At 42.8% G+C, this 143,133-nt stretch overlaps 4 protein-coding genes and 1 long non-coding RNA gene across 20 annotated transcripts in view; 2 read left to right on the top strand and 3 right to left on the bottom strand.

The window, feature by feature from the left end:
- The window catches only part of CCDC90B (coiled-coil domain containing 90B), a 13,145-nt gene extending 3,147 nt beyond the window's left edge, over window positions 1–9,998 (top strand). For both annotated transcript variants that reach the window (XM_068930577.1, XM_068930578.1), the window contains exons 3-9: window positions 2,888–2,991; window positions 5,298–5,399; window positions 5,987–6,028; window positions 6,108–6,179; window positions 6,262–6,315; window positions 7,092–7,206; window positions 8,618–9,998. In XM_068930577.1, the coding sequence (XP_068786678.1) occupies window positions 2,888–2,991; window positions 5,298–5,399; window positions 5,987–6,028; window positions 6,108–6,179; window positions 6,262–6,315; window positions 7,092–7,206; window positions 8,618–8,673 (545 nt within the window). In that variant the 3' untranslated portion in view covers window positions 8,674–9,998. The remainder of the gene's footprint in view (window positions 1–2,887; window positions 2,992–5,297; window positions 5,400–5,986; window positions 6,029–6,107; window positions 6,180–6,261; window positions 6,316–7,091; window positions 7,207–8,617) is intronic.
- Window positions 9,999–10,567: 569 nt separating this feature from the next.
- ANKRD42 (ankyrin repeat domain 42) lies at window positions 10,568–32,701 on the bottom strand. 9 transcript variants are annotated; one of them, XM_068930568.1, is made up of 12 exons: window positions 32,572–32,701; window positions 29,439–29,602; window positions 27,798–27,905; window positions 27,352–27,471; window positions 26,604–26,739; window positions 22,864–23,064; window positions 21,713–21,838; window positions 20,062–20,167; window positions 19,180–19,355; window positions 18,641–18,767; window positions 14,792–14,936; window positions 10,568–11,399 (listed from the first exon to the last, which is right to left on the bottom strand). In XM_068930568.1, exons 1-12 carry the CDS (start codon window positions 32,618–32,620, stop codon window positions 11,304–11,306), a joined length of 1,554 nt encoding a protein of 517 aa, XP_068786669.1. In that variant the 5' UTR covers window positions 32,621–32,701; the 3' UTR covers window positions 10,568–11,303. The 9 variants fall into 9 exon arrangements, with proteins under 9 accessions (XP_068786669.1, XP_068786670.1, XP_068786673.1 ...); XM_068930569.1 differs by having other exon boundaries at window positions 32,581–32,692; XM_068930572.1 differs by lacking the exon at window positions 14,792–14,936 and having other exon boundaries at window positions 32,572–32,698.
- A 2,458-nt stretch (window positions 32,702–35,159) lies between these two features.
- Window positions 35,160–56,273, bottom strand: PCF11 (PCF11 cleavage and polyadenylation factor subunit). The gene is made up of 16 exons (XM_068930567.1): window positions 55,788–56,273; window positions 50,775–50,900; window positions 48,265–48,453; window positions 47,657–47,848; window positions 45,647–46,755; window positions 45,187–45,376; window positions 44,455–45,097; window positions 42,904–44,366; window positions 41,534–41,621; window positions 40,713–40,832; window positions 40,020–40,134; window positions 39,247–39,430; window positions 38,626–38,781; window positions 37,450–37,542; window positions 36,902–36,937; window positions 35,160–36,291 (listed from the first exon to the last, which is right to left on the bottom strand). Exons 1-16 carry the CDS (start codon window positions 55,974–55,976, stop codon window positions 36,076–36,078), a joined length of 5,109 nt encoding a protein of 1,702 aa, XP_068786668.1. The 5' UTR covers window positions 55,977–56,273; the 3' UTR covers window positions 35,160–36,075.
- A 14,579-nt stretch (window positions 56,274–70,852) lies between these two features.
- LOC104147836 (uncharacterized) lies at window positions 70,853–85,384 on the bottom strand. Of its 2 annotated transcripts, XR_011138760.1 has the most exons (3): window positions 82,832–85,365; window positions 81,774–81,861; window positions 70,853–81,576 (listed from the first exon to the last, which is right to left on the bottom strand). It is a non-coding gene; the product is annotated as an uncharacterized lncRNA (long non-coding RNA). The 2 variants fall into 2 exon arrangements; XR_694968.2 differs by having other exon boundaries at window positions 81,774–85,384.
- Window positions 85,385–86,192: 808 nt separating this feature from the next.
- RAB30 (RAB30, member RAS oncogene family) lies at window positions 86,193–136,714 on the top strand. 6 transcript variants are annotated; one of them, XM_068930563.1, is made up of 6 exons: window positions 86,208–86,330; window positions 107,905–108,058; window positions 119,096–119,196; window positions 121,147–121,230; window positions 125,784–125,967; window positions 128,170–136,714. In XM_068930563.1, the coding sequence occupies exons 3-6, from the start codon at window positions 119,104–119,106 to the stop codon at window positions 128,418–128,420; spliced, it is 612 nt and encodes a 203-aa protein (XP_068786664.1). In that variant the 5' UTR covers window positions 86,208–86,330; window positions 107,905–108,058; window positions 119,096–119,103; the 3' UTR covers window positions 128,421–136,714. The 6 variants fall into 6 exon arrangements, with proteins under 6 accessions (XP_068786663.1, XP_068786664.1, XP_068786665.1 ...); XM_068930564.1 differs by lacking the exon at window positions 86,208–86,330 and adding an exon at window positions 107,314–107,356; XM_068930562.1 differs by lacking the exon at window positions 107,905–108,058 and having other exon boundaries at window positions 86,193–86,330.
- Window positions 136,715–143,133: the final 6,419 nt, after the last annotated feature.

Below are 143,133 nucleotides of genomic sequence, written 5' to 3'. Positions count from 1 at the left end.
GACACCCGCCCTTCAGATACTTGTAGGCATTGATGAGATCCCCTCGCAGTCTTTTCCAGGCTCAACAGGCCCAGCTCTCTCAGCCTTTCTTCAGAGGAGAGATGCTCCAGTCCCCTCATCATCTTGATAGCCCTCCGCTGGACTCTCTCCAGGAGTGCCATGTCTCTCTTGTACTGGGGAGCCCAGAATTGGACCCAGGACTCCAGATGTGGCCTCACCGGGGCTGAGTAGAGGAGGAAGAGGATCACCTCCCTCCACCTGCTGGCAACACTCTGCCTCATGCACCCCAGGATCCCATTGGCCTTCTTGGCCACAAGGGCACATTGCTGGCTCATGCTTAACTGGTTGTCCACCAAGTGGACACCTTGTCCACCAGGTCCTTCTCGGCAGAGCTACTTTCCAGCAGGTCAACCCCCAGCCTGTACTGCATGGGATTATTCCTGCCTACGTGCAGGACCCTGCACTTGCCTTTGTGGAACTTCAGGAGGTTCCTCTCTGCCCAGCTCTCCAGCCTCTCCAGGTCCCTCTGAACGGCAGCCCAGCCCTCTGGTGTGTCAGCCATTCCCCCCAGTTTAATATCATCAGCAAACTTGCAGAGGGTGCACTCTGTGCCTTCCTCCAGGTCATTGATGAATATGTTGAACAAGACTGGACCCAGGACTGACCCCTGGGGGACACCACTAGCTACAGGCCTCCAACTAGACTCTGCGCCACTGACCACAACCCTCGGAGCTCGGCCATCCAGCCAGTTCTCAAGCCACCTCACTGTCCACTCATCCAACCCACGCTTCCTGAGCTTATCTATGAGGATCCGATGGGAGACAGTGTCAAAAGCCTTGCTGAAGTCCAGGTTGCACCCAGAATATCCTTTGGCATGGACTTCCAGGAGTCTACTCCTTATGGGGAAAAATACTTCCATATGTTAATACAGAACCTGACTTCCACTAGGTTGATTTGATGTCCTTTCAGTTCTTTAGTGGGAAGAGGAAACGAACATTTCATGTATCTCATAGTCTCTTATTCCTCCCTCGTTCTTTTCCTGACAGAAGAGTCCTACCCTGTTGAAATTTCCCATTCACAGCTGCGTTTTCATGCTTTTGATTGTTCTTGTTGCCTTGGTGTGAATCTTTTCCAGTTCTATTGCATCCTTTTTGAACAGGGAGGGAACAGAATTGCCAGCACTCTTTGACAACTGAACGTCCCATAGATTTGAGCAGTGGCATAATGTTGTATCTATTTTTGTTCTTTACTCCTTTTGTTAATAATTCTGGAAGTTTGGTTTGCTTTGTTGATCTCTGCTAAGCATTGAAATGATCTCATCATCAAATTATCAGTTATCTGTTATAATCCCAAGTTCTTTCTCCTAAGTAACAATTGGAACTTCATAGTCTAAGATTAGGGGTATTTTTCCGTTAGTAGAGTCTACGAATAATATGTATTAGTACTTAGAGTACTGAGAGTTTACTACTGGTGCTTATTATTATTTCTACTGATTTTTTTTTAATGCGTATGTGAGACTTATCAGCCTGTGGTTCCCTACATCTCCTCTGGAACTGTCTTTAAAAACCAGCATTGCGTTTGCTATTTTCCAGTCCTCAGATAACGAAGGTAGTTTAACTGAGACATCCCCACTACAAATTCAGCTCCTATTTCTTCTCTGAGTTCCTTTAGAACTCATGGGGTGAATACTGTCCAGTGTTGGTGAGTTGTTATTAGTTAGTTTGTTAATTTGTTCCATAATGTCTACGAATACTTCAATATTACAAGGACAAGGCTCTAAAAGTAAAACCTGCAGATATTACAGAAGTGAAAGATGCATTTAGTTTTAGTCAAACTTTAGTTTTCAGGTTCCAATCTCTTACTGTTGTATATGTTAATTTTTCCACATTTTCCAAACTCCCATGCAGCAAAGACTGCTACTGCTGTATAGAAGAATAAAATTATGAATTGGCAAAAACCTACGTTAAATAACTCTCTAGATTCAGAACAATGCTATTACACCTCTTAGTGGAAGGAAGTTGTCATAAAGCATACATAGCTTTTTCAGTAATGTAAACTGATGGTGCAGCTTGACAGTTCCAGTACTTTAGAAGGGAACAGTAGCGTATTTCTCTAAATAATTTGCCTTGAAAGTATTTTTCAGCAAAAAGCTAATTGATCGCATTTTATAAAGAGGAGTAATTGGAATATGACACATCAGTTAGATAGCTGGAAATAAATCCTTAGGACTAAAGCCCTCAGTGCTAAACCAAAGTTGGCTAATCTCTGACAGCTGGTTCTTTTACTATTTACCACTCATCATCTTTAAGCACTTCAAAATTGCACGAAGCTATAGACAAAGTGTAAACTTTGTCATCGGAAAGCTGAAATCGCATAGTCTGAGTTCATTCCACAAGCACTAGATGGAGCAGTTTTAAAATCAGGAGTTTTGCATGTGTCCATATCTGTGCAGAACATTTTTAATATATGTGGTCTTAACTTTTAATTTTATTATTCTATAGGATGCATACTTTATAGGAAAAGTAAGTTCTATTAAAAATCAAGCTTACCAAAAGTTTATAATAAAGTGAAATTTTGCTGGAGTATTTTTATAAGGCATGAGCAGTAAAACATTTTATAGTTTTGTCCTCCTGTCAGCCATATTATAGACTACTTCAGTTTACTAAAAATTAATAATCAATGCTCTTCAGATTTTGCAGCATTAAGTCTAGACTTTTCTAGTTAAAAGTCACGGTGACTGACTCTTTATTGTCAGTTTTCAGAACTTGTGTGTTGCTGTAGTTAGGTAAAGCAATTGCAAGACCCAGTTTATTATGTAGCTCTTGCTCTTCTCTTCATCTGATTTTCTGGTATTATCTCAACTTGTCATCTTTCAATTGTCTTTCAGGCTTTGGGAAAGAACAGGCAGAGACCATTGTATCAGCACTAATAACTCTGTCAAATGTCAGCCTAGACACAGTCTACAAGGATATGGTGACCCAAGCTCAGCAGGTGAAAAGTCATACATAGCTATATAAATATAATGATGCATATTTGCGTATTTAAAAGACAGTCGAGCAACTTGCCGTAGTATACGCTTTCCTGAGATAGATTTTTCCTCAGTTTCTAACTGCTATTAAACTATAAAAGGATCACAATGTCTTACATGTAACAGCTTTCTTCTCACAGGAACCTAAAGTGCTTTCTCAATGCAGCTGCAGTGTATAAGTCTAGTGCAGAGATTGCTTCATTTGCTACTGAAAAACTCTGAGGTGAAACAAAAATTTTAAGTGCTTCACAACAGCTGAGGGTAGAAAAGAAGTTTGAAAGCATTCCTGAGAGTTAACAAAACTACATAAAATAGCAGAAAGTTGTCTGATTTTTTTTTTTTATTGAACGATAGTAAAAATGCCAGCTTTGTTCATACAAACGCTGTATTTCTTGTGCTTCGTTATTTTCTGGTTCATAAACCAAAAACTGCTTTCATGATTTCAGTTCTGCATTTTCGTCTCTAAAGCTTTATCTACTCTAGAAGCTAAACACGGCCACGGCATGGGCTCAAGCATCACCACACGGTAGTCGACTGTTAAACTGTTAGTGCAGCACTGGCCTGATTTTGCCCTGGGCCAGCTGTCAGTTTCCCTGACTGGGGCACAATTTATGGGAAGGCATAGGGCCAGAAACTCTCCAAGACGGGATGGGCAGAGCCACAGTGTTTTAGGAGCATGAGATTTTAGCCATCTGGGCATGAGCTGTGGCATGCCACTTGCCCTCAGGAACAGCCAGGGGGCCCTGACTTATTTGTTTATATAAACCTAGCTATTGGCACTGGTTGGTTCAACACCTTCGTCTGCATGCAAGCCAAGTACCGAGCTGTCGTCTTTGCTTAGGCGTTCAGGTGAAGGTTTGTGAACGTATCTGGTGGCAGTGAATTGGTGAATACGATTCACCGTGAATATGATTTTTTTTCTGCTGCTAACACAGGCAGTGACAAACTTCATCTTAACAAATTGCCAAAATAAAGCTCTGATGCACAGTATTGGCTTTAATTATTAGTCAGGAAGGCTCTACAAATTGAAATTACATCCCATTCTTCTACAGTAAGTTAACGCAATTAAACGTTGGTTGCTGCTCTATTTAAACTGCTGAGCCTTGATTACAGCAGAATTTTTTCTCACTGACGTTTATTCTTGGTAGAATTTATCTAACTTTTTAAAAATATATCTCAAAGAGAAGAGGCCAAAAACCTATGTGTTTCTATTGTTTGGGTTTTTTTTTAAGTCAAAATGGAAACGTTTCTTTTGGGGGATCCTGTTGCACTTCAAGTCAGTATCCCAAATGTAATTTGCATGGAATTTTGTTACATGGAAACACTGCTTCGTGTAATGTAGTCAGTGCTGAAGCTGAATACTGTAAGATGGGATGAGAAAATCGGCTCCTAAATGTAAATGCAGCTGAAGTTCTACCAGGAATTGTTAAAAGCTGCAACTTCATTGTGTGCAAAGAAGTCAAGTCAGACTTCAGGGGAAGTTGGGTCAGGACATTTTTTAGGTATTTAGTTCAACATAGGATCTGAGAAATACTGTCTCTGAGTGAGAGCTCTTCATTTTGCTGGCGTTCAGCTTTAAAGGCAGAATCCCACAAATCCATCTGTCATAATTCATGCTAAATGGTAGGGTAACTTCCTTATACTAGACATAGGAATATTACTTTCAAGATTCTAAAATACAACGTTTCCTCCTTTATTTTCTCTGTAGTTTATAAATAACAGCTGGATTTTGAACTTCCTAGTCCAAACATCAGAAAGACTTTCCAATTCCTGCGTTTTTTTACTAGCATGCATCACACCTTAGAGCTGAGAGAAGAGTATGATATTTATATCATTAGGTTCTTGGCCTGTGATGACTCTTTGGACAAGAAATGCAAGTGCTTATTTAGGAACTGGATTGAGACTAACAGTTCATGTTTTGTAGTGTACTAAACATTCGTTGAAAGGAGAAGAAAATGAAGGACTAACCTGAAGTTTTTAGTCTGTTTCACTTGCAGCTGCTTGGAATAGATGCCTCTGGCTTTTTTGCTTAAAATTGGAATTAGTTAATGAGAACAGCAAAAATCACAAAAAAACAAAACCTCTTGAATCTTTCATACAAATTCCCACTATAAATTTCTGTAATTTGGCCACTCTCCTGTTGGCTTTTTCCCCATTCTATGCTTTGTTGTAATTTATTTCATAATCTTAGACCTGAAAATCTTTGTTTTCCTTGACTTTTCCAGAAAGTGTGGAACTTAATCATTTTGACGTGTTTATTGTTTCCAAGGAAATAACTTTACAGCAGATAATGGCACATTTGGACTCCATTCGAAAAGATATGGTCATCCTGGAGAAAAGTGAATTTGCAAACTTGAGGGCAGAGAATGAGGTACACAAAAGTATTTTAAATTAAGCAGTTAAATTGTAATACATGTCTGGTTATACCTGTTGAGAATTTTTTGTGGAACAAAATATGTAGGTATGGATGCTTCTATCGGAATTGAAAAGTTTGTGGATGACAACTTTTGTGATCATACAAAAATACATTTCAGTTGATAAGATTTGCTCAGCTCTTCTGCAAAGAAAAAAATGTTGGCATCTTTATTTTTGTTTGAGGGTGGTTCTAGTAGAGTCTTATCTTTAGTCGTACAGTGCAGGCAGAGTAGTCAGCCCTCTTTATGCAACAATTTAAACAAGTGATTTAGACGTATTTTGATTTGCTTGACAGCATTTCAGTATTTGTTTTTCTGCTATCCTGAGTCTCAGTATAACAAGTTAATCGTTGTATATCGTTAAAAAATAATATCTTACTTTTGAGCAAAATTTCCAGTAGGTTACATCTGGCCGTATAGACTGAACACACTAATTAGTTTTTTTAATCAAGAGCAAATTGCTCCATTAGGAGAAAAATCTTGTCACAACACTTAATTTTCTGAATTTGTGTAATACTTTTTTTTTTTCCTCAATTACACCTAGAAAATGAAAATTGAATTAGATCAAGTTAAACAGCAGCTAATGGTAAGTAAATAGCAAGTATTTATACATTCAGATTAAGGGAAGTAAACAGTTATTTTCATAATCATTATTTGTTTTAAAGAATGAAACGGGTAAAATCCGAGCTGACAACAAGCTAGATATAAACCTGGAAAGAAGCAGAGTGACAGATATGGTAAGCTGAGCTTTGAAGATATCCTTATCAGTTTTGTTTCTTGTTTTTCCTTACTACAATTGTACAATTGTTTTATTCGCAGTTTACAGATCAAGAGAAGAAACTCATGGAAGCAACTACAGAGTTTCATAAGAAAGTAAGTATTGAACAGAGCCCACTTTATAATATGGAACTATTTTCTTCTTATATGTCATGTAAACTCAAAACTCCCATGAAAGTTAATAGGATTTTTATGTGTCAGAACAAAGTGTGGAACATTCCTCATGTTATGTGTTCATTGTCTAGGTCTGTGGGATTTGTGCTAAACATAACTTGGGTGGAAGGGGTCATGCAAGGTGTCTCTCTCACTTTGAGTGTTTTAATGTGTAGGCTCTTTTACGTGAGGTGTGTGCTATCACCCTGCCCTTCCCCATATTAAAGGCTAAGCTGATCAGCTGTACCAAAGAGGTAGTTTAGCTTCCCACAGCCAAGGAACAGTTTTGGGGCTGGAAATCCTTGGACTAGCATGCAGGAAGTGAAGTCCAAGAGGCTGTGGTGGACAGCCTCATCCCTTTTCTGAATATGGCTTGTGAATGAGTAAATCAACATTTCACAGAAATTTAGGCATCTATCTGTACATTGTAGAATGCTGCCTTTAGGTTGATCAGGTATTGCCACATCAGAGAAAAATCTGTATTTGAATTTTCTTCTTTTCTCTCTCCCTCTTTAATACCCTACTTGGATTATATCGTGTTGCCCAATGTCTTCTAAGGTCACTTAGCAGCTACATATTTTACTTCACTAACAGACTGGACGTTTGGTTTCAAGTGTTTTTCTTTCTCGTTTCTGATAACACGGCATTTCTGTTCCCTTTTGCAAAACTGAAAAGGCTGGAGATCACAGTCAAATATATGTTATCTTCTAATATTTTAGGATTCAAGTACCAACAGTGTTATCTCAGAAATCAGCAATAAAATTGACACTGAAATAGCTTCCTTAAAAACACTTATGGAATCGAATAAACTGGATACAATACGTTATTTGGCAGGTACGTGATAGGCAAGAAAGCAAGTATTCATATGTGTTTTGGAACTATAAAATTTTATTCAAATATATTTTTAAAGACCAGAGAGACAACTCTAGGAAATCTTTCTTTTGTAAACTAGTTGTGTTCTTTTGTGTCTCTTTGCATTTTCACGTGTTGCAAACAGAATGATTATGTCTCTGTAGTATATAAGCAGTGCTGTCAGTTGCTGTTCCGAGGAACTGAAGCTGCCTGTAGCATGGAAACAAATGGCTGATGCAGAACAAATCCAAGAAGTCAGCTGTGTAGCAGCAAATAACTGGGGTTGGGGGGAGGTACCCCCTTGAAAACAAAAGTGGCATAAAACATGGAAGTGGTGGGAACATGAGAGCACTGCAGCTGAATTAGGATTGTGCCCAGAACTGGGATCACAAGGAACATGAACTTGGGGTGAGGGGGAGCTAAATAGCCTGTCTACTCTGCCAGCACCTCTCTTTGCTGCAGGGCAGCCATTGTTCCAGAAGCTCTCCTGAGGTCGTCCTTTAAGTTATCCTGAAAGCTTGCTGACAATCAGAACTAGCCTGAGAGTGAAGCAGTATATTTGCATATTCTTATGTTTAGGTGTAAGCTATATTGTGGGCTGGTCTGTTCTCAGATCCTAAAAGTCCTTGTGAATTCTGTTGAATGGAGTATAGAAACAGAGGAACCTCTTGCTTTGAAATCACTATATTTTCCTGCTGCAACCAGTTCTGCCTCCCACTCAGCTTTTGGAAGAAACACATTTTCAGTGTGATAGTATTTATCCTTTTCCCTGCCAAGTAGAACAAATTTAAGTCTGATTTGAGATTGACTTCTCAATATATATGTAACTAGAGAAATTTATATTGCATTAGAGCTGAATTAAAAAAAATAACACATAACGTTTGGAAGTGAGAACAAGTCCAAAGACAAACCCGGTTAGTTTTATTCTAACATTAACGGAAACAGCAGCTTAACAGTTCTGTAAGACAACAGATCAGGCCTCAGAGGCACTGCTTAGAAATCCTAATGTTATATCAGGTGTGTATATTGTTAGTTTGTTTTGTTAATTTTAATTATGTCTAATGAAAGACCTGTCTTAACCATCTCTCTTATAATACAATTTCTGATAAATGGGAACCTTACTAAAAATTTTGGTAGCCTATTGTGCTCTGTATATCCAGCATAGTTCCACAGACATGTTCCTGAAAACAAAATTCCTCAGACTGCTTAATTTGACCTGTCATCTCACAGTTTGGCCAGTACTTCTGTATAGGTTGTTAAATATAAAACAAACATAAAACAGGACACTGCCATTTAAATTTCTTCTGCCCCATCTGTATGCAATTAGTCTTCTGCATGTAGAAGGTGATGAAATGTAGCATTGAGTTAATTATTACCTCTTTTCTTTTAACAGCTTCAGTATTCACTTGCCTAGCAATAGCACTGGGATTTTATAGGTTCTGGAAATAGATGGAATACATAAATGGAATGACTACATCGAATATAGATGGAGAAAAGGTCACCATGGCACATCTGCTAGGCCATCATGTTTGAGCTGTAGATAATCTTGGTACCCTTTTGTTTCGATATTCCTATTGTGCACTAAAAATGTTTTCTTAATAGGTAACACTAAAGATCAAAATAAATGGGGAGGGAAAAGTAGGCAAATACATAGTAATAATTCTGTGTCTCTTATGCAATAATTTATTTATTTCAAGAGACTTTCTACATTAAATCAGAAAGTGTTCCCTAATACATTTCGGAATTAATTTTGTTCTGTCTTTCAGAACATTCTCTATGCTCTCAGCTCCCCTCAAAATGGAAATACTAAACATCTGATACGCCCTTGAAAATATAGGAATATTAATGCTGGATTCCAGCAGACCTACTCTGATCCAAGCAGAGCATTCTAATCTTAAATATAGGAGCTGGATGTTTCTTCAGTTTGTTACTCTCTTTTCTGAGGGGTTAAAGCATGGCTCCTTGGCAATATATATATAAACACACACTCCCAGGCTTTTCCTAAAGAATCCTCTTTTTCTTGAAAAGTGATTTACCTAGATTCAAAATTTCATTTAAAACTAAGATGTCTCCGTACACTTTTTTTTTTAATACCTTTCACCCATACTCCCAAAGGCCAACAGCATATGGGGAATTTCTCCATCTTTCTCTCTTTCCAAGGGGAGACGTTCTCACTGTATGGCGCCTTGGGCAGATAAATGTTCCTAACTCCTTCCTTCAAGTAACACAGAGTATTTCCAGTAAACCCTGGTGTATTTTCTGAGTATAGGATGTGACTTCTACTGTGACTATACTCAGCATCTCAAATAAAGTTGCTAGTGTGGTGGTGGTTCTCCTCTTCCCAGTCTCTGCCCTTCTCTGGAGCGTTTTGTAATCCCAGGGAAATAAATGGGCCGCACTGACTTCTAAACTAAACTGTGATGGTCATTGCTCTACCTTCTGCAAGTACTTCATGACTTCGATTGCTGAGATGGAACATAATGGGTGGATAGCTTCCAAAACTGAAGCAGTCACATTTTGCTGAGTACAAATGCCTATGCTCAGTTTGAGTCTTTTATTTAAAAGACAAATTCTTCCTGGTTTAAACTTTAAGTAAGAATAGGCCCTTAATGGGCTACAGAGCATAAAATTTTGGATAGTGGCAATTTTTTCTTCTGTTGCGGTTTTATTCTCTTTACAGTTGAATTTGCTGGTACCCTGCAAATTCTGATATTTGTGCATGAAATTATGTATTTGAACATTTTCATTTAAGAAAATAAAATGAATTTGTTACATTTGCTGTATGAGAGACTTCATTGAATTCAGATTACCAGCTTGTAAAAATGAGATTTTTGTAATAGGCACAGCACTACTCTACTGAGGGTGGAGGCTGCTCTTTACAGAGTCTGTGTATTAGTCAAATAGGTATGGGGGTGCTACCAGCAAAGACTTCAGGCTCATGTCTGTTGTAACCGTCACGTATACAAATTCGTCTTGTAGTAAACTCCACCCATTCTGGAAGTTCTCAAAAAGATTCCAGTTGATCGTTTGCACTGTTACTGCATGAGTGAGAATTTAGTACTAGCAGTGATGCAGGAAATCTACTGCAGCTCTTCCCCTTCCCTCCATTTCCCACACACACAGCCTGAAGTGGGTGCTAAAGACTGGATTTTTCCTTTTCAGCTCTTCTTTTTCCTTTAGGTACCTGAGGAGAGGACAGATCAGGATTCAAGCATTATCAAGTTAACTTTTATTAAGTTCTTGTATTATTGAGCTGACTTTTATTATTGAAATCAGAATTGTCACAGTATTATGCATGATGAAGGATCCAATAGGAAAAAGGAATTTCACAATAGCATACAGATGGGAGAAAAATATTTATTATATGTAAAATCATGAAAAGTTTTTTGGGCATGGAGGTCAGGCTTGCCACTTTTAACTGTAATGTGCCCCATAACCTAGTGAAATCTTCACCCCTGAGTTAGACTCGGAGGCCCAGCAGTACGGTTCATGTGGTATGTTGTGAAGGAGTACCTGCAATCTGTATCTGATTTACTTTAGGAAGTAAGGTGCTGTTTTTTAAAACAGTAATACAGAATAGCCTAGCAGATGGGGATACTTTTTTCCAGGCCCAGTAGGGCCTATGACATCTCTGCAGTTAGGTCTTAAAATGCTGTTTATAATTTGCAAAGCAGTTGCTAAACAGCTACTGGGATAGGAAGAGAAGTCTTACAGTTTAAAAAAAAAAAAGCTGCTTCTGTGATTTAAAAGTATTTTCTAGCCCGGAGAACTAGGAAAATAGTTCACTGAAATTCGAAGATATGAAAACCACAACTCATCTGCAGAACTGGAGCTATCCAGACAGTTTGCACCATCTTGAATAGTGCTGCTCTGCTTTCTAGCAGTTACATAACAGCTTTTCTGCCTCTAGTGACTTATGTTCAGAAAGGCTTGAGAGATGATTAGAAGATGAACCTGGTCCAGCTGTTGTGGAGTAAGACAAGACATACAGCCTGGCTCGGCTGTTTTGGACAGACAGTTGCATTCCTACATCAACATCTTTCTCTAAGCCTGCCTGCCCTTCTTACAAGGTTCATTCATCAGCATCGTTTCACAAACACCCCTCCAGGGCTGCAGGATGGCTTCTTCTTTATTTTCTTTTTCTCTTTGCAAGAATCAGATGTTGCCTCAACTTCCTGAAACAAAGAACACCACGATTAAACTACAATTATTTAAACACGCTACCTAATAAGATAGGATTTTGAACAACTTTTGAATAACCAGAGAGTATTATGTTCAAAACAAATGCACTAACAGCCCAGACCGTGTTTTATGTTAACAAAATCAGTTACTGAGCCTGCGGTTTGTCAAACAGGACAGTCAAAGGCATGTTCTTGACATGCTCTTTTTCCCCGTGTTGGTAATCTCCTTGCCTGTGACTGAACCCAGCCTGAGCCAAGAGCCTAATGACTTTCTGAGCTATTTCTATACCTATGTTCAATTTCCTGCCCCTGCTGTTTATAGGGGACGTTAAGAGTGCAGTGAAAGGAACTTGTATTTCTTGTGAACTTTCACACTGCGTGGGGCATCTGGCATGAAGCGCTAACACAAACACTTTTTTTCCTCCCAAGAAAGTAGTTAGTAGTGGTTGGACTAATATTCAGAGTGGTAAGGGTGTTTGTTTGATAAAAATCAAAGCCAGAAATAGATGAAGTGTTCAGCTTGATGGTACACTCAGGCTTAGTGCTGTTGCACTGGCCCTGCTCTACTAGAGTTTGTCTCAGCTGTTGTATACTAGAATAATATTGGAGCCAGACTGACGCTGAGAGCAGAGTTTGGTCCCCTCTACACAGCATGACAGTCACAGTAGGGTAAAATTTTGGAGACCCCTTGTTTGCAGCAGTTATTCAAAGCAGAAGTTTTTGAAAACAAATTTGCCTCAGCAGAAGTTCTCTCCAATCTCAGTTACTGCTAGCAAACTAAGTAATTACAAACACTGTTCTACCCTGGAAATGGGGTGCTATATGTCAAAGTGGTCTCAGATGGCCAGGTAAGTAGAACGGGTAATGTTTCAAGGTGGGCTGTGGACACAGAAAGTGGCTTTTCTTCTGAAGAGGGAGGCACCTGGCCAGCTGGAGGGTCTCCTCAGTGAAGAAAAGTTCAGTGGGAAGCAAACAGCTGTAGAGCACTACAGTGTTGGGGGCGGAGGGTGACAATCCTGCAAGGGAAGGCAGGAAGAGGAGGAAGAAAGTGAGGAAGGGGATGAAGGGAGATGGAACGAGCTGTGCAACATTATGCTACAGCACATGGCGTTCCTGCCTAGAGATAGGTATAAGAAAAAAGTGCAGTAATGCCATGGTTGCTCTGTGGCTCAGCCCCCCCCCCCCCCCCCCCGGCCCCCAAAGCCAAAGGCAGCATCTTTAAAAAAAAAAAACAAAAAACTCCTTGATAATGTGTCTTATGAATGTCTCAGGATCTTTTAAATCCATTTGAACCTTAGCAGATGATAAGTAGGACATGGTGGAAAAATGCTATCTGCAAAAGTACCATTCATCCCCAGCTGAGGGACCTGGTACAGCCAAGAGGCCCCACAGACCATGTGTAACAACTCAAGTGAAGAGAAAGGCAAAAGTGCAAACTAGGGATGTTGGAGCTGCTGCTGGAAAGAGCTAGGGGGCACGGACAAAGACTTTGGTTGCTGCTATGAATCCAGCACCCTGCACTACGGTGTGATGGAGGGACCGTGCAGGCCTTGCTGCTTTAAGTTGCAGCTATTGAATGGCGTCTAGGTGCGGTGCACATGCAGCCATGTCATGTTACCCTGTGACCAGAAGATGGCAGCAGAAGGACTAAAATGCTTGTGACAGAAATTCCTTTTTTCCAAGGACCTGCAGCACAACACAGTCCACAGCACAGCTCCTGCTCCCAGCTGCCTAGCGGTGGGATCACCTCTGCTCTCAAGGGGCCTGAAATGCCCTGGCCATTTCAATAGCCAAATCCATGTGTAGCTTAAGCGGCAACAAAATAGGGTTTTTTAAATGCTCACTTCCCACTCCGAACATCCACCAAGCATTCTTCCCCATCACGCTTGGAAAACAGAAGGGACCATTATCTAGTGGGGAAGCTCTCCAAGCGCTTGAACCTCATCCCAACCTGGCTGAAGAAGGTGGTAATGTTACTCCTTTTATCCAGCAACCCTATTTCTGCTCCAAGGAATACACAATTGTTTCATGTGAAGCTCAGGCCAGATTTCCACCTTCCTGCATGACTTCCCTTTTAATAAGCCTATAAAGTTGTTTTCTCTCATTCTCTACCTCTGGCCCAATGAATAATTAATTATAGCAATCACAGCGCATGGCTGAGAGTCATGAATGAACATGGCTTTGTCTCAGGAAAGCTGGCATCATGCTGGTTACGACATCCCTGGGATGTGGCTTCTGGGCCCTTCTAGGCAAAGGAAGAATTTAAATCCAAGTCTCCCACACTGTCAGTGGCTAGTGTCCTCACCTGACTTTTATATCAGTTAAAACAGGGCCCTACAAACAGTTCTATCAATCAGCACAATGGTGAGGGCAGTTAAGTGAAGCTCTAAGAGCAGCAATGAACAGCCTATCTTAGGCTGAGCCTAAGACAGGGCCATGAGTCTTTTACACTGGCTGTATCTTTGAAAGAAACAGCAGTGTAACTAACTGCACACCAACTCCCACCAGCCACGGGACGAGGAACTTAGGTGCCTCACTCAAGGCTGTGGATTGACTGGATGGCAGAGCTGAAAAATGAGGTGTTGACTGTCACATCATTTTGTGGAAGTTATGTGGCAGGGCATGATCTGAAGGCAGGCCTCCTATCCTCAAAGGCAGCATGTGAACTTTTAAATTATCATCACTTTTGGTATTAAAAATAAAAAAAGTTGTAATTTTTCTGTCTTCTCCTGCTAAGCCAATGTATAGTTTAGAGCTGCATCTTGTTTGCCATCACTGGGCTTGATAATTAAGACAACAGCAGATGGCATCCAAAATCAGTCCACTGAAATCAGCCACTACACACAGCAATATAGTACTATATTACAGTGCTCCACCAATTCACTTCATTCTGGTGTGAAAAGGAAGAAAATAAACCAATGTTGAAGGAGAGTTCTGAAGCAAAGGAAATACTCTGCAACACTGCTGCAAATGCTACAGACCATGCCAGTCTGGGGGACGAGGGGTTGACATTTTTCCTGAAGCACCCAGTACAGCGGGACTCAGGTACCAGCCAAGGGGAACAGCTAGTCACTGCAGATGCAGCACGGTACTCAGCACTCAGTCCACTCCCTTTTGTTAATACAAACATAAATAAGATGGACACATTTCTGTCAGGAAACAGAGAGAAAGTGATATCCTTTCATAGCAGAGGCACTGTCAGGATGCAACGAAGGCTGCTCCTCGCTTCCCAAGCTGTCCCAGGCTAAAGGCTGCTAACACATCTACTCCAATTATACCTCCTAGCACCGTGCCCAGCAATCTCAGTGTGGCCAAAACGCACAAGCAATGGCAGCTAGGCTCTGTCCCATGCACTAGCTAGCAAGCCAACTTTTTGTAGCACTCACCGGCGGGACAGCAGCGGGCATGTGAGTTTTCTCCAGGCTCTTTCTGAGGTGGCCTATCTCAGCACGGTAGTCATCCAGCTGGCTCTCCAGCTTCTCCCGCCTGACTCGCTCATATTCTAGCTGGGCCTCAAGCTCCTTCACAGCCCTGCCAAAAGCAAAGCAGACAAGCAAAGCCTCATGAAGCGCACCCAACCCTGTCCTGGCTACTCCATGCAATTCTGTGCCTCTGCTAAGGAACAGATCAGTCACAGCAGAAAACAGTGCAGTACTCGCATCAAATGCCAGCACACAGGTGGGGAGGAAAGGCCTCTTCCCACCTCCACTGCCTATCTTCCTTTTTTATTCAGGCTGACTTTTTAACAGGCCTCTGTGAGAAGACCACAGGAGAGAAATGGTCTCTCCATCACTAAGTGCAAAATGACAACAGAAATTCAAGGGAGCACTGAACCCTCTATCAAAGCATCCCAGGGATGACAGCATGGGAATCCTGTTCAGTCCTTCAACTGGATGGAGGTGCTCCTTGCTTCGCTCCAAGCCAAATGTATGTGTACAGTGACCTTTATTCAGCTACAGTGTGCTCCTGGCCAAATACCCTTTGTAAGAGCCTCAGCATCAGCTGTTTTTTCCTTCTTAGCTGTGAGCAGTACTCAGCACATTGAACCACGAGATGGAGACATCTTCCCACACACTGAGCGAGCTACTGGAGTCTTCAGTAGTCTGTGACCCAGGTTCTACCCCAGCTGCAGAAGAGGGAGAAGTGCCTAAGAAGCCAAAAGCTTAGCATGAAACAGAGAAATATCATAAAACTGGGATTCTGGAGGAGCCAGGGGCAGCTTTTTCACTTAAGATTGGTTTGTCTACATCCTTCCTAAATCCTGAAGTGATGGGCTTAACCACAGAGGAGGAATGCTCAAATGATAGCTTGCATAACATTTTCTGCATGGAAGCTGCAGCACTGTCTGACATATGGTTGCACAGGTTATCATCAGTCACACTCACAGTGACTACTAAATGAACTGAGATTCCTGGAACTAATCGGCAGAGACATAATTCAGATATATTCTTATTACAGTAAACAAATGACCTCAGAAACTGAGTCATCTGGAGTTGAGCTGGCTCTCCTCTGTACCAAGATGAATTAGCATGGCTACAAATTTGGGAGCCTGGTAAAAGGAAAACAGAGATGTCTGTCCTACGGATTCAAACAGCTTAGCAGAAAAGCTAGAGGGTGCCTCAGCCAGAGGTACCACATTTCCTGGACTGAATATGCCTGACTCTCACAGCCCAAAGCTACCAGGTTGCATCAGCCTTACTGACATTGTGAGAATGGACTGTGCTTATGCAGGGAAATCAGTGCTTGGGGGCATGCTGACTCACGCACATTTGAGATTAATAAGACACATCTCCAAACTTACGTGGCACGCATAAGGTGGGCATTTTTCCCTGCAAGACAGCCTGGTCAAAGCACTGGGCAACGGTTCCCACCAGGTCTCTTGCAGCCAGAAAACCTGCACTAAAGCAGAAATCTTCAAAAGCTGCTAACGTTCCTAAGCGACAACTCCTGCTTTGCATCTAGTAAGAGCTATTGTCATTAAGTATCTATTAATAATGAAGGTTTTCTGGCATATGATAAAAATATATTAGGGTTTATCCACAGGTGTCTGTAGGTACCCTGAAAAGCAGTATTCCAGTTTCAAAATGCCAGTGTGGAACTAGGGATGCTTTTTGGCATGGGTAGATGAGACAGAACCTTCAGAAACCCTCACTATTGTACTTTCTGGTTTAGTCCCACATGCCACAGGAAACAAAATCACTTTAAGAGCCTCAGCAGCGTTTCCTAAGAGGCATGTCTAACTTTTGAGTAGCTGCTATATCCAGAATGACCTCTGATTTCTGCCATTAGACAGCAGTGACTTTTCCATCACTGCAAACAGGTCACTCTCAACTTCCAACATAGCCATCACCATCTGAGCTGGTTGCCCTACTCCCTTACAAAGAGAAGAGACGCTGCTAGAAATGATTAATCTCATCCTAAAGTATATTTCTGATTACATTCTGAAAGTGCCTACATTTCTCTGAGGACTCTAAAAAGGAACTTGGGGTGACTAACTCAGATGCAGGTTTCCACACTGCCAACATCTAAAGGTAAGGAAGATGGGCCTCTAGCCTAGGCTGGAGTCGAAGCATGCTCTGGAGCCAAAATAAATCCTGACCTCAATGCCTTAGCTCATATAATGTTATAAAACAAACTATCTGTTCAGTCTTGTGACTCCTATAACCTGCTCCAGACCTACACAGATTCCTAACTCTGCTGTCTTCCTTACAGCACACAAGCCTTTGTAATGCACAGTCTCCATGCATGTCCAAATAACGGCATTGGTTTGGGGATGCCCAAATGCAAAATGGATATAATTATCTATAGAGACTGGCAGTGTGTAGCCAAATCTTTAAGAAGTAGCGGTGGAGAAAGAATCATCCAAAAGACAGCCCTATATCATTTAAGTATCCGACAGGAGGGCATTTCTCTGAAACTTAGATAGCCTGCCCATCTGGTCACCTGACCCATCTAACAGAATCCTTTCATTTAACAGAGGTCCTGAGAATTAGACAGATATTATGAAAAGTGCTCCACATACAAGGGCAGGTTTGCTGAGGTTTTTTTTTTTTTTTGTAGTATGGATATGCTCTAATACATTCTTGAGCACAGAAATACATTGCCCTTGACACAGAAATGTGGTAGGTCATTGAATAATTTCCCCTTTATGCGCACTGCCATCCAAGTCTTGCTAAGACTAAGGCTTTTTTTTTCAGATTTCGTACTGTGCGTGCATGTATTCTGCATTCACAATGCAATGAAAGTAGCCAGGATGTATCAAATCTACTGCACATATGCAGTAGGAAAACCTGAAGGTAGAGCAGATAATCCTACATAAGCACAAAAAGTGTGGACCCATCAAGCATAGTGCACAGAATCACACAGAATGGCCAAGGTCAGAAGGGACCTCTGGAGATCATCTAGTCCAACTCCCCTGCTGAAGCAGGGTCACCTAGAGCACATTGCCCAGGATTGTGTCCAGAATATCTCCAGCAAAGGAGACTCCACAACCTCTCTGGGCAACCTGGTCCAGTGCTCTGTCACCCTCACAGGAAAGAAGTCTTTCCTCATGTTCAGACAGAACTTTCTGTGGTTCAGTTTGTGCCCGTTGCCTCTCGTCCTGTCGCTGGGTGCCACTGAGAAGAGTTTGACCCCATCCTCCTGACACCCGCCCTTCAGATACTTGTAGGCATTGATGAGATCCCCTCGCAGTCTTCTCCAGGCTCAACAGGCCCAGCTCTCTCAGCCTTTCTTCAGAGGAGAGATGCTCCAGTCCCCTCATCAACCTGGTAGCCCTCTGCTGGACTCTCTCCAGGAGCGCTATGTCTCTCTTGTACTGGGGAGCCCAGAATTGGACACAGGACTCCAGATGTGGCCTCACCGGGGCTGAGTAGAGGAGGAAGAGGATCACCTCCCTCGACCTGCTGGCAACACTCTGCCTCACGCACCCCAGGAGACCATTGGCCTTCTTGGCCACAAGGGCACACTGCTGGCTCATGTTTAACTTGTTGTCCACCAGCTGGGCTGCTGGAATGGCAGCCCAGCCCTCTGGGCTATCAGCCACTCCTGTGTTATGGGGCTGATCCTGGTAGTGGAAGTCTAGAAATGGCCAGACAAATGGCTGAAGTCCTTTTCTTTTTGGCCTGACTAAAGTTGCTAAGTGAAAAAGAGGGAATGACCAAAGCAGTCTGAGCATAAGTTAGCCTTGGTTAAGCATTACAGAATTAAATATTACCAGGACAAGTTAACCTTACTTCTCAATTTTCCTTTCTTCTTTTTTCATCTTCCTTTCCTCCTCAGTTATTCCTCCCAGGTGTCTGTAGTTGCTGTAGGCAATTTCTAGAAGTTGCCGAAGTTCCTGAATCTTGTGATAGGCCCTTACTGCAAGACAGAGTTCTCCAGGTAGGTAACGTGCCACAGAGTGAAGACATCCATGCTGGAATCTAATAGTCTGGAAAACAGCCTCACAAACAGACAATAGCAATCACACTGCTCAGCAGATACAGAGCTACACCTGACACCCACGCAGCAGACAGCTCTCAAACACAAAACATGCAATCTAATGGGGCTCCATCAATGCAGATTAGAAGTTTAACAATTATGTTCTGATCATCCTATGCTATGCTTTCTAATTTTCCACAACATGTTTGAATGCTCTGTGGTACAGAGATCCTGTCAACTAACTTGTCTTATGACAAAGTCGTCTACAGCAGTTGGCAGAAACTGCAACTAGGAATGTAATATCTTGAGACTACCTTTTTCCAAATAAAGGGTGATGAAAGACAATGCTTACTGCGTGCATTCCTTTTCTCTGCTTTATCCAGGGTTAAATCTTCCTTGCTATCTGTACTCCCTTCCACACCATGCCTTTCAAAAAACTTCATGTTGCTTGCATCTAGCTCTTCGTCATCAGAGTTACTGTCTCCACTTCTTTGTGTCAGAAGTTCCACAGCTGCCAGCTGGGCAAATCTGCACAGAGAACAGTTAATCTACACTGAAATATTCCTGTCACATGGAAAAATGTATCCAAGCTCCATAATGGGATAGAAAGTCTCTGAAACACTTCATGTTCCCATTTATCTCAACCAGATGGGGTTTCAGGATTAAAGGAAGCACTGGTGCACAAACTAGGAGCAGCTAAACTGCTTTTTGTAGTATTTTGATCGTGATTTCAGCCTCAGCAAAATCTTAGGACAATGACTTCCACAACAAAGATATTTTTTCCTTTACAGGGATTTTTAATTGAATCTCATGAGCAATTGCATTATTTTTATTAATAAATAGGAAAAACAGAAGGCCTTATCCAGTTCTCACTTACTTTGTATATGTACTTTATATACAAATACTATGTACATATACTATGTATATTTGTACTTTACATATGAATGGAGCATATTGGCTCCTAATTTTCCTTTTCCAAAACAATTCATTTTCATCTTTTACGTCTGACCTTACTCAAAAAAGTTAAAATTAAATTAAGTTAAAATTAAAACCTTTTACAGCTACAGTACAGCTTTGTTTATCATAATTCCATTCAGAGCTGGAATTTACAGGCCTAATCCGTTCTTGCTCCATCAATGAAAATCAAGAGTAATTTCAACAAAGCTGACCTAATGATATTGATATATAACTAGTAAGCAAATAAATGATATAGTTACAGGATAGGCACTGCTACCTCTTGGCTACATCTTTTGGAGTCTCTCCAGCTTCATTCGTAATGTCACAGTCAGCTCCCATCTCAATCAACCACTGTAAGCAATGGATATGCCCTTGTCCAGCGGCTGACGGAAAAAAATGTGCACACAAGTCAGATGTATATGGTTGATGTGTTTCTAACCCAAGACGTCCCTGTCTTGGCATGGTTTGACATCCCAGCGTTTGGGTTCACTAACACCCTAAGGGGGAGATACTACTTCAAGAGGAGCCCAATGATCAAGTCATACAGGCACATGCGGCGTTGAAGATCATGCAATGTAGCTTTGTGCCTCCTTGTAGCTCCAGAAATTTATCAGCAACTCTTCCCAGGCACAAGTCAAACTAAACTTGCCCAGGCTAGTGCACTGAGTGTGAGACACACAAATAACTGCTGCCTCACAATCTCTTGCAATAAGGCCTGTGTGTCGTATATTTGCAGCACAGCACCGTCACCTGCTCCCAGCTCTGGGCTCCCACACACCAGACAGCTGATTGATTGTCAGATCTGTGACATGGATTGCTGCCTCATGGAGCAGAAGAAAAGCCAGAGCTTTGTGCCGGTACATTGTTTCTTGGGCCACACACTCGAGGTAAGACTGATCAGCTACAGCCTAACACAACAGCTTTCCCTGATCATACGATCTGGCATGGCTACTCCCTCTACAACATGGTCCCAGGAATTATGTTTCACATACGGGAGGATGGTACTTGGCATGCTGGCTGATACCTGCAAGCCTTTTTTCTCAAGGAAGAATAAATTTGTCTCTGACAGCATCCCCTTTGGATGTGTGTCATATCTGCTTTCTTACTGAGACAAGGAAGTACAACAATAATGGATTACAATATTTCCCCATAACATTATATTGTATGTAAAGATTGGGGATGAAACAATTATAGGGTAAGAACACCTAAGAAAAGAAGGTGAGAAAGAATGCAGGAAACACTTTTAAAATCCCTACCTAGCAATTCTTGTAATGAGAACTTTAATTATGTTTTGAAAAATTCTACTATTTATACCTAGTCAAAAAGAGGTGTGGGGAGGCTGGAGAGAAACTGTGTTAAAGACATATTACAAGAATATCTCCCTCTTTCTTTCATCTTCCATTTCTTCTTTCAGACATTACAAAAGAAACTCAAAACACAGGAGGATCATTTTTTTCTAATGCTAGCACTTCACTGCAAATCAATGTGTTAGATACCAGGTGCTTACCTTCCTCCACAGCATACTATCAAATGATTTTGCTGTGGTTTTTAGAACACATCTCCATAGTACCAAGACATTCAGTACATAAAGGCCTAGGCCTCAATACACACCATCATACCTAGACAGTCAATGTTTCTACAAGTCACATCTCATCTGATAAAAAAAAAAAAAATTTAGTTTTCAGTTTAGATATTATTTTCTTTTTAATATAAACTTTTCTTCCTTGACTTCAACTCATTTAGTTTGTTTTTAAAGTAAATGACACCTACGCACACATGCATCACAAAGTATGTGTTGCCCTTTGAAGCCCTCAGGAAATGAGATGCTGCTTTTCATGAAATGTATCTGATAAGCAGCCACTCGAAAAGTAAGCAAACAAGTCAGCAACAAACAGTAACGAGCTGAAACACAGATCGTAATTACTGACCTTTGTGCATGAGAGTGGATCCTGTATCATCCCGCTCATTCATATTGATTATTCCACTTTTCACTAATCTTCTAAGTGTTATTAGGTCCCCTCTGAAAGCAGCACCATGGGCTGGGAAAGCTAAACCTAAAAATGAAATGTACATGTTTCCAAGCAGATGCCCACAATTCCAATAAGCATGCTCATATTTGTCTTTCACATCTTGCCTCTCTCAGTATATATTAACTTACGCACAGAAATTTCAGAGCTGTAGTTAGCAAGGCTAACGCATCCTTCATCAGTTAAAATGCAGCCGCATAAGTAGCACTGTTCTTCAGTCTTGACTAAACATGTCTTGGTTATGGCTACAGGCATCTTACACAGTTAAGAGATTAATTTCATAAATCTGGAATAACAAATACGCCTTTGTTTTTAAGGTTGCTTGTTCTACTATTGCTGGTAACTGGAGTCATCCGCCTGTTTGGAATTCTATAGTCTTACCAAATATATAAACCACTTTGCTCCTTGTTTAAAACACTAGCCACATAGACAAATTGATTTTTCTAATTATTTTCAGAGAGAGAGGGGGCACTGACATATATATGCATAGATATAATGATAAAAGAATAACAGATAAGAAAAGTAAGTGCCTGAAAAAAGTCAAGAGGTGAAAGGGGCAATTCTCATACCTTGCTCTGTTGAATGTTCTCCTTACAAACCTTGCCACCCTTGACTCTTTCAGCTGTTCTGACTGCAATAGCATTACTGCTTAGCAAGTAATTCTAATTGCAGTGGGGTGTTTCTAGAGTAAGTTGCTACTCAACGCAAGCAAAGGATTCTGAGCAGGCAACTCCGAGCACTCGTGAAAATATTACAGAGTTTTGCAGGATCCCTAGTGTAGTCTAAGAAGAACATAGATTAACTTGGCATTCATAGTGTAAAATAGAGTGACAAGTTTTATTTTGGCTAGGAGTAAATCTAACACATTTTTATAAAATCACACTGGGTCATCCCAGTCTAGCTATCACTAAGTGTGATAAGTATTGAAAGCGACAGCTGTTGCTTACATTGCTTATGTAAAGGTTATATTTCTGTTCATACAAGTTTCCAGAATCCAAATAGTTTTGCAGCATTACACTGCCTATTTTTAAAGTATCTTAATCCATACTCACCTTCCTGGGTCTCTGGATGCTTCTCCTGTTTTTCCACATCATCAATATATTGCAGAACATTGTCTTTATAGAACCGTTCAGCTAAGTCCCTTGGAGTCTCTCCATGGTCATTCCTGGCTTTCAGTGCGTACCTGACATTGGTCATTTTACTGACCAAGAACTTAAAGCAATGCAGGTGTCCTTCCATTGCTGCCAGATGAGCTATAGCATGAGGTAAAACACACTACGTTAGAATAGAGCACCGCTGACCACCAGGAAAGCACTGCTGTCACTACTGATCAGATCTAGCTCCTCTGTCAGTGCTTGACACATTCAGCATTTCACAAGAAGTAGGAATAGCCTCAGTTGGATAAGGGATGCTCAGGACAGATCCAGAAAAGAGTTTGGCTCTTGGGAAGGAGACAAAAGAAAACCTCCTCCTTGGTAAAGAAGGTAAAAGAAAATTGCCAAGGAGAGGGTCTCTAAAGAAGATTCGCTGGCAGAGCTGATGCAGGAGACAGTATGACACAGCCAAGAGGCCTTTGACCACTAGCTAGCAGAGTGCACTGCTGGAGTCTCATCTTTTCAATGAACACAAATCTGACTCCTCAGCAGCTGTGTTCTTCTGACTTCCCTGTCCTAAGTCGAGTCTCACTGTAGAGAAAGCAGCAAGGGGTCTACTTGATAAGGAGTTAGGGGGGTTCTGCTTTATTCCCACCTCGATCGTGCCACCACAAACAAGTTGAATCACACCTCTGCAGCTCAGATACCCCTCCTATAAAATTAGGACAATGGCATTCACTTTGTTGAGCAAAGTATTTGGAGGTAACTCCCATGACAGAGGCTATACACAGTACATCTATCACATTTATCTCCCAAATTGTTGTAGACAGTTGCTACGCGCAGGAGCTGCTCTGCCTCACTACCGAAGTGACTGCTTCCCTGTAGAGGTCAAGTGTTTTCTCCCCTGTGTTTTAGGCTAAACTGAGGTTTAGTTATTTAATACCAGTAAAGTGCTGGGCCTATAACAAAGTAAGAGGTACAAAACACTTACTCGTCATTTTGTAATGCGTAGTATTCTCTAGTCCCATTAAGGGGAAGAAGTTGCCAAAACTGCTTATTAATTATGTAATGTCACTCTATGAAAATGCTCTGTGTAATTTGGCTGATGTACTACAGGCAAAAGGATTGCTTTGTCTCCAGTTAAGAATCTCATTGTCATTATAGTAGCTAAACAATGCCCCCAGAGAAGCAGCGCTAAGAAATGACACCTAAGTTAAATTTTGGCACATACAAGCTCTCTGTTGCAAACCAGCCACAGCTCCCCACACTGTGATTGCTCTTAAAGGCTACAGATACTGGTTTTATGGCAAGATAAAAATATTTAGGTAGAGATAATCGCTAACACGTAAAGCAGCAAAATGTGAGCTTTGTTGAAATTGGGGTAGCTTTTCCTATTGCTTTTAATTTTACTCAGTGAGTTACAGTTACTCCAAGAAAACTGAAAAGAAGTGGTATCTTCTTAAAGCTAAATGTCGATTACTACAGTCAGCTGGTGCAAAACTGACTCAGTCTTAGAAATCTATTTTCAGATATCCAAAAATCTCAACAACAGCATTTAACCTTCTGGGATTAAACTTTTTAACTAGCTGTCTGTGCAGAACAGCAGTCAGAAAAGCTCAAAATTTTCTGTATAGATGGCAAGAGGAAAATAAATTAAAGAGTTGTATGCAGTCCATGTCTTTTAGCAGAGTTTCAACAGGATGCTGTGGAAGCCACATAAAGGAACTTCATATAGCTGCTTTTTAATCTGTGTGTCTCTTAGTAGCTAGTGTCCAACATGTAACTGTGCCATATGATCAACAGGCATGCTGAGCATTTGCAGCTGAGCCAAAAGTGAAAGGGTACTGCAATGTGAACATAAAAGATGCTGCTCAGTGCTAAGAACTTTGAAAAACTTTGTCTTAGTGTTTTAGGCATCACAAAATTGGCAGTGAGTAGTTGGTATCCCAAGCTTTCTGTGTTTCACCTCATCATTTATAAAATCAGGCTAAAACTATTTGTTCTTCTCAATAGTGAGTAAAAAATAGTGTTTGTGAAAAATTCAGGTGTTGCATCACGATCAATTTAGTATTGTCTTTAGAATAGGCTTAATTAGTGATCAGCAAACGATGCACGGATAGGAACAAAAACTAAACATAGAGAGAAAACAAAAGACTGCGAGGGTGAAAAATGTAGAGAACATAGAGAGCAAACCAAATGTTGAATAGCTCATTAATGAGCACAGCCCGTTCTCAGCCTGCATGAGTCACAGTTCTTTGAAAAAATTAGCATGCTAGAGGTAATTAAAGTGTCTACCACAATACACAAATGGAAAAGGTCCAGTCAGTCTTAAGTCTTACTTTTTTTTAGTTTTAGGTGCACGGCACTGCAATCTCAGCAAGTTTCTTTTAGTACACTCTCAGGTAAAATTATGGCACTTGCCAACTAATCTTGAAGTTCAGTTATGTAGAGATGATATAATTCTACTTCGCTGTTTTAGAAACTGTGGAAAATAGTTTGATCTATATAGCACATCACTTATATTAATCTTTCATTAGCAGTATTCCAAAGCAGTTTCTTTCCTTTGGATGATAATACGGTCAAATGAAAATGAACAAAGGCTGGAGCTTCAGCTTCTGCAGACGTCAAAAAAATAACAAAAACAATTTCCTACGGACCAGGGTATACAGAGCATTGAACTGGAACTGTGTTGTATTCCCCATCTCTCCATAAAAAAGTCTGATAGAGACTTTTCCCTGACCCCAATAGGGAAGTGTTCCCAAATGCAAATAGAGCTATCTTCTTCACTGTCATGAGAGTACCTAACATCATAATCCTTTACTGCTTGAGCTAATATACCAGATGTCCTACTGGGAGATGTAAGAGACTCACATTCTTTGACGAAAAACAGGTTTGCAAAACAGGGCATAGGTATCAATTTACTAGACAAGTGGTGTTTAACAAAGGGTGGAAGACTTTAGGTGGCACGGTATAAGCAACAGCATTCAACTTAAAGAGGATTGTGAGGCAATGGCAGGGGTAGACAGAGAAACAGTGGCAAAACTATAAAGAGCAAGGAATAAATCCTGCCCATTTTTTGCACTAGATAAAGTGATTGAGCACATGATTATAAAAAGAATACAGATCACAGATAATACGGAAACGTCAATATTTCAGAAATCAAGATGAGATCACAGGTAAATGAGAAGAAGGGTTTTCCCAAATCAGTTAAACAGTTGGATACAAAAACCTGCCCAAGAACAAGCCAGAATTTGATCACACTTGCCTATCCATTAAACCCTGGCAGAAATTTAAAAAGGAGCATATAGCAGCTGAAACTGCTTCCTGCCCTGCCTACCCTTCTCCTCCCATGACCTCCACTGGCACGTGCACTCTGTCACACGAATGGGAGAGGCTGCCCACCTACACAGCGCTCTCAACCAGACTGAGCCTGCTCCGATGTGAGTTATTCTAGTACCCATGAGCTCTGGTCCTTGCTAGTAGCAGCAAGAGGTGAACAGGGCAGCCTGCTCCAACAGATAAGTACTTTGGATTTTTTAAATACACCCATCATTATAAAAATGAAATAACTACGCTGATTGTATGGAATCGACTAGTAAATGCTGCCGGTATGCATTACTTATCATTTGCTAAAATTATCACATAACACAACAATTATAATCCAAAGGCTAAAAAACATGTGATTTATCCTGATGTACCTGGAAGATTTCCATTGTTATCCACATCATCTATACATGCTCCCCATCTAACTAGCAGCTGCAAACACCCCAAGCGACCATGAAAAGCAGCAAAATGAACAGGCTTCCAGTCATTCCTATCTGAAACATTTGCATCCTAGAATGAAAACAGTAGGTTAATTCATTCATTTATGAAACTCAGAAACAAGATATATTTTATGAAAAGGAATCAACTGTTCATTGTGTTCAATTATTTAAATCAAATACAAGAACTTTTTCCAAAGTTCATGCCACGTGCATAGATCCCATTCCAAGATTATTTTTCATAGGTTTTTGATTTTATTTAAATAATACAGGTATAAAGAGTACATTTTGGGGCATATTTCTATCACTATATCTGTCATTATTCCTTAAATATACACCTAGGTTTGGTTGGGATTTTTTTTAAGTTTATGTCTATTTTATTATGGAAGATTAGTACAACTGCAAAAAATCACAATAACCACAGTGCCCAATTTTCATTCAGTGATATCCCTGTGGAATGTTTTTTTTCTCACATTATTGATTCTCCCTAGATTTTTGGAACATTTTCCTAACATGTCTTACAATTAAAAAAAAATGAAATTCAAGTTAAAAATAAATTCCCTCATCCCCCAACAGCATACCAACAATGATGAATCTACAGTCGTAATCTCAGTCTAAGCTTTATCTACAAAAAGACACAAGCCTTTGACTTTGCATTAGGGAACTGCGGGCAAAATTCCCTCACCACTCCACTTCGTAGTATAGTTTGCAAAGTGTAAGACTGCCCATGGGCTGCAGCTAAGTGTGACGGAGTGCACCCACGATCATCTTGAGCTTCTAGGTTTGCTCCATTTATTAACAGAGCCTAAAAGAAACGCAAAGGAAAAGTTCAGTTCACAGGTTGAAAAAGTAAATGTTGACTAGCAGGATGAATTCAGCAGGAGGAATGTGGGGTGACTTCTAGGCATTGTCATTACACAAAATTTACTCTGTCTGTTTGCACAGACAGAGTAAATGAGTGCATTGGTTAACAACAGTGACACGGTTCCAGTTCTAAAGATAGCAAGAGGAGATATTCACAGCTCCATTAGGAGCTGTCTCAGCTGATCTTCATAACGACCTCATGATAGTTCATCCAAGCTTATGGTCTGCCCTACTTGATTTTATTTTAGAGTGAATACTTACACTTACCTGCACGCAAGCATCCTGACCTCGGATAGCTGCAAGATGAGCTGCTGTCCAGCCTCTGACAGTTACTTGTGTTGTATCAGCTCCATGCCAGAGCAACCAGTGAAGACACTGCTCAACCAAAAAACAAAGTATTTTAAATTATTCTTATCATGAGTCTAGGGCACAATTCTAACTACAAATTATCAGTAAATGTTGCATTTCAAAGCATATCAGAATACTTCATTATTGAAATAAGACACCCAAAGCATGCATTAGCCAGATATTTGTGCATCAGGCAGTTAACAGTAAGTTACACAGTTTCAAGGTTTCACCCAGGCGAAGAAAAGCACAAATAACATGTTTAACATGCACGTTTAACATGCACTCTGTGAGAGTATCTATGCGGCATGAGTTGAAAGCGTTGGAGAAAACAGTGCAAACACGCTTTCCTGAATTCCAGTTAAAACTACTCGTGGGAAAAATACAACCAACTACATTTAAAACTTAATTTCATTTATTAGGCTCCTTGGGTGAATAGACTCCTAGCTCTATTCTCATCCTTCCACAGCCTAGCCTTGCTTCATTCACCTTTTTCCAGTAGTTCCTTTTGTTTTTCAGGAAAAGCTTTACGAACTATCCAGAAAAACACAGAGGACGAGTTATACAGTGTATTAGATATTATTATTTATTATGTTGCTTTATGCCAGTGCCCAGCTCCGATTCTTCCTGTTTCCAACGTTAAGAGCTTAGTGGGGGACAAATAGATGACAGATACTCAGTCAAGCCTAATACTTGCAAAGGAGGAGAATCAAATGAAAATTTGCAGAATTTATAGAGTTAAAAAGGGTATGCGAGCTTTCTACTTTTAGGGTTGACAACAGGATGACCAGCATTTTCTTGACAGTTTCTGCATATTCCAACAACAGCATTGCATTTATTATCTCTTGAGTTTAATAAGAACTTCATATTCTTTCCTTTTGGACATGATTTTTTTATACAATTACTCATGGTCTTGTCGCTTCAAGGTTAGATTGCTATAATGATTCTACAAGAAGGTTGTAGCAAGAAGGTGAATGTTGTCCTTAATACAGAAGCTCAGTCATTCTGAAAGTTCCTAACATTTATGTAGCAAATACTTGCTGATTTCTGCATCAGTTTTTTTTTTATTTATGAAAATAAAATATATTAAAACTATTGCTATAGAAAATGAGGCATGGGGCAAAACATTAATAAATTGAATGAATGCATTGTCACGTCACTTCTCACCTGCTCCAGCCCAGCCCAATGCAACCATCATTAGAATACTGTACACATCCCACAGGATTTGTCCTTAAGTGAAGGGTAAAACTTAGCAGGGGCAAAAGACGGTCATGAATCTGGAAGGGAGGCCACACTATACTTGTAGTAAGAAAACTACTGGTTTTTGAAATCTTGCAATGTTGACTACATAAACGGTCTGGGGCTTCAGAAAGGCACAACAAAAACCTAAAAACTGTACTTCTATCCTTGCTGAATATATTTACTAAGAAAGACAGGCAGAGATTATTAATTTAGCTTGGTCAGAGCTAAAAATTTTGTGTCCCATCTCCCTCACTAAAATAAGAAGGAAAACATTAACTTACAAAAACCTTGCTGTGTTTGAACGCTAACAAAATATTTTACCTCCAGACTTCCAGAGTGTGCAGCACAGTGCAAAGGTGTGAATTTGTGGACTAAATCCACCTCGTTAATATTGGCTCCACTTTTTATCATTGACGCAAGCTGTTCTACATCACCGGCTTTCACTGCCTCATGTACACTAGTATAATTTTGCTTCTTCTTGACAGCTGGTGAGGAATAACAAAAGGCCATTAGCCACTTCAGCAACATTTAGGGGATTTGAAATAAGTGATGAATCAAAGAAACATCAGGGTGCCAGCTTCAAAGGAAACAACCAAAAGTGTTTAGAGTAAGCTATGAGAGTTAGAGTGGGACTTGTATCAGCAGGAATCCTTGGTCACTTCTTCTGTCTGTCAGAAACAGCACAACACTCAAAAACCTGAGACAGCCATGTTCCCTCCTACCCCACAAAAAAGGCCCCAAAGAAGCTGTGAATAAGACCCAGAAGAAAGATGACAAGAAGCATGACACAAGCAGGAAGGAGAGCTACTTACTCCATCTACATGTGCAAGATGCTGGAGCAGGTGCACCCTAACACGAGCTGTCTTTCAAAACCTGGAGCATCGCAAACCCTTTCATCGATCATATCTTCAAAGTGCACCACCAGCGAGGTTTCTCAGCTGAGCAAACAAGTGCTCAGCCATCACTTCCCAGGTGCTCCACATGGCCACAGTCCAGTTGCTAAGGCCCTGGCATACCAAGCTGGAGGGCACCTGAGCCCCCACCAAATAAGCCCACTGTGTAATCACTCCTGACTGAGCTACATCAGCTTCAGGACAAGGATGCAAGAATTAAAGCTGCTGTAGAAAAGCAATTCTTCATACAATGTGTTAGTCACCTTGTGTTGCTCTTCTGCTAGAACTATGCTCTGGCACCAGTCACTTTGCTAGTATCCTGATACTCAGCTCCCACTGAAGTCAATAATACTTTCATTGAGTCAGTGGCATAGAATCAAACTCTAAATGTAAAAGCAGTGTGGTCCAAAAAAATCCACCATCAGGTCATGGAATCAAATAGCCTGTATTCTCCTTCAGGCCTTTTCACTGGTAACTAACTATGTGAGTGTAACCAATGGGAGTTAAATCTCTAAACCCTCTTGCGATGTCTTGGCATTTTGCCAAAACTCATAAACAGAAATAAGTGATGGAAGTAGACCAAATGGCTGAGGTGGCTAATTTCAGAGAGCCAAGCACAAGAGTAACCTAAAATGATATAATAGTCACCTTCTAGCATAGTCGCCATTCTGGTAGCAAAACGCACTAACCCTTTCATTAGATCCCATAGTGTAAGGAGAAGCCTGGAAGAGGTGGGGTACAGTTTTACAAGTTAAGCGAGCATGAAAATGTAGGCCTTAAGGTACTATTGCCTCATTTTCTCGCCTGTGAAGAAGGAATGGTAGTACCACTTCAAACTGTTAAGTAATTTGAGAGTAAAGTAATAAAGATTATAAATAAGATGCCATATGAAAGGTTTCCTGACAATATACATAAAAAGCACTAAAAAAATGACTAAAAACAGTCTTCACAGTTTACCTATGACTATTTTCATGTAATTTGTAATCACTGCATGACAGTATTGCTCAGGCACATTCGGGTTTGCCAAGGAGAGGACAAGAGGTCTGAAGACATTTCAATAACGTAGACTAAGCGCAACGCAACCCCCTATGCTGTAACGCACCATAGGATCTTGTCCCACATAGCACTCCAGTTCCGCCAGTTAAGCTGCATCTCTGCCCTGCAAAAAGCAGCTTCAGCTAGGAACTGGGACTCCACTGTGCAAAATACTACGTCAACAAATAACAACAGCATAGAAACACAGAAGAGTTCGGGACGGAATGGTTCAAATAATTTGAATGTCTATTTTATGCTTGGGGATTTTTTTTAAAGAGACAGTCTCACCAGGGCAGTATTTTCCCACCAAAGAGTCACTTGTCATTATGCCAAGTCAGGATCACAATTATATTGTGATTATATCGACATACATCACAGAGAGCTGACTTGCATCCACTACGCAATTACATTTACTTACCCCAGAGAAGGACCTGGCCAGCTACGCTATTTGCCAAAGTACTAATGCGTTTTAAGCAACGTTCTAGTGCAATAAGTTCAAGGTAATGCCTTTTTCTTTTCCTTTTTTTTTTTTTAATTCAGAAGAAATGCAAACGAAAAGGCCAGCAAGTAGAGTGAATTTTGTCTCCTTCCCCCCTCTGGAAGGGAAAAGGACTTTTTAAAAGTGCGCAGAGACTGATGCCAAGCACTGCTGCGCTCCTTCCCAGCCGCCTGCCCTCTCAGACGCTCCGGCTTTGGCCAGAGCCAATACTTTGGCTCCGGCTGCCATAAACTGTCCAGAGGCAGCTCCAGCGGGACTCAAGTTCAGTAAACATTTGTTGCTTGAATTTTGTGCAAAATATGTTGATCCTGAAAGTGAATAACATTTTCCATAATTTTATTGCCAATTTTATTAAAACTTGGCAAATTTGCGTTAAACCCCTTTTAAAAAAAACAAAAAAACAAAAAAACAAAACACATTTTGGTAAGTTTCCGACCAAGAGTTGTTAAACTAAGTGAAGAGCATCACTGAGAATGAGGAAATATAATTTTAAATGTTCATATATTTTCATAATACGCAAAAAAAAAAAAATCGTATGCAGCACTATCTGGGGAGTACTCCAAGGGGACAAGACTGTCAGCCCCCAAAACGCTACGCTTTAGGCCAAAAAACGCCCTAAAGGTGGTGGTGGTGGTTGGGGGGGGGGGGGGGGGACAGCGAGGTAAAAAATTAACCGCGCAGCTCCGGCCACCTAACGGCTCGCAGCGCCTGCCGCGGTGACGCCCTTTATCCCCGCGCGATTTGCAAATATTGAGCAACCTGAGAATTTCCCCGGGGTCCCCAAGTGCCGGAGAAGGAAACTGGGGCAAAATAAACGAGTTTGGGCCGGCGCCGGAGCGGGGGGGGGGGGAGCGGGGCTGCGCGCCATGGCGGGGCGCTTCCCCTCACGGCCGAGGCGGCGGGCGCCCGCCGCGGGGGGAGGGGCGCAATTCCCGCCCGCTGCGGCGATGGCGGTGCTGGGGGCGGCGGGGGGGAGGGGGCAGCAGGCCTGGGGGAAGGAGCGGGGGGAGAAGGAGCGCGGGCGGACCCGTCTCACCGGCCGGGGGGGGAGGCGGTTTGGCGGCGGCGGTTGGCATGGCGGCCCCTGAGGGCGGCGGCGGCAGGGAGCGTGGCCGCCTCGCCGCACCCGCCTCCTCCTCCTGCGCTGCGCGCCGGCCGCCGCCGCGGGGTTGCTATGGCGACAGCGCGCGCTGCCGCCGCGGCTCCGCGTCCGCGGAGGGAAATGGCGCGGAGGCGGCGGGCGGCGGCCGGGCGTCCCCGTCCCGCCGCGGGGGGGGGGGAAGGAGGGCGAGGGGCTCCGGCGGGACGGTTTGTCTGCGTGAGGCTGGATAACGTCGCGCGCGGATGTCTGCGGCCGGCGAGGGGGAGGTCAGCGGGGAGAGGAGGGCGGGGGGGGGGGCTCCGTGTTCCCCCGCGCTGCTGGGGCGGCTCTCCCCTTGTCTCAGCCCTGGGTTAGCTTCTCAGGGAGGGATCGTCACAAATCCGTATCTATTTTAGTCTCTAAAACCATCAGCAATGTGTCGGCCGAGGAGGAATTTCCCTGCTCGTGCTCTGACGGTTCAGTCGAGAGCTGTGCGTTTTTAACTGTTTCTGCGCTGAGGAAGGCGGTCTTCAGGTACAAGGTGGGAAACGCGGCCGCTTCCCAGCCCCCTTAGCCAAAACGTTGCCTACGGTGAAAAGCCGGGATGCCTCTGTGGCCTCTCCTCTATGTCTCCAAGGAGAGCTGTCCCCCAAGCCGGGGTGACAGCCGGAGTCTAGGTTGGCCCGCCGCTCGGATGGGGGTCACAGGCGCTGGCGGGTTTGGTGCTGGAGCTGCAGACGGGGCCCTGCTGCCCTTGCTTATCGTGTCCGAGGTGCTCCACCGTTCACGCTCGGCTGAACCAGGAACTAGAGGACCGCAAGCGTATCCTTCAAAGCCCCAAACCGGGCTTCAAAAACTTTGGAGAACGGGGCACAACTGAGAAAGCACAGATTGGTGTCCGGAGGTCCCTAAAAATAACTCTCAAGGATTATACAAGGGGGAGAGAATAAAAGAAATCATGAACGTAAAAAAGACTGAGGGCTAAAAAGCAGAATTTGAGGTAATGAACATAACACAGAGACTCCTACAGATGAGACAAACTAAGGGTGGTGGGACATGCCTGACCTATGCATCCATGTGGCCTGATTCCTCCCCATGGATATTTCCAAGGAAAAAAAGTCTTTGGCATTAAGTCCCTATGACACAGTCTCCTAAAGCTAGGTTGGATGTGAAGAGTTCTGCTTAGAGAAAATAGACATCTTTCTAACAACAGCGGATTTAACCCATGAATCCTTAGTCCCATATAATCAGGTACCTATAAGTAAATTAATACTACTGATGAGAAGGAAGCTACCCATAAATAATCGGTTTGAAGACTGAGGAACGTGAAGCCACTGAGTTTATGTGCACACTTTAAGGCTGCTGCATTTAAAAACCACATTTTATTAGCGTTCACTGCTGGCTCAAGCCTGAATTCAGCATTTTTATTAGTAAAATTACTGTGTAAATTGAGTTTGAACAGAATGTCTAGGTAATATATCAAAACAAAAAAAACCACCTTTCACATTTTAAATTTTTTGGTCCAACAGGCTTTTAGAGGGCTGAGACCAGGACTATCTGATCTAGTGCCTCTAGAAGGGAACAGCGACAGGGAATCTCATCTATTCCCATTACACTCCACTTTCAAGGCAGAGAAAATGAAGCACAGCCCACCAGCAGATTTCCCCATACAAACACCCCTGCACAGGATGGAGGAGAAAGCATTTTCACAACTCTAGAGGGAACATATACACAACACAGCCACACTGCCTTCAAGACTGATATTTAGAGAATCTCTTCAGTACCACGTAAAGTGCTACAGATACTTGTCAATAACCGTAGTAAATACTTAGACCAGACAGCAGGGCCCCAAAACTCCAAAAGCAAGGCAGGAAGAACTATTCTTTGTAAGATTTACAACTATGCATCGCTAATTACCTGGAGAAAGTAGGATTTTGAGCTTAATTGTCCTTCCAGGCAGAAGCTGTTTTAAACACTTCTGTAACTCATACAGCACTTCCTACCCCACATACCACCATGCAAATTTACTTATGCCTGAAGAATCTAATACGCTCTAGACTTTCCATAGCAGAAAGATATTTTTAAGGCTGACATCTGGAACTGGCTACACTCACAACCATAGCTAAGATATTATTAATGATAAAGAGTCAAGGGACTATTAACATCTTAAAAACTGCTTACTGCTTGAAGCCTGGTTGCGAAGATGGGAAGAACAGGGTTGCAACCAACATACGCAGCATATTCACAGCATATTTCTACTTACATCATACACTAAAGGGTGAATTCTGATCTCCCAATTATCCTCACTGCAAAGAGCAATATACTAGCACTGTGACACTACTCTTTGAGGTTTTAGTGCTTTAAGTCTTGCTCCCAGGATCTTTAAAACTACCTGCTATACACATGCCAGAGGGAATAAAACTTTAAATGTATACTGTCCTAAGACACACACTGTATGTCCCATTTATTTCTAATCCCACCAACATGCCAGCCCACAAACCCATTACTGGAAGGAAGAGATTCACACGCAAATATATGCTTCATTTTATTTATTACATTTAAGAAATATTAACATCTCAGGATATCTGGTTTACCATCTAAGTCCAGTCATAACCAACAAAGAAAAACGTTAACCATGTTTCAAATGAGCATTCTTACATTCGTTTCCCCCGTAACTTAAAGAAAAGTTTGTTCAGCTATATTAAATTCTTACGTGTTTGACTAACGGAAAAAATCATTTAAAATGTCTCAACCACCAGGCATTCTGGTTTGTTAACTGAATGTTTGTTGGCACTTGCGTTCACAATCAAGCACTCTGGTTGCTTTGTTAATTTTCCCCTTCAACCCAAAACTGTCTTTTTGGTTATTTTTTTAATACCTGGATATGTATGTAAATGTATTCAAATAAATTTAATAAGAAAAGAAATCTAGGGCTGTCTCTCTGAAAAAGTTCCTGCATTGCTTCCCTTGATAACCCACATAATGAGATAATGGAAGGAAGTTATTTGCTTTAATTTTTCTGAATCTTGTTGAGCAAGAGGTCTAAAACTGAGGTCTTTTTAATTCAATTTAAACTGAAAAAAGTACAGAAACACTGTCTTCGTTTGATGGTGTGCATAAACATTACACTCCATATATAGCAAAAATATCTTTTATTTATAATTTACATTTCCAGAAGTGAAAATTGTACATTTTTACATATACAATTTCGTTCCATTAAATTTTCACGCATCTACAGAACTTTCACACAATGACACCTGAAACTGTGCAGGCAATAAGAAATTCAAATACAAAAATGTATTTATTAACCAAACAGTAGCTGAGGCCCTGCCTCAACTAAACATTTTTATTTCATATAAAAAGTATTTGCCTTCCAGAGTCAACACAGCAGCTCTTCTGTTCTGTTTAAAAAAAAAAAAGAAAAAAAAAAACCACCATACCTCAGTTTGTTTAAACAGACTCAACCTTATCAGGTTCTGTTTTAATATCTGTAGATGCAGGTGTGCTCTCTTCTGCACAGGCAGTAGGGGTGTCATCAGGTTCTTCTTTGACTTTAGGGGAGTCACAGGATTCTTGTGTTTCTTGTTTAACAATGTTCAACATAATATTTAGTGGATTTTCCACAGGAGTCTTGCTGGGAGATGGCGTGCAATCAAATGACGACGTCTGCAAAATGAAAGTCATTGCAGCATTAACGCACCATTAAAACCGCTATTTGTAACTTCGTATAGCAATTTTCAAAATGTAAGCAGCATGTTAACGATCAGGCATCCAAAATCCAAACTTCTACTTGAACTAGATCTTGAAAAAGTCAATTTACTCTTTAACAGGATTACTTTACAATTATTTTGAAGAGAGATCATCCAAGTAGGGATGAAACACTTAACGCATTACCATGAAACATTCCCAGCTATCCCCAGAAGTACTGTGACTCTTACATCATTAAAAATTTCACACACACAAAGTCCATTTATTCCATTTTGCAAATTCCTAAGAGTGAGCACTTTACTCAACAATAAATTCAGAATATGCTTTCAAACCATGGTTTCTCTTTAGTTGTGTGTGATATACCAGCTGACATGCTACATCACAACAAAACATGTATCTTAGGTAATTTTGTATTACAAACTTGCCATGCCTAGGGCCTTCAATTCTTTGTCTATTTATATGCAAGGGAAACGGATAGTATATTCTGAATATATTTGCTCCCTGCAAAGCCAGAAATCAAGCAAAACAAAACTCAAAATGCTTAAGAAAACATAAAGGATTCACTTACGTTTTGGTAATCTTCGTAACATGATGGATGGTAAATCTGAAAAGGAATTGTTATATATTTAAATATATAGTTGTGTTATAGTAGAAGCACTGGTCATGAACAGAACAGTTTTGATTACACATATTATAATCCCTCTAGAAAAACAATGGTATGAGTAGGCAAAGTATAATAGTCAAATATAACTGGGAAAAGATTTTGTGTGCGTTCACGTAGGAAAACTTACACAAAAGCCTGGTAGAGATTGAGAATTATTTATGTACAGCTGTATTTAGAATAGAACCAATATCTACATCCATATATAGAGACATTCATTTTTCTTTTAGCAAGGCAGCATGAGGGAACTCTAGTGAGCCTATGTTAATGGAATCGAGGTTTCATGCATTTCGAAAGGCTGAGATATTCGTGTACTTGGAAGCCAGTAAAACCATTAAGAGAACCCTTTGGGAATGAAAATCACTTTCCCCTCTTATTTTCTTGCAACAATTCTTCTCTCTCTTTTTTTTTTTTTTTAGTATTAATAAGTATCACATGTAATAAAATCACATTACCTTTTCATCTACTCTAATAGCATTCTTCAGATGCCATTCTTCCTCTTCCTCATCCCAATACTGTTCAAATTGCTCTTGGCAAATTTCACAGCTCTGAAAAGTTATTAAAGTAACAGAGATATATAAATGTGATTTTAACAATATACTGAACACATCAACTTTAAGAAAGCGACTAATGTCACTCAAATAAAGCTCTTTTAAAATAAGATAATTATATTGAACTATGACAAGATCTTGCCTCCACATTTTAGAAGTATCTTAAAAAAGAGGTATGAATGCAAAATTATTTTAAGTATAGTTTGCAGACAGTAACAATTAACATCAGGATTTGCAGACAGCTGTCACTTGGGAACTCTAAGCTTTGCCCTTTCAGCTAGGAAGTCTCTGCAAAACACTTGGTAACAATCTAATGCCCTTCTTCTCTCAGGTAAGACAATCCAGTACAGTGACTCAATTTTATTTATGGCACCATCTTCACCCTTACCTCTAACTCAACTTTAAGTTTCAAGTTAAAAAGGGAGACCTTTTACTTGAAACGTTAACATCTTTAATACTTTCTCTGCCATACGATCAACTCTGAGAACAAGACACAAAAGGTTCTTTCTTCCAAAATTAATTCAGGGCTTGATAGCTAGTTTTGGGGTTAGATGTAAAACTAAGTTGAAATTCTGTTAGTACTTGTATTTGATTACTATACCAATTCATCTAATAAAATATGCATCTACTGGTTATTTTCAAGTCAAAAGACTGAGATACGTCTTTGTCCTAATGCCTACCTTCTACCAAAAAAAAAAATTTTGTGTAAAGGTAACACAAACTAAGTGTATTTGAATCACAAAGGACCATTTCCAATTCACTTGTTCAATTTACTCCTCCTACGGATATCCTCAGTAAATTAACAAGCATTTCCCATTCCAGCTTTGCTAGAAAGATGGCATGTCAATAGGCATAGTTTTTTTTTTTTTTGAACTACGTGTAATTTTTATCACTATCTGCTACTGGGAAACAACCATTACATACACAAGTATAAGATCTATGAAGTGGTTGCACAAAGGTCCAAGAACAAAACTTCAGACACTGTACATATAACACACTGTACAAAAGAATGCTGTAAAATTCTTTACAGTATTAGATAATTCTCACTCTCTGGACTAATGAAGGCAAGTTGAAACATACCTCATCTGCTCCAGCTGGTCCAGCAGGAACACTCTGAAACTCTTTCTCTTTTGCAGCTTCTTGTGTCTTCAACACAACCTCTTCATGAGCTTTTTCAAAAAACTGGCTTTTTGCACGCTCCTCTAGATCAGCTATTTCTTCAAATTCAATCCAGTCCTACGGAAAATTTTTCATTCACAGTCAGACATGGACAAATATCCACAAATCCATACGTAAAAAATGAAGCTCAAAAAAAATCCAAGTAGCAGCATATGTAATGAGTCTCTTCATTAAAAACTGATTATGCTCATCCCATATGCAGCATTACAGAGTGTATATTTTTTCACAGTACTACACTGTTGAAAAACTTTCTCCAGAAAGATCACTATCCTTCAATTTCCGTTCCATTCTCAGTGCTACCAAAGAGATACTAATAGTTTAATCTGCTTATTGCTCATACGTTCATCTCTTGTGTTTTGACTGGCATTTATGAGAACGATTTAAAATATCTAAACAGTGTCTTTTAATCAAAGGCAAACTCCTGTGATGATGTAACTCGAGATTAAACTGCAATCCAACAGCACATACATGAAGCACAGAATGTGGCCTTTAATTTATTAAGACACATATTGCATTACTTACCGTTAAACTGTAGTACCACCTTCTGTGCGTAACTTTTCTGCTAACATCCTTTTCTGTACGGTTTTGGCGATAATGCCAATCTAAATGATCTGCATAAACATCTGTCTGTGAAGTAGTAAATCTCATTCCACACGAGTAACACTGAATTCCAGTGTACAGTCGATTTATAACACTATCGTAACGCCTACAAAAAGAAAAAAAAAATCTTAATGTTTCTTTAAAAAGAAACAAGTAAGAAGTTCCTCGGTAAGTTGCTTCAAATGATAACAGTTAAAAAAATAAAAAAAAAAAAGGATGAATCTACTATACAGCTAAAACATGCAATATAGCTAAATTCTTCCTGATTTTCAAAACATCAATTGAAAACACGCATCTAACAAAATGGTCTCACACCAACTATTCATGAGGAACTCGCTAGTTACGTGTTAGTTTTATATCTACTAGCTCCAAAGGTCTAATAGTGCGTACTACCACAAAGGTAGTAACACTGGTAGTAGAAAAGGAAGTAACACTGACTTCAGTTTCTATAACCTTGCTGATTAAATCACAACACACATCTTGTATAAGAATGGATTTCTCCAGTTAATTTTCCCTCTTTTTCCTCTCTCAAATTCTGCTAGGCTAAGAACAGAAGCCAAAACTGCAGGTGCTCTTTTAGCAGCCACAAAGTGGCATTTAATCTTTTAAAAGCTCTCAGCTATCTTGGATTAACTACACAAATATTACCATGTCATTGTTCTTACTGCATTTTAAGATCATGCTACTATACGCACTGTCTGAGTTCTTCAACTGTAAAGTTAGTGAGGTCTGGGACATCTTGATCTTCGCTCTGGTCTTGATCATCCTCCTCCTCTTCAGCAGCCGGCTGGGCTGATGTTTCATTCACTTCTAGAAAGCATGAAGAGACAATTTTTTCAAAACTTCAGTACATTACTGCAAAGAAACAAAGTTCTCCTGAAAGTTATTTTTGTTGAAATATTAATCGAAACAATCTGACTATGCTAAAATACAAACATATAATAATAGGTGAATCGGTCTCATCTTCTAACATTATAAAAAGCATACAAAAAGCAATTAGTTCCTTGCAGCCTGAGTTTAGGAAAATAGCGTTTAAATACCTTCACCTAAGCCTTTGGCTTTAATATTCAGTATTTAGAGAAAGGGGTATTTCAGAAACTGACAAGAATCTGACTATAATCAAGAACAGGTTACCAAGGAGCAGCACCAAGGATGTAATTCACAGCTTTGGATAGCTTAAGCACATAAATTAAACTACAGGATATATTTTAAAAGTTAAAGAGTTTACTTCATCACATGCACCGAATTCCTTCCAGGAGGAAAAAAGTTTAGTTTAAAAAAAAAAAAAAAAAAAGGCACACCATAAGAGTTCATGAAAGGTCTTACACTCAGCTTCTCACATTGGTTATGCACAAACTGAGTAGTTAGAACATAATGGATCTACATACGTGCTGACGTGGAATCAGTTTTTGACAGTTTAAGGATTCCTGTTGACAGCAGTTTAGCAAACAACTCATTGACATCAAGCTGGCCAAGGTGGTTATCAGGGTATGAATGTGGAAGGCCTCCTAGGGAAAAAACATCAACATTCATGGTGACAAAAGGTTTGCTTCAAAAATTTACTTCATTTCCATCAACATACTTCACAACACACTTCTCTGCCTCCTGCTTCTCTCAATTTTTTTCTTCCCTTGCAGCAGCTTCCTTCATAACATAAGTATTTTTAAGTGCTATCTGTGCTGGCTCTTTGTATACAGATTTCTACCGAATACTGTTTTTTGAAATGTCGTACTTTCTCACTTTATGCTTACAATATTTATAAGGACTAATCTACTTGATTATTTGCTTTAATAATTCACGACATTGTAGAAGCTTTTTATTACTAACCATTCATATACTCTAAAGTTTTTATATAACCTGGCAAATGCAAGTCAGTCCTACGGACTGGTCCCTTCTTGCCCTCTCAAAAGCAGACCAAATTTTGTTTTTCCAGCCCAACTACATACCCAAAACCATACGGTTAATGAAAACTAATGAAAGCCTTCAGTGTTTGAGGGAAATCCTCACAGAAATTCAGGGACCACAGAAAACACATCCACTAGCATGTCCTTAAGTGCTAAGGCTTCCTTTAGTCCACACACAATTACTACACCAGGACACTACAGAATGCTTGTTTTTATGGCCTCTAACAAGCACAACAGTCCAAAAGAAATAAAAAGGTTATAATTATTTTCAATAAAGGAATCATTTTCATGACTTTGGTACACACCTGCTGGGTTCTGAACAAAGCTTCCAGGATTTGGTAAATACTGCTGACCTTGGCTGTAAGGTCCTGGTTGAGCGGACATGAGAGACACCTGTAAAAGTAAAATCTTTAAGTATTGTCTGCATGATAAAAAATGTTATAATCAAGTTATCATTAACTTCTAGGTATTTTTCAGTAATTTTAGATATGGTGCACTCCTGGAAGGAGTTTAATGTATCAGCTTAGCATTGAAATGTCAACAAATAAGCTTTCTCTAGTTTTAATTTCCCATCGGAAAAAATTCAGAGATCGTACTTTTGTCTAACATTTAAATAAAAACAATTTCTTTCTTCTACTTATCCAGCCTTCAAATTCCAAACGCATTTTCTAAACACATTATTTTCTTTTAAATGCTTTTCACCAAAACAGAATGCATCAGAAACTGGAGAATCTGGTGACCATCTATCAATAAACACTACTATTCAGTAAACAGATACTCCTTCTTAGATTAATTGAAATGGTATCCACTATACCAAAAGCATCCTGAAAACAGGATGCAACAAACCAGCTGCAAACTCCAGATGGAGAAATAATTTTAGAACATGTTTCTAATGAAAGTATTCTTTGCAAATTGACTGCTCTTGGATTTATCAAAAAGAAGTTAAAATTCTTCAAAATTTTATCCCTCTACAGGTTAGCAGGACACAACTGTTCATGTTCAATCAGTTAATTTAATTCTTCTCATCTACTGAAAGGAATGATACGCTTTTCTATGACATTCAGTATCACTTTCCCCTTCTGAACAGGGCATTTCCGACAGGCATAAAGACAACCAAACTCAAAGCATTCTGGTACAAAAAACATTCTTCAGGAGTGTAGTTCAACAATGCTCAAATCTTTCCTAATTCCCCCAAATTATGGGCCTCTCCTAAGTCTTATCACCAATTCTAACAGCCCCAAAGAGTAACAATTATTGCGGTCCATTGTAATTCCACACCTAACAGATTAATCATATACATTCATAATTATATTATCTTCCATGCTTTACAGATAATTCACTTTGTGGTATTTTCGTTAATCTTATTCAGACTTCAAATCACATAGTTGTGTTTGAACTGAAAATACAGACCGAGTTCCCCAAGTTATGTTCTCAGCTACAAAACAATGGTTGCAAAAATCCATTTTCTCTATTTATTTTCTTTTTCAAAAAATAGCAAAGTATAACCTCCTTTAAAAAAAAATCTAAAAAGTACTTAGCAAGGAAAATTTTTAGTCTGAAACTGGCTCCCAGTCTCCTCATTATGAGGAAAATTTTGTGGTTTAGGAGGAACAAGAACTACTACTGCTCTCTACACAGAAATACTTCAGACTACCTTATTTAGTACAAGTCTTACCTGATTATTTCCCACTGACATATTATTGAAGTTTCCATATTGAGGACCCTGAAGACTCTTTTCATCAAAATAATGTCCAGATGCTCTCAAAGCGAAATTCTGTGCTCCTGGGCCAGCTGGCCCATTGAAATTTGGTCCTGGAGAACCATCAAATAGTTCAGGTCTCTGGAACTGCATCCCATGAGATGGTCCATTGTAGCCCTGGCTGGGATGTTCACCAAATGGACCACTTTGTCCATACGGTGGCAATTCTAGTCTTGAGGCAGGATGGTTAGCTACATTTTCAAAACGTGCACCTTGAAGGCCAAGGGGCAAGTCAAACCTTGAGGGTTGCTGGTGAGGACCATCAAATCTTTGAGGTATGGCTGTATCAAATCGTGGTTGTGCCTGTTGGCCAGGTGCCCTTTCAAATCTTGGGCCAGGCTGTCCATGAATTCCCTCAAATCTTTGCAGAAGAGATAACTGTCCAGGCTGACCATCAAATCCAGCTGAATGACAGCCATCAAATCTTGGACCAGTTCGACCCAGAGGACCTTCAAATCTAAGACCACCACCACCTTGGTGTGCTGGCCCATCAATTAACCTAGGACCCACCCCTGGCCCTTCCAATCTGAGTCCACCACCGGATGGTCCATGTGGCCCCTCAAATCTAAGTCCAGCACCTGATGGTCCATGTGGCCCTTCAAATCTGAGGCCACCTCCAGGCTGACCATGGGGCCCCAACGGCTGTAAGTGTGGCCCCTCAAACCTGAGACCACCCCCCGGTTGACCATGAGGCCCCAAGGGCTGACCATGGGGTCCCTCAAACCTGAGACCACCCCCTGGTTGACCTCGAGGCCCCAGAGGTTGACCATGGGGTCCCTCAAACCTGAGACCACCTGAAAGTTGACCACGGGGCCCCTCAAACCTGAGACCAACTCCAGGTCCTTCAAATCTAGGACCACCTACAGGCTGCCCTGCTGGCCCCTCAAACCGCAAAGGACCACCTAGCTGCCCAAGGGGTCCCTCAAACCTCAACGGACCTCCTCCACCAACCTGTCCTGGGGGTCCTTCAAACCTGAGGGCACCTGCCAGCTGCCCTGGTGGCCCATCAAATCTTAGGGCTCCAGCTCCCCCTGCTCCTGCCAGTGGTCCATCAAACTGAGAGGCACCTCCCCCTACTAGAGGCCCCTCAAATCTCATAGCAGCCTGTCCAGGTGGCCCATCAATTCTAGAATTTGAACCAGGCGAAGGACCATCAACAAAAGGACTTCCTGGTCCATCTACCCCAACCCTTGCAGCAGGCGGTCTAGGCGAGCCATCAAATAGAGGCCTTTCCTCCATCAGTGCACTTATTCTCTGCTTTACTTCAATGCCTCCAAATCTTGATCCTGGACTTTCTGAAAACGGTGCTTTCTCTGGATCTTCATACCGCGCTCTCTTGAAACGTTCACTGAACGGGGACCTTGGTTCCTCTCGAACACCTAAACAAAAAACAAACAAAAACTATAAACACTTGCTGAAGCGTTGCAAGTTACTTCACAGCGCAAAAGTAAAGCAAAAAACACATACCAGCTTGCCCAAGAAGCTGTCTTTCTTCACGATTATCAAATCTGCAGATTGCATCACCATCTATTTTCTGGAACTCTGGTGTACTCTTCCCCTGTTGTCTGAGAGCTTCTCTAAATTCATCTGATTCTCCCCAGCTGTCATAAGGATCAAAGCTTTTAGAACCTCTTGCTCCTTTAGTAGCATTTTGTTCCTCAAGTCTCCGTCGACCCTCAAGTGGTGAAAGATTATCAGGAAAAGGTCTACTACTGCCACTTACAGGAGAATGTCGCCTGGATCTTTCTCCAAACGGTTCTTTTCTGTCAAACTGTACTCCACGCTTACTTTTGGCTTGCTCACATTCTATTCCAGAAAGTAAAGCATCAGGTATATGATAATCCAAAATATCATCAGGATCTAACAGATCAAGTCTCGACAATGAATGCTGTACTTGTGTTCTTTTCAATTTAGCTTTGTGTTCGTAATACGTTAATTCTGCATCAGATAGAAGAGGTTTCTTTTTCAAACCACATTTTTCTTCTGTAGGACTATCCCACACATTGCATCTGTGCTTTCCTTCCTGATACTGGAACAGCTGTCGGATCTGATGAGCTACAACGAGGAACTCATCTTGTGTTATTTCACCAGATGCTAAGCGTTCATTTGCCTGTAATAAAGTTAACAGTTTAGACTTCCAAAAAGAAAAAAACAACTGTATCCGGGACACTTCTACAAATACAAATTAATTAGCGTTACCTTTTTAAGCAGTTCTCTCTTGCTTGCAGATGTCAATTCTTTGGGAATCTGTAAATTGGCATCCACACTTAACCGGTGCTGCTGCTTTGGTGCTCGGGGTGACAAAATTCCTTTACTAGCAGCCCAATTTTCCCGGTGTCTTTGGTGAGGTGATTTACCAAGTGCTTGGTGTTCTTCACTCTGCTGTGAGCTGAAAGCAAGATCACATTTAAAACTTATTGTTCCTTTATTCAGGACGTGTCTATTATATGTCAGTTAAAATTTACTGTGGCAAAACATCAGAATTACATCAGAATCTAAATACACATAATTTCCATATTCCACTATCAAAAAGAAGTTAATAACCTGAACAATGAATTTTGACAATTTGAACACTGCCTCCCAAACCTGAGCATACTGAAGTCAGCAGGAAAATTTCCACTGACTTCAGGCAGAAATTGTTTAAAAGTTGGTAACTTACTTTTTATTTTCTTCCCAACCAGATTTCCACCTCTTGCCTGATTTGGATCCTTGCCAGTTTTCTGCATTCTCCTTTGGATCAGGAGAGGCTTTTGTAGAATGCTGGCTTGCTGTTTCTTGGGGCCTATCTTCTTGGGCTTTTTTCACTCTCCTTGGATCTCGCACCTCTTGCTTCAGGTTTCGTTTATTAGAATTTCTTTCATCTCTTGCTGTTTGCGCACATTCTTCAACATGAGACTGCTTAGGACCTATCTGACGGATCTTTCCAATTTTAGGAGTTGAAGAAGTGGGAGATAAACTCCTAAGTCTTCTTTTGGGTGATCTCCTGTCTCTTCTTTTTGGAGAATGTGTAGACGGCGACCGTGATTTCGGAGAGCGTGATCGTGAGCGTTTTCTATTACTCGATCTCCCTTGTTTTCCACCCTGTTTTTCTGACTCCTCTGTAGCTGCGTCTTGTTTCTGAACAACGCCATTAATTACTTTATTCCTGCTGCCTACCGGTCTGTGTTCACATGTCTTATGTTCCTCTTTTTCTTTTTTATCTGCATTTTTCTTCTTCTCTTTCACTTCATCCTCTTTGCCCTCTGGCTTTTCTTGAAGATGTTTTTTCAATCTTGGATCCCGTTTACTGATTTCAGAAACTTTTGCGCTTTCACATTCCTGGGTTTTAGTATCTTTAGCACTGGGTAGCTTATTTTTCAAGGGTGATGGCGATTTAGATTTTGCTTCTGACTGATCAAGTTCTTTCTTCGGTGTTTTCTCACTTGCTTTCAATTTTTCTTGCTTTGATGAATTCTGCTTTTCAGCCTGAGCTGTTTTATTTGCCTTGGTATCAGATTGATTGGCTGTGTTTGGTGGAAATTCTTTCCTGTGAGACTGATCTTTAGCATGAGAAGAATGCTGAGCCATCCTATTAAGTCGAGGATCCCTGTTTACTATTTTGATATCATGGAGCGGAGGACTGGGGGATGGTTTGTTTTTTTCAGGTTGCACAGCAGTCTGATGAGGAGGTTTAACTGCCATATGAGGTGTCGGAGACACATGTTGTTTGGAAGGTGCTGGAACTGAAGCTATAGTAGATGACCCTTGTTGAACACTAAGAGAAACAGCCTGAAATGGGAAAAAAACAGCATTAACCTGCCTGATAACTCCTGTCCAGTGATGTTCATATTTTGTGATTTGAGGCCAAACCTAGAAATGGAAATGTCTCAAAAGATACAGTAACAAGAGTGAACTGTTTAACACAAAGTGATCCATTAATTGCTAATTACAGGTGTTTAAATAACGTAGTATTACAAAAGATCAAGTTCAAACATAATGCAAAGTCAATACTACAAAACATGACTTAAGTGCATGTTTGCATTACAGCATGAGAGCTTTTAATACACTCTCTGTGCTTAAGGCAACTACGCTGCTGCATATCTGGTGTATTTCTCCTATTTCTAGACTTTCAAGGAGCTTTAGTTTCCTATTTTTACACTGTCAAGATGCTTTTACAACTATCAACATAATAGGACTTTCAATAACAAACATGAAATAACATTGCTTAGCTGCCACTTTCAGATTTAACAAATTTGACCTGACGAGAAAACTGACTTTACTGTTCCAAGGAGCAAGAGTCCTCATTCTAGAAACGAATTAGCCTTTCTCAGAAAAATCAGAGCAAAGATAACTGAAAAGGCCTGGCTTGCTGTGAGCCATGAGAAGAGGTGGAAGATTAGGATCATAGGCAGGCATCATTTTGGAGAGCCTAAGTTAAAACAAAAAATAACCCAGGAGCCTCACTTTTTTCATTCAATTTTTATTAGAATTGGTAAGATTTTTAGATAATACTGTTTTAGAGCCCAAGATCAATTTGCATTGCTCTAATCCTAAAATAACATTTGTCTACATTTGTCTAAAATTAAGAAAAAATTAATTTACTGCAGTTAGCAGTATAGCTAAAGTGCTATTCAAAAGAAACCGAGACAAAAAGCCCACCTATGAAGGGTCCATCAACTACCCTACTCACCAACTGTGCTTTAGTCTGTTCCAGCTCCAGCTCTAATTTTTTCTGCTGAAGTTCTAACAACTGTTTTTGCTTTGCAAGCAACTGTTGCCTTATCAGTTGCTCCTGTGTCAAATTCTTTTGTATTTCAGGAACAGCTGGAGGAGTTGAGGCACCTGAAGTGACAGCAGAGGTAGGTGCAGTAGATTCCTCTGGCTAAAAACAAAACAAAGAAAGTTACATTTAAGTCTTGATGGAATCAACTAACTCCGTATCCTTTAACCGCTATCACGATCCAGTAGCGGGATTTAGTTTGTAACGCAGTTATACATTGCATTTTAAATGCAAAATATAACTAAAATATTTTAAAACTGTTGCTCCACTACAATTTGTCCACTGTGAAAGTTACAGCACATCATTTAATATAAAACCATCAACGTCCAGAAACCTAAAATAGTTTTGAAATATAAAAACCAAACCCAGCAAATATCCTCAATTCAGAAATTCACCTTACCTGTCGATAAAGCTCACACAGCTTCTTTCATAATATACTTAATTGTCAAAAAGCAGCATACAAACAACGAAAACGACATGTATTACCATCTGCTCATATAGCAGGCATGAAAACTTACCGATTTATTTAAAAACTTAGGATTCACATGGATGCTAGAAGTATTCACATTTGGGGGCAGAGGTTTAATTGGCCAAGCAGGATCTAATGAGTTGACTCTGACATCAAGGGCATAGAGTTTCTTCAAAGGAAAAATATCATCCCATGTGGAGCGTAATTTAAATAAACTTTTCCTAGTATTTTCATCCACCTAAAACAATAAAACAATTCTATGGCTTGTTAAGTTAATATAAAACAACTTTTTACACTTTTGTGTTAAAACTTATTTCAGTTATTTTATATTCGTATCAATAGTTCGTGATTTTAACACATTCAACTGGCTAGGCAGAATTTAAGAACAGCGCAGATGTGCTTTACGATTCACACATCTAAACCACAGAATTAACAACAGAGGCTTCACGGTGGAAATATTGTTTCAAGGCCACGTGAAGGTTTTATTGTGTATTACCGTTCTCTATCAGAATTTTCTTTCAACTTTTCCGTTACCAAAATTCTCATTTTACTTGCCCATTTTCTATAAAACACACAGTAGTAAAAACACTGGACGGCAATAGCCTTTAAGACAATAGGGTATTCAAGTGCCTGTGCTGAACGGGATATTACAATCACCAGCAAATCAGAGAATGATGAATCACAGAACAAAATCAGAGTATGTTGTTCAGCTGTTCAGTCACTGAACAACTTATTCCAGTAAATACAACAAGAGCAGCCTTAGGTAAAATCAAGACAATTATATTTCAGTTCAACTGCAAAATTACACCTGTCTATGAACTATAAATGAAGTGCCCTTGTAGGCCTAGTCCCTATTTTATCTTTTCTTTAACTATTAGTTTGAATCAGTTCATGAAAGTTAAGTTAGAAATTTACAGTAAAGTAAAATTTTATTCACTTGATAACCCAAGTGGTTAATTTAAAAAACAGTAAGTGAGGACACAACATATGCAGCTGTCCTAGTGTCAACACGCTAAATCAGTCATTAAATGTTGACCCTTAGAGACTGCAGTTTTATTTTTAAGGTGTTACAGCGAGACATGTAATAGTCTAGAATAATTGTTCTGGGGGCTTTTTTTCTTTTTTTGCCTCCTCCCCTTTTTTCTAGGTAGTTCAATAAAACCAATTAGTACATAGCTATCTTGGAGGGGGGTTCTATCCAAATTTCAAAAGAGTATGAAGTCCACTGCAAAAGCTGCTGAAAATGACTGGGCAAAAGTATCTGATTTCATTAAGTGTTTAAAGATACCTTAGTGACTATTTACAAAAACAATCAATCAAAAAATTCGTAATAACATCAATGGAATTCAACTTGCACCTTTTAACATCACCAACTAAGCTATCAGAAGTGACTGCCACTTTGTATATACACATTAAATACGCATAAATAAAGCACTCTAGTTAGCTCAGTGGACAATTAACCTAGAAAACTCAAAAAAATTATTATCCATAGCTCCAGCGGCAAGAAGGTTAAATCCAATTCAGTGAATGAACATTCACAATACTGGAAAAAAAAAAGTAGAACTTCTACTTTTCTACCTATTCTAACACACGAGTTTAAACTTCATGCGATTACAACACACTCCCTAATTAGTCACCCATTTCACATCTGAAAAGCACATATAAAGTATACTGAGATCTCAGATCCTCGGTGATATGTAGAGATAGGCAAATATGCAAAAGATCCTCTCATCTCTTTCATGAGATGCCACTTACAATATAGAGAAAACTACAGAATTTAACCCTTCATTTTTGATTCACCTTCAACCCACTCAAGTCTAGTCTTTCAAAAACTGGACTTCGATTTGCCTTTCTTACTAAAGACTAAGCACAGCTACTCCACTGGGTTTAAAGATTAAGGACAACCAAAAAAAAAAAACAATGAAAAGGTTTGGCTGCCGTTCTTGATGTTGAGTGGTATTATACACTTATTTGTAACATCATACAGCAATGCATTCTAACAGCCTTTCCCCTCTAGCATGTTTTTAAATCACAGACCACCAGAAGAGTATCAGGTGTCAGTGAACTTCAGTCTTCACAGTTCAAACACTTATTTTGTCACATTGCAAATTAAGTAATTTAGACTAACCTAATTAACTAAATGAGCGAGACGCGCTGAGAAATCCACAAGAAGAAACTGAGTCTCAGTATATTCTTGGCATAAAGACTATTAACTATCTTAAATATAAATCAAATTCATAATTAATCAGTCTATACATTATAAAAAGTCCTTCCAGGCAAGCAATTATTAATGAAAAAATTGGTAATAAAATCTTGCCCAGAAAGAAAGATCACAGAAGTTTATGAACTTAATTAAACACACCTTCGCAGCTAACATACAACTTACATGCTGGACAGTAGCACAAATCTTGCACATCATACCTAACAATACTTAAGATTTAAGAAAATCAATCAATTCTTCTATTTCACCACCCAAGAAAACCCAGAACTGAAAACATATTTATTTTACCAGGAACAAATTTTGCTTAGAATACAGAACTTTTCTGAAAGTGTATATACCTTTTCAAATACACAAATAAATGTTGCAACTAGGTTTTTAGTAAATGCAGTAAGATACTCTCTTCCCACATTCTTGACAATGGAATCCATAAGGTACATAACTGGGAGCTTCTCTGATGCAGGAGCCTGGAGTAATAAGAAGAAACTGAGAAGTTTAGTACAACAAAAATACACTTTAAGCTTTTTAAATAAAGGGATTACCGATCCCAGAAATACAGACCTCTCTTTTTGGTTGCCACTATAAACACCAAGGGATTTGCTCGGGGTTTTTGTTTATATAAAAACTTAAACTGGAAAATCGATAGCCAGCTGAAAGTACCAGGCAGTGTGTCTACCACACAAAAAAGTAACACCTTAGGTTATTCTCTTTGTGTGTGAAAGTTTTGGGCAAAAAGAAAAAAAAAAAGAAAAAAAAAAAGAAGCCCACAAGACAATATTGCTGCTAGCACACCGAGTGTAACCTTTCAAAACCCATTGAGAAAGTAAGTTTAAGTTAGCAGAAAACCACTGTTAGCACTTGAAGGAACTTCCGAAAATTGTTTATAACTCAAACCTCCTTGAATGCAGTTTTTCTGGATTTCACAGAACACAAGTCAGACTTCTGGCAAAAAGCCCAAATTAGTGAACTTCTGTAGATGCAGGTTTTATGGTGAGCGTCACAGTCTTTTGGTAAACTACATGCAGAATAGGTCACAGACATTTCATTGTAATCCAAAGAAATGGAGCAAGGAGTCCCATTCTCTCTTGGCACTTGCAGATACCCACAGTCAGATTTTCATGGTGCACGTGAAATGCGCAGTTCAAACAAAGTTCTGCATCCAAACAAAATTCAGTCATGGAGTTGACCAAGTAAGAGTACAGATGAGCTTATAAACTGCAATCATGTTTTTCAGGGAAGGGAGTCTTCATATTCCGGGCACACCTTTGCTACAAGAGGAGGTTTGCTTTTTTTTTTTCCTTTTAATTTCACACTCAAGACTTGAACCAAGCTTGTGCAATAGAAGTGTGGTGATGCTGGACTGCCAGAGCAACTTCTAATGTAAATGAAGCACTACTGGCCCAAATAAAAGTGATTTTAATGCTCAATATTAGCCTTCACAAGCAGATGGCACCACAAAGTTCCAGAAAGCATCAGGAAGTATACAGACTTGTTGAGTGGACAACTGAAAAGACAACGCTACAAGCTGCGTGTCGACCGTGATCCCCTTAGAAGAACATCCATTCATAATACTTAAGTCCCATTCACCATCTGGTAAGCTCAGGATAAAACCAGAATAACTTCACTCACTGCGCATTTTAAACAGGACAGGCTAGTAGGTTCATTAATGACACCTTACTTCACAACCCCATTGTCCAGACAAGTGTGTGAAAGTGCTCTTGTTTTACAGTTTTATATTTAATTCTTTCCCCATTAAGGTGGCTTATAGAGGGGCACCGACTCAACACTATTTTTATATGGGAAAACCACAGTGGTTTCTCATGCTTAAATGTGTCTTCATTTACAATATACTAAATTCATTCCATTATATTACCATGACCTGAAACTTAATACTGAAAAGGATTTCAGAATTTCTTGTTAGTTAGGGGGAAGGTCACTGCCTTTGTGCACATCAAAAAAGTAAAAAAAAAAAAAAAAAAAAGGCAGCTGATGTATCTTCATACATTAAAAGATAGAGATGTGCACTCTAAGATAGCTAAAACTAACTGCAGCACATTAGAAGCGTACTTTTCACCAGTTATACTAGCTAATCTGAATACTGAACACCGTAAATGAGCTAATATGCAATGGTGTTACAATAAACACATCTCTCCAGCCTCGGGAAACAAAGATCGTGGGTCTAAAGCTACTTAATAGTAAAATGCCTGTAAAATATTGGTTTCTTTAATATAGTCTGCAGGATGGCACATTAAAAACACTACTTTAAGCTCTGAATGCCTTCCGTTACAAAAAGAGTGACACTAAACGCACAGCTACTGAGTTTCAAAGTCAGCTTTTAGTGAAACACTGACCTGTCTCACTAGCACCTATGCTCAAGAGCTACTGGCATAGTATTTTATATTCTTCCACTTCATCAATGTACGGAAGTAGTTCACTATACTCAGCTAAATTCGAGACGATGGGGAATCCATTTAGTAGCAAACACGCTGTAAAAAGTTTAACCATCACCTTCATTATACATCAGGCTGTTAAAAGTAATCAATCACATATGGAAGCACTGCAACCTGGTAAGGAAGCCTACTTCAAAATATGACGCATAGAATTGTAAGTTTAGCAGCAAACCCCACTTCACATATAAGCTACTCAGGTGTTAACATTTTAAGAGCCAGGACTTAAATACAGGTGGCACATTTAAGTCTTCACTTCTGGAAATGTTTATTATGTCAAGATATCTAGCACATATTCTATTAACTACAAAAGTGAATCCCAGATTTGAATGTATTTTGTTTTCAGGCAGTCTCTAGAGTATCTCTCTAACAAGAAAGAAACCCACATGACACTAACCAAAAAGCAGGGAGGCTCAGCGTAATCACCAGAACCACAGAAGAACACTAACTCTGAGCTTATCAGCATGATATTAAAGACTGTTACAGAATTCCCACTGTTACTTCAAATAATGTATGAAAGCTATTGTTGGAAATGTGTGGCTCTTTATTAGTTTCCTAAAGGGTTTCAACCTTAAAACCATATCTAGTTACTGAATCCCAAGTCACAAACTTGTGAAAAGTTTTGTTTAAAAAATAACGTTGTATATAAATGGGTCTTGTAAACAGATTCTGCACTATACAATGGTAAATAAAAAGACAAATACATATTTCACACTTTTTATTTACAAATTTTATAATACCAGTCACACATTTCATAACCATTTATTAAATCGTAAAGCAGACCACTCAGTTTTACACTAAACAAACTGTCTCCAGGCAACACTTTTTAAAAGTGGCTTAATAAAGGAGATCACTTTCCCAGGAACAACTAAAAACTTGCCTTGTATAACCATAGTCACGAACAGTAACTAGGCAAAACTAACCATTGATACAGGATTTAAAACATCTTTAAAAAAAACACACTTCAGGGCAGGCTCTAAAATCACCCCAAAATGAAGAAATTTGACAGCATTGGTATTAATCACAAATCATTTTATATACATCCACTGCCCTTTAAGAGATATAATGGTGAGATCTATTAGATTATGAGGTCACCTCCTCAAAGAATGGCCGAACTCAGCCACTGGCAGCATTTAAAACTAAACTCGAAGAGGTCTGTGGAACACTAAAAAGCCATCCTGCATCGACAGAAAGATAGATTAAATAACTTAAGAGATCTTTGCCTCCCCATCATTAAATAGTACAATTCTCACCATTATAAACCATGATTTAAAGCCAAAGGAAAAAGGCCTTTGAACACCTGATATCAGAGGGAGCAAGGGAAACAACGGGGGAGGGGTGGCTGGCAGGAATAGGGGGGAGTGAAAGAAGAACGCTTTCCACATAAAAATCTCCTGTTAAGAAGGTGCAGTAAACCCCCATCCATGTGCTGTGGCTGACTGATGTCAGCAACTGCCTGGGTTGGGCTCAGAGGGAGCCTCCTCTTTCCCTTCTTTTTATATCATGTGCCTTTCAGACGCCATGTTACGATCCTACAGGCTGCTGCAGTTTCTACAGGCAGGGAGAATTTCTTCTTCCCCATCCTCAGCCAATAAACTTCTCTAGCCAAAATATATTAAATGCACACACCATACTAAGCTTTAATCAGGGCACAAATTTCCTGAAATCCAAACAGATTACCCCAAGCCCACGTAGATTTCTCTAATCAGGCAGAGCAAAACAACCCCCGTGACCACCACACACACACACTTCTCTAATTGGAGCAGATTATCACCTTTTACCCACAAACTTTTCTGAAAGGGGTCCCCCCCCAATTAATGCCTCAAGTAAGCACAGGGCAAGTAGTCTTAGCTTCCATATCATAACTGATACTTAAATCTCATTATATTTAGTCTTTAAAAAGTGGACAATTTATATGTTATAAACTCAACCTTATTTTCAATCCTTTAAACTATCCACAGAAAAACTACACAAATCTATCCTCCCAACTAGTCCCTCTCTAATGATCGCGATACTCATCTACTGCACAAATCGCTAAATGTTTAGGTATCAGATTAGAGAGAGTGAATACTGGCTCCATGTAGGGGAAAACCCAGCTACAAGGGCGAGGTGCTGCTGCCCAGTCACTGCCAGGCCGCCATGTTGCATTTGATATTTATACGGGACTTAAATCTCGAGCCACGCTGCCCTCCCAACGCTTTTGGTGGGTCCACTCCCAAGCCCTCCCCTACTACGAACACCCCTCCTCTGCGGCAGGGTGCTGTGGGGGCTGTTCCCCTCCCTCGAGTCCCCTGCTCCCTATGGGGTCGGGGGTGGCGGGTAGAAGAAGGAGCCTTAAGCTTAGCGGTGATAGGAAGAGCGCCCGACGCCTCTCCCCGTGCTCCCTGATCCCAGCGTTTCCCTCCACCTGCTTCGCCGCAGCGACCCCAGGCTCCTGACCTTCTTCCCAGTGCCTCGGCCAGGGCGCTCCCTCCCCTGCCCGAGCCCCGGGCGCCCTCCGGCGCCGCCGAAAACCTGCCCCCTGCTCGCCCCTCGCTAGCCTGCCCCGCTGCCTCCGTGTCCCCTGCAGCCCCCTGCCTGGCCGCCCTCCCCCTCCCGAGCCCAGCTACGCCCGCCCGCCACTAGCCTCCTCACCGCACCTGGCTCCTTTCCTCCCCTGAGACTCCCCCTCTCGCCCCGTTTCCCACCTCCCAGCCCCTCTCATGCCCTCTTCGCTTTCTCTCCCCTGCCCCCTCTACCCTCCCTCCTCCCCCCCTCAGCCCGCCGCTGCCCAGCTCCGCCCGCGCCCCTCCGCAGGCCCTCGCCCCCACGCCCTTGCTCCTAGCCCCCGAGGCCGCCCTAGCCCGCTGCCCCGGCCTGTCCCCCCGGCAGTATAGGTAGGAGTAGTAGTCGGTGGAATATAAAAACCTTGGCGATTTGCGCCTCGATCAGGGAGACGATGTCCTTGGCGAAGGGCACGTTCTCCTCGGCCAGGATGGTCAGCATGTTGATGTGCGGCTTGCTGTTGAACGTCAGGTCCTCCAGCGACGACTGGTAATCGCGGCACGCGTCCTCCCGGGCCTCGCTGCTACCAGCGCTGCTCTCCGGGGCCGACATGCTCCTCCGACCGGGGCCCGCACCAGGACCCGACCCACCGACCGAGAGCCCCCTCCCCGCGATCCCCTTGCCGCCGCCGCCGCCGAGCGATGCCGCCCCCCCGCCGCTGCCGCTGGGCTCCTCTACCGCATCCTCCGGGCTGCGGCTCCCGCTGCTGGTGGTGGCGCCGTCGGTGCTGCTGCTCCTTCGGCCGCCGCCGACTCAAGTCTCAACGCTCACAAAATGGCGGCGGCGGCTACGGCTCGCGAACCTCTTCCTCCAACCGTTGCGTCATGTGAAATTGTTCTGAGGAAAGGGGCCGGCTGATTGGAAAGCCCCTTTTGTTCCCTTACTGCGTCCTGATTGGCTCGCGCCCCGTCTGCTCACTTTGCGATTGGCCCACCCATCACCACAGCAGCCTCTGGTGGGCGACTGCCGCTCCTTCCTGCCTGCTGATTGGTTCCTGCCGTGTGGCTCCGCGCTCGCTCCTGCGCTCCGACTTGCAATTGGTTGCGCTCCCTTACTCCCTTGCCTCTGATTCGCTGGGCCGCTTCATCCCGCCTTCCCGCACTGGCTGGACTGTGATTGGTGCCTCCGCGTAATCCCGCCTTCCTTCGAAGCTCCGAACGGCGATGGCTTCCCCCGCGCAGCTCCCCCCTCCACCCCCAGCGCGGCCTCCCCACCCCACCCGCGCCGCGCCGCGCCCCTATTGGCTCGCCCGCCCGTCGCCATGGCAACGCCGCGGCCTGCGGGGCGCGCCCGCGGCCTGGCGCCGGCCTGCGAGCCGCCGGGCGGGAGCGGCCGCCTCCTCAGCGCCGACCCCCAGGCCGGCGTGACGAGCGACCGCCGTAAGCTGCCCTGGGGCTCGGCCGGAGCCCCGGCGACGCAGCACCAACCTCTTCAGCCTCCTCTTTGGCGCTGGGGCTGCGCCGGCCTCGCGGGATTAACGCGCCGCCGCGGGGGGAGGCCGCGACGCCGGCCTACCCCCTCCTCTGAGGCCCTCCTTCCTACCTAATACAAGTCTGTAGGTCGTGGCCGCGATGAGCAGAGTCAAGGAGGTGTTTCTCGTTGTAATTGCCCTAGGAGGGGAGCGCCAGTACGGTCAAAGCAACAAAACTTGCTCTCCGTTGTGAGATTTGCCCACAGATGATAACAGCCGATTCTTCTCGGAAGTTACCGATTTTGCAAAGCTTTTTTTCTTTTTTTTTTTTTTAAGATACAGCTGTTCCTTCCCCCCCCCCCCCCCCCGCTTTTCTACATGTTACTTATTAACCGTGCAAACCTGTCAGCCTCGGAAAGTAGGCCATGTGTGAATGCTTCATTAAAATACACTTTGCAAAACGCCCCGCTGTGAGAAACTACTTTTTAAAAGATGCCTGTGATAGAACACAGAGATGGCAAAAAGAGCTGGAAATATCTTGGGAAAGGTTTGCCATTTTGTCCGGATAAAAATGTATTTCGGTTTCCAGGTTTATTTTTCTATCCCTTTTCTGAAGAATTTGACCTTCAAAACAGAAGAGAGGAACGGAAACACAACATCTTTTTTTCTGCCTGTTTAAATGCATGTTCACGTTTGTTCCTGTAAACTGAGAAATGCTGTGCTTTGTACATACCACTTCTCTTTTACAGAGTGCCAGCGCGAGATCAGAAAACGAAACTAAACTTTCCGTCTCAAGCAGACTGAAGCTAGGACTATAAAACCAATTTTTTTTCCGTGCAAATGTTAGCCAGCTTTTGAAGAAACACTGCCCATGACAAACATTAATTATACACCAGGAGTCACACCATAATTTAGACTCAGTCGTGTTTGGCAAAAACAGTATATATTGTTCTGCTTCTAGGGGAAAAATGTGGGGGTGAGGACATCTGCCTCCTCCTGGAACTACTATATTTGTAAGTTAGAATGCTAGCTTACACTAATTACAGGAGCAAAACCAATAATACTAGCAAAACTGCCTACATGAGGACATCATGTGGTCCAAGGCCACTCTCCAAACCAGATTTGCTGATTACTAATCAGCAAATCACCAAGCCGGAGAGAAGGCAAGGCAGTTAGCTCTCCTGCACAACAGGCAGAACGCTGCATCCGAGTGTACCCTACGTGCCTGAGCATATCCAGGATTTTAGTATACTACTAGTTTGTATTCACTGGTCTTAATATGAAGCCAGTAAGACGTGAATGAGGGCTACAGGTTGCCAGCAAGAAGTCTGGAGGTTGCCCGTGGGGATGCTCCCGATGGGGGAGCGCTACATGGTTTAAGCAGCTCTTGCAACGGCTCATTGCAAGCGGCACAGAAACGCCTTCTCACTGCCTAGTGAAAAGCTGGTTATTATGTTGTAGCAACGATACGTTCAGATTATGGATATTTGTATGTCTGCAAAAGCATGTTTCATATACATTTTTTTAAACCACCCCTCAAAACCATAGAAGTCACCCCATCAAAAACACAGCTTTACTGAAATCATTAGTTAGAAATGCTTCTAGCGCAACTATGTCCCATCTCTTATCCCAGCTGGCACAGTTGTCAGCTGAAGTCTTTCCTACAGATGCAGCTAAGGTGTTTTGCTGGTCTAAAACTCATTAAAAAGCTTCTAGAATAGACCTAGTTGCAGTAGATTTGACCTGAGAATCACCAGCAACTGATAATTAAAGAAATCTTGCTGGATAGATGTGAGATTATAGTACTACGTGGGAAAATGTGTCTCAGTAAGAAGTCGTTCCAAGAATTTATAGCATTCCAAATCATTTATAGTTGTGGTTGAAAATGTTCATACCTGTGTTTATGCTTGAGCTAAATGTTCTTGGGAAGTTTAATAAAATTCATTTGAACTGCTTTATAGCTAGGCAAGTGAGGAAGCAATGATATCTAGGCACTCAGAAATACTCTTGCTGCTTTTCATTCAGGCAAAGTAAAAAGTAATTAACAAGGTGTTCTTTTTTTACGTGTTTCCGGGAAAGAAAAAGCAGATATTAAAGAAACAAACACCCTGTAGATTTTTAAAGACTGGTATAATTAGATGTAAATTACTTCTCTGTGTATGAGTTGGAGTCCTTTGTTCTCGAGGAGAGATTCACTTAAGGAAGCAGACAGTGTTTCCTTGTGGTTCCTCCCAAAGGGGGAAAAGCTTTACGCTCTTGTCAAGTCTCCAAAGTCGCTCTGCTGTTATCAGCCTCACGCTCCTCAGTAGTTTATTTGTGGAACAGTCTCCAGTAGAAAGTCTGCCAATGTAGCTACAGGAGAAGACCTGGTACACCCTTTTAGAGAGGGGATCCAATTTAAATCAGTACAATACCTACATACTGCTTATATCAAAACAGAAAAAGATGTTTTGCCATTGCAACTACAAGTTTTTGCCAGCAGAGCTATATCGATTGCTGAATTTGGTTATAGTCCTGGTATTGCTAAATCAGGAAACTTTTACATACGAATCAGGCCCCAGTTCTCTGGTGGTCAGATTACTTCTTATTTAGGTTACACAGGTCTCATGAAGCATCCCTCGCTTTTGTTCACATTTAGAATTACCTTTGTGACCTCTGGCCAAAAAAAAAATAACCACAAGCTTTTTATAACTGGATTATCTCCTGTTTAAAGCTAAGCACCTAGGTTACTCTGAATGCAGAGAGTCTGTATTTTCTTCACGTTGTCAAAATGCAGGAAACATTAGAATTACAAACAGTGGAAAGCACAGAAATTCCATTTGTCCCTTCCTCAGCTTTCAGTTTACTTTTCTAGTGAGTGGTGGTGAAAAGGGCTAAACTGCAGGTGCGTGATGAAGGAGTCATCTGTTAACATTTCTGCATTTATGAAATTCTGCACAGTGTAACAATTTAAATTTGGTTTAGGTTGCACATCCCAACTTCTTCAGAAAAATTTAATATATTTAGTAAATGATAATTTGACAGGTAGATAATTAGGAAAATTTTAAGTGTTGACATACTGAAAAATATGTTCAGTATGTCTAGACACAGCTGCTGATAGGTTACTTACTCTGTTGCCCTTCAGAGCTTTGCAAGATAGTCCTGACAGCTTGTAATTTCCTTAACATTTTCACTGTGTGGGTTCATCTTTACCAGAAGGCAGACAGACTGCAAACAGCAATGAACCAAGATCTAAGGCTAGTGATAGATAGGGAAAGACCTGTTGAATCCACATATTCCTGTTTTGCTCAATCTCAACCCATTAAGTAAAATGGCATAAAACCCAGATCTCTGAAACACTCTGGACGATATTATCAAGCCCAGTATTTGGTATGCCTATATAACAACCAAAGCTGTGATGGTAGGCGCTTGCAAACCCCATCTTCCTTTAAACTAATTCTACCTAGCTGGGGTACTAGTAAGAGCTTGACCGCAACAGCTTGCGTTCCTGATGCTAAGGACTTACCAAGCTCCCACGAAGGCTTGCGTACCCTTTAAAAAGCTGGTGTTGTCACAGCTAGCTTGTTATCGGTACCTGAGTTAGCCGAGCTGACACGTCAACAATTCATCTTCTGAAATAGCATTTTCTTGAGTCTTGGGAGAATGAGGGGCTCAACTCAAACTCAGATATATTTTTCTTTGGGACTTCTATGTCATCTTCAGCTACTATTCTGTATTGCCTGAGACTGATTGGATGACATTTTGCCGGGCAAGGTTCTGTGTTGCTACAGAAACTGTCTCCACAGATCCATTCGATCAAACAAGGCCCTAGTGACAAGACTCGTGCTTTCAGCGAGAGCATAAATAATTCACATTTTTCCTGGGCTGCTCTCCTTGCCTTCCCTATAAGCAGGCTAACAGCTCAAAGAAAAACAGCTGTGATTAGATGGAACTCATACCTGAGAGAGTGTAAGGCATGTTTACTAAAATACATTACATTTTCAAAGCCTTTCATTTCAGAGACTTCTTTTTTTTTAAAGGAAGCAACATTAGCAACATTCTCAGTCAATAGTTCTTCAGAAAAATAATGGGAGGGGCTCTTCACTGAACGAAAACCGCTCATATCACATCAGTTCACACTCTACCACTTGTCCCACACTGCAGCAAAGCCATCAAGGAGGCAGCTATTTTTCCAACTGATAAAACACTGTCACAAAACACCGGGGAATTAACGCAGAAAAAAGATCTCCTGGTGTTTCAGATTTTACTGCCTGTTAGTATGCATGGTGAGCAGTGGCCATTGGCACAGATACCACTCCGTAACCATAGAAGTCAACAACTGTCACAGCTCAGTGAAAGTGGCACTTGGGTTTGGATTACGCACTATGCTGGAACCAGGTTTGACACTGCTTGTTAGAACTTGAATTAAGCTGTATAACTCTTAAAAAACCTCCTCCATAGACAAATTTTCAAGAGCTTCCCTCTGTACAAGTTCTGAACCCTTCCTGCTTTGCTTTGACCTTTTCCAGCCTATGCAAACCGTCAGTTCGATCCTCAACGCATATCCGCTCTCGACCAAGCTTCTGTGTTCCTTCTGACCTGGGAGTTCAGCTCTTTCTTCCACAACAGCAGCAACATCATCCACATTTACAATTGTTTTCTATGAAAAGAGGTTAGATGACTGTGGGAGAGAAATCTGCAGCACTGTTTGGGTAACCTGAGTTCTCGTCCGCCTCTAGCAATTCAATCATCTGAGAACCTTGCGAGCAAATTGCATGTTGTGAAACACTACTTAGGTTCTGCTTGTGTTTAACATAGCTGTAGCTGGCCTGGCTCATGCTAACATCATGGACTGACCTTTCCGTTACGTCTCAGTTTGATCTGATAAGAAGCACACTACATCTTATGTAATGTTTATCAAAATGAAAAAATCATTTAGTTTTTTGATGTCCTTTGACTTCTTCAGTGGTCAGTTGCATCTAACGGAGGTGGTGGTTGCCCGGTTGTTTTGCTGAGAGCTGCCACACAGCTAGGCAGGCCCTCCTTCCTCCCCCTGTGACTGGCTGTGGGATAGTCCATATTTTTTGGCAGTTCTCTGCATTGACCAGCTTACTGAAAGTTTACGGTTAGTTTTAGGAGAACATATCTGCCTTTCCTAGGTCCATTTGCGGAAATGTTTTTAGCCTGCCGACTCTGTAAAGTAAACCATACACAGCTTGAAGTGCTCTAGACTTCCGCGTATAGTCTCCACTGAACAGTGACAGCATAGGGCTCCACCACAGGACAAGGACCTCCTCCAGCTGCTGGTGGCAACTCAACTGCCATTGCTGCCACGGAAAACAATTGCAGGGGTATGAGGGTATGAGTGATGATGGAAGGCCCATTGGTCAAAGTATATTAACAGTTTTTGAATTAAACTAGAATAACAAGGAATATCCTAGTATCTGTGATCACAGGTAAAATTGCAAATATCCAGAGTCACAGGGAAAGCCATAACATGAGAGAAAAACAGGACTAGAAGAAACCAGGTGAGGTTTTCCAACCCATCTCTCTGTCCCAGAGAACGGCGTAATATAAACTTGCACAGATGAAGAATCCACAACCTACTTAAAACAGCGCCAGCGTGCTAGTAGGATGTTGGCCTTTTTCTGTAACGGCACAACAGTACAACGTTTTGTTTGTGGTATTTGTGATCCATTATACCTCCCAGATCCTTCTGTGAAAACAGCTGCCTAACCGATTGCTCTTCATCCTGAATCTGTGCAACACATTGTTCAGGCCTACGTGTATGACTTTGCGCTTGTCCCTATTGAGTTTAATTTTTCAAAATGTTGCTCCAGTTGTCAAGAGTGTTTTGAATCTGAATCCCACCCTCCTGCTTATTTGCAAGCCTTCATGGTTATGCACGATCAGCGAATTTCATAGATGTATTTTTTATTGCATCATCCGTATTGTTAGTGGAAACACTGAACAAACGCAGATGTGGAATAGACCCCTGTAGACACGCCTTTCTGTTTTGACAATGAGCAAAAACAGTCCTGTACTGACCCTACGAGAGTTTCAGCGAGTTTGTTTACGAGAATACTACATGAGACAAAAATTTTACTGAAGTGGAGCTATCTGATATCTACTGCTTTTTGCTTATTTATGACTCTTGTTAGCCTAACCTAGAAGGAAATTTGATTGTGATTTCTACCAATAAATCCATGCTAGCTGCTACTACTCTTGTTATTTTCCAAATACTTACAAATAACTTCTTATTATCTGCTCCAAACTGAAGGAAGTGAAGATGACTGGCATTTAATTTCTTAGTTCCAAGGACCAAGTCTGTCCGATCCCGCTTCTCACGGATGGTGTTGAACTTACATGTCTCCTTACATTAACCCACGAGAAATGCTGCAGGTGATGTACATAATGAATTTACTGCCAGCACAATGCCATGCTTGCTGTGAGTAAGCATCTGACTAGCAAAGAAGCATCTAATCTTTCCAATAGCACTTCAAAGTCCTTTGGGAAAAAAAAAACAAAAACCAAAACCCAAAAAAGCAGTGTGAACACAAAGGTCTGAATAGTAAAAGCTTTACTTGTTTATAGAAGTAGACCCAAGACAGACCACTGCGGGTACATCATTCTGCTCTGCCAATGAACCATTGATAAGTATTGCCTGGGTACAGTTATACAGCAGTTTTGTTGCTAATGTAACAACCGAAATTTCAACTACTTTGCTTATGAGAACGTTACGTGAGACCAAAGCCCTGCTGAAGCGGACGTCGTTACTGCTTTCCCCCTCTGCAGGTATTTTCTTACTTATTCATAAAAGGATTCCTTTTGGTTTGATAAAGTTTCTCTCAGATAAATTCATGTTGCCCACTAGTAATATCTTTGTTACCTACTGCAGAAAAAAAAAGATAAAGAAACTGAAATATCTGCAAAGATTTCCAAGAGCTTTTTGAGACTATATATTAAAAGCAAATCTTCGGGGTTTTTTATTGTAACAAAGGAACACTGTCCACCAGAAAGTGTATGGTTTGACGATGAGAAGCAAAGTAGTTTCAATCTATAGATAAGATGGATGTTCTTCTTTCTCTCTGGCTCTTTGGTTAGATTAGAAGGAAGCTCCGCAAAGTGAATTTGGTATTGCTCATAAGAGTATTTTTCTAGGAAGAAACACTGTAATTCTTGGCTAGAAATCCCTTCTCGCTTGCCCCTCTGCCTGGAAATGTCAGTTTTGGGGTCCTGTTTACACTACTAGACCAACCATAGCTCCATAGCGTGGTGAAAAATCTTTGTGGGTGTAGAGTGTTGCAAAAAGTTTCCATCAACTCTCTTGAGAAGAGAAAATCTATTCTAAGGGTGGCATTTTAACTCTTACTTACTTATTGCAGCTCTGTGCCGGCGCTACGCTCATGGGGCTTTGAGAAGGGGCCAAACCAGGCCCCCTCTCCTCCCACACCCGTGCTGGGCGGCTGGCACCGCTATCCAGCTGCCTAAACAGCAGGCCTGGAGCTTTTCCCTCCCTGGTTTTCAATCTGGACAAGAAAACTCACGTTTGGGCCATGAAACACATATTTTTTTCAGAGACCTATATTTGGTCATTAAACAAAATTCGTGCTAGCTCTGTGATGTAAGAGCTTCTAAGAAACCTGTTTCTCCTTATCCCACTCTGGACAGCCCTGCTATATCAAAGAATATAAAAGAATGTAAAGAATCAGAGTGGACCAGACTCTGTAGTCACTACTTAAACCAGAGTAACCATACAGAGGGTGGAGGGACTGCAGCATTATCAGCACAGTATCTCTTGTTCTCCAGGACAGACTCTTTCCCTATTCTTCAAACAGGATTTTCCTGTTACCCTGTGTGGGCTGGAAGGTTTAACTGCAGTCTGACTCTTCCCACTGCTATGATTGTAATTGACTCCCAGGAATCTTTACGGATATTGAGTAAGGAGGCATAAACCTGCCAGGTGGAATAGGATCCGTGTTTCTGCAAAACCAATATTCCTAGGGAAGAACTTTTGTCACCACAAAAGTGATAAAACTAGCAACCCTTTACATTAAAGAACGGTTTTTGACTTAAGCCTACTTTGTACCTTGTAAGAGGATTAAAAGAATTAAAGAGGAACCAAGTGACCTGTTTAGTCGTTTTAATATTAAGCTTATGACACATAGCTTTGTCTTATATAGGGCTAGAACAAGCAGAAGGACACGGTTACACACCTTTTGTGCTGCTCTTGAGGACTTCCATGCCGGAGTACCCCGTCTACATCCAGCTTCAGAGGAGCTCCAAAGCATCGCAGCTGCATTCGCGTGCCAAGGGGTTCTTGGAAAAAGCATCCTATTTTGGTGACAGTGGAGTAATCATCTCCGTATATGAGGAGCAGAGTCACCCTGCTTGTGCTGCAAAGTTTTGGGGGGGTGCAAGGTGGCCAGGGGGCAGGAGGGACAGGGTTTTCTCGGGGGCTGCAAGGCTGAATGATAACGCCACAGGGACTTCTTCAGATTTAGGTGGCACCTAAAGCTCTTGCTGTCCCAGTAATGCTGAACTGAAGTGTAACCTTTTCCAGGATTCCACAGATAGGAAAGAAAAACGATTTACTCGCTGACCTAAGCAGGAGTGGTTAAAGGAGTACTCACAATGTTCTCCAAGACTATCATAAAACTCCCGGGCTAGTTCCCAAGTATTTTGACAGTCCACTTGAGCAAATTGCTAGCAGGGAAAAGAACTCCAGCTATAGTTTATCTACATGCTAAAGAAGGAAAGGAACATACAGGTGCTTAATATCCTTTCCTGTTTGCAGCAATGCCCTGTGTCGGTCCAAAAAGTACTTTCAGTAAATGTTACTCAACTTGTAAAGTAATTACCACGGGCAAAGAATCCATAATGAATTAACAAGCTGCTCTCTTTACATTGGGAGCAGCTGGTAAATTTGGATATGCTATGATGAGAACCATAGTTTGGATATGTTCCAAGAGAGATAGGAACCTGGATAGGTTACAAGCCTGGCCGTGATCAGTTCTTGCTGAAAGTACAATTTATATGGGACAATACGGTGTTTGGGTACTTTGGCATTACTTTTAGTTTATTTAGACAAACAAACAGAATATACTTCTGTGTCAAATTAACCACTTCAGTGCTGTCAAAGGTGCCAGAATCCATCCCCAAAATAAAATGTACCCTAGATATTCCATATATATATTTTGTGTGTGTGTGTGTGTGTGTGTGTGTATTTATACATACATTGCTACTGAAAACATCTGTAGAATGCTGGTGTTTTAAAAGCTGCTGCTGTGCTGCTGGACTGCAGTGGAATTTAACAGTAAACAGGAACATTAGTTCCTCCTCAAATAAAATCTTTTTAGATCATTTGTGACTATTTTTTCTTCTTTTTGCATAAATTCCTTCTTCTCCTTTTACCCTTTCTGTTTCCCCTAACTGCTTTTGTCACAGGAATAAGGAAGTACCCATGCAGTTATTTGTCTCGTCATGCTATGTGGAACACTGCACAAATTACACACTACCACATTAATAGGTATACGGGAGCAAATAGATGCTTTGTTCAAGCCCTGCATCTGTAATAAAGGGCCCCATGCGATGCACTTTGCAAAGACAAAAGCCTTTGAAAGGGCAAAAATCAGACTGATGAATATAGCCCAATAATACTACTGAGCTCTGCTGAAATGCTTTATGAGTCTGTTTCTCCTTGGCCTTTCCCGTATATCGCTCTTTACCTCTGTACCCAGCGTGTGGAAGCGCGAATGATCATGACTGCAACCTGACGCTTACAGGCCAAAGTTCAGCAATGTGTTTAAATTCAAATCGCTATGTTTTGCAATTTACTCTTGCTTTATAAATGTGCAAATCAAAACAAAAAGCGCAAGGAGTGGAACGCCGCTATCAGCAAGTAACTAAGGGATTCATGCTATAATCCCTGTAAAACAGCTAAAGGCAAGCCAAGTCATTTTGGAGGTAATGGCATATGTAATGCTATTAGCACTAGGGTAGAAGTCAGCAGAGCTTTGAGGTACCTCTCGTTTTTCTTTACAACAAATGCCTCAAAACACAAAGCGCTTAACTCAAGAAAGTGGATTTTAGTAGAACATAAATGAGTACAATTTTTCTTAATAGAAAACATTTGAAGCGAGGTGAAACAAGAAATTTGCAAATGACTCTTCCCCTCTGTCTCTATCCTTTTAGGCCTGGTCCTTTCTTTGAGACCTGCTCTCACCTGAGCAACTCTTCGCTACTTTCCTGGGTAACAACTCCGCACAGCCCAGCTTTCCCTTTCTGTTACCTTCCAGGCCTGGTGTGTCGCTGCTCCCTGCTTTTCTCAGAAAACCTCCTTGTTTCTACTCTTAAAGCAGGCCCCTCGATGAGGCCTCTCGCTGTCCCACGCTACACTTGAGATGTTTCAACCAAACCCATCGTGCTTACTTGCTCCACAGGAAGGCTTGTTGTCCCCCCTCCCAAGGTCCTCCACAGGTGGCTGCAGCATCCAAGAGAAGACAGCGAGGCACGCTTTCTCCCAGCTGCCAAACCACAGCCCCTTAAAGGAGCATGATATATAGGAAAAATGAACAAAACAGGTCCCATCCCTCCAGGCTGAAAAAGTCAGTCGAACGGCTGTGGCTGTTTTGCCCTGCAGAAGTCAGCTGCTCTAGGTAGTCACCTACTTTGCCTTGTTTCAAACTCTGTATCCAGAAAGGTGTTCATTATAGGTACCTTTGGCATTTCTACACCTTCTGTTGATTTATGCAGATAAACAAAGGCATGCAAGCAAATCCATGGCACATATGCGTATTTCTAATTGACAAACAGCTCCATTCTCAATATTGCAAGACAGCTAACTGTTACCTTTGCCCATACTGTTGGTGATGGTACAGTCTGGGTAGCGTAAGGGATGTAGGGAATCATTTGGAGACAGGCGCAAGACGAGGCTTGTGATTTCACACCAGAGCTTATGTATGCCTTCAGAGTTTGTGACCCAGGTCGCAACCTGATGAAGTAAACAGGTTCTGTATCCCGCGTATGGATTGCATAAAAACAGTGAGTGCCGAAACGTAAATCTCACAAAGTATGCTACTTACCCAATCCACTTACAATTTCACCAGACTAATTGAGAAACAAAGCAATATGCTACATTACATGAAGTTTAGGCTGTGATTTCAGGTAGGTCAATAAATTAGTGATTCAAGTTATCCAGTCATCAAACTAATACACCAGATAAACTAATGAAAGGCAGAATCATTTTCTTTTATCTTACAATTTAATGAAGACCTGATTTTCTTTTAACCAGAAAAACCCAGCTAATATTTAGCTAGCAGAGTCTATTGACATTGTTAACATGTCACTGGGGGACCGGCATAAGTGGCTGTACGATATTAAGTGTATGTTTTGGTCTTAGGCCACTTAAGTGATCCAAGTAGACAATAACTGTCTCAATGAAATTAGTTCAATTAGCTCAATGAAATACAATTATACAAATGCTTGTGCAGCTCCCTTAAATCTCACTGTTAATGCACGTTATCAATTTGTTACTCTTCTTTTTCCCTTATTTTATGCAATAACATAGACTCTTCTCAGAGATTTAACATGCAAATGATGACTGAATCCTCTCTAAAAGCAGCTTTCAAATAGCACTGGCTTTTTCACTGAGAAGAGCGTACCAGTGACAGAGGGCTTTCAATTTTTAGCAACTATAAAAGACACAGTTCACCCTCCTTCTCTCTGATTGTGGCTTGATGACACAATAAATCCCACATTAGAGTCCCAAGATTCAGACGAGATATGCCACAACCCACTACACAGAGTGCACATCCAACTTTAACTCATGCTGCCCGTTAATATTTCTTCAAAAATTTTGCTGGTTTAATTTTGTACTGGCATGCTTAATGCGATTACAGCTACCGTCTCTCTGTGCCATTGTCACTTTATGTCAGATCAGATATCACCTGTCCTCTACCAGCTATTATAAAGCTAGTATAAAGTCCATGCCACAGATTCTGAGTAATTCAACAGAAATGCAGTCATGTGCCCCCATCTAACTGGAACTAAACCTCTGTGCTTGGCGAACCAGTAGTGCACAGATCAAGTAAAAATAATAAAGGAAACATATTCTCACACATACGCTGCACACACACTAAAAATAAGAGACATGCTTTCACTAGAACAAAGCCGAAAACAAGGAATTCAAAGAGCTGTTTAATTTCTAAGGATCTCTCTCCCTAAGTCACTTTGGGGCATGGCCCATTTAGGGGTGCTTTCACAAGCGTGATACGCAAGGCGTGCAAGGGTCTTGGTAGAGAAACTTATCTCAGTTTTCTGCTTGAGATTGCAAATGCAAGAGGTACATCAGCATCCGTTGTGTTTTATAAAAACAATTAAAATTTATTCAGCACAGTAACTCCTTAACATCTATTCTTCATTTGTCAATCACTGTTGTGTTCTCAGCAGTTTTAAACCATGCCAGATCTCTACTGTGAAGGAACGGGGGAATTGATGAGCGTGCATAGCTCAACTTGTTAGCTTTTGACCTAGAACGACAGTTTTTTTAATGGCTGTTTTAGATTTTATAAAAGCACATTCCACTCATAACTGAGCAAAGTTTTTTGTCCCAGTCAGCAGGGGGCTTTTAAAAAGTCTTCCAAGTCCTTCTCTCTGTGCTTGAGTGAATATTCAGGCTTGGGAGGGCATAGTGAATTATTAATTTTGGTCATAGTGTTCCGGGGAAGAGTGAAGAGAGAAGGAGAGAACTTGCCTGCCACCTTCACCACTGCTTTAAGTCAGATCTTGGACTCCTGGGCACTTGTGTTTAGCTACGTTTCCAAAAGATACGACTGCCCTATGTGCTGCTTAGCACCTCCGCTGCTTTAAGATGGATGTTTGAGTATAAAAAATGGTATTTTCCATACATTCAGGCTTTACACCAGTGATTTCCCTTCTCTTGGAAAACTGACATCCCTGGGGCCAGTCACCCATGACCAGTCAGCAGAAGGGTAGGTAATGAGTGACATTTTAGTGTGCTTTTGTACCAACGCGTGCTTCCTTCCTTTGGCTTAGAATCTGCAGCATGTGTGTGAACTCAGCAGAAGAACAACCTCCATAATAACTGCAAAGACTTCTAATTATTACAGCCTTGGCTGGTTTTAAAACCTTGCCTTAGTTCAGCTAAAAAGAATGACTAGAGTTTAAGTAGCATGTGTATAGATATTATTACTATAGTAAATCTCTTTTCTTTGGCTCCTCACAACAAGAAACATCGTGGCGTCACTGCAAGACAGAGACAAGACATCTGCAGGAAAGAGTGGAACTCGTTTTGCTGATAAGAAATTGCTTTTTGAAACAGAAGTAGCCCCTCCTCCCCGCACACATTCTCTGTGGTCATGTCTCAATTTCCCTGTTGCTAAAGTCCATCCTGTCAATTCCTTTCTTGTTGACTTTGGCAGCAAGTTCCTCCAAATCAAGTAAGCGGCGACAAATTCCTGCTCTAAAAAAGTAAGATCCCTCTGGGAAAGTTGAGCATAGCCATTGAAATGTTCCACGAGAAAAAACAGCATGTCACATCCATAGTTTCCTTGTCAAAGATTTTGAAAACTTCCACAACTTGACAAAGTAAATGTAAATTGTCAGTACGCAAAGGCAATGTAATTCAAACCTGGGGAATTGTCTCTTTTTCCCCACTGATGCCACTTTTCTCGTTCCTTTTTCTTTTCTCTTTCTCTGTGAGATAATGTCCAAAAAAGACTTGGTTCTAGGAAGGCACAATGGCTATACAAATAGCATATAGATTATTCATGAGGTCATACATTATCAGCTTCAAACAGCCCAGGCATAAGGGCTAAGACCACTGAGTGAATTATGACCCTGTCCAACACAGGAACAGGAAGATCTCACTGGCACAGAGCAATAGCATAGTTCTGCGGTCTCCAGCTATTTATCAGCACACCCATCAGGCTGCATAACCACTGTAAATGCAGCTCGTAGCCAGACACTGTATTTCCAGAGCTGAAATAAAATAAACGAAGCCATTCTGAGTAAGAAATGAGAGCATTCAACCGGCTTTATTTTAACCCACGCTATATTTCCAACTGTGCAAGCCTGCATAAAGAATTTACGTCTTGTTTTCAGAAACTCTCTCCATCTCAGCCTTTGAAGGGTCAGATGCCTTACTGTTGAGATTTCAGTAGGATTAGGAGCTCAATCCAAAAGGCAGTGAAACATGATCCGGTGGAGCATTGCAATATCTATCTTCCAGCTGAACCCAGACCTTCCTCTTGGGCACCTGGGCTCAGTACCCTACAGGAGGAGAGTGAGGTGCCTTGGCACACGACACAAAACAATCCTTCTTCTGAGCAAGAAACCACTTCAAGTCAGGTAATTGGGAAAGTGCCTACAACTTGCTCGAAAAGCTGAGGATGGGAGTGTTTGCAGCCATGACACACTTCAGAGGCATAGAGTTGGGGCATACAAACAAGTCCCTGCACGTCCTACAAAATCCAGAAAAGTCTGCATAGATGGCAGAAAAAAAATCTTTATAGGGACTGTAATGTGTGAAGCAGATTTTCATAGGCAAATAGACTTTTGCGTGGCAAGATTTTGTTACTACACAATAATGAAACTCACTTCAGTTTAGTTGGTGGAACCAAAACCACGTTAGGAACTGAACTAGATTCTAAGAGAAGGTCACCAACGAATGTAATTTCATAGATTTGAATGAATTTGGTCCTAGTATCAACAGAGCTGCAATACAGTTTTAGGGCATACTTTCCTTATAGTTTGGCCCTGTTTAACAGAGCAAAAGAACATTCTTATCAAGCTGAGGCTAGAACATGACCTTCTTGCAATTAATCTAGCTGTATAGCTTGGACTGTCATCATACCAAAAAAACAAAAGCAAACCAGAATTTTCCTCCTCCATGAAACGGGTAAAGGCTAAAACATTGACATAATTCAAGTTCACTTTAGGAAATCAAAGATTAGAGCTTGCAGTGAATGCGAGTAATTTATCAAAAAAAAAAAAAAAAACCATTAATCAATCAAAAAAATCAAAAAGTCATTAACTTAGGCCAAACTACACACAGCTCTATTTTAGCATTTTTTCTTACAAGTCAAATCAACAGTGGTGTGAGTCATAAAACTTTTCCCCAGAAAAAGGCAGTAATTCACCCAAAAGTAATAAAATTCAGTCTAGTTCCAGGAAAAAAAAAAATGTTGTCCCGTTTCATCAATCCAAATCTTAAGGGACAGACACCGAATGAGAAAGAGCCTGTACAGGGAAGGCTAAAGGGTTAGAGATGACTCAATATTACACTGCAGCATTGCAAACAGGAAGAGGCTATTTTATAAATCATAGGTCATTTCCATAACCTGAAAGCCGATATGTATACTAACAGGTTATTACAGCAAGGAATCACACACAGGACTTTCCATATTATTAACCCTGAACAGAGCTCAAGTATTGAGCACACTTAAACTCCTCCTGATCCTTCTGTACAGTCTTGTGTGGACTGGAAAACTGTTTTGGAAGAGCCACAGCATATGCTCGTGTCATGAATACACCCCTCTATCTGCTATAACCTCGTCTTATCCTCCTGACCCCGTTTCTCTAATCCTTTAATCATTGTGGTGTTCCTCTGTGTTCTAATATATCAAACACCCTTCTCGTCCTGTGGACATAGTTTTGGAAGCTGGTTCAAAAGGCTTGATCCCTGCAGAAGAAGCGGATGCAAATCCTGCTCTGGTGTGTTTGGTATTCCCTGTGCTTTGTAGGAGAGAGAGACAGAGATTATCTACTGTTGATAGCCATTGTGGAAGATGCCTTGTAAATCTTCAAGCTTTTGCTTGAGCTGGTCACTAGGTTACTCTCTTTTCTGCAAACTGATAGGAATGTTATCTACATCAGTAGATGCTAAGGTCTCATCTGTGCTGTATTTGTGAGATGCTTCCAAAGTGAGAACTGCTGATATCCAGCTTTTTAAATTTAAAGCACTTTATACAGGAATTCAGTTTCGAAAATATAGGCCTTGCCTTTTAAGTAAGTGAAATTACTTCAGAGATTTTCTGACTCACCTCATCTGCTATCTACAGCTGACTACAACCCGATTTGAACTTGAGCCCTTCACTCCAGCTGACTGATAAATCAACCGAAATTAAGGACAGGCATCTCTGAACCTTTGTTCAAAACCTTTAAAAACATCTAAATATTATGTAGGAAAGTCCTCAACAGAACATTAACACAGAATATGAATCACTAAATATTAGAACATGATCAATTTTCCATCATTACTCACTATTACCTTTTACTACGTATTGCTTCCTAACAGATCTTCAGTCAACAACAGCCTGAACCGCTTATACATGTGCAATTACTCCCATATGGAATTCCACTGATTTCAGAAAAGTTAATGACTCCCTAGTAATTACATGAGTAACTAGCATACTTTATGCCACTGGATATGAAATCAGATCACGTAAAATCTGATAAGTACCTCTGGGCCTTTAAAAATGAGGCAGGGTATTACCCAACATCAGTAACACTAGCGTATAGGCACAATGGGCGAGATTTATCTAAGGTAGGTGTGTAGGTTAGAAGTATAATTTTGAGCTAGTTTGGCCTCTGCTTCCTCCATAGTCAACAGAAAGGAACAAGCATCTCAAGAGACAGATTAGTCTCCCTGTAACACAAGCATGAGAACTGAGCTCATTCCGGCATAATAGTTACTCACATAATTAGCTGTTGAAAATAGTGGGACTCCACATGAGAATAATTATACATGCACAAATAATGTTTAGGAGCAGGCTCCTGTATGTATATGTATACTGTTTGGCTATTCTTAGCTGGAAGAACCACAGAAACATAAAGCAAAGTGGGGGGGGGGGGAAAAAAAAAGCTCAGATAAATACTGTGTCATATATTTACAATTACTAAATAAAGCTAACTGGAGGATTAGGTAAAAGAGGAAGCACTAGGCCTATTACACTCACTCAGACTATAAAGTAAACTACATTAAAGCCATGTTGAAACACTCCTGCAGCCACCCTCTGCTGGAAGAGGCCCACAAGTACAACAGAAGAGCAGCATCAATTGGAGCAGCCTCCCCAATTTCAAAGCTAGCACAGCTCAATACTTCCTAAATGCATGTGGAAGCACCACGTGGGATTTGGATACACTGAAGAATTGAACCAGAGATGTGAAGTGAGTGGGGGAGAGCCCAGGCAATGGAGGCATCTCACTGCCTGTTGGCATTACGGGGCATTGCACGTGCTCTGGGATAACCCTGCCATTCCCTCATCCACACTGCAGCTGCATCCGGCCCTCCCTGGCACCATCAGGTTTAATTACACTTACGGCCACATCCCCAGGAGATTCTGTGATGTGCGAGAAGATATTAAGAGGAGAATTTATGACTGTGATAACGTGATCCATGTTCTTTCTCTCTGTTGCTCTGCAAACAAAACAGGCTGGCTAGTAAATCATAATCTATGCCTGAATATTGACTCCATAAGCAAGCGCATACATTCATTTTATTAAAAAAAACCCCAAAGTCTTATGTTTCCATCTTGAAAAAAAAAATCAAGGCTCCATCTTCAGAATTTAACTGTTTTTTAAAAGACATAACACAAAACCACTTCATGCCTTCGATGCAGAAAAGCAAATGCATTATTTTCAGTGATGCCACAGACTATGTATGAAAATGGATATCTGAGTAGTTAAAACTGTGATATTACAAGAAGGTTGAAGTTACATTTCATCTGTAAGGAAAAAGACTCCTTGTAAGATAACCCTTATTAAAGTAGGAGTGGTAGTCTTGTAGACTTAGTAGTGTATTAAAATGGTGACACCCTATAGATGTATTGCTAATTATTTGAACGTCCTCTTTAAAGTGCTGTCAACTGGTTTTCCAGAGGATAATTTTTAGGCAGAACGCTTTAAGCCAAACATACCAGAAGGAGGGCTGCGTTTGCTCAGCCTGCTGAAAAGTGAGTTTTTTCACTGCTGCATTTCAGCGTTAGTGACTGGTTGATTGCCAGCAATGTTGGGGTCCTGTGTCTTCACTTAACATTTGCAAAATGACATTTTTGTCTTATCAGGTGGCTGAAAATGTAAGTCTCTGCCATCCTAGGGCTACAAAGCAGGAGTGCCTAAGTCAAAATTTTGATACCACGGATTTTAGTGCCACACTCCTAGACAACAGAAAGATCAGCCATCCAAAAGTTAAAGTTGAAATAATTACACACATTATGAATCAAAGAAACCCCACCCAGTGCCTGTTCATCAAAGGCTGCCCCAGCAGAGCTTGGAAAAAGGAGTATCTAAATCTCAGTAAACTGCCACTGATGACCAAGTGTGAAACTAGCTTTGAAATATATGGCCAATTACAATTCTCACAGTCTATGCAGGGAAAAGCAGCCAAGTGAACACTGGGCAAGAATCACTGTCTCCTGGAAAACAGCAAGGGAATGATTCCAAGTGACTGGGCACTACAGAAGAGACAAAGTATTCGGAGGGGATGCATTTTGCCTCTGGACACTAGAGCGATTGCTCTGCTTTGTATTTGTTTCTTTAAATGAGGTATTTGAAACAAATGGCTGAAGAGGTCTATTTAACCCCAGGTAAATAAGCTCCTGTCCTTATTCCAGGTATGATCAGTTTAAGAAACAGAAGGTGCTACTTTACATTTTTTTAAGTGAAGAGGTTAAAAATACAAAATGGCATATGGAAAGCACCTTTCACCTGCCTCTTCAGTGTTATCAGAACTATTTTTTTTAAGAGATGTAATGAGAACCAGAAGAAAGATTTTTGTCCCCAGAGATAAAAGATGCCAAAGTAGAATAAAACTGTTGATGTAAACAACACAGCAGCCAGAGATTCACAGATGTCATCCAGACCAAACACGGTCCTGAGAGGTGTAAACAATTTGCCCACTAAATGTGACCAAACAGAATCCAAATCCTCTGAAGTCTGAGCTCAGTAACTCTTGTGATTTTTGACCTAATTTTAGCATTTGTTATTCAAATATTCCTCATTTGTCTCATGTGGATACATGCAGCTGTAACATAAACCATGAAAGAGAAATGCCTAGTAAGAAATACCATTTATATACCTTTGCATAAAATGATCATAGCACGCATGTAGAAAATGGAGAAATGAAACTGGCTGTTACTTGCATAGAACACACAGGGCTTCTCAAGGGCTTATTTAGCTGAAACATCTACTAGGTCAAACCTGTTTTTTCCTTCAATATCTGACCTGCAGGACCCTCCAAAAAAGCGCAGAGCCACCTTTGTGTTATGAGCTCATCAGAGTCTCCTTATTTAACAAGAGAATTTCAAAACCCTACACTTGCATGATTACCACTGTAGGGCTACAGAAGAATATTTGGTCACACTGCCTCTCAAGAGAAGAGGACATTAGGCGCTTGGTCAAATTTAGCAAAGGTCACACACAAGGCTTCTTGGACACGTTTCCTCTGTTATGGACTACTTAAGGCACAGCAGCTTTCTCTAGTCAGCTATGAGAAAGCTTCATCCGATGGCACACCAAGACACATCAGTGCCCGCCGTCTCAAAAGGCTAACTGCTTGTGCTAAAGCTATCTTTTTTTTTAAAGCTATATCTATTGGAGCAGTTATTCCCAAATTGGAAGGACATGAGCTTCTGGAAGGGAGACACAGAAGGCATGGGGACAGAAGTGCCCACGCCTGCCCAAGGAGAGAAGACGGCAGCTCATGAGACCACTGTCCCCACACCTTCCCCACTGTATAGAGCAGAGCCAGTGGGACACGGTACAGCTGTCCCATGACCCAGTGCAGGGGAGAACAGAGGCTGAGGCTGCCCATTCACTAGGGTGATCAGAACCACCTGCTCTCGCTCTGAAGCTGGGCAGGACATCCCAAGAGAAAGGAAGGAAAGGAGGTCTCCTTCCTACAAGCTTTCTTTTTAAGTTTCCTAAAACAATGGAGTGCAATAGGTGGAACCCCGCAGCCACCAGTGCCACCAGCTCCACACAACTAAACACACACAAAATTATCCTAGGGCTTCTCACACACATCAGGGCATAAGCTACAGATTGAGCACTGGGCATATGTACCACGCAGAAGAGACAGGGAACCAACCTATCACAGAAAAGGAGAGGAACAGTTTTTAAAAGTTCGGAAAACCTGCATGCTGTCACAAAGCCTACCTTAACACTTACTCATTATCAAGAAACAAAAGGGTGACAAAACCAAACCCCATTCACGGCTGATGGACACGAGCCAAATAACGTTGTGCATTCACAGCTGTGTCACTACCTGACTGCCCAGCAGCAAATTCAGGCAAGACTGGGTTAGCTGTCCCATTGCGCCTCAGAGAGGTGCAGAATAACTGTGCTTATGCATAAGCTGCAGGATGCAGAAAATTCAGCTGCATGGTTGCTTGAGGAGGAGTGACAATCTGGCAAATTGATCACAAAATCATAGGCAGATCCACCCATACCAGAGAGTATGACTGACTATTACAGGAAGGCAAGCATATTCCAAACCAAGGCTCTCTGTGTCATGCTGCGTACCTAAATTTACCTGGAGAACTGAACTAACGCAAGATTGGGATAATCTGGATAGTGTAAAACCTACGTAAAGGGGGCTGTAACATCACTCAGAATGAATGCCAGCAATGCTATCCATTCTGGAGAGCAATAATACTTAACATCTTTAGTGCTAAAGGAAACTTGTGAGAGACCCAACACATGCCAGCTTGCATGGCCAAGCACATCACATGCTGCTGTATTCCTAGCAACGTTAACCCACTTCTTCATAGATGAGAGTTGGAAAGACAAGCATGATTAGAAGTTTTAACAGAAACAAAATGATCCGGGCATAAACTGTATTTGTCTGGGACCAGATTGCCACTTTCAGTCTGTTCTCAAGAGGGAAGAGGTACCCCGTCCCACATTTCCGAGGGCAACAAACCAAGCTTCTCAAGGCTCCCTTGATTCCTTCCGTCCCCAGTGTAGAGTAGCCAAATTCATTCATTTTCACTGAGCTGGAGTAGCTACTAAAAGCAGCTCCCTTCTCCTGCTTCATTTACTTGTTTCCATGAGGTAGTATTGGGACAGTAGTTGCTCTGGTCACAATTTACCCTGGTGTCGAAGGAAGTTCTCATGGGCGCGGATTTACAGGAGGGTTAGCCAACCTCATTAATATGAGCTACTAAAGCATGCACTGTCCTTTATCCCACGTGAGATGCACCCACTTGACTGCACAACATCCTCCCTCCAATTCACCTGAGGATTGCATCTGCCTCTACTTCTGCTCCTTGTTTTCCAGGAAGGTTAACAGCAGCAATAATCAAATTCTTAGGGGACACAATTACTACTTCATCTGACATTTGCTAAAACACAGCAATTACAGTGAAAACACTGTACTCCCCACTCTGGAGAGGCAGTAAATCATACCTGCATTATGAGAAAGTTCATAGTAGCGAAGCTGACTTCAGCCCTGTCAGGAAAAGTCCAAAAATGCTGACACGGAAAAAGTTGAGATTAGGCCCTTCATCCACCATTTGTGATATAACTTAGCATCTAATTCTCTTCTCGCAGATCTGCTCTTCCATTAAAACATAAAAGGTACACTTGGCCCGCTGTGCGGGGGCAACATATAATTCCCTAACTGTAGCAAATTGGTACTCTTTTTAACAGTCCTAAAAGACAAACTTGGGAAAAACACCTCCACATCTTACTCTAGCTCGTCTCCCTTGGTGATTTGTCCGAACTATGTCTAGCAGCCATCAATGCTACTTACAGACATCAGGCTTTCTAACGCTGCAATTGCATGGTCAGAGAGCGACACAGAGTGAAACAATTGGCTGGGTGTCAGATACCTACAAAGCAAAAAAACATGCTTAATATGCATGCACACAAGGGACATGCTGCTGCTGCTCCTCCCCAGCAGAGAAGCATCCTTAGATGCGGTTTAATGAAAGAGAGGCCGCAGCAACAAAGCCTAAGGACTGCCTGACTTCAGCTACATGCTGGCAGCCTGTTTTTACTGCCATCTTACAAATGCTCTAAATCTGGCCTGATCCAGGTTTTCAAAATGCACACAAACACAAACCTCCTCTGCTTCCACCCCGGGCTAAAGAAAAATACACAGGACAGAGGGGGTATGTAACAGCCTCATTAGCTGATAGCTCGCTATACAGCTCCAGCTAGCTGCATCGGCATGCGAGGGAACTGTGTGCCACAGCACAGGAGTACAAGTGGCAGAAGGTAGCAAAGGACTGCTTAAACTAGCAATGCCACCAAAGCATCCACACTTTGAAACTACGTTTCCCCTGCAGCTCAAGGCAGAGCACTCAGGAAATGCTTCTCCTGAGAACGCATGCCAGAAAGATTATGCTGGATACAAAACTCCACTATGGATGAAACCAAAACCTGAGAACAGGGCTGTGCTATGAGCAAGGCAGTTTAGAGAGTCAACTTAACACATCCATGCTGGTTTTAAGAATCTGCCCTGTATTGGAACACGCCAGACCTGTCAGTCATTGAAAGCCTACCCTTTGCACCTTAAGAGCCCCAAGTCTTGTTATGCAGAAAAGGAAGATTCCGATGATTCTGGGTCACACAGTAGGTGAAAAGAGCAAGCCTACTCTGCCCCCCTCCTTTTTTTTTTTTTTTTTCCTCAAAAGACTTTGCAAGAACAGTGTAACACTGTCTTTTCCCTCAGATAGCATAATAGGAAACCAGGGATTTTTAAAGAGTAGTCACTGAACTCATCGTAAGGAAACAGGCTTACATAAACCTGACCTACGTGGACTGAAGCCAAGACATAAAGGTTAGCTTCTTAGTAGCACTCCACTAAACTACATCCTTAGGACACTGCATGTAAATTACTTGACAGAATGGGGAATATGAAGCCACGTGAGTGGAAACTTGGCCAGGCACCTGAAATGCTTACTCTTGTTCCCAGAGATTATTTGCAGAGAAATGGCAAAACCAAACAAAAATCATCAGCTACGTGAAGAAACTGAAAAGGCCCAACAGCAGAGACAGACAGACTGCAGAAAGACTAAATGTTTGGGAAAACACCAAAGTCTACGGCAACCAGGGAATTCTGGCATAGAAAAGACTATCAAACAATGCTCTACCTGGAGTTCTGCATGTCTTCCACAGTGCCGTGTTTACTTACCCTAAGTGAAACGGCTGCTGCCAAGGAATGCTCTGTGTGCTCTTTATGTACTCACACTGCAAAGGCTTGTATTTTAAGCTGAACCATATAGAAAGCGAGATATAATTTTTTGTCACTGCATTTGAATCACCAGAGGTGAGCACGGTAGTACGGACAGTCAGGCAGCCCACCCTGTCGATGTAGTTGCAAGACTTCCTTAGCAATATATAATAACAGCGCATAACTTGATGGAAAATAATAACGGTAACACTGCTCTTTCACCTTTGGTTATGGCTTTCACTCCACCCCCTGCTCTCTCCTCCCACTTTAGTAACAGGGATGAGGAACAGCACTGGAAAATTGCAATAACTGTCTCATTATCTTAATCACAACATTGTTTTCTAGAATTTTCTCTTTCTAAAATATGTACGTTTAGTGGGCTTTTAATTTCAACAGTTTACTGTGACTGTCAAAAATTTGTTTTTGAAGTGTAAGAGCTGGTCCATGCTCGAGAACTTGCCAGATCGTGGATTACTTGCCTCTCTGGCACGCACACACAGACTGCCTTGCCAGTGAAATAACGTCAGTAACCAGCTCAGGTTTACTTACATACAAACAAAAATAGACCTTCCCAAGATTAGTGGCAATGGAGAGGGGTCCACACCCCGTGTAGCCTCAGCATGATACCCTACTTAACTCTGTGCAATCCGTTTAAGTTTTGTGCTGAAGTGTGCACTGCACACACAAAGCACGTTTGAAGCCCCACAGCCCCAGCACCGATCTTTCTTGTCCCACATTAACTGCTGATATATTTGTGCATACTAAAGCTAGAATGCCAAAAAACACAGGATTTACACTTGCCACTGGACCCCGAGTCACAGTTGTGCGCCATACTCTGCGGCACTCCACGGGCGGGGAAGACTCATCTTCAGCACAGTGCTCCACAGCAAGCCTGAGAGAGCTCAGCAGGAGTTAGGTAGACCAAGCCACCTATTTTAATCAGGCAATATTCTCAGGCAATTTGACCAAGTCTGGTGCTGTTCAGGTGGTTCTGAACTGTACAGATGCACATATACTCTCAACAGAACTGGGAGACTGCTTTGGCTGTGACCCTACAATTTTCAATGGTCATTTTAGGCCACCCTACCTGAAGGGATATATCCATACCTAGCAAGGAGCAGCAACACAACACACACTATTTTGGAAGCTGCAGAAGCGTCAGTGAGTTTTGTGACGTGCCAGTGTGCCTTCCCCAAGAGCAAGTTTCACATCTGCAGTCTCTTGCACTTGGACAGTCAGTTTTTCCCCAGGTCCATCACATTGCCTATGTGGATCCCCCTCCCCAGTGCCTAGGATAAAAATTATTACCTATTTCAGTATTACAGTTAGGTCTCATTTAAAGTCAAAAGGAGTTAAAAGTTCTGGAAGAACCTGAGTTTTTATCTCTGATAAAATCAGCCGTTCTTTCAGAAACCAGTTCCTATGAGGTCAGGGACTTGCAGTAGCCTGCACATACTTTCCTGCTGCATAACTGCTATTGAACTGCTGCCATATTTCAATTAGAGAACACGTCCGTGCTACTTAGAAAGGTTCTTGACTGCTGTTAAAGCATTGCTCTTGTGCTGAAAAAGAGAGAGACAGAAAACACAACTGTTAATACCTTAATCAGTTACTAGAATTGCCTTCAGAGAAACTTTACACACGTTTTCAGCTACCCAGGAATCCTACATTCTAGAAATTGGTTTAAACATGTGCCTCACCACAATTCCACAAAGTCAACGAACACTTAACAAGGAAGACAAAACCCTTTCGCTCTTACCTGTATTTTTCTGAACTCTCTCCCCTTAAGAACAAAGTAGCAGCATTTAAAAACAGATCCTTTTCTCCATCTCGTTATCATTAAGAAACTGGGAAAAAATAACACCACATACAAGTATTTACATGGCATATAAAAGTAATATCTCAAGCTGAATTCACTCTCCTTTTACCTTGCAGCCCCAGTAACTCTTCAGGAAGCAGCCCTATGTAAGCCATTACATATCAAAAACCTTCACAGCATTTTCTTCAGCTTCTAAAATCAGAGCAGTAATGTGAGGGTAAAGTAGTTTACCCCCCTCCCTCATTATAAACTCTAAAAGGGCAACGGTCTGTGGCAGTTTCTCAACTCTCAGTTCTCTTTCCCAGCCCATCTCCAACGACCCCATGCCCCAGCCAGAAAGCATGGGCAGCTCTTACAAAGATTTGTGGCTGGGATAACCAAGAAAATATTGTAAAATTCAGTTTTATGTGCCAAGACTAGCACAGTTCAAGTCAGTCATCGTTATTAGGCCTTTAAAGATCATCCTCCACTTTCTGTTTGAGCGCATACAAATTTTTAACCCAGCTAGTTCACATGGTAAGAAGGACTGACAACTAATATGCAGGAATTCTGAAAGCACCAATATTTTAACAGCAGTTTGCCACGGTGCACTGACATGGATGTTGATACCAAGACACCAAACACATTAAAAATTACATGTTATCACATAGCATATTTACACAGTTCAGGTGAATCGTAAGGTTCATCCTTTTTATGTCACCTTTAAGCTCATAAACTTACGTATTTCTCATCCAGATTGTCGACCTGTTTAGCAGGCTATCCAGCACAGGCTGAATTTGTAACAGCTAACCCCCTGAAGTTTTCATAAAAAGTGAGTAACTTGCTAGAATGAAAGCTGAGATATGAAGCCAGATTCCTACATATGACCTTGGCTAGCCAACTTGAGAAGACAAACAGAGTAGTTACATTTTTTTACAGTATCTTCATCCCTCCCATCCCTCTCGCAGGAACGTCCAACCTCTTCCAGTGATTTTTCAGGTCGCTAGGTGGCTACTTACCTAAGACCCATGTGACTAAAATCACTTTAGCAGCAGACAACCTGCAGTTTCTGCAGTGTAGGATGCTGACCTAAGTACAGACAGATGTAACAGGATAGCAGCCTCACGATCATATGCAGAGTGGATTAAGTTTTCAAAGACCACATTAAAATGGACTATACCTATGTATATAAGAAATGCCAAAGGCGGGCCTTCAGTTCTGCAAATCACCTTAAGTCTTTTTATATACAGTGTTGAGATAACAGGTATTTCTGCAACAGAGCTGTAGATTGCTTGTATACCTTTTGTGGATCTTGCAATTAAGACCTGTTGAGTCACAAAACACACTCTGACAGTAGCATTTTCAAAGTGAACACTGTGATGAGAACGTGCAGGCTTGAAACATATAGCAGGTTTTATCATTAGAATCTCTGAGAAGTTGTAATCTATGAGCAAGATTCATACACTGATAAACATTAGACACCCCTGAACTGATGAAAGTGACCTATAAAACATGCAGAATTCTATTGTACTTGTCCCTTGCCTGATGCATTCACTTGGACAGTCGCTTAAGTCATTTCATTATTTCCACGTTTCAACACGCAATAGCAACTCTCAGCTGTGATATCAGCAGCATCTTCAGATGAAGAAACATTGAAAGAAATAATTGTATTTGTAAAGCAGGATGTTTCCATGCCACCTCCCCAGAGCAGGAGCACTGCGAAAGAGGTGGGGAGGAAGGAAATCAATGCATGTGAAACAAACTGTTGCTTAAGCAGTTTAACTACAAAAAGGTAAACAGTCATTAGGTTAGTAGACTTGTCTTGGATAAAAATTTAGCATTCTTTTTTTTTTTTTCCCAGTTAGAGGACCCTCCCCCCCCCCAATTATGCCATCACAATACTTACCTTCCTTATTTGACAAGCAGTTGCATGGATATAAGGATAGGCTTTAAGTCTAAAATTCCCCCCTCCAAAGAAACCAAACTAATCCAAAAGATAATTCATCCACACTAGCAACACAGAATAAGAAAAGATATAAAGGAGGCTATATTCTGTAATTCAGAATTATTCAAGTACATGCAATTATTTACTGAAAGTTATAGGAGCAAAAATTTGTTATACTCTCTTCACTCCTTTTCTCCAGGAAGGAATATGGCAAAATTACATAAGCTGCGGTGGGGAGGGAAGGGCGGCTATGTAATTTGCAGCTCCTCTCCCAACAAAACGGATATTTTATGGGAGAATGAATGGGGAAGGCAGAGAACTAGTCTTTCCTGATTTCCCCCCTGCTTTTTTTCCAAACTGGAGGGAATTACATTTAAGGAGATGGAAGAACTGGATGTACCGCTGCAGTTTTAACAAATCTTGAAAGACTGCAAAGGTTAGGTTAAGTAATTGCATCACAGAACATTTCTCATGAAAGCCTCCCTCCACCACGTTGACCATACCATGGGGTAAACAGGCTACTTCACCCGTGCACTACTACTGCAAAGCATTATCCTGAGCAAGTGCACTGTACTTACCTCCAGGAAAGGCCAAAATATTTTTAAAATAAAAGCCTATAACCCCCTTTTCCTAAGCTATTTTACCGCTATAGGACTTTAGCCAAGACTTCCAGGAAGACTACACAACTCTTCTTAACTCCTTTCAGTGAAGTATCTTCTTGAGGCAGTAAAGCACTTTATTGCACAGGAATGAGCTGTAACTAGAAAACACATTATTTCACATACCATACAAGTCTTCACTGAATGCCTGCCCTCCCTCCCAGTTTTGAGGGAAGATCCTCCACACGCTATTTCAGCATTAGCAAAGGAAGTCCGATCTTCTTAAAATTAACAAAGATTTAATTAATCTCCAGTTTGACAGAGGGATCATTTCCCATTCCCCAGCAGGGAGACTAGCATGAGCGGGGATGACTGTTCAGTCCAAGAAACTGCAACTCACAAGCCTCCCTCCTCCAAGCCAGCCAGAGGGTATGCTGGACTCAAGGGCTTGCGGAGCCCAAGACAGCATCTGAAAGCTGATCAGCAGGCTAAGCCATGCCAACACTGGGCAGCTGATGCAGGAAACAAAACATGGAAGCGAGTTAGCTCGGCTGCTTCAGCACCATCTTGAAAGGTCTTATGCCATCTCATCCATTCCATCAGCTCCTTCGACGCCAACTTAAGTCTCTATAGTTCTGGAGCGGACAGCATTACAGTCTACAGTGCGGGGATTTGCCTTTAGGACGGAGCAAAGCTCCTCCTGCTGGGCACAATACGCCACACCTGACGAGCGCCGAGTAAGATCAGCGCACTTACTACACATCAGACCGAAGCCACAACCCCTGAAAGAGCCCAACAGCGGCAAGCACAGGCCATCCCCTCCTTCGCGAGAGGGGCACGTCGCGGCCTGCGCCCTGCTCGGGGCCTCCCCCACCACGCCCTGGCCAACAGTTCAGCCCTGCTCTTTAGGGCACGGAGGGCGGCTCATTCCGCGCACCTGCCCCGCACCCCGCCGGCCCCCCCCTGCGCCACACGAGGCGGCCCCTTCCCCGCCAGCAGCGGCTCCCCGGCCCCGACGCACGCCGCAGCCGCCTGCCCTCGCCGTCGCGCCACGCAACGCCGACCAGCGGCCCCTTCCGCTGACCCACCTCGGCGGCGCCGCTCCCCGCCGGCCCGCAAACGGGGCGACGGATAAAGGCCCGGGACCAGCGCTGCGCCCCTCACCCCGCGGCGGGGGCCAGGGCCTCGCCGGCAGCAACCGGCCGCCGCGCAAGGTCTTCCGAGGCCCCCCTCAGCCGTCCTCCCCTCGATCTCCCCCTTCTGTTGTGCCCTCCCACCCCTGAAAGAGCACCTGCCTCCCACCCTTCCCCCTTTTCCGGCATTTTAACTCCCTTCCCCAGTCTCTTCTCCCGGGCTAAAAGCATCCCACGCCACCAACATGGCGCTGCCGCCGCCACCACCTCCCTCTCCACATCCCCGCCCTCTTCCCCCCCGTGCGGCTGCGCAGCGCGGGGCCTTGCGGGAGTTGGAGTCCTCACCTCCCAGCGAGGCCGGGCGGCCGGCGGGGCGGAGAACTACAACTCCCAGAAGGCAGCGGAGCCGGGGACGGGCAGCCAATGGGAAGCCGGCAGCGCGGCAGCTCGCCCCGCCCCGGCGGGCGAGAGGGGTGATGTCATTGCCGAGCGGGCAGGGAGCGGGGGTGCGCTGCGATTCATTGTGCTCCGCCGGCGCCGCCTCCCGCTGCCGCCAGCGCCCGGGGCGGCCCCTGTACCGGCCCCCGGGGGCGGCCTCCACCGGGCCTCACCCCTGCCCGGGGCGGCCCCGCTGCTGCCGGCCCGGGGCTGCCCGGCGGCTGCCCTGCCCTCAGCCCCGCTGCGCCCGCCGCCGAGGCGACCCCGACCCGGTGCGCCCGCCGCCGGGGCCGCCCCGACCCGCCCCGGTGCGCCCGCTGCCCCGCTCCCGCGGCGGCCAGCCTGCGTCCCGGCTCCCGCCTTGTTTTATGGTCGTGGAGAGGGAGGGAAAATCCCAAGCCAGGTGAGTTCCGCGCTCTGTGGTTTTTTTTTTTAATCCCTTTTTATTTCTATTATTATTATTTTTTTTAATATCCTCCTTTTTTTTCCCCTCTCCTTCCCTTTCCTCCCCATTCCCCTCGCGCGCACCGCGTATTGCCCGGCGGGGGCAAAGCGCCGCTGCGCGGGGCGGGCGCCGTGCGGGCTGCGCGGCCAAGGAGAATAGTAATAACAATAATCGCGTAAATAAGGCGTCGCGGAGATGAGTAGCGGGCTCGCGCCGGCAGCGCGCCGCTCCGCGCCCGCGGGGCCGCCGGCAGCTCCCGGCGCTTCGCGGCTCGGCGGTGCCCGCGGAGGGCCGGGGGGGGGGGGGGACTCATTAAAAAGTCCATTTAGGCTCACTGAGAACTTCGCGATCCTGCCAACACGACTTCAGTTTTTTTTTTTTTTTGGTGTGGCTTTTCTTTCTTTTCTTTTTTTTTTTTTTGGTATGTTTGTTTGTTTTCCCTATTTCTCGTTGTTTCTGTCAGGTGCCTTTCAGATCTCTGACGTGGACAGTGCTAGGATGTCAGTGCAAAACACTGGCTGTCTGTCTTCTTAGTGCAAAACATCACGATTGCGTGTTTCCCCCTCTATGTTACCGCTGCAATTGCTTGTGCTTCGCGAACGTCTAATTTGGCGATGCTGGCAACGGTGGCAGGTGAACGTTTGCACGCAGGAAAGTCCTGCTCATCTCGGCTGTCAGCATCTTCCAGTGCCCTTTAAAGTTAATCCGCTCCAAAGCCTGGCTTGGAGCCTCCTCTGAGAGCAGCAGCAGAGCGTAAGGCTGAACTGATATATATATATATATGTATATGTGTGTGTGTGTATATATGTGTATATATATATATATATTTTTTTCCCTCCTCTGCTGCATGTTTGCTTCTGCACCTCTCTTGTGTAACCGACACTGTCTTGTCCTCTGGCAGAGTTTCCTTGGGATGGCCGCGCTAAGGGACGGGTGACATGAGTGCAGTGTGGACAATGCAGCTCCCTGTTTCTTCTGATCAAAGTGTTTGTAAACACCAGCACAATGCTCGGGGAGGCCGGGTGCGATGCTCAGCGGTTTATATCCTCTCCTTTCGCCAGCGAACTCCTGCGGTTCCTGCGTCCTGACCTCCTCCTGGCATTTTTTTTTTCTGTTCTTTTTCCTTCCTCCTCCTTTGTTACTGACTCAAAGGGGAGGAAAAACAGTGCGTGCAGTAGTCGCCTTTGTTGGGTTGGTCTTTTTGAGAAATTCTGATTTCCTGGAATGGCCTTTCTTCCTTTATTTATTTCACAAGGGAGAGAAGCAGTGACCTAATGTTGGGTTTCCCATTTTGGTTGCAGAAGGTGAAGTTCTAGAGCAGTGATTTTGTTAACTAGGCACTGGAAGTGAAGCGATAGTTTGAAAGCCTGGTAGTCATTCTGGGGAATACTGATCCAGAAGTTCTGGAGAGCAAGCAGGGAACCCATGCCGAGGGGGTTTGCACTTGAAGAACAGTACAGTTTTTGTGATGTCCCTCTCCGATTCTGCGTTCATATTTAGTTATGTGTAGGTATCTTTTATAAATATATATTGGTATTTATGCTGATCTTATTTTTTTCAAGTTGTTATATTTGGTTGATTAGAAAGACTTCTGATAATGTCCCGTGCGCTAGCATTTTTCAAGCTATATTGCAGTACAGCAATAAGTGGATTAAACTTGTAGCTCAGAAATTTGCACTAATCATAAGACAAAGTTTTTGCCTTGCAGCAGCAAAAATACAGACACATTAAAAACAGGCCAAAGCTGCAAAGCTCAGGAGATGAGCGATTGCTGTGAAAAGGCAAAGACAAGCTCACAGGTCCTTCCTCTTGAACTATTTAGGTCCTCATCCCGCAAAGACCTCAGTGCATGCTTTTACTGGCTTGATTCAAGAAGTCCCTGAGATGCCAGCGCGGGAAACTGGGAGACGATCCCAGGAATGTTATATATTTCCTCCGTTCTTCTCCTTTTTCCAGTGTCTTACTAGTGGCTAGCTCCTGAAAGGAGGTTCAGAGCTGGATTCTCTGAATCTCTGGTCTCTTGGTCTTACTCTCTCTCTCTCTCTCTCTCTATATATATATATTTTATAGTAGTAGTCCTGTTGTTAAGCGAGTTCAGTGTGTTACGTGTGATATTTATAAAGCCAGGAATCACGCCTCTGCAAGATAGTAAGCATTGGCTACATGCCCTAAATCGTATTAAATTGTCCCTATCCCAGACAAGTTGCAGAAGGAGGTTCCAGCCACCGCTAGTATACATCCCTAATATGTTGGGGGGGTGGTGGGGGGAGGAGGTCCAGAAGACCGGTGAGATGGGGGGGACCCTGGGAGATCCAGGGCTGTGGCAGGCTTACTTTTTTGTTGTTATTTTTGTCTTTTTTCCTCCCAAGTGTTGTTTTCTTCTCTACTGCAGCACTGAGCAAAGGGAGGATGTTGTTTTTTTTTTTTCTAGCCAAGGGTTTGGGGGGGTCTGGTGAGGAGATGGCGCCTTCTGCAAGAAGGTACGAATGGAGAAGGCTCTGTTCAGAGGGACCGAACTCCTGCTTCGCTAGCAGGCGACGGGAGGGAAAATGAGAACTGGGCATCTGCGAGAGCGTTGAGCCTGTGCTTGTTTCTTTGCCAGCCTTCCTGCGAAGAGCTTTGCTTTGTGCAAACCCGTGGCAAGCCTGTGCTGCTGTTCCTCCTAGGCCAAGCTGCAAAGGTGGGAGATGCTAGTTGCTACCTTCGGTGGAGCCTTGTGGCTCTCCAACGCGAGCCAGGGCAGCTCCTACTTTTGCTTCTGGAGCTTCCCTCGTCCGTTCCTTGCTGTCACAGCTGAGTTTGCATCTGTCAGTCAGCAAAGTGTGGCGCTCATGGTAATTTTACAGCGTATCCTAGACAGGTGTATCTGCAGCTCTGCTTTTTTTTGTGGGTGACGGCTGGTGAGTGTTGGCTTTTTTATTTTTACCTAAAATATAGGTGAGCGAGGTGTTGTAATAGTTGGGAATTAGATCAGTTCCTGAGGAGAGGAACCTGCAGTTTAAATGCAAGCTTTGCTCTTCATACAGAAACAGGAGATGTGCTGGGACTATATTTATTAGGCTATAAAATATTCTGTGTTCCTGATGAGTTTCCAACACCAAAATCAGCAGCCCATTTAGACCAAGCTTGGAACAGGGATGATGAGCAGTAGCCCTGCTTTGGCTGAAGGACAGGCTGGATGACCCAAGACTTCTGATTTCATTTCTCGTTTCTGTGACCTCATTCTGCAGCAAGGCATTCAGCTCCCCACCAATCCATTCTGTCAATAACTGGCTAAATTTTATTTTTAATGTCTGCCTTACAGTGTGAAACAGTTCTGTTGTGTTTGTGATACATTCCTCATGTGCCTCCTGGTTGGTCTCTGCTTTAATCGTGAAGTTAAATTGGGGAAACTGTGTTAAATATTCCTCAGATGCTAATCTGTTGAATTCATTAGGGTAGAGCAGGAATGAACTTGGCCCTTAAAAATCATTGTCGGTATTTAAACACTATCAAGACCGTTTTAAAGCATGTCACTGTTGGAGTGGTCTCATAACTGATTTGTGGTACTCAACATCGGCCCTGAGCGTAGCGCGAGAGCAAAGTATTGGTGAGATTTGTGTAGTAATATTATTTGACTTCAGCCTGCGTAGATAAAATTATCAGAGCGGCTTGGTTGGGTTGATAGGTATTTAGGTTGCAAACAACTTGACTTAAATGCTATTTGCTGTCTTTCCTCTCCTGGAGCTGCTGCTCTCACTGCGCTACACTTCTTCTGTATGTTGATATGCGCTATTCTCTAATATACTTCAGACAAAACCTAAAACACCTCTTAAACTAACCTGGCTGTGTGGTTTTTTAATCTTTTTTATTTTCTTTTTTTCCAGAGATTAATTAGGGAATAGTTGTACAGAGGAAAAAGCCTCCAGTAAGGTCTTATATTGCTCCAGCTAGATAGACCCTTACTGAAATCTGCTACTGTCCTGTAAATATCAAAGGATATCCTGCTTATTTTCTTTTACTTTAGCAGAAATACTTTCTTTTAGGAATTGCTGAAGTAAAAGTTGACTGTATTCTTTCAGTATCCCAATAGTGGGTGTTTTTTTTTCCTTTTTTAAACTTTGAAAAGAGTATTGTGAAGAGGAAAAGAGGGAAAACTTAGTATGAAAAAAGATGAGCTTGCACATGGCTTCTCAAGAGACTGTATCCTACAGACTGGGCAGAGTCTTTTTTTTATGAGATAGAAAAAAAAGATTAAAAATAAACAGATGTTAGAGATGCCAAAGTGCCCAGAAGTCACTCAGTCCTTGAGTAACTGGGTCCTACTAAAGACATCCTCTGCAGAGAGGGGAACGTGCAGTCCCCAGCAGCTTGACCTGCTTCTCTACTGTGTTGCTTCTCATGTGTTATGAAGTTGCACAACAAAAAAAACACAATTTAGTTTTCTGTGTTAAGCAAAAAGTCAGTCACTCGAAGGGCAGCATGTGTGCATTTCAAGTGGGAGTGTTTCCTGATGTAAATCCAATCTATTACTTTTAAAAGGGAACTGCTGTGGCATGCCTGCTCCCAGTGGGATGGTGGTAAGCCTTGGCTTTGATCTGATGGGAACAGGGAGGAAAGGGACATCCGACGGCTATTGCCGGAGAGGCAAATCTGTATGACAGGCCGTTGCGTGGGCTTTCCAGGGCATGTTTGACTGATCCCCTCACATCTGTAGAAAGAGCCGAAATACTCGTTTCTATCCAGCTCCCCCGGCCGAGGATTTCCTTTGCCTCTCCTTCCCCCCTGGTTTTTCTGCTATACAGTGAGGTTCAGCAACAATCTGGGGAGCTTAGATACTCCCCGACTACCAGTGCATCCGGGGAATGTTGTAAACGAGCCTCACGTCTGAAAAAGACGTGGCACCAATAGGGAACAGGTTGCGAAAGGCACTGGCGGGAAAGACGAATGTGCATGTGATTAGCAAACCTGCACCTATGCTTGGTCCTGCGGCTGGTGGACCTCAAGGCACAGGGGCTTGGTGAGCACTTCTGTTTTTCTACCAATCACTCTTTTGTTCCAAACACCCATTCGACCATAGCCACGAAAGTGATGGAGCTGCAGGAAAAATCTGAGTGCCGTGTTCAGGACAGACTCCTTCCGTCAAAAGGTGCTTGCCAGTGTTCAGCTTTACAAATGATCAAAGAAGAAATGAAGGAGGTTATCAGGATGAGGAAAGAAATCATGTTAGCGCTCTCCCCCACCCACCCCGGATTCCAGTTTTGCTGTGGTTTAAAGATATGCTTTCACTAATCAAAACCTGACTTGAGAAAATAATCATTAGCACTTCCATGTGATTTAACTTTCATTGCCTGACCTCGGAGTAATGGAGAATAGATCAGTCGAGGCTTTTTATCTAGCAAGGCCTTAAAAGAAGCCAACTTCATTTCTAATTAGTGAGAAGTTCTCAGTGGTGTCATCTCTTGAACTTTCAGGGTCTAATGCATGGTGTTTTCATGACTGAGATGTGGATGCAGCATGGGAATATTTACTTAAAATGACCTCCTTAAAAACATTTGTGCGCAAGGCAAACTCATTAATTTGCTTCTTAAACCGAATCCTTCTTAGCGACCTCAAGGAATCCCTTTTGGGGTCTCCACGCTGAGAACCAAGTGCTGCGTTGGCTTATTTTCCTGTTTTCTGGTGGCAGAAGGGAGTTTTCCATTCCCTTGTCTCTGACATGGGAGATTCAGGCTTTATTAAACTGGCTACCTAACTTGATTAACTAAGAGATAAGGAGGCTGCCACTTAAAGACTCCTTTTGTGTGTTCTCGCTTTATAGCTATTAATTCAAACACCTGAAAAATAAATGTAGGGTAGGAAAAGCTTTCCTGACTCATTTGGTGTCCCTGTCGGATCCTCTGGAGAAAGCAGATTGTTCCAGCCTGTGACAACTCATACTTGGACATGAGAATTGGATAGCTTTTCTCTTTCCTCCTGAAATCACTGTGGGAATATCGGTTCTTTTTTTTTTTCATATCATGATAAAGATTAAGAAAATTAACATTAGCCTTTTTATTTTTGCATCTCCCTTGAAGTTCATGGTGCATCGTGTCCTGCAGAGAAAAGATATTAACTCGGGTAAACCCGCAGTAATGAGTTTAATTAAAATGCCAGTGAAGGCTGAGGCAGTCCGTAGCTTTCACAAGTAGGGGCAGGCTTGGTATTTATGTATGTCCCCAAACTTGCGAGAACGCCAGGGCACGACTGCGTTTCCAATGTTGATTCTTCATCCTGGATCCTTTGGGAGAAAAACAGCAAGTTTTGCAGGTTGAAGTTTAACCTAATGACGGATTCAAACTCTGCTCCTGTTTCTCTAGTAATCCTGCTGGTGTTTCTGTGGCATGACTGCAGAATAAGAAGTCCTTTCACCATAAAGGAGTCATTTTGACACAGTTTACAACTCTGATGTTCTCTGTCTAAAATCTGCTCGAGTGAAGCGAATGTCTGCACCATCCTTCGTTATTCCTGCCCTACAGGCAATAGCTGTCTCCAGAGTCTCCCCGTCCTGTGGCTGATGGAAGACAGTGGCACCCTCTAATCTCCCGCGTCTGCATCCGATAATGAAAATCCCCACTGCACATATTTGTGTGTGAGAATTATGTAGTTATGAGGCAATTCTTGAACAATTTGGAGTCTATTTAAAAAAAAAAAGTTGAGCTGCATGAATCAGAAGCTTGAAACATCAGAAGTCAGTGCTTGATTTCTCTCTTGCATCTGTCCTTGTTCTGAACAATTTGTTCTGCCTAAATAGGGAACTGTGCCCGTTTTCTTCAGACCAGTGGTATTCCCACTTGTAGAATATGGTAGTAGCATTTTACTCAAATAGATGTGCATAGAAGTCCCCCAAACAAACCCAGATTCCTGTTAACTCTTTAATTTCGGCAGGCAAATTGGGACTCTGGATTTTAGCCCTTAGTTTCTAGACTTACGAGGGTAATAGGTTTCTGCTCAGCCTGTCCACAAGAAGTGGGAGCATGCAAATAAGTTGCAAACTGCTTTATCTATAGGAATGAGACCTTTTTGTGGTGTGACCTGCTTTTGGGTGTTTCTGTATGCTGACCAGCTCCTATATAAGTATAGGATATAGTTGATGCAGAAACAGCCTTGGTAATAGTAGCCCAAATTCTGAAGTTACTCCTGCCTCCCCCTCCTCCAAATAACTGAAGAAATACATCCATACTGTGATCCTGAGATACTTCTCGGGACGTACTTCCAATATGCTTATAAACCTAGGAAACTGCTTGTGCATCTCAAACCTCTGGCCTTTATAAATGGCCACCCTGTTTATATTAGTGTTGCCTATAACCTGTACTGCCTCTGGATCAACAAACTACATGGTTAAAGACAACCTTAAAAAAAGGAATTTTTTTTTTTTTTTGCTGGGTTAATTTTCTTGGGGCCACTGATTTACTTTGCAGCCATGCAGATGATTAACTGATGCAAGAGCATGAGCAAGATGGGGCAAGTGAAAGCAGGGAGAAGGCACCTAGCATGTGTGCTTTCAGCCGCTTAAATACCGCGTGGCAATGTGGAAAAAGAATGAAGGTGTAAATAATATAGCAAACTTTCTTCCTATGGGGGTAGAAGTTTAAGGTACTTAAAAACTAATAAAATATATATATATTTATAAAAAAAAGTTAGACATTCAAAGCTGAAAAAGCTCAAAACAGATTGAGTATTGACTTGCGCAGCTAAATAACCAAGGGGGAAAAAATCATTGTGGGCTGAGGTTAGCTCTGTTGGAATAAACGAGGCTGATTGTGAAATAAATACTAAAAGCAGTCTCTCATTAAGTTCTGCATTTTTACAAAAGCTGTCGCCGTAGGGAGAAAAACCTGGCGTGAGTTATTGTTTGTTTATCGCCGCTGTCAGTCAGCGTGCCGGGAAGCGCGTTGCCTCCATTCGTAGAGGAGCCGTTAGTAACCAGGCCATCCTGTTTAAATGTCAAACTCTGAGAAATGTATAAAACTAAATAAAAAAACATATTTTTCTATCTTGTTAGTGCCTCTTTCATGGTCTTCCTCATTTTGCTTGGTGACATTAGTTCTTACGGATACGGGAACGCTTTAAAACCGTTGAGTGGTGCTTGGGTAACTGATTTAGTTATGGCTCTTGGTGCCTGACGAGTTCTGAAGGGTTGGTCCATTCTCGTTTCTGACTCTGATACGGTTTTTCCCTGAGTTGTTTCTCTTCTTTATCTGTTCCGATACAGTTGTAGGCGATATTTTATTGTCAGTTGTCAGGCCCTTTGGGATAGGGCTTTTATCCATTCGTCCTTAGTTTGTAGCATGAAAATCTGGAGTTATCTGCAATCTGTAGATGAGACTATAAAAAACAGTTAGTTAACCAGTGCAGTAACTGGAAGAAGAAAGGGATAAACCACTAATGATCTGGGAAATGTCAGTTTCTTTAGTTTTACTGCAAGTAAATCTGTATATAATTTCTAGTATTGTCTAGAAAGACCTCTTTTTGGACTTTAGAGGCAAGACAATTAAATTCTTCTGCATCTAAACATTCTATGGATATAGGCAAGTCACTTTTAAACTTTCTGTATCTTAGTTGGCTCCTTCTGTAAAATGAAGATAACATCCGAGGGATACCGTGAATATTCATCAGTGTTAATTGTGCGCCGCTGAGGAAAAGCGTTATGGGCAACGTTAATGAGGTTATTCCTCAGCTTCTCTGTTGCGCACTGATCAGTATTTCAAACATCTCCAGTCTTCACAGTGAGCAAGAGCAATTATTCTTAACTGGACGGAGTCCATAGATGACAGTACCAAGCTCGATGTATGTGGTGCTTTTTGCTTTCAAAGGACTCCAAAGACTTTTATAAACTGTAATCCTAACCAAGTGCAGCTATCGCCTTACTAGCTGCTAAGTACCAGTGAGGTGTTGTGTGATGGATGCTACGATATAGTTGGCAGCTGTGCACAACAAGTTAGCAAGAGAGAAATAATGTTGCATAGAGTTAAATGGAGAACTGCCTGAATTGTGATTTTAGCTTTGATGTGATCCATGATTCCTGGAGATCAAGTGACTCTCATATGACGTGCGGCGTTTCTGTTGCAATCCCACAGTGCTGCAATGCTGGTTCAGTTCTCACCAAGCAGAAGAGCACTATTTGCCCTTGGGGGGTTGTTTCTTACTTTTCTGCAAGAAGCATGCATTTCTGGAGGTCTTCCATTCGGGTTCTGGGGCACAACAGTGTGATTTCAGCAGTGTCTGTCTGGCGTGGCCGTGCCAAGAGCCTCCTCTTCTTACGGAGGCAACAGGCCAGACTCCATCTGCACAGGCACTTGCTGTTTGTTCTGTACATCCAAAGAAGTTGAAAGCATAACCCAGATAATTTACTGCAGAATTGAAGTGTTGTTGACACCCTACATCCTCGTAGTATAAATATCTTTGCAAGGATGTTGGCTAAGGATTTATTGTGGTCAGTTGAGTTTGTCCACTCAATGATGGAGCCTTGGCATCTCCCCTGAGTTTTAAGCACCAAAGTTAGGTTGTCCGAGGTTAAAAGTGTTGTTACAGTGGGTTCCAGACATAGTCACTGGAGGGAAATTGACGGCACTTCTAAATCTGCCCGAGAAAGTCATTTCTCTCCATGATTAGATGGGAGAGACTTGCACTTACGAGGCTAATGTAGACATTTTAATTAGCTCCTGAAAGGCAGGCAAGAAGAAAAGACAGTGCTGTGCCGTGGGGAGTGTAATCTGTTAGGTTGGTGTCACGCGTTGCTGCTTTAAAAGACTTGCTGTATGGCTCAAGTTCACTTTCCACTTATTAACTAGAGGTTTCTCAGCTTACCAAAGCTCACCTACCTGGGATGAAGGAGAGGCTTCATTGTATGATCTTTAGGCTTGATCTGGGCTAATGGAGAACTGAGCAATCAATAGACCGCAGGTCAAGGTTGGGCTTCCGGCCTGTACCTCTGAGTTATAGGCTTTACCAGTCTTTACAATGAAAACAGCACGATGAGTGTGCTTCCTGAATAACAATAGCGTGCTGGGTGAATGTATGTGTGTGGTGTTTGGTGTGTGTTTGTTTGTTTTAATATTGTGGTGCTGTGACTCTCTAAAAAGCTCTGGGTCCAGGATTCGGATCTTTATCCGAAACCCCCTAAACTTTGTTTTGCTAAGCTATCTTCTCCTGCCCGTGCTTTCAATATCTGTATTGATGAACCAATGACTGCAGTGACTGCGTTCATGTTTAATCTAGGAAGTTTTTCACCTTTAGAATCTCATTCATCCATATTGCTATAATTGATTCATCCTGGAGATACTACAGTAATTAGAGGAGAGGCTGATACACAAGCATCACTGTGACATGCATAACTGACCTGTCTCATTTTGATCCTTTCATTATCTCTGCTTATGACTTTAATTGTGTACCATCTTGAATAGGACCTGCTGTTTATGCACTGGATGAACAAGGAGTGTGAACTTTCCATTTGCATGTTAATGGAGCTTTGTTTGGGAAGGTGTGATTGGGTTTCAAGCAGTGCTATGCAGAAAAAAGATAACGTTGCAAATATGTGAGCAAATTCGATACCAGAAGTTCAGGCATTGCTAATCACGAAGGTTTTTTTCCTCTGATAATTTCAAATGCACCTTTCAAATGGACAAGGCAATTAGTATGATTTAGGAGGAGAATTATTGTAGAGAATGCCTTCCAGTAATCAGCATATATCTCCTTATATGAAGGAAGGGCTTGTAATTTGTATGCCCTTTCTGAAAGGGAGGATGTGTTAATTGAATCTTAATGTGTTGTGACATGTATGGTGATGTGGGGTATGTTGGAAAATATTGTACACTGAAACTAGATGGGTTTGGTATGTGTTAAGATATGTACGTTGCTGAGAGTGTGGATTATTCTCAAAAACTGAAATTAAAACCTAATGTATAGAGTACATTTGTAGTTTGTCTGGCATTTGAAGGTTTGACTAAGATTTTGATGTTTTACCCTCCAACTCTTGGGGTTTTTTACTCCTTTTTTCAAAGGACAGTGTCATTTTATCTGAACTGAAACGTTTCCCAGTGATATGTATTTCAGTATGTGACTGGGCTTGTTTGGAGACCGTGGTATGTTTCTCTTACAAAGGACCAACGCTTAATGACCGTTTTCACCATTCCTAGGAAAGTCTTGATACTCTCCATCATAATTCTGCTCTTGTGTGGGAAGACCTCCCTATAAACAGTCCTAAGATTCCCTGAAAATGTCTACAAATGTATCATTACACTTTTCAGATCCCTCTTCCAAATTCCTTGCGCTCGTGATGTTTGCAAGGAACTTGACAGCGAGTTTAAAGTATGTGTCTCTACGTCTCAGGCTGATGGAGCTGGAACGGGTTGCCATCCTCCGTGAAACAGATTTGCAGGAAAATGAGTGGCACGTGGGTAACAGTGGTATTTCCACCTAAGGACGGTTATGGTAAGCGTCAAGGTAGGAGCCTTGCTGGTTTAAATGTAGACACATGTGGTCCTGGACCACCCCAGGATGGTTTATCAAGCAGGGTCCCTTTTGCTGACTCTTGCTCCGTTAGATTGCAGTAGTACCAAGTGGCCCCGTCCCTGCTCTGCTAGTACCTGCACAAACACAGCAGAATCTGTTCCTATCTTGCAGAGCTTTATGGTGAGTGACAGCAGATCAGGGTCCCAGACAGCTGGGGGAAGGCCAGGGAATAGCGAGACTGTTATTTTGAGCAGCAATGACAGGCTGCCGGCTGTCTACCTTTTGAGTTTACAGTAGGCATCACAGCCTGAGATGACTTTGAAAGGAGACAGCTTGGTGGATGTTTACAGGGAGATCTTCCCACGCGTGAGGAAGAGCGTGCTTGACAGTGTGAAGGTGTGTGCTGTGAACGTTTCCATGGTGTATTTGATGGGGAAAAAGTGGCAGATAATGATTTATGAATCACAGAATGGTTAAGGTTGGAAGGGACCTTTGGAGATCATCTAGTCCAACCACCCCCCTGCTCAAGCAGGGTCCTCTAGAGCATATTGCCCAGGATTGTGTCCAGACGGCTTTTGAATGAAGGTCTAGCTGAGTTGGAAATAATTCTTAGCTGAAGAGCACTGAAGTGCGTTAATATTCCTCGCAGAAATTGTAGCCGTCTCAGAACGGCCGCTCGGAAACAGTGTAGAGAAGAATAGTTGGCACCACGCACTGTGATAAACGGCTGCTTATGTGTTGGCGATAATTAGTGGGATGTGGAATAGACTGTAAAATAAATGTGAAAAGCAATTAGGAGTGGGTGAGCCAATGGAAGGAAGGAGGAACAAAGGGAAACTCTGAAGTTGCGAGCCACCAAAATTGTCCTTTAACAGTGGCTTTTGAATGGCTGACAGTGATCCAAGATGAGAGCTGTCGAAGCCAAAGGAGGACAATCACCGCAACGGAGATGTGGGGGGCTATTGGGTTGGATTGATTCTGAAGGGACTTTATTTATCCTAAAAGGACTCGCTGATGTACTTCCGCAGGAAAGAGCTCTTTTGCCAACGCAGTTTAAGCCAGTTCTCTGAATGAATAACCTATGCTAGCAGCAAATCTTTGTGTTGGCTGGGCTTTAGTTGGCAAGGGGAGGGTTGCTCTCGAGAGCAAAGGGAGGAGAGGGTTTGAGAAGAGGTGGACGTTGTATGTTTTAAGTTGGAAAACTTCCTGAGTAAGTATCATCAGCTCCTGAAGGTCTCTGTGTTATTAACCGTGAAGGTTGTCCAAATGCAAATAGACTCTAAAGCTGCCAGCAGCTTCAGCGCTGATTTTGCTGTCCAGGAGTCTTCTAACCTGGAGTGCAAGGAAAAATAGCATTTTCTTGCCGTTCACTGCTCTACCAGTTCAACTGTGCCCAAAGAACACTAAAGTAGGACTGAAATCACTTGCTTTGGAGTTTGGGGAAGGAGATTGCACTAGGGCAGCTGGAGGATGATTTGGGCAATTGCATAACAGTGGAATATGGCCAGTCTGCACTGGGAAACTGGGACAGAGACTGTGGAAAGCTGTGCTGTCATGGGGAGCTCCTGTGCTTCAGTGCCTAGGCATGGCTATGGAGAGAAGCAAGAAGAAAGAACTATCTTCTCAATTTCAGGAGCTGTAACTCTTATGTAAGAGTTACTACTTTAAAAGTGGAGTGTCAGATCAAGGACAAAAATAGAGAGAAAGACAAAAATGTAGAGAACACCGTGTAAGGGCAGAGGAAGACAGGTATCAAGATTGAGAGTCAAAGAAGAAAAAATGCAGACAGTAAAGAAGTGTAGTAGAGCTGGGTGACAGTAGTGAAAGGAAGGGACCAAAAATAGGTGAAAGGGGTAAAAGAGTCCAATAGTCTTAGATTAAGGACTGCCTACACAGAGGCTATTCCCAAATTCCTGACCTTGGGCAAGTCACTTTATCTGTTAACTTCTCCTGCCTTGCCTGTGTGCGCTGAAAGCCCTGTGAGGTGGATATTCTCATTGAGTGAGTGCTATAGGATGGAGTACAGTGAGGTCATGAGCCTGGTTTTGATTTCTAAGTGTTATTATAATACAGATTTGAAATTAGTCTTGAGGAGGAAAGGGGGGGAAAAAAATGTGACGTTCTCCCAGAATGGTGGTGCTGACTTAGTTGGGCGCAAACAGCCCGTGCTTCATTCTGATGCCCTCCTTTAAAATGCAAAGGGTGCATGTGTGGGCATGTGCGTGGTGCAATGTTTGCTTCCACACTTGCTGCTTGCAATAGTTAAATATTGAGTAAAGTTTTCGAGTTTTATCTCTGGCCTTTGAAAAATGCCAGGAGGTCTCCTTCAACACGACAGACCAGAGAAACTGTAATATATTCTTTCCAAGCATGGCACTGATTTTTATGATTTGAAATCTGTACCGCCTTTTGTACAGCCTGATATAAATACAACTGCCATCATGCGCATGGCGATACAAACAAATAGGAAATAATGAGGGAGAACAGTCTGAAGTTAAAAAGCCACGTGTATAGGATCTACCACACTCTTGTTGTCTTAAATAACTGAACTGGTGTTTAGGTTATTTTCACATTTGTGTTATATTAGCATGATGAATAAATAATTTAGCCTTGATACAGTTATATATTTTAAATCACAGCTTCCTGATTCCTCCGTACTCATTACAATAGGGATCTGGATTTGTTCCAGTAATGCGTTTATATTAAGAGTGAAGGGGACCACGTTTGTAATTGTGCTTAGGGCCTTATTTTATTAGGTTTGGGGCGAGCATTCGGTGGCACAGCCTTGCTCCTAACAGCATGCTCTGTCTTCCCTGACTCTGTGTTTCGGGGTGAGAAATACCCTATGACATGCAAACATGGTGCCTTCTGCAAGATCCTCGTTATCTGCTACCCTTGTATTGTGCCTGGGAAGTCTCATTCGGTGCTTACCCAACATCGTGGCAAGCAGGAGGAGGAAGAGAGGTTCTTAATTGCCAAGAAAAGAAACTCGAACCAGTTTAAGTGAAAGCTTGGAGCTGCTGGCTTTAACCCCAGGCAGTATGTGAGGCTACTGCAGAGCAGCAGACACAGAGCAGTGAACCAAAGGAGCGGATTAGGAAGCGCTCAGTGAGAACTTGGATTTCTTCAGCAGGGATGAAATTCTTCATTCCAAAGGCTACAAAAACACTTTTTTTTTTTTTTCCCTCCCCATGTGGAATACTTGTCTTTGCTATGAGTCAACCTAAATCTCTATGCCAAAGCAATGCTCAAGCCTGTCCCCTCATATTGCACCACAAATGTGATGCTTGACACGTAATGCTTAAACTTCGATGGTTATCCCGTGTTGTTTTGTACAACATGTTGTAGTGGCTGTTGTTCAGATTGACACTGAGATTTGCACTCGAATCTGATTTGTGTTTAGCGACTGAATTAAGGTTCATGGATCTGACACAGTTTCACCAGAACACGCATCTCCTTTGTCCTTCTGAAAATGGAGCGTTTTCTAGCTTTTGGCAGAAGTAATCCTGAAACGGCCCTGTTGTTTGTCTCTGCAGGTAGCTGGCGAGTGTCCTTCCAGGGTGAAGGATGTTTTTTTGGTCAGTTCGTTCCCTCTGAATGCGTTTCTCTGTGATACTTCCTGCCTCTTGTTTTATGCCCAAGTTTCCAGCTCTCCTTTGCTGCAGTACTTCTGCTAGGCTCATGCCTTCTTATTCTAGCAGTATCAGTCTGGACATCTTTAGCCCAGATCCACCCCATATCCTTCCTATTTTCCCTATTTTTTCATATATCTCTTATTTCCTTTCCTTACGTATCTTTTATATCCTTGTATATAACTTTATGTCCTTGATGTGCCCATGTATCCTTTCTTTAGCCTTTGTTTCTCCTATATCCTTTATTTCTTCCTTTTTTAACTGTTATCAGAAACTGCCTCACGGGACTTTTTTTTCCCCCACCAATATATATATTTTTCAAACCTAGCTATTACAGCTGTAAAATACTTCCGCTCAGTGTAATCTGTAGCAATTCAGGGTACTGCCAGTTAAGCAAATATCCAAGTCTGGAGGAACCCTATTTCAGGAGCTTTGTTACCATTCCTGGATTCTTTGCCACTGCAATAGCTTCTCTTTTGCTTCTTATCATACATGTTTTGAGTGCTGCTTTAACTTGGCTAAATTTAAGTCGTTCTGCATGTGAGAACTGCAGAGATGTTGGGGTGTTTATGCTGAAAGGGAGCGTGGGGCAATCTGTTAAATGGGAGCAATATGTTAAGTGACGTGCCAGTCATGAAAATAGCTGGTGTTTAGTATCATCCCTTGCAGTGAAATTAGATGGAAGAACAGAGTAGCCTGAAAAGGGGGTGTGAAGCTGGAATTCAGCTGTTCTGACAGGCATAAACTCCTTGCCGATAAATTCATGCAAGTCTTTGCAAACTCCCTGCGCTCAGAGAAAAGATGGGAGAAACCGATAAAGTTGGAAATCTGCTTTTGAACTGAAGTCTTAAGATAATGCTTCTGCAAATGTTCCTAACAGTCTTGCAGGGTGCATGAATTCGGTCTTACAGCACCAGTTTGAGACTGCTTATATGGACTGTTGTCATGTGGGGAAGCATAAATTCCCCGGAGCCAGGTAAGAGGACCTGTCATGCAAGCCATCACTGGCAGAGCCAGAAAAACCTTCCCCTGTTCTCACTCCTCTTGTTCAGTGTTTTCCCTGCTGTGAGGATAAATATGCACACAGTATTCTTCTGTTTTCTTTTTGTTTAATTTTTTAATTTTTTTTATGGCACTGTCCTGGATTTTCTGTTGTAAACTGAAGTGGTATATATTATAGCAAGATCTTCTAGGGAAGGCTTTCCTCTCTAGAGGTAGGCTTAGAAGTGAAATCATAACTCCAATGGCAGCTCGTGCAATACAGTCTGGTAGTCTTGCATGGCTTCATGGAAGTTCACTGTGCTGGAGACACTAAGGCTCTGGCTGTGTTTGATGGGATAGATGGCTAGCTGAAACCTTAAGAGGGAAATCTTTGTTTTACAAAATGAAAATATCTTCTGTTCAGTGTTGAATTGCAAGTATTCCTGCTGTTGGGCGACTGCTGCCCATTCTGTTAAAGACCAAATGGTGGCACTTTGAATTATTGTGTATAAAATCAGGGAACTGCAAGAAGCAAACGTAAGATGTTCTGTATCTGCACAAAGGCACAAGCACAGTCTGTTTGTTGCATGCCACTTCCTTTGATAAGCAGTTTCCTAAAGAAAAATGTCAGCGTATATACGTGTTCCAGAAGCAGATAGTGCAATCTTTTTTGTGACTGCAACACTTTCTGTGTGCGTGTGTGTTTTTACTTGCAGCGCTCTCTGTCAAGGTCTTGAAAAATCTTAGTATAACTAGTTGGTAGTAGCCTCCTGACCAAGTCTCCTAGTCAGGATGAAAAATACTCTGTCATGTCTCTGTAGCATAAAGGGGTGAAGCTGTGGTGTCTATTCTGTGCTCCAACACTGTGAAGTAACTCCAGCCTAATAACAAAATTCTTTTCACTTGGTTTTGTTTATCTTTTTTTCCTTTGTCTTTCTCAGCCTGTTTTTTTTTTTTTAATTCCTCTTTCGTCCTATTCTTGTTCCCTTCCAGCATCCACCCACTTGCGTAGGAATTCAAAAATGCTCCAGACCCCAGAGAGCCAGAGAACCGAATGTTCTTGCTAGAAACCCTTGCAGGGAAGGGATGCTGGTGTACCAAAGGGTATTCTGGCCTGTCATCCTGTGCAGGAAGGCCTCATCCTCAGTGCTTTTGTCTAATTTTCTGGGCTCAGAAACAGAGCCTCCTTGTCTCCTGCAATGTGCTTCTAGTTCCAATAATTTTTAGCCACCTCAGCGTTTCTTCTGAGGTGTGTTTTGGGGTAAGGGTTAACTTATGAGGCTCGCTTAACGTTGATTTGCTGCGCTTTGAAGCTGAAAAGCGATTGTGGAAATCTCTTTGCCCTATGCTGGATGTTGGCCTCCATTGGATACTTCCTACGTGAAAGGGTGGCCCCAAGCACAGCTTGTCCTTTGGGGAGCCCAGCTGGAGAGGAGGAAGATGGAGAACCTTCTTCCTTTTGCCCCCTATCCAAAAGATAAAGTATCCAAATCAGTTATCCTCATTAAATATCACTGCCCAGGAGTCCTCAGTTGCAACTCTGTGAGGAGCTCTGCAGCTGAAGCGTCGTGAGGAGCCCAGTCCAGCTGGGTTCCTCATAGTGGCGAGGGCTCTACAAGAGCGTATGGTAGTAAATGCCGTTCACCTTGGTCGGGTATTGCCCTTGACGTATATACACAGATCTGAGTGAGGTGGTGCAGTTTTGAATATAAGTAAGGGAGCTTCTGTTTTTCATTGAAGAATGGGTTGCTTTCTAGCAAATTGCATGTGTGCAGTTGTACAACTTCTGGTCTCCCACATGCTATCAAGATGGATGGGGGTAGGGAAGTGTGGCACCAAAAAATCTTGACCCGCAGAGGAGCAGTGCTTTCAACATGGTGTAATAACCATTATTCCTTAGGGCCCCGTTGTTCCTTCAAGACAAAAGGCCTTGCCTTGGAACCCACTGGTGAAGAGATGATTTGCAAGAGGGGAAGGGCCAAGAGCAAACACAACTGAATAAGGCCTCGTGGCAAAAACAGTGACGTGAATCTGTCGCGTGGATGTCCTGGACTTCCCAGCCTTTTAGCACGTGGCCACAGAACAAAAGGCGGCGCAGCACTGCTGGAAAAAAGCAGCTCTCTCGGGGCTGGCTGATGAAGTTACAGTCAAATTACCTCCTGCCTCTATTCAGGAAACCTCCTCTAATGAAACGTTATTTATTCTTAATAGTGCGGGCTGTTGGAGGCAGGGCACAAGGTGCCTTGATTGCACTGGGTGGAGCCAGCGCAGGGATGTCTTCGCTGCTGCAGTTGCCCGTTCGGCAGATTAAAATGGATATAGAAATGCCTATATTCTTGTTTCACTTTAAGCAGCTTCTGTTACTGGACAGGGGGCAAGGAATGCTGCTGTGATGCTGAGTTTCCCTGGGGCATGCGGGAACGGGAAGGAATCTTGGGACACTGAGGGTCCCTTGATGGTACCTTGTTGTCAGCCTCCCTGATGAACTCCCCTAGTGCAGCTTAGATCCTGGTGGTTAATTCGACACCATCTCTTTGGCAGGCAAGAAGTCACCACTAATAAAAGCACATGGTTCTCATTACCGGGGCCTGCATGTTTGCTTAAGCTAAATTGCCTGTATTCACTGACTTTCGGATGGTCCTTCAGTAAGCTGGAGAGAGAGAGCAAACATTTTCCCTGGGAAGGAGCAGCTGGTTATATAGAGCGTGCAGCGGGTTCAGGAGCAGTTATTAGGAAAACATTCCTTTCTGGCCAGGAAGAAAGGCATTTTCTTTTTTCCTTTCCTCCAAAACACACAAGTCAGAGTTGGGGATTTTCATTTGCCATGACAACCCATGAAACTGCAGAGCTATGTGATTTCTCTATGCTTCCTATGATTAATTTCTTTTAAAGGCCATGTTACTGACAGTTGAGAAACATCAGGTGTTATTTGTTTTTCTCATGTAGATTAGCCGGGATTTAATTTGCATGTTTGCTTGGAAGCTGTAGATAGTGAAGGGATACTGATAATTTCCATGATTGATGTTGAGAACGGTACCTTAGCTCAGAATTGTTGTACTGTACTGAAATCTCACTTTTTGCTCCGAGGTGGTGGCATTACCAAGGAGTCCTGGCTCCCACAGGGCAAACGCCAGACCATCTTGAGACCCATGAGCGCTGCTTAACGGTGGTGAGATTCAGGGAGACATTGGCCTGTGTGTGATCCAAAGGGCTTTAGAGATGGGCTTTATGACCCAATAAATCTCTTCTCATTCTTATGCCAGGGTGAAGTTTAGCAAAGGCAGAAGACGTAACGGATGCAACTCTTGATGCTTGGTTCTGCTGCCATTGTGGTCTGTGAGAAGGCTCCCACAAGCTCTGGGCCTGAGCGTTTCACGTCAGCCAAAAGACCCGGGTTGGTGGGTCGGTGTTGTCAGCACGCTCGAGTCCCCCGTTTATCCTACCGTTTAAAAATTGCCATTTTCTGCTGAGAAATTGCCCCAGGGCACCAAATATAGATTCAAAACAGCAAAACCCAAGAGCTATGCTGTTGCTAAGGAATAAAAATAAATGGTCACAAACACAGCGCTGACACGCCAGCTCCCGTCCCCATGACCATGAAGCTCTGCCTGCGTTTCTGTAGCTGGGCAGTGACAGCACGACCCGGGGCTGTGCGCGTCATGGTGCCCTCAGCGCTGAAGGCGGAGTAGGATCTGCTTGCTTTAAGTAAACAAAAGGAAATCATTTTTTTTTCTGCTTCCTAATATTATACTCCTTAGAGGTCAAAACTTCAGTAGGTTCCTGCTAGGAGATAAAAAAATAAAAATAAAAAAAAAAATTGAGAGATCATCCTTTAATGTGCTCTTATATGTAATAGAACGCTGCCTGTCTAGGAAAATCTAGGAAAATCTAGATTTGCAGTGGTGGGAGAACTAGAGTAGAGAGCACCCAATAACAACGCTTCTACATTTGAGATTTTCTCTTTTTAGTTTAGAGTTTAACCTGTGCGATCTCTTGAAACACAGCCAGCCTGGAGCTGAAATAAGGCTTTAATAGCAGATAGTCATTCTGGATGAGCAACTGCACTCTTGCAGTGGTTTAGGGCAAGCGAAAAGTACTATAACGTACTGAAATGATAAGGAGAAATTAAGAGGAAAAAAAAAAAGGGAGGAGAGGAGGCAAGTGTTAGTACGTGAGCTGAAATTTGGCCAGAACAAAAATATCTTTCCATCTTCTATGGTGAGATCTGTCGTATCCTTAAAATCTTATTTAGGAGCCATTCTCATTTGAAATGACCGTTATGGAGATATTAGTTACAGGAAAGATGCTTTTCTATAATGATGAAACTTTTGAGATGTGCCTGTGAAGACCAGGAGTTGTGGACTTCAGGTTGATTTTATGGGTTTTGATTTTTGTTTCATTACCCCTGTTTCAGTCAGGGGTAGCTTCACTGAAGATGACAAAGTCACCCCAAATTTTTGCTGGTGTAATTGCAAACCAGCCACAGAGCCCACTTTCAACGAAACGTAGAATCAAGTGCCAGCGCCCAGTTAGAGTATTAGACCATTAGTTACCGACCAGTTCTGCGCTCCTCCCATCTTGAGCTTTTCAGTTTGTACCTGAAGGCAGCTTCACACTTGGTTGAAGGCCACCTAAGGCAGGGGAAAACACTCGCGCTCGTGGTGCGATTTTGCTGTGAAGCAGGCGCGTGCCTGTGCGCAGTTCTGCGTGCTCAGGACCGCACTAAATGGGAGATACGGGAGATGATGGATGAAACGTGCTTCCTGTACGGAAAGTTATAGCAGGTTCTGCATTGCCGCGAGGGGCGCTTGGGGCAATGCTGAGAGTGGAAACATCTGTCGTCCCAGACTCACTTTTTGCAGTGGCGGGAGGAAGAGCAGAGAGCAGCGCGAGCACGCGGTGGGTGCAGCCAGGAGGAGAGCAGCGACTGCCTGGTCGAATTAGCCATCGATTAATACAGTAATTTAAATACAAGGGCGTTATTTGTTACAAACTGCGCCGTTATGATAGGAAAGGTGGCAATGTGCAGCTCGTGGCTGGCTTACGATAGATATGTGGGTGGTTGTGATAAGGGAATTGTGAGATCACTTCTTTATTTCCTCATGTAAGTGTTTACTTTAAAAAAAGGGGCGGGGGGGGGAACCATGCACGCTTTTCTCCAACAATCCTGGCTCTGGAGCCAGCTGTACGCTCTTGAATTAGTCTATAAGTGGCAAAGGCACGCAGGAGGTTTCTCTTATCGCCGTACAAACTCTGAGGGCAGGGGCAAACGAGATAGAGAGATGAACACAGCCAGCTTATTTTTAAGCCTCCTTTGAACTGGCTGCTATCACGCCTGGCCTGAGCCTCCTGCGTCTTCAGCAGAAAGCGCTGAGAAATGGCGAAGGTTACTGCTCTGTGAAAGACCCTTTTGTAACTGTGTCGTTCCCTTTTACATACGGCTGAAGGGAAGCATGGAGCGGTGAGATGACTTGCTGGAGGCTGTGCGCTGAGACAGTAGCGGAGAGCAGCACGTGTCGCTGGGGAACTCCAGCTTCCCCATCCCTCTCCAGTCACCGGGAAGATGCTGCCCCCAAAGTCCCAAATGCAAAAAGCTGTGAGGTAAGGTGTGCTGGTTGCTGGAGAAAACTTCCTCAAGGGATTGCCTTGGGAAAGGTTTGTTACAGAGCTTCAGGCTATGCTACAAAAGGTATGAGAGGTGCTATTTCGGGGTTGAGCTCCTCTCTCGCTGAGGTGTTACAGGTCCAAGTCCTTCAGAAAAATTCATTTTTTTTTTGTTTACTTTTACAGCTCTTACAGTGCACACACAGTTCTTACAGGTGTAGCATCTTGGCTTCTGCAATTATGACTTTGATTTTTTGCTATTTTAAGAGAACTACTGACACAAACACATGTAAACGTCTAAGAGGACATCCTATACCTATCTCCTCTTGGAGATCTGGAAATACAGGAAGAATGCTAAATTTGATATAAATGAATAATAGGTGCTGTGTCTGCTCCTCTGGAGATGTAGCTGTCTGAATGCTAGCACGATAAAGTAAATGGATGAAATATGATGTCAAGAGTGGTGTGTGAGACAGGCGGTGACTTTTATCTTGCTTGTTAGCTCTCTTCTTTACCGCTAGTATTCCTCATTTATTATTTCTCTGGCAAGCTGCTACCTGTAGTCTGAGAAGTTGCCTTTAGATCTGCTGTCTGCCTCAAGTCTCAGAGCCAGCAGCTGAAAGCTATTTGTTTTTTTGAACAAATAGCAACTGTCATTTTAATACAGTAGCGACAATTTTTAGCTTTTCAATTGCTACAAAGTAGCAAAAATCCTTCGCTGTTCCTCTACTTTTTTTGATGCCCCTTCATAAGCCTGAATTTTAATTCATCTGTTTCCAAAACCTTTTAGCGATGCCACATCTTGCCTTTGGGGTGTTGCTCAACTATCACTTCCGCCTGTCCCCATGACTAAATTTAGGTCAGAGGAGGTCACCATTGGTAAAGGTCAGGGTCTCCTTGCCACCCGAAGGTGGGTGTCTGTGGGGCAGGTTGCTGTCAGCCCTCTGCCCGGTCCACAAACAACACCCTGGAGACTAGTCACTTTGTAAGCAGCTGAAATGGTTTATTTCTGCCCGTTCTCGGTGGCGGTGACGTGCCTGAAAGTTTTGCATGAGAGACACGTACACAGTGCACTGCATTTTGGGTGTTACTTAGCGAAAACAGATGACTCTGCACTGAAGCAGATGAGCAGTACTTACATGATGTCATCCCAGCCTGCAGCCCCCAAGGATGCCTGACCCTGTCATCCCTCCAGCTCACACTGTAGATGCATATAGTGTGGGAAGACCCTGATTTGCCATAAACAAGGGTTTGTTTGCTGTCTGTGCCATTACTTCAGTCAACGTAACTAAATTGTTAAGCCCTCAAACACGTTCAGCAGAATTGTTCCCAGTGTAGCTTCACCACCTCTTTGCATAAAGAAAAAAATGGACTTTTTCTCATTGGGACTGTACCAAAGACTACTTTCAACTCAACAGTCTCCTGGGGAACATGTGGTTTTGGTTTCTTTGCTTGTACCCCCCACACTGAGCTGATGCATCCGGGCTGATACATGTGGTGCATCTCTAGTGTAGGCCTACCCCAAGGAGGTGGTGGTACTGGTTTTTGTTGGTGGCTGTCTGTAGGTGACTGAACATGGCATGTGAGCCAGGTTTCTCCCAGATGAAGCCCTACTGGGCCTCTCTAGCTAGTACAGGTCAGATAAACATGTGCTTACGTCAATGTTTGTGATTAACATCTGTTGGTAGGATTCATTGCTGATGTTCTGGAAGCTCAACTGTATTGAGCTGATGGACTTGTCCCATAGAAAGTTGGCTACCGTTAACCATGACATTTTTATTGATAACAGACCAAAAGCCTTTCCTGGACTGGTACTCCCATGTCTACCCTGCTAAACAGCTGGGAAATCCTCACAACAGCCAGAGGCAGCACAGAAAGTTTTTAAGATGAGGCCAGACGTGAAGACCTCGGATGGGTTTAAGCTCTACACGGCATAAAACGAGCGTAGGCCTGTGCTTGTGATGGGGCCTCAACCCTCAGTGACTTGTGGGGTCTGGGCACCCACCCGTGATGTCGAGGTGAGCCGGGGCAGCCGGGAAGACCCGAAACCACATGGCCTTTTGGTGCTGGCCTAACGTGTCCCTGCTGCACCGAGCCATGCCGCAGCAGGGACGCAGCAGCCTGGACACTGAAAATTAGGGTAGATAAGGCTTAATGACCAGTTACTTTTACTAGGTTTGGCAGAAGTGGTGTAAACACAAGTGAATTACAAGCTTATCTGAGCAGAAATCAAGAGGTGGAATTAGCAGCTTCTTACTTTTTTTAAGATTAAAAAGCATTCTTAAGAAACAAAACCTTATTAGCAAAGCTTGTTATTCTTTTGTACTGCCGCCTCTGGCCCAATTAAAACAAGATGGTCAAGAGCAGTAAGATATGTCACTAGTTAAAATTGAAAATACTTTCTTGGACATATTTTTATAACCCAAACTGTCTAATGCGCATACTCATTCGTATTTCACAATACATTTATGGGACCTGATGTCACTGGTTAATGACATACTTAAATTTATGCTACTTCCACATTCGTGGTCACGATGGCCTTGCAAATATTTTATTAAAATCCTTTGGTTATGATAGCTTTTCCAGTATCTTATCAAAAACCTTGCTGTCACGTGGAGTCTAATCTTGCAAGCGTTTCATCCAAGCTCTGTCACCCGATGTCAAAATGTATTCACGTACAGCTGCAGCTCCACTCTGAAAGCGTGCCAACCTAGCAACTAATGTATCATGAGGCTTCCTTGCCTTTTACCCAGTCACCACACGGCTTTCTTGCATGCCAAGGATGAGTCATTCCTACTTCTGCTTTGCCAGCCTGTGGACTTAACAACTGGCTCCTTCCTACTAGCGAGGCTGGAGTCCATGGAAACCTCGCATGGGCACCAACGTGGTGAGCTCATTTGGGGCTAGACCTGTTTTTGCTTCTGAGTTCCTGAGGACAGAGTGATTCTCACCTAATTGATGACAGTTTTCCCAATTGCGGTGGCCAGGTCTCGGTGCTGGAGCAGAAACTGCTTCCTTGGTCCTTCCCTTTTGGGAGACGGATGTTTAGGGGCTCTGCGTCCCTTGGGAATTGCGTGATGGTTGGAGGGAAGGAGAAGGTGGAGGTAGCAGGAGCTGGCATTGCTGCTTCTTCCTTTGGCTTACCTCTAGCAGGATGGCGACCTCTTAAAATACAGCTTTGTGAAGGAAAGCTTTATTCCCCATTCCAGAGAACCGGATATCTGAAGCTTATTTCCTGGCTTTTCCATGCAAGATACATTCCAGATAATGTTTGGCTGTAGCTTTAAAAATGTTATTTATTTATTTATTTATTGTCCTTGGGGAAGAGGCTGTTGTTTTCGAGTAGATAAAAAAGGCATTTTTGGCTGGATTTCTGGCAATGCAGTTTTCCACACTTGAAAGTCTGCCTGTCTGCTGTGCTGTCTCTTTTTTTAACCTCTTCCATGCAAATGCTGTAGAGTTACTGCACTGCGTACAGCTTAGTGGCTGAACGGATTGCTCAAACATAGCCCAAAACAACACAGCGCTGTTTTGAGCATGCACTGTTGTGTCTCCATGTCCAGACGTGTCTTGAAAGATGTTTGTAAGAGCATATCAAGGTTGCATTGACTGATTTGACGTTCTGCAGTCAGAGCCCAGATTGTGTCAGTAAATGAAGCTAATACAGAATTGTGGATGTGCACTTTAGTGGGTTTTTTTTTTTTCAATCCTATGGGGGAGGGGGAATCAATTTTTTTTTTTGCAAGCTCGCTCGCTCTCTTGCTGTCGTGTTTTCCCTAAGTAACACAATTTAACAGTAACTGATCTGTGTGAGGAGAATCAATTGCTGATTTACTAGTTCAAGCCTGAAATATATTTAATGGACTATCACTTGCTCTCTGTATGTGGTATTTTGCACTTCCATTGTCACTTCCTGTAGCAGATGTTGAAGTGTGGTGTGAGTTTTTTTTTATTTTACAACTATCACTGAGCGAGTCTTCCCTCCCTCCAGAAGATGGGAAAATCAAACGAGGAACCTGGACCACAGCAGCTGTGATTTACCTGATCACTCATGGAGAGTCTTTGGTGGGGCTGAGACTAGAGCAGGGTCGCCCCTGCCTATTGGGTCATGTCAAACCCACACACTCCCTACCCTTCCACCATCCGATTAAAAAATGAGTGGTGACATATGTTAATCCTGCTCTTGATACTTGTACCGGCAGAGCCCTCCCAAAACATCTGAGGTGGTGGTGGACAGCATGGGGCACAAATTTGTTTGGACATCAGGGCTAATGCAAAGAGTGTGTGGAAGACCAAGGATCGCTCCCGAATGCAAGATCTGTGACCTGCAGCATTAGGATAAAGCATGCAAGCCAAGACAGTAGTCTGCAGCTGGTTATCTCTGATAATTAGAAAAGATTCGGGGCCCAGCTGTGGGCCCGTGGCAAACCTGGGCCCTCTCGTGTTGAGTGTGGGTATCACAGCTGAGTGTCGTGCTCCTGCAGAGCTCTTGTCCTGAAGGGAAGAGCAGGGCTCATGTCCCAGGCTTTTTATTTGCAATGATATTTATGCTATTTTTAACTGTTGGTTTATGGTGAAGCATGTCATCTCCAATCACTGAGTTGCTGCTTAGCACCTATATAATAAGCTCCTGGGAGCCAAGTAATGTATGAACCAAGATCTGACCAAAGTAGTTCAGTGAGTTGCAAATTTTCCCTGGGGTGCAGAAGAGATAAGGGAAGTTGGGGCTGTGCGCTCTGTCCAGTCATTGTTTAAAACTCCTCAGTTTTAGATTTTTGTCATTATTTATAGAACTGTCTCAGTGAGACAGATCATGCCTGTGGTACGCAAGAACTTGTACCTGCCACTTAGCTCACCTGGGTTTCTGTAGCAGAAATGTACTGAGCAAAGGTTTGAGGAGCAGGAATCTCTCCAAATAAAATTCTTGGGTAGGGCTGAGGTTTTTCCCAAAATACTGTTTTTCCAGCTGGAAAGCCTGGGTGCAATTTGCAGATTTCTTTTTAAAGGTTTATCTAGACTTTTGGACGAGGCATAGCTGATTGGCCAATCCTGACTGGTCTCTGCGCGTAGGGAAATCCTATGCGTCCCTGCGGTTCCTTGGAAGGGTCAGATGGACTTACTGTGCCTGCGTTTGTCAGCTGTCGAGCTGTGAACCTGCTGTACCCTGGAGGTGCTGGGTTTATCATGTATGCACCAATAGTGTGCTGGTAACGCATGTGCATAATGTGTATGGGTTTCTACCTGGCAAATCCCACTTAGTTATGGCATTTCTACGCTTGGGACCCTTCTTCCATCCTGTCCCCGCTAGGTGAGGGACCGTCCTTGAGGAGGAAGAGTGGTTAATGATGGCTGGCGTGACTCCCAATGTGCAAGTAACTGGGAAGATGCTTTCCTGCCCGACTGAGATGGGAAGGAGATGGAAAGGCCAGACTCTGCAGGCAGCATGTTCACAGAGGGGGTATGAGCTGGGAACTTGTTTGCCAAGTGCAAGGAGTCCCTTTGGGTTGGCAGGTGTTCTCACAATGAAATATTATCCTGTGTTATGTAATGCAACAGCGGGTCCAGATCTGAGTTCCCAGCAACTTCCTGGCCAGCAAGGAGTAATTTTTCTAGCTGATATATTAGCTTTAGCTTTGGATTTCCTGGCTCACATCACAAATTTATTCAAAATTATACCTATATACATAACTATTGCTGTTTGAACTTCAGTTGTTTAGGTAAATTGCCTTTTATTTGTAGCTGTTGGATGACGAAAAGCAAAAATCTCTGTTCAATAAGGATCACATAAATGCATCAAGTCCCACCCTGACCAATTAAAGATATAGCAGATAGAGGAGGTTGCAGATTTTTATGTTGAATTGAAGCAAAAGGTCTTCAAAATACCCTGAGGATGTGAGTTGGGAGAGCTGGAATTCAAATTATCGGAGTTCCTGGCTTCATCTGTGATATGTTGCAGTACAAAGAAATGAATGTCTTAATTTAGTACCTCACTTTCACACTTTATCGCCTCATGTGGAGGAGCCACTGTAGTGTAGATTGAACCCTAGGCTGTGGATAGCCATGTGTGACCTAAGACCACGCATGGATCTGCATCACCTGTCTAAATCAAACCTGTTCTGGTAATGCAAAAATTTGACAGCAATGGCCCCCAAACCATGGTTCATAAACAGGACATGCCTGTAAAACCTAATGCTTTTCAAGGCTGCAGGAAATGAAAACGTCTAAGTGAGACTAACGTGGAAAGAAGAATATGCCCCTACTTGCCATCTGTACCGTTGCCTGGCCCAGCAGAAGTAGGACCTGCTGCTCTGTAGACTCATGAACCTCTATAATTTAGAAGGGGATTGAGATACCAAGGAGGCTTAGCTATAACAGTTTATTTCTGTTTTGCTAGTCTGAGAAAAAAAAAAAAAGATGTTTTCTTAGACATAAAAACTTTTGACTTCAGACTAAGGCCTCTGTTTCCTGAGCACAAGTTATTTTGTGATCATCAAGGAGAGCCAAAGAAAGGCAAAGGTTGGCACACTTTGGTCATCCTAAGAAAGTCTACTCTTTTGAAGCCTCCAACTTTACTTCTGGCTTTGTAAAATAAAATGACTGGAGCAAATTCATCATAGAACCTGCTTTTGTCAGGTCTAGAGGGGAACAAGTCTGCCTCGAGCAACGGAGTCGAGGGAGAAGTAAGTACCAGAGATTTCTTCATGTCAGCTAAAGACCTTGCTCACGGTTGCTGTGTATTTTGTGCAGTTTGAGCTGAGGTCTGCAAAGATGGATGCTAACAAAAGTTGATGAGGGACAAAGAGCATCATCGCTCTGAAGTGATTAAAGTTTCTTAGATAATCTTTTAATCTTTGCCTTGTGCTTCTACTTTATTACACTTCTTTATTACCCAAAGACACTAAGAGTCCTACCTGTCTCTCAGGGATGTGTCGAACCCAAACACCCCCTACCCTTCTACCATCTGACAAAAAATGAGTGGTAACATATGTTAATCCTGCTCTTGATACTTGTACTGTCAGAGCCCCCCGAAAGACTTTGGTGGTGGACAGCATGGGCACAAATTTGTATGGACATCAGGGCTAATGCAAAGTGTGCGAAAGACCAAGGATTGCTCCTAAATGCAAGATCTGTGACTTAGAGCATTAGGACACTAAGCAGGGCATGGGCAGAGCCTGTCTTATGTCACGTGGTCAGAGATCAGGAGGAACCCTCTGTGCCCATTCGAATTAGCGGGTGATAAAGCACTGCAAAAAGGTGATAAAAGAATTAGTTCAGATGGCAGAAACCACAATGAAAAACACTGGGGGGGTAAACTGCATTGGACCTGGGAGGACTGGTGGAGCAAAGAATGGAGCAGACACAGGGAGAAATCACATTGGGGAATAAAGTAAAACATATCCGGAAATTATATTCCCTGAAGCATGTATTTATTGAAGATTACAATTCCTTACCTGGTGAACAGCAAAAACAGATGGGAGTATATCTTGCTCTTCCATCAGCTGTACTGTTCTCCCATTTATAGGCACTGAAGGCTCCATGGCAGGTTAAAACAAAAGGCCGTGTCCTGCTGACCGTGCTCGCGGGAGAGAGTTCCTAGTAATTGAGGTCCTGGGTGAAGTGGAAGGACTAGCATGTTTCTGCCATCACGTTAGCAACGAGGGAGAAGGCAGGCCATGGCTTTTGTGCCTCCTTTTTTCAGATGTTTCTTTGGGAGATGGCACTTGCTTGTGTGATCTTGCACAGACTCAGTGGGGAAGGAAAGGTGAATGCACCTGCTCTTTGGGTGAATGTTCAAAAGACTGGTCAGACCCACCTGTAATGGTCAAATTAGAATAACTAATCATAAGGAAATACTGATGGGTTGTGTGGTGAAATGGAGCAGAGCAGGGCCCCAAGTGTCAAAAAAGCTACCCTATGAATTATATATTTAAAAGCATATGGCGTGTATGTGTTGCTGCAAGATCCACGCTCCCTGATTGCAGAGGGCAAGGACCAAGGTTGGGACGAGTGTTCCCTGTTGAGAGAGGGAATTGCTTGGATGTGCGACCAAGCCAGCAGGAAAGGTCACTTAGCCAAAAGGCTCAAGTTGCAGAAGCAAGAGGATTGCGTAGGAGTAACTGATGCGATGTTTGTGCCTGTTCAGTCCTGGCTGTGCGGTAGCTTGGGGTGTGCATGTATGCGAAAGGAGGAGAAATAACTAATGTTCTTGTACGTATGAAGCAAGGAAATTGTAACTAGGGCTCCGGCTCTGCATGGTCCTCTCCCCGCAGCCCAGCAGGAGCGTTTTGAGCGGCCAAAGACGATGGCTCGCTGTCCATCCCCGAAGGGCAGCTGGCGTCCTTCCCTGTGGGCTGGAGGAGCGATGGGAATGTGCTTAGCAGGCAGGGCCCCTGCGTACCGTGGTGGGAGCTAGGTTCCCGCGGCCCGTCCTTGGCAGGAGCTGGGTTCCCACAGTTAGGGGGTGACGGCGGGCGCTCGGCGCAGGCAGGAGTGATGCTTCCAGAGATGATGCCAACAGGAATGGGGGATAATATTCTTCCTTCCACTGTATAGCTAGGATGGGAGTGAAGAAAGAGAGAAAGGGGCAAATGGGGGCAATAGTGTTTAGCCCCATCTGTCGCCTCCACTTCCCAAATTATTTTTCTCTTTCTCCCCTCCTCTGCCTTCCCTTCCACTGCTCCCCCTTTACGTTCCTTTAGTTCTGGCATTTAAGCTTATCGTGTTGTTTGTTTTATGCTCTTGGCTTGTTTTCCAGTTCCCGTTCTGGGTTAGTATCACAAATGATTAGTCTTGGAGCCTAACGAAGGGGCTCAGACATGACTCTAGGGTACGTCTGAGCCGTTTAGTGTTTGCAAATGTAGAGCTCGAAGATCTGCTGTGAAAGTTTATTTTTAAGCTCCCTGAGAAGATAAAATTGAACGTGGGCTTCTTTAGGATGTAAACAATACAACTGAAATTGCTCCAGGGAGCAGCGCCCTCGAGGCTTTGAAGAATCCCAGGGGCAGTTTGCAGTGCTTGTAATAGCTTTTAATGGATGATCACATTTTTGTCACGTTTTCATCACGTGGTCTGAAAGCTTGAAACCATATATTAATATTGAGCCTTGATTTTTAAGAGTAGTGTTGAATCTTTCATAATATGATTATTGTCCAGTGCCAGGAGATATAAAATAAAAATAAAATTGTTGTGCAAAATAACCTTCAAAAATGAGAGCATTTTTAGCACTTGCTCTTCTAAGGTCCTGCTTTTGCCGTGTTGAGAGATAGTGGGAACTGCTTAGGTCCTGCCTGCTAGAGCAAGGCCAGGTTAGAGCATCTTCAGGTCTGCTCTGACTCACGTCACTCGATGATGTTTTGCTGGGGACTGTAGCAGCAGCTCAGTAAAGCAGCAGAGCTGTGTCACTAGCAGTGCAGTTTGGCCCTGGTGAAATGAGGTGTCCACGTAGTGACTCAGGTCCCCATTCACCGTTGGCTGATGTGATGCAGATCATTAGTCACCAACTGGTAGTTGGTTACCCTTTGATAGGCTCCTGGAAGGACCAAAGGTCATGCAGGCAAAGCAGCTGAATCAGTCCTCCACCTCTCCTGCCTTTGGTGTGTAAAGCAGTTACTGGTGCTTGGGCGGTTGTTTTAGTGTGTGTCCCTTCAGGCTGACCCAGACTATCTCGTTTTATCCTGTATTCTCTGACTGCCCTTGCTGTTTGGTTAGAAGCTCTGTTATAGCTGCGTGGTGGGACCAGACCTGTAGCTGGGAGTGTCTGGTGTGCCTCTGTGTAGCGGTAGCTCCTTCTTCAGCAGCTCCATAGGAGCCTTCTAAACCATCTGGGGTTTTATTGAGGAACTGAAATTCTTCGTTCTTTCCTTTTATTTTTTCTTTTCTTATTTCACTTCCCCATCTCCTAAGCTTCCTGGTTTCAGCTGTACCTCCTCATCTAGTGTCTATCCTATAGGTCCTAACACCCCATCAGCCTGTTCTCCAGTACCTCTAGTGATGGCTTGCAAATCTCTCTAGACCAAGTCCCTTGTGCCGTTACCCATCCCAGTCTCAAGGGCTACCTGGTTCTTTGACATCGAGTAGAGTACCTGCATATACCTGGACACAGCTAGGTATAGAGACTGCCCTTCTGCTTCCTTATCTGCAGATTTTTCTATCCGACACCTGCAATTCAGTCTTTTCTGCCTGTCCTGGCTTATCTTGATCGTCACAACCCTCTCCTCTGGCTTTGGTGCCAGCTGCACCCTCGGGTGCGCGGGAGAAGACGTTGGTTTGGGCTCTGTGTGTGACTTTTTTTGTCTTTATGGCAAACACTGATCTTATTTTTAATTCCACTGTGTCTCCTGTCCCCCTGCTGCCATGGCCCAACGTGTGGGTGCTGCTGCTTGACCGTTTCCTCCTCTGGTCTCCTGCCAGCTGCAGGCTGGGGTCCCTCGAGAGATCCCTGCTGTTGCCTTTTCTGTTGCCCACCGAGAGGCTTGCTGGAGGTTTCTGGGTTTTGCCGTAGCAGAAATAAATTACGCGCTCTTCTCAGACAACGTGGCGTGGTCCAAATTGTCGTTTGGAGCGGGTGCAGTTAGCAGTGAAATGAACATTAGAAGGAATCTAGAAAACGGCGCTCTCGGGCTTACGTAGCAATGCCTGTATGGCTGAAGACCAACTGGCACGTGTCATTCGTGGGGAGCCGAGTGAGGTGGCATGAGAGCTGTAATGGGGTCAAAGTTTCACACCGGTTGCGATTTGGCCAGGAAAACTGGACTCTGCCTGCTCGGAGGCCTGTCCGCAAGGAGCGTCTCTGCATGAGAGCAGAAGGATCCTCTCTCCCTTATCTCGGAAGCCGCGTGTGAGCGCCGGCGTGACCTTTGGTCCGAGGATTTGGAGGAATAAAGTTCAATGGGAATGAAGGGGCATTTGCCCTGGTGGGAGGGAGTCACAACTCACTGCGCTCCTCTCCAGCAGTGCCCGGCGAGTGTTGGGTGCCGACATCAGACCGCGGAGCAAGTGGCTCTTCAGCTCATCTTGTATTTTGCTCTCTTGCAGCTGCGTAAATGAGTATGGAAGATTATGACTTCCTCTTCAAAATTGTTTTAATTGGCAACGCCGGTGTGGGGAAGACCTGCTTAGTCCGCCGCTTCACTCAGGTGAGACCGGGCGTCTGTCGGATGCGTGGTGAGGAGGTGGGAACGTTGCTGCGCCCGTTTGGATGAGGAGCGGGCGCTAAAGTAACTCGGACACTGTGGCTGCGAACTGAATTGTCCGCTGGCAGCGCAGCTCTTGATTTATTTTATTGGCTGCATTTCTTAATGCATGTCACTGATATCACCAGCACAAACGATACCTTATTAGTGCTGACAGCGAGCTTGTTGGGGTTCTGCTGTTAGGAAAAAGTCATCCCTCTCCTACAATGGAAAATCTTCCCTAAGAGCTACTGGAAAAACTCCTCCTGATTTTGACCAGAACACCTTTTGATGTGCTTTCCAGGATGCCTTTTCTCTCTGGTCCCTCCAAGGTAGAAGAGGCAAGTCAGTTAGCTTGTGCAAAAAGCTGTCACTTTAATTTTATATTATTAGATAATTGGGTAAGCTCAGGGTCCAGGGCTGTCGGTCCCGTGTGTTCTGTTAAGCATCAGAGTCTTTAGAGTTTATACCTCTAGAGCTTTACTGAGAGCATGAATTGAAGTGTGCTGTGGTGGGCTGCTGGCGATAAAATGAGACCTGGTGTTGCCTGGGGAAAATCTCAGCTCCCTGCTTTTGGGGCTTTACATGCACAGGCTCCAGAAAACCTTGCCTAAGAGTGGGGATTGGCAGGCCCTTATCTATCAGCCTGATTGCAGAAAACTAATCAAATGCAAAAGTTTAAGGACTGGCTTCCTTTTTTGTAAAAGGCTGGTGGGGAAAGGACTAGACTTCTGGCTGAGAAGTTTTCCTGATGCACATGATGCATTATATAATGCAAGTTTTGTGTTTTCTTGCTGTGGGGTTTGTGGTTTTTTAGTGTTTTTTTTTCGGTTGTTGGGAATTGTCAGCAGTTGCCCCCCACTGATACTTTTATTTTTAAAACTGTGGCAGTGTTAAACACTCTCTCCTATTGAGCATAAATAGCTAGTGGCAATAAAAGTAGACCCAAAGGGTTAATTGGGAAATCTGTAGCTAGCTTTGCTGCTGCCTTTGCTTTGGCAGCGTTATTGCTACTGCTGCTGTAAGAGATGGATACATCCTAAAATCAACATGACCTTGTAGGCCTGGACATGAGAAATCAAAAAGCTGTTTTTTTTTTCCCTTGGTTTGCAGTTGTTCCTTTCGGATGGCATTGAGATTGAATAGTGCCAGAAGTGCAACAGCCACAGACTCTTGGCATTGCTGCAGTGCTGGTAGCGGCTCGGTCTGATTTTTCTCGAGCTGCTCTGCAGGAACCTGAGCCTGTTGCATGGCACCTGGCAGAAATATCTTTTGATGCTCTTACAGCACAGTGGAGGGGAAAAGGAAAGGCATGAGGTTGCAGGAACAAAGTCATCTTGTCTCATCCTGCCTCCTTACGCTTTTGCTCCCACCTCTTTAAAGGAGTTGCAAAATTAGATCAGAGAGGCTGCTGATAGCAGCAGCCTGTACAGAAGCAGAAGGGCTTTTCCCTTTTGTTTTCCCCTTAATTTGTCCCTTGTTTTCCTTCTCCTGTTTGCTTTCCTACCTCTGAAGTCAGCTACTTTCTGCAGGATTAGAGACCTATAAGTAGGGAGGACATTGTGGGTTGAGTTATGGTAGCCTTTGTACTGTAGAAAGTATCTGTTTTATTCCCCTCAAGATGCAGAAGCGGATTTTACTGTCTCCCACACTGGATTTTAAGTGTATTTGGGGCCAGATCAGTGTGCGGAGCCTCACCAGACCCCAGTGCACCTGCCTGGGGTAGTGCAACAACCGGTTGCACTTTTTAGTGCTGTTCATTTAGAGCTGTTGCCTATGTAAATGTGATTGGAAATAAGTGCCTGGGGAAGAGGGCAAGAGTGGAGTAGTGTTGGGGATGGAAAAGGGTTGGTACCCAGAGAAAATTTTGTCTTGCTACAGAACGTGCTTAATGAAACTCTTCTTTTCTTCCAGGGGCTTTTCCCACCAGGTCAAGGAGCCACGATTGGGGTTGACTTTATGATTAAAACTGTGGAGATCAATGGTGAAAAAGTAAAGGTAGGAGCCTGCTGATGCTCGGCTTAAACTCAGGTAGCAGTACGATAGTTCAGGTCTCTCTCCAAAAGCAGCTGTCCTGCTGCTGGAAGGCCCATAGACACATACTGGAGTGTGAGGTTGTGTGTCATAGCTCAAAAGATGATGGGCATTACACTTGATCTCTGTTCCTCTCTTCACAACTACCATCAGGATCATAATAGTTAACCTGCTCTAAAGAAGAAAATAAAAAGGGGGAGATTTTGCAAAATTGTCTTATGGTTTATAAGGCACTGAGATCTTGCCTGGCTGAGGTTATGGAGGTGCAAAGAACCATTGCAATGCAATCTCCGTTTATTGCATTTCTGGTAAGCTGAAATCAGTTGCATTCCCCCTGGGATGTACTCAGTGAAGGTTTTCTCCTGCTGAGCTCCTGAAATTACTGGCAGCAGGGAGAACAGATTTCTGGGCTTGGCAGGGGGTTCTGCAAAACAAAGGCTCATCGCCAGCTTCTGCTGAGTTATGAGTTTGGGAGAAGTTGACTGTCGCAATGCTGGCCCTTTAGTCAACAACAGGCTGAAGGGATAAGGTCAACAGTGACCCATGTCCACGTTATTAACTCTTTTACCCTGCAAGCTAGGGTGATCCTATCCAAACTGCCTGCTGGAAACTGTCCTTGTCCTGTGCTAACTCCTGAACTGAGCCTGGGTGTCATTTGGCAGACAGCTAGTTTACCCAGGCCAAAACATGCCAGAGCCCAGTCTAACAATTTAATGGGATACATGATTGGGTGCCAGTGCCTAGAGGTGTTGGCTGGCACTGTTTAATTCATTAGTAGAGGTTTAGTCCCAGCTGGTATGGTGTTCAGGAGGTGGGAGAAGAATGTGATTATCTGAGCTTCTGGTGTCAAAAAGGTGTCCAGGGTCTCTGAGCTACTCCTGGAATTACTCTGCCTGAATTAACTCCAAGGGCATAGAAATGAAAAACAACTGTTTTCTCTTTGCTACCTACACCAAATCTAATAGTGAGCAAGTGGAAGAACCTGCATCAGTGTGGCTGTGATTGGATGTGAGACCTGGACCCATTTTTAAGCTCATGCAAATGGTGGGTTGGAAACAGTGGGCTTGTACAGATTTTCAGTCCTGGGTGTGTGGGGTGTGTGTGTGTGTGTGTGTTTGTTTTCTCCATGCATTTTTCAGTGCAAGGTTTTTGAGAAGAAAATCAGGTGGTGTGTTCATAAGTTTAGGACAGATTGGAAAAGTTACAATAATGTCTGCAAGCTCCTACTCTGCCATATGAGGAGCTGTAGAAGCCTATGGCAGGCGATAGTCCTTAACCAAAAGACCGTTCAGTTTAATCAGGTGAAGGACAGGAGGTATTAATACCTACATAAGGATAAGGACCAAGTTAATGAGTTGCCTGTTGCTTTGCAAGTGGGCTAGAGCAGCAGGCAGGAAAGCAGTGCTAGCCTGACAAATACAGATGGATCTCCAATAACTCTAGCTTGTATTTGAGATCAGCTTTTTAAACAGCTGAAGTTTAGTGGAATTACCGTCAGCAAGGACTTGTCTGTGTTTGACTTGCACCTGTGACATAATCCCCCTTTAGCACTGGTTTGGCCTGAGGGTGCAAACTCTGTAACGGCGAGAAGGTTGTGAGCAGAGTTATGCATGGGGTAACTGAGAGACAGAGACCACACTCAGCTTGTACAGACTCCTTGCACAAACTTGTTTGTTTATAAATCCCTGTTGCCCTCAAAATAGCTGATAAGTGCACAAGTAGCCATCAGCGCAACTTTTTTTTAAAGCTGGATTGTGTTTAACAGAGCAGTTGGCAAGTGCTAGTTGGTGAGTTGTCATATAGCAAATAGGAGTTGTTGTTAAGTCAAAGGTCCCCTCTCTTCCATCAGTGGAGTAAGCCGAAGTCACTAGTTTGGCTAATGAGCTGATGCGCAAAGAAACTTAATACTGTAAATTTACCCATTTGAACCATCCTTCCAGAGTCCGTAAGACAAAGTGCTTTCTTTCCACCTCTCACAGCAGTGCAAACAGGTAGTGATCTGAAAGTTATTGAATAAGCAGTGCTAGTAGGAATAAACACTGAATGGGTTGGTGGGAAAAGCAGTATGACTCAGGGCACAGAGCAATAAAACCAACATCTCCCTCAAACCAACAGTGGCTGTTAGCACGTTTAACAGCGCCCGAGTTGTGACTCTGCTTCTGGGCAGCGTCTCCTGCACATCCGTCAGGATCCAGGGTTAGAGAGCAGCACTATTTACCAAAACAATTTTAAGATTTAAAAATAAACAATAGATGTCTGGGCAGATTACTTTCTAGCTTTCAGGATTGCGTTCCAAAGCGGCTGGAGAAGGATTTGCCAGCACGAGGGCTGGGCAAGCCATTTCGGATGTAAGAAGAGCTACTAATGCTCAATGACAGGCCAGCTGTAAAAAGAAAAGAGTATTTGCTTCTCTTCATGTTCTTCGCATACAACGTCATGAAGCGTGTGAGACAGCACTGTGCAGCTCAGAAGGGGCTTTTGATCTGTCTGATCTCTTCTAACAGACCCCAAAATATGCCCAACATATGTACTGTCTAAGAGGCTGCACAAATTCAAGCCAAGTAGATGGTAATTGTAATGCTGGTCAAAGATAAACGTCCTCAGTGCTGCAAACATAAGGCTGTGCTATGTGCATCTGTGATCTTATTGCACGTGCGGAAGTGTTTGTATGCAGAAGTCTAAATTCGTATGCAAGCGCTGGGAGGTGGGGAAGCATCAGCTGGCTCCCAGGAAATTAACTTTGATTTCTGCAGGCTGAATCAGGCACCAGCCTTTGGTAGCTCTGAGAAAGCGGTACGAGTGAAGGAGCTGCTGTCAAATCTTTCACTTGGCAGAAATAAATTGATCAGTGGGATAAAGCGTGAGACATGAATTTTGCTTCAAAGTCGATTTTTATCAGTGCTTTTAAGTTCTAGGGCTTTTCTTCTAATGTTTGTATCCATCTGGTAGGTAGATTCACAGCAAGAGCTGGTAACAGAGCCTTCTCTTCCAAAGCAGCCTGGTACAGTCCGTTTTGATTTCAAAATCTGTTGTATTAAAGCAGTGGAAGAACATAACCACATCAAAAGCCCTTTTCAGCTCAGAGATCTTCTGGATAAATGCAAAGCGTTTATAAACTCATTAACCACTAGACCAGTCAATAGATGTTGTTTTTCCCCCTGAGAAACAGATGAACAAAAAAATTGGCCTTTTTTGCCATCTGCCAGTTTGAAGGCTGACTTGTTTTAAAGAGTTGGTTGCTATCTGAATTTCACATGTAAGTTTTATGTACCTTAACTGCAGGTGCCATGTTCAGCTGTCTAAACACAGCTATGCCAAGAGATTAGGCAGCAAGGTGCCTGGGAGTTGTGAATGAGCCACAAATTGTGTTTGCAAAGAGGTACTTTTTCAAAATCATACGCCTTGTCTGAAAGCTGTTTTAATGGGGGCTCTTATTTTGAAATAACGTATTTATGATGATTAGCTGATGTGGTTCAGCTTGGGAACTCAGCAAGAATAAGGTTTGCTCTGTTATGGGCTGCACAGCATAGGGAAAAAATCCTAAATATTTTAACTTCTGCCCAAAATACACAGAATTCTGGCTGGAAATGAACCTTTCACATACTTAACTCCAGGGAGGGGCACTTTTAAAAAACAACAACTGAAGCAGAGAAATACTCTCTGAAGCTGGAATATTTTAATTTTGGATATTTGCTGCTTTGCATTTTTGAAACATTGACAGTGTTTGGGTCACGAAAAATTCATGGGCTGGTCAAATTATAGAAATGAGTTTGATTCGTATTAGGAGATGTCTTGTGTGTTGTCTCCCTGGTCCCAGAGACCTTTACAAGTATCAGTTAAGCCTCATGACCTCTTCTGTATAGATAAGGAGGTATTAACCACTTCTACGCACTGGGAAGAAAGGCAATGAGCAACTGGGTGATGTGTCCCAGGTTACGTAGGGGAAGTGTAGTAGAACCCCTGAACCGGCGTTCAGCGGCAAGTCTGAGCTCTGTTTTTGCTCCTACGGTTTGCACCCCTTTGACACACCATCTCAATGTAATTAAACTCTGGGAGCTAGAGGAGAGGCTTTCTTAGCACTTCTGTGATGGACGTTGCTGTCAATGCAAAGCGCCTGTCAGATGTCTTGGGAAGGAGCAAGAGAAGTGATTTTTTTTTTTCCCCCCCCCTCCCTGCAGCGCCTGCATTATAATTCCACGCCGGCAAAGCTGACTCTGTCCGCTGCTGAACGAAATGCCAAAAGTCACACGAAAGCTTGCAGACCTGCGGCTTCCCGGGGATGTCGGCTGGAACACCAGCCGAGCTTGTGCCTTGCATTTCAATCTCGAAATACAAAAACGGAAACAAAAATTGTTGGGGGAAGGGGAAGCCAAAGGGGAGAAGAGCGAAGTGCTTTCCCAGCGTTGGTTTTACCCTGAAGGCATTTAGGTCAAAAGGATGCTGCTACCAAGTAAAAAATGTTAAATTTATTCTTTTTTTTTTTTTTCTTTCACTGCTCGCCCTCGTTATGCTAAAAGCTGCAGATCTGGGACACGGCAGGACAAGAGCGATTCCGGTCCATAACGCAGAGTTACTATCGCAGTGCTAACGCGCTAATACTGACCTACGACATAACCTGCGAAGAGTCCTTCCGATGTCTTCCCGAGTGGCTGAGAGAAATAGAGCAGTACGCCAGCAACAAGGTCATAACTGTGCTAGTCGGTAAGTGCCGGCTGTCCTTCAGAAGGTGGTTTGCAGCGAGGTCGTGAGCTGTGTGTCAGGAGCCCCTGAGAGCCGAAGGCAGGCGGAGGTGTTAGCAAAGGCATGTGTTAAATAGCGGTGCAGGATTCCCAGGTGGATACGGCAGTTCTTGTTGCCAATCAGAGCTGTAAGCCCAGGGGCATAAGGTACAGCTGGTCCCTTTGGACGAGGTGACCCACCATTTGGATGGTGCAGATTAACCCCAACGCTCCGGTGATGTGCAGGACACTAACAGCTGCTTCTCAAAGGGTGGACTTCTCCCAGGCCTAAGGTCTCTGCCTGCAGAGGTGGATGCTTGCCACAGGTTGGTCCCATAAGGGACTAAAATGGTGTTTGTGCGGCTACTGATAGAGCGAACCATAGAGCCTTTTCCCTTGCAACTCCCAGCTCAGAGCTCTACAAGTATTTGGAGGTCTTCTGAAGCTGTCAGTGGCTGCAGGGTGTTATGCCCCAATAGCTGTGGGACCGCTGGAGTCTTGGCCAGAGTGGGTCGAGATCTGGGAAGCAGGACACAATGGGTATGTGGTCCTAGCATTACAGGTGGGACAGAGCTGGAAAACTAAATTTTTTTTTCCTATGGATTTTAAGATTTAAAGATAAATACTGGAAGCTAAGTTATCTGTAGTGGCTTCAACTCAAGCTAAAACAGACCTCAGACTGTCTGCCAGAAGCAAGATGAAAGGTATTTTGCCTGCATGTGCTTTCCTGTGCTTTCCTTTCAGAATCTGGCAGTCAAAACCTGACGGTTAAAGGCCCAAGAATATCTAAAGAAGAATAGAAAAATAACATGGGGAAAGCTACAACTTTTTTTTTTAAACTGCAGTGTCCTTTTCTTGTTAATAGTTTGCCACTAAAAAACAAAGAATAGTTCTGTAGGATGATCTAGTATGTTTATTACCAATTTCAATTTTAGAATATCTTTTTGGTATCTTTAAAAATCTTTTGAGCTTTACATGTCACAAAACTGTTGCACATGAACATTAGGATTTAAGGCACTTCCATACGAGAAACTCCTTACACTACATAAGAAGAATATGGGACTGGTATGAATAGCACAGAAATAATTTATAAGTGACTAACGAATGTACACATAGATTATTACAGAACATTAAATTTATATTTTAGACTGTAAATGTTGATAAGAAATGCTAACAGCCTCAGCATACTTTTGTGGGTGGTAACAGCCATAACCCACTTACATTAGTAAGTGGTCACTAGTGACTGACAATTGGAAACCTACCCAACTTGTGATAATCTACTTATAAGTGTAACTTTGGTGTATATATACTGTGTCCAAGTAATTATCAGAAAAGAAAGGATAGCTCAGAGGAAAGGATGCCAGCGAGATGTGGCTTGCCAGTGAAAGAGCACAATCTTTTCCTCCTAATAATTCTCACAGCAGCCTCGGAGGAGTTGCTGGTAGAAACTGGGTTGGGGCGGTTGAACTGGCTGAGTCTCTGGACACAATCTCCTGCTATTACAGGTCTTGGTCTGTTATCTTTTTTGAGAGATTAAATTATGGTAAAAACATCATGTTTAAAGTGAAGCGGCCAGTAATAGGGTATAATTGTATCAGACGTTTACCTGGGGCGTTTATCAACTGTCTGCTAAAGTGAGCTCCCAAAGGAAGGGGCTGGTTTCTCTCCCCACCTTGTTCTGTGAGCACCCTTGAGCCCATCCATGTTCCAGGCTCCACAGCCATATCACTCCCAAGAATATTTAATTAAAACAGGAAAGCAGCCCTCTGTGCCAGGCTTGTTCTAAAGCTTATAATTACATGAAAAATATCACATTTAGCAACCCACATGTTATGAATGACATTTTAAGTGCTCCTTAGAGCAAGAACTGGAGAATTTTCAATAGATATTAAAATGGCAATCCTTTAATGCCAGTTGATAGCTTTAATTTAGCCCTAATGCATCTGTTTGCCAACTGACTTGTATGTTCACAGGACATATTCCATTAAATGACCTGATATTACATGAACTTGGTCGCATGTATCAAGGAATCCGTCCTTTGGGGAGGAAAGCAAGCACTAAGAATTTCCCATCAAAAACCCTGTCTGTACATATATACCCTACCAAACACTGCGTCGATCAATTTCTGTTTCTTTTGTCTTGTAAGTCAAATTAATTCCCTTTCTAAAATCTTTTATCGATGCAGGTAATAAGATTGATTTAGCTGATAAGAGGGAAGTCTCCCAACAAAGAGCTGCAGAATTTTCCGAAGCGCAAGACATGTACTATCTGGAAACCTCTGCAAAGGAATCAGATAATGTGGAAAAACTGTTCCTGGACTTAGCTTGTCGATTGATCAGTGAGGCGCGACAGAACACCCTTGTGAACAATGTGGCATCCCCATTACCAGGAGAGGGGAAAAGTATCAGCTATTTGACTTGCTGTAATTTTAATTAAAGAGCTGGCATGTGATTCCCTGTCCCCCATGGATCAAGAAGACTTTTTGCTGGGATTCATCTCCTTGAAGGGAATTCCTGCCACTTCACTTCAATTCCTGACTTACCCCTGAGTCAGGTTGCAGATCTAGAAGCATGGCAGGCTGGTGGCTCCAGCTGCATGGTAACATAGCAGAATATAACATGGTTTAATTTTAAGGTTTTTTTACAGTCTCTGGAGTTGGTTAGGAAAACAAGGGTTGCACAAGGTGCTTCGTGTAATGCAGAACATGAGCTGTTGTATTTCCTTCTGTAGGAGACTAGAACAGCCTCTTTCAAAGAAGACACTGAAGAGTTCAAAATCTCTCTTGCAGAACAATGTGTTTGATCCTTTTTAAAAAAAGAAAGAAAGAAAAAATATGAACGCTGACCCTGGACTATACTGGCAATCTTCTGGGCTGCCAGCCAATGGATTCTTAGGACATGTAAATAGAGTCTGTCCACACGTCTTCACGGAGGACTCTGGTGTTTGCAATAGTGTTATGTCTCTCATCTACAGGCACTTTCATGAACATGAAATTAAAAAGAAAAGTTATATATATCAGCATTTCCAAGCAACGGTCTGAGAAGAGATATGGATACAGTTCCATTGCTCCCTTTGGTGCTAGCAGTTCAGCAAATATTCTGTAGACCAAACATAGTCTTACTACATTACTGTCCTCTGAATGTGTAGCTTAGAATAATTAGGAAAAAGAACACTAATAAGCACTGTTCATTTAAATAAAAGATGTCATTACCTCTTTTTCTAGCCTGAACGTAGTGGGTAAGGACTGTGCTTTTTTGGTATCTGACATAGGGTGAAAAGACTTTCAATTAAAAAAACAAACAAAAAAAAAAGAAAACAAATCCTGTCCCCCTCTGATTAGTAATGCCCTAATGTGAAAAATTAGCCTCGGGAACTTTTATTGCTGGAGCTGGAAAAAAAATACACCAGACATGCGCAAAATATTGCACGTGCATTGATTGTGTATAAAGGTTCAAAGAGAGCACAGTTTTTAAATGGCAGTTTGCAATATGTTTGAGTAAATATAAAGCTTGTAGATACAGTCCTTGTTGAAAAGCAGGCATACAGTTTTGTAGAATTTTTTTATGCTAAGTGGAAATAGCAACAGGCTGCAAGTGGTATCATTCTGTGTCTAACTCATCCAGCAATCACCGTATGGAACTGTACTCGGAGAAGCTCTTCTTAAAGGTATCTTCTTGGCATCTATTCTCTTCAGAGTAGCTTTCAGATCCACGGCTGTAGAGTGATTTCATTTACTTGATGCTTTGTACTCTTACATCTTGAACTCCGGTATATGTATAACTCTTTAGGCAATTCCTTTCTACAAAATCCCTGAAGTGGAAGCATTATGGAATTTGTTACATTTTTACACCTCTAGTGCCATACTCTAATGCATTGCAAATTCACACATTGACATTAAAGCAAAACTGGAAGACAGGTGAATTTAAAAAAAAAAAAAAAGTTCCTGTGCATAAAGTTTGAGATCAGTTCAGCTAACCTGGATGAAACTTTCGTGTCAATTACATGGCTGTGATATGCTATAAGTCAGAATTAATCGGCTTAATATCATTTGGCACTGATGACAACTGAGCTTTTTTATTGACATAAAAAGCTGCCAGTAAGTACTTCCTGAAAATAAAAAAACTAGCATTTTCAAATGCTTTTTCACATTTTCCTAAAAAAACAAACAAAAAAACACCTTTGGGCTATATCATATTGTGCCTTTGCTCTTTAATGGGAACTAACTGTATGTTTGTGTGTTTGAGAGAGAGATGGCTATTTTAATGAATGTTTTCTTGCTATTGTTTAGGTCATTCCTTCTTTTATAAGTAGTGGTCAAAATGAAATGTAGAAGTTGTGGTACAAAACCTGTTTGTCATGTAGGTAACGTTTTGCAAAGTGCTGCTCTAAGTGTTAGATGTTGGGGAAATGTCGTCTAGCACGCTGGCCGTTACTGGTTCTTTTCAGTCTCTGCTCGTGCTGTAATCCGGAGGATTTAGAAATGTGTGGTATTTGATTTCTGCTGTGCTGGACTGTGTGGTACAGCCTGGGCTAAAAAGCACTGTCTGTCTTGAGCATCTCCCAAATGCAACCTTATCTGAGCTTTTAAAGACCATCCAACTCTGAAAGAGCTGATTCTCTACAGCTCTCAGCTGTTTAAAGCAAGATTCATGAGGTTATATGTAAGATGATACTTGAGTTAGAAATCAATATTACATATATTTGTAAAAGTTGTAAAAGTTCTTACTCTCCAGGTGGTGGAATTGTCAGAAAGCATAAAACTTGATAACAGATAGGGCAGGGCTATTTGATCACGTTCATCAAGGAGGGAAGAGACTGCTCACTACAGCACCTGTGGGTAGCCTGATTTCCAAAAGCATCAAAGCTTCAGGTATAACTGTCCAACACCCTCTCCATCTACTCAATCTCCCAACGCGTTTCACTGGGAAATTTTGAAGCTGTTGGCTGTTTTCAAGCTGACTTGACAGAGACCAGCGCTGATAAATTTGACATAAAAATCTGTTGCTAGTGGAAACTAGAATACTACAGAAATATTTTTGAGCATCACTGAAGGAATAGTGTTAAAACACCAGAGAGGGGGGAACACATGGGAAATGAATAATGATCATAGGCATAAACTTGATTCTGAAGTGGACAGGTACTTTTCATTCCTGCTGAGTACCATTATAAAGGCATTTTCAAATGCTCCTTGCATCACCTCTGGAGGTTGAACACTAATGCATCGTCATGACTAAAGAAGCTGAATTGATCAAATAGCAGAAATTGCCCACTTTATTTTTCTTGAATATTCAATCTGAGGTTTCTGGAAGGCTAAGTCTCTTTTCCAGTGCTTTCCTACCCCTTTGCTGATGATTTTGTATACTAGCTGCCTACCAGTTGGCACAGCTCAGTTCTGTTGCTAGCAGATCTTTCAAGAACTCCATCTCTAGACAGTGATGTGTTGCTCCAGTGGAGCGAAGTGCTGCAATTGGATTGATGTTGCAATAAGGTAACTTACTTCTCCAGGGACAAATGTGAAATCATTCCTTTCAAAATTTATTCTGGGCCTGAGTGCTTTAAATCTTTTAGGAGTGCAGACTGTTACGAGGTTAGCAGGAAACAGTGGTGGCATGTTCAACATTTCATGAGATCGTAAGCCAAAGTTGTAGTCTGAAACTTGCTTTTTTTTTTTAGTTAACAAACATTAGCTGTTAAATAAGTGGCGTTTTGCTGTGATAACTCCTTTGCAAGAGTTGTTTTTATACACCTTCAAATTTTTATCTTCAGTTTGTAGAACCCACTTGTGGGTTTGAGGGCTAATCTTCTCTTCTGCAGTCTGGTCCTCTGCTGAAGACTTTACAACCAGAAGAGGAGCTTTATCAACTGCTAATGATGATTTAACATTGTGGCACATTGGTTGAAAATAACAGCTGAAAAATAACAGGAGAATAAAAAAATAAAAATCTGAATTATGTGGCAGTTATATGTCCATTTATGGCAAACCCCTAGCTAGATTAATGGATTTTTACGAGAGAACAGTCAGTAAAAAGCATGATGCTTGCTGGGTCAAGGGTCCAAAAGCTGTGCAGAATTGATGTGACAGGGCCAAATATGACAGGAAGTCTTCTCTACTGACAAGAGTATAAGGTGTTGCCTTTAGTGCAGTTGCTAGATTTTGATGCATTTTCCAGGACAGTACATTCACAATCATGGAGTAATCTTATTTCTGGGTGAACGTGAATTTTTATAGTAGTCTCATGATGACATCATGTGTTCTTTAAACATCTTAGCACAATGGCTAGCTCCAAGGAGAAGCCAATATGGATGGTCAATGGATGTTTGCCTGCAGACAATCCTGGCCTGTTGGGAGAGGTTAGTTAGTAAAGGCATAGTCTGCAAATAGGGTGATCTAAATGCTATTTTTCAGTTCAGCCACTGATGCGGTCAGGCTGATCTTGGACAAACCACTAAATGTGCATCAGGTCACTCTTTGTAAAGTGCTCTCACAAATATTTTGCGTTGGCTGTTTACACTGCAAGTTTCTTGGGATGAGCTGCAACTCCCTTCTGTTCCTAGTAGTGTTTCCATAAGAGAGAGAGAGAGAGAGAGAACGCATTAGGAAAAAGCTTCTTAACTCCTCTTAAGGAGAAAGACGAGGTCAAGCATTATGTTGGAAAAAGGCATACAAATCGTCTAAAAAGAACAGGATGTTTTAAATCTCTTCCTACCTCTCACATTGAAGTTCTGATTTGATCTGCTGGTAAGTCATTTTGAGTGTGCAGTCGGAGATATGCTTGTGCTGAATGCTAAATGACTTTGTGATCGCTATTCAATACAAACACACATGACAAATTATCAGACAGGATACTTGGGTTTAGCTGTAGAATGCAGGAAACAGCTCTTAATCCGTTAGTCTGTTAGTGCTGTTTGTCTCTGGAAATAGCTATACCAGCTACAGTGGGCTCCTGCTAGTCTAGGTGGAGTGGTTAATGGCTATTGAATTCCTTCAGCATCAGCAATAATGGCAGCAGACTGAGGTTCATACTGCAGACAGTGGTTTGAAAAGAGAAAAAGTGGAAATTAGTGATGCAGGAGCAGAGTGGGTGCACGCTTGTAGGACAACGGCCTTTCCTGAGCTTTTGCTGATAAGGGATGCAAGTAGTTGTAGTCAAAGCTACTGGGTTTTGCACTCTTTGTTATCCCTGAAGACTGCTGTTTGTTCAGCTGCTTTTCCATTTTTCCTCTTTTCAGCATGAAGAACTGTCCATAAATTCTGCTGAGAGGTTGAGCTAGCAAAAATTCCATGTTCTGGAATTCCAGACTGAATTCATCTGGAAAAATGAGCAAAATTCTCAAGCTATTGAAATACCAGAGTGAACACGCAGAATACACTGTCCTGAGGGAGCTGTGGTGCCATCATGGTCAGATATGGCTAACACAGCAACTTTCTCACAGCTAATTGGCAATTTTGCATGATTTTGATTGGTCTGGATTTTAATAAGGGATGCTTTGAATTTGACTTTCATCTAAGTTGCTGCAGCATTCTGTTGCTTTCAGTATCAGGGTATCCAACATCACTCATAGGTGCTGTTGCTATAAATACATACTGAGCAGAAGACCTTTTTGAGTTTATTCAGTCAGAAGGCTGCTTTTAGAGGAAGCCTTGTGATTTCCTAGTGAGCAAGTGGGAGATTGTCCTAAATGTTGGTGGTCATAGTTTAGGATTTATCTTGGCTAGGAAAAGAGGCAACAGGGTAGTCAAACTGATGTGGTTTCATGATGCAAGACTCCCAAAGTAGCCTGCTGCGTTGATCTGACTTACCATCTTAATCACCAAGCTAAGTTGACCCAAAGCCTCCTTTTGCTATACTGCCCTATCTAGCTGAGATAGATGACCAGCTATCATCACACAGGGATGAAATCACACCATTTCCCCTCATGTGAATGAGCTGCAACCTAAAAGGGAAGTAAAAACTATGTATGCCATGTGAGTTAAGTTTCTCTTAAAAGCTGGGAGCCACAGATCCGGAGAAAAGCTCATCTCTGATACATGCCGCTCCAAATTCAATTGACTTGGGGAAAGATAACCTGGATATAGCAGAAGAGGTAGAGCAGAAGCTGAGGTGACAGAATGAGTGTAACTAGGCTCTAAATGCTGCCAGTGAAAGATTATCCTGGTTTTAAGAGTGTAGCCGTGGTAAGCAGTTCAGGTCATCTGTCCATGGATAACAGGATTGGCTATGATGGATACTCTGAGTTTGCCTCTGTTCTGCGTTAATGACTAGTTATTAACATTTCCTGGATGTGATCAGATTCTTTAAAGTTCTCCTTCTCCAGTGAGTTTGGAAAATAATTTTAGCTCTGTTCCGTGCCATTATCAAATAAATGAGTCTAAGACTGAAGAAGCAGATGCCACCTTCACCACTGCCTTTGGCACCACTGTTTATCTTAGGGCAGCATTCGCGAAGACATGCACACCTGTGAGTGCTTGAGGCTATGCCCCTGCCAAGCATCTCCTAGGATTAGCTCTGGTGCCATGTGGTCATCACAGCCATGTGATGTGGCCAAAACTTGTGTCAGTCATCGCAGCTTTAATTGCACTGGTGGAGCGGCACGGCTCTACCTGGGGAGTGGGAATGCTAGAAGTCCTCTGTTGTCAGAGGCAGCGATCGCAGCTTTGATGCGTCAGGTGTCATACAAATGCCAACATTGGAGCTCATCAGAGCTGGGGAATCCTGGCTCCTTCAGTGCCTACCGTCCATGAATCTGTTCATTCCCAGTACTGCTTATGCCTTGCAGTGGCGCTGGCGTTACGGGAGCTCTGTGAGGAGGGGGAACCAAAGTACTGTGGAGATCTTGGACTGGAAATGGGCCTGGCTGGCTGTGGGATTCACTAGATGCAGCTCCTGCTTTAACTAGAAGGAGAAGCATCCATTTATCTTCTCTGCTTTCTCAATTTTTTTTTTTAATAAGACCATGTAAATCTGATTAACGTATTGTCAGCCAGCATAGTTTATAAAGAACGTTATCTTTTTTAGGGAACCAGTGTGAGAGATTCAAATGTTAAGAGCCATTGGTGGTTTGGGGCAAGTGAGTAAATGATCAATGTGCAGGTGGACTCTGCTCTCAATCCAGTGAGATTTGTAGACTGATATGAAAAGTCATTTTGAGCTGCCACTTTGGTAATGGTGTGAAAACCTCTGAGAGTCTGGGCTACATCACTGGCACTAGCGTTAGTGAATGTAGTGGCATTGGTGTCCCCAGCAGCTAAGCTGTTATGGGGGAAGTGGAGGAGAGGGGAATACTGTTTTGGCATTTTAATGGAGTGAGTAAAATGTTTGGTTTAGGTCAGGGAAAGCAGCAGTGAATTCAAGCACTGCTATTGCCTCAACTCTTGCAGACTATTTGGAAGAAACGCCTTACAACTGGCCTCTTCAAACAGTCAGCACTGAAGGAAAAAGTCTGAAAGCTGCTTAAGTCCACATTTTTGGGGGGAAAAGGTCATCTAATGAGATGAAGAAGCCCAGACCTTGTTGCTATATGAGTTTTGAGCCACAAATCTATCTCTGAATAATAGAGAAATGGCTTAAAACGTGCCATGGGTTTTTAGCAAAGCAAGATGTGTTGCAGATATGCCACGTCCATTTCATTCCCCACAGCTGTTTACAAAAGAAAAAAAAATCCTGAGACTGGAGCAGCTGCAGTCACTCAGCTGTCAATATGAGACAAGGCTCTTTCTGCTCCTCTTTCATTTCCACTTCACTCTATTCTGCTGCACATATCTAGCTGTTCTGTGAATCTGCAAATTGTGAGGGTTGTTTTTGACTGCCTTTGATCTATGCAGACTCACCCAGCTCTCCTTGCAATTCATTAATGCTTTGACTAGGCATTTTAATTTTATGTTTACTGGCTCGTTCCCCTTTGTAATGTTGTTACCTAATTGACAAGTTCTTCATACTCTGTGTTACGTTTAGGTTGCCGAGTCTAAAATGTTTCCTCTTTCCTGAAAGCTTTGATAAATTTTAGAGATTTATAAACATATTTGCTTCCACAGAAAAGAAACTATCATCAACTTTGATTACTAATAAATCAGTAATGAAGCACATACTTCCTTTTACGGCGTGAACCAAGTACATCTTGTGCCATCAGCTGTAGTTTGAATTGTAGTTTAAATGCCTGCTTACAGACTAAAACCAGCATTTTGTTTGCAACTTCCATGCCAGTGAAGCCACAGCATTAAAGGCATTTCCTGGATTGGAGTTTTTCCCCACATATTCAGCTGTTCTGTAAAGATTTGGGTTTTTTTTTTTTTCCCCCAACAATAGTGAATTCAGCACAATGTATAGAATTTTAGGAAGAACCCCAATTTGTTTAAATGTCCTAAACGCATGGCCAGAAGGATGAGATGAAACATTTCTTGTTGATCAAGCACAACCATTTCAGTGGAGAAAATGCACTACATTTGGTCAGACCATTTATCTTGAGTTGCTGGAATAGTACTGTCTTTGGAAAGAGTATAGGTGTTAGCAAATTGCCAAACTGTGAATCATTAAACTGTCAGAAGCATTTGACTTGTCTGTTTTTTAACTTCTTGTTGTCAAGTGTGGTACAGTGGGGTTGAGAAAGGAATGTATTTTGGATGACCAGGATGATGAATGTATGGAGCTTCATGTTTATTTGTAATGTCCTTTTTATACTTAGGAATTGCTTACATATGTATCTGTATGTAAATAAATGTTTAATCCTTTCCACTTGCTGTTTTAAATGTTTGGTTTGTTTGAACAAAACCTGCAAAGCAGTGTTACCTTCAAAATACATGTAAGACAAACTGATTCACTTTAGGAGGACATGATTTGATATCAGATTAACAAATGAATGGCTACTGAGGATTTTCTGCTTGGATTCAGCATATCAAGGCTCTCACAGCCTTGGGATCTCTCAGCAAGAGCAAAAATAGAGCTGTTGTCCTTGGGGGCAATGTCCCTTCTCACTATAGCAGTAGAAAAAAGTTGTGTTTAAACCCACAGAGTTCAGAGCTGAGTTTGAAATGCCAATTGCGATCGCTAGAGGGTAGTAGTTGACAAGAGGCCAGATAGTAACCATGAATGAAAATACTATGAACTTGTGGTTGCTTAAACTCCTCTCCTAGCAGGAAGCTAGGGTTGTTTGAGCAGAGGTGATGTTTCAGCTGGTTTTTATTCATTGTCCTAGTGCCTTTGTTCTGTTCTAGTGCTTCTCTTCAGCCTTCAACTTTCTCTTTTCATGCTCACAGAAGAAGATAGTTGTCTTCCAGTGGAGTTTCCTAATGAACAGCCTTTCTGGATGACTGGAGGCTTTTTGAAAAGATCCTGTTTTATTTATTTATTTATTTATTTTTTAAAAAAAGTGGTGGTCTCCTGTCAGCCTGTAATCTTTTTGGTCAATATATAGAGTCTGTGCTTTGACTCATTCTGGGGATAGGATTTCCTCCCTGTGCTCTATTCCACATCAAGGATGACTTCTGCTGATGCTTGTTTTGAGAAATGAGCTGTGAAGCTTGAAGACCCATATGCCTTTTATTGCCTTCTCCACTGACCTTGAAGCTCCTTTCTTGGTAAATGCCTGTGACATCAGGGCTGGACCATCTGCTCCATGTTCCCCAGGAAGCTGGCAACTTGAATTGGCAAAAAAGCAGAAATATTTGGAGAGGAAGACTCTGCATGCCTCGAGGTAGGAACTCTGTAAAGGAAGGGGAAGAAAAACATCCTTAAAAATCAGTTTGCAAACTGAGTATTCACTGAAAGAATGAGGGCTGGAGTGTGGGGCCTGTGGAGGTGAAGGTTTCCTTCCTGGGGGAAGGTGAAGAGCAGCAGAACTGAGCTGTGGAGCAGCCATGTGTGTCCCAGGTGCCCAGCTGAATCAGCCTTCTGCTGCAGGGAGGTGTGCATTGCTCCGCACAGGCATTTGCTTGGTGCGGAGAGGCAGCTCTTCCATGCAAGAAGCATGTAATCTGTGGGATGTGCATCCTTTTCTTTGCTGCTCAGCCTGCTGAATAACAATGTCACCGAGAAAGCCTTTGCTGTGCCAGGCCTTGGTGTGTGCAGAGAAGACTGGAAAGACTGAAGGAGCGTGTAGGCTCCCCACAAAAAGTGAACAGCTTGCATAGGAAACAGATGCAAGACCGACAGGCTATGAAAGTGAAAATGCTACAGCTTCCTTCCTCTCCTCTGTCTTCTCCTGTACATGTTCTTCTTACAGAGCATTCGCAATGCTGAGCCCAGAAGATGCCAGCTAACGGACAAAGGTCTTTCACATGATAGTGATTTTTGATATTGGTAAGAGTGTGCAGTCATTTCCCATAGAGTAGAGGTGATGTGATTGCCCTGCATATTAATTCCTGTAGTATCTCATAGCCAGTCCTACCTGATTTAAAATCCAGTCTTGATTTAGGGATTTCTAAGGACAGGGGCTTGACCACACAGTTGGTACAATGTTTCAGAGTTTATTACCTTGAGAATTAAACCTGCTGGGTTTTATTCTTTTTGCATATAAAAATTCAGAATTAAATTGTGTCAGCTTACACCAAAGCTACCACTTACCTGTAGTATGTGGGTGAATCATCAACTGAGAAAAATTCACTCATGTTGGATGCAAGATTTTAATGTCAGGAAACTGTCAAGTATGCAATTTAGAAAGTCTGTCAATACTTAAGTGCTAGCTGCATCAAATCTCTGGCATATTACTAAGGCTGAATCTAATCCCCATGATGAAGTGAGTTCACCACAAGAAGAGTCCAGTTCATCGTCCAGTTCATCACAAGGGAGTCCTTAAAGAGCCACTTATTCCATGGTCTTGCATGATGTGGAAGACTAGCAGAAAGCAACTAGTTTCAATCATATGCTTTACTTTTTAGGGTGCTGATCTCTTATGTAGCTTTCAGCATGGGCTTTCCTGTTGCCAGTGATTTGGGAATGACTAAGACTGTTCTTGACTTCCAGTCTCTCCTTTTCTTTGTTCTACATAAGATGTAAGTGCGGATTTATCAGGTAGGTTGAATTTCTTACTCCTTTTGCCCTTGCACCTAAGGTAGATTCATCAAGTAGGATTTTACTTGCAAATAAGAAATTCGTTTTTGGTTATCTTGTTTTCATTGTCACTGTGTAGTTCAAAATGAATGCCTCCCATGAGTTTTTTTAGTAGCTGAAGCCTCCTGATCTGATTAGCTTCTTCCATAGAAGATTAGATGTCTTTTGAAAAAGATCTGTATGATTTGGACAGCTCTTATCCCCCTACACAAGATGACCTGGAATTCTGCAAAGCCCTAGCATGTCGCCTTACATCTCTCCCTCAGGGTCCTTCTGAATCCCTTGATGTCACAGGCAATCTGTGAGGCAATCCTTGAAGCCGTATCATTAATGTGCAACATTTCCCTCCCTTCCCCCCTCAGAGATTTTTGCCTTAGCTTTGAAAGATACAGGGAAATCTGAGCCATCACTTTGTTCCAGTGTAACAGGACTTAGTCCTGTTATTCAGTTGTCTTTTGCATTTCTTCCCTAATCTTAGTACTGAGTCCCTGACAAGGATTGTCTGTTTCCTGCACTAGCTGATACTATTGGCAGAAACCTTGCCTTTCAGCCTGATTGAACAGCCATGCATAGGTACAACTTTCTGAGCACTCCTCACTCAGCTAAATGGCTCCTCAGAGGTGTTCTCATATCCCCAATAAGCTTGTAATGCTTGGATGCCACTAGCAGTGTGGTGTGCCTCCTGGCAGTCAGTTCGCCTGTCTTTGTTAGTCCCATCAGTACAGAGTATGTCAATGAGTTCATATAAGCATAAAGTACAGTGACAGCATATAGTTCAGCTAGTGTGATCTGAACCCACATTGTACATGCGTATGTGTCTTATTCAAGTGGTGTTTTTCTGCTTTGCTGTGATCTTGCTGATGTTTAGCTAAATGCTCAGAAGATCAGATTTTACTTCATGCGTTCGTCGTCTTGGCAGATGTGTTCTAACTTGATCACAGTCAGACCTCCAGTGAACAACAGTGGACATCTCTGAACAACGTGCAACCAGCAAAAAGGTCTCTCTCCCTCTCGTGGTGCTATGGCAGAATAAGGGTACATTCTGGAAACCAAGGGCCAAATTATCTTCTATTATAAAGAATCACAGCCCTTGCTAAAGCGGTGTGGATGCCCTCATCCTAAACATGTGTTTCAAACATCCTCCTTTAAAACAAACTTTAGGCTTTGGCAACATTCCCACAACAGTGCTGAAATGGAGAGATCACTGAGGCAGAAATGATTACTTCCATACTGGCTGCCTGCCTGAACAGTGAGTGGGAGTCTCTCTTTCATGTGCTATGCTCATATGTACTTCCAGGCACATGTGTCTGAAGGTTGCACCCAACGGCACTGCCTGTCTGCTTGCCACAGCTGCCAGCTGACAAAAAAGACCTGGTTTGATACTCTAAACTTGTAAACAGGCCTAACATTGGCAAATGCAGGCACATGCACAGACCTAGGTTTGCTCACTTACGGCACACCCTAGAGCGTTGAGCTACTACTGTCATATTCCCCTGGCTGCGTCAAGAAGTCTTGTCTTGCACAGGGATCTGCATGCATATCACTTATAGCATGTCATTGCTGTGCTTGTTTGGAACACATCGCTGGCACAGCACTTAACAAGTGATTCCACTTACACATAGGATGTTTGAAGTTACTTTAGACATCAAATTATTATTTATTTTTTATTTTTTGCTATGACTGCATCTGTATCTTTTTGCTGTGTTTATGTCTAGGATCCAGAGACTGCAGAGAAGATCCACCTGTAGGAGGAGCCCTCTTATACAAGCCAGCCTCTTCCCACCACCGCCTACTGTTCCAGCATCCTTTAACACTGTGAAGAACTTTTGGTCTGTGCTTCAGTACCTTGTTGGGTAGCATAGCAAGGAGAAGAGATGGTTTGCTGGCTAAGATTCTTCAGCAATAAAGAGAAACTAGGATCCATATTTTCTTAACATTGGGCAAGTCTCAGTGAATTTCTGAGCCCCAATTTCATTAAATGTAAGTAGTGAAAAAAACTGACTGCTATCAAACATCTTTATGGAGTGCACTTACCAAAGTAGACTTGCTGCATATGCATGAGGATATTTTCTTTGCTCAGCCGGCAGGAACACTCGCAGCATCAACATACCTGTGTCCTTGGTAAGGAAGGGTATGTCATAGAATCACAGAATGGTTAGGTTGGAAGGGACATCTGGAGATCATCTAGTCCAACCTCCCTGCTCAAGCAGGGACCTCTAGAGCATGTTGCCCAGGAATGTGTCCAGATGGCTTTGGAATATCTCCAGCGAAGGAGGCTCCACTACCTCTCTGGGCAACCTGTGCCAGTGCTCTGTCGCCTTCCCAGGAAAGAAGTTTTTCCTCATGTTCAGATGGAACTGCCTGTGTTTCAGCTTGGGCCCGTTGCTTCTTGTCCTGTCACTGGGTGCCACGGAGAAGAGTCTGGCCCCATCCTCTTGACACCTTCCCTTCAGATACTTATACATTGATCAGATTTCCCCCGTCTTCTCTTCTCCAGGCTGAACAGGCCCAGCTCTCTCAGCCTTTCCTCAGAGGAGAGATGCTCCAGTCCCCTCATCATCTTGGTAGCCCTCCGCTGGACTCTCTCCAGGAGTGCCATGTCTCTCTTGTACTGGGGAGCCCAGAACTGGACACAGTCCTCCAGGTGAGGCCTCCCCAGGGCTGCTATTACTGCCCTCCACCTGCTGGCAACGCTCTGCCTAATGCACCCCAGGATACCATTGGCCTTCTTGGCCACAAGGGCACACTGCTGCCTCATGCTTAACCTGTTGTCCACCAGCACTCCCAGGTCCTTTTCCGCAGAGCTACTTTCCAGCAGGTCAACCCCCAGCCTGTCCTGGTGCATGGGATTATTCCTGCCTAGGTGCAGGACCCTGCACTTGCCTTTGTGGAACTTCAGGAGGTTCCTCTCCGCCCAGCTCTCCAGCCTGTCCAGGTCCCTCTGAATGGCAGCACAGTCTTCTGGTGTGCCAGCCTCTCCCCCCAGTTTAGTATCATCAGCCAACTTGCTGAGGGTGCACTCTGTCCCTTCAACCTGGTCATTAATGAATATATTGAACAAGACTGGACCCAGGACTGACCTGGGGGACACCACTAGCCACAGGCCTCCAACTAGACTCTGCGCCATTCACCACAACCCTCTGAGCTCGGCCATCCAGCCAGTTCTCAAGCCACCTCACTGTCCACTCGTCTAGCCCACACTTCCTGAGCTTACCTAGGAGGATGTGGTGGGAGACAGTGTCAAAAGCCTTGCTGAAGTCCAGGCAGACAACACCCACCGCTCTCCCCTCATCTCCCCAGCCAGTCATTCCATCAGAGAAGGCTATCAGATTGGTCAAGCATGATTTCCCTTTGGTGAATCCATGCTGACTATTCCTGATCACCTTCTCGTCCTCCACATGCTTAGGGATGACCTCCAGGAGGAGCTGCTCCATCACCTTTCCAGGGATGGAGGTGAGGCTGACAGGCCTGGAGTTTCCTGGCTCCTCCTTCTTGCCCTTTTGGAAGACTGGCGTGACATTGGCTTTCTTCCAGTCCTCAGGCACCTCTCCTGATCTCCAGGACCTTTCAAAGATAATATCAAGATTGGCCTAGCAATGATGTCTGCCAGCACCCTCAGCACTCGTGGGTATTTCATTAATATTCTGCTTCTTCCGCAGGAGAAACTCGTTTGTCTTCAGATATCCTCCTCCACTGTCGCTCCCTCCCACTCCCACTGAGCAATGGGTTTGGATAGAAGGTGCAACATAGGGTAGAGACAGCGAAATTGAAAAGGCTTACCTGTAAGTTACGCAATGGCAATTCATGCTAGAAAATAGTGGATAGAGGACAAGATGGTGAGAGAGTAACTGCACTTATACTTTCCTGAGTGTCCTGAAAATAATGAACGGGGAAATTATTAATTTTACAGAACAGAGATGTGAAAGTATAGAAAGAGTAAAGCTCAAATTCCAAAGGTTTTTTTTTTTTTTTAATCCATCCAAAATATTGTTGCCTTAGCTGTCTTTGGCAAAACCTGCCTCAACATGCTGGTTTGTTTGCAGCCTGTGCACCAGTGAAGTACCTAACTCTCCTCACACACTGGGTAAAGAAAAAGATGTAGTCCA

This window comes from Struthio camelus, chromosome 1 (assembly GCF_040807025.1).
Source record: "Struthio camelus isolate bStrCam1 chromosome 1, bStrCam1.hap1, whole genome shotgun sequence".
NCBI classification, from domain to species: Eukaryota; Metazoa; Chordata; class Aves; order Struthioniformes; family Struthionidae; genus Struthio; species Struthio camelus.
The sequence above is the reverse complement of the archived record's forward strand: the minus strand, read 5'-3'. Positions and strand labels throughout refer to the sequence as shown.

Coding starts and splice junctions, on each gene's coding strand:
- PCF11 (XM_068930567.1), bottom strand. CDS start 55,976: ATGTCGGCCCCGGAGAGCAGCGCTGGTAGCAGCGAGGCCCGGGAGGAC. Junction 39,431..40,019: donor ACAGTTGAAGAACTCAGACA/GTGCGTATAGTA, acceptor TTCTTTTTGTAG/GCGTTACGATAGTGTTATAA. Junction 36,292..36,901: donor GTTACGAAGATTACCAAAAC/GTAAGTGAATCC, acceptor TTCATTTTGCAG/ACGTCGTCATTTGATTGCAC.
- RAB30 (XM_068930562.1), top strand. CDS start 119,104: ATGAGTATGGAAGATTATGACTTCCTCTTCAAAATTGTTTTAATTGGC. Junction 121,231..125,783: donor TCAATGGTGAAAAAGTAAAG/GTAGGAGCCTGC, acceptor TTATGCTAAAAG/CTGCAGATCTGGGACACGGC. Junction 125,968..128,169: donor GGTCATAACTGTGCTAGTCG/GTAAGTGCCGGC, acceptor TTATCGATGCAG/GTAATAAGATTGATTTAGCT.
- ANKRD42 (XM_068930568.1), bottom strand. CDS start 32,620: ATGCCAACCGCCGCCGCCAAACCGCCTCCCCCCCCGGCCGGTGAGACG. Junction 26,740..27,351: donor CTATACTACGAAGTGGAGTG/GTGAGGGAATTT, acceptor TTTTCATTCTAG/GATGCAAATGTTTCAGATAG. Junction 18,768..19,179: donor AGAGAAAAGGAATGCACGCA/GTAAGCATTGTC, acceptor TCTGTCTTGCAG/TAAGGGCCTATCACAAGATT.